The following is a 144179-nucleotide window of genomic DNA, read 5'->3' as shown; positions in this document are numbered from 1 at the left end:
GAGACAGAAGCAGAGATATGGTGGTTCTCCTGTTGTTCCAGCCCACCTATATGATGGGTAAATAAGGGCCTTCTGCTCCAAATGAACTTGTCAAACGGCTTCATATGCATTTAAAGCCACAGTCAGTGCCAGGGGATATGCATGTGAAAACATGAGATGTTGTACCTTTGGTAGAGATATGTGGAGAAATGCCTAGGTCACAATCCTGTTCTATCATCAAGACTTGCTGAAAAGTGTGTTGTGCCCATATTGTTGGAAAAAATAATATAATAGAATTATAGGATACTTAGGGTTGGAAGAGACCTTTAAAGGTCATCTAGTCCAAACCCTCTGCAAGAAGCAGGGACATCCCCAACTAGATCAGGTTGCTCAGAGCCCCTTCCAGCCTGGCCTTGAATTGTTTCCAGGGATGGGGCATCTACCACCTCTCTGAGCAACCTGGTCCAGTGATTCGCTACCCTCATTGTAAATTTTTTTTCCCTATATCTAGTCTAAATCTGCCACCTTCCATTTTAAAACCATTACCCCTTGTCCTATCACAGCAGGCCCTGCTAAAAAGTTTCTCCTTCTCTGTCTTATAAGCTCCCTTTAGGTACTGTAAAGTCTTCCTGGAGCCTTTTCTTCTCCAGGCTAAACAACCGCAACTCTCAGCCTGTCCTCATAGGAGAGGTGCTCCAGCCCTTTTATCATCTTCATGGCCCTCCGCTGGACTTGCTCCAACAGGTTCACGTCCTTCTTATGTTGAAGGCTCCAGAACTGGACCCAGTACCCTAGGTGGGGTCTCATGAGAGCAGAGTAGAGGGGGAGAATCACCTCCCTTGACCTGCTGGCCACAATTCTTTCCATACAGCCCATGATGTGGTTGGTTTTCTGGGCTGCGAGGGTGCATTGACAGCTCATGTTGAACTTCTCATCCACCAGCACACCCAAGTTCTTCTCCTCAGGGCTGCTCTCATCCATTCTCCACCCAGTCTATATTTCTTCTTGGATTACCTTGACCCCTGTGCAAGGACTTTGCACTTGGCCTGATTGAACTTGATGATGTTTGCACGGGTCCAACTCTGAAGGCTGTCCCTTTGGATGGCATCCCTTCCCTGCAGCATGTCAACTGCACCACATAGCTTGGTGTCGTCGGCGAACTTGCTGAGGGTGCGTTCTATCCCACTGTCTATGTCACTGACAAAGATGTTTAACAGGACCAGTCCCAATACCAGCCCCTGAGAAACTGGTCCTCATTCATCACTGGTCTCCGCTTGGACATCGAGCTGTTGACCACTACTCTTTGGGTGCGACCATCCAGACAATTTCTTATCTATTGAGCAGTCTGTCCATCCAATACATGTGTCTTGAATTTAGAGACAAGGATATTGGGCAGGACATTGTCAAAAGCTTTGCAGAAGTCCAGGTAGATGGCATTAGCATCCTCACATTTTTGCAGCCATGATGCTGCTGAAATGAGAGGAGATTTCAGTGAATATATTCTTCAATTATAAATATTTGCTGGTTTGAGTTAACTGTGGGGGTTTTTTTTGTGTTGATGTCAAACAGTTCAGCCTCACTGTTTCCTGTTACCTTCCTTTGTGTAACAGAACAGCTACCTAAAATGGCATTGTTTCTGGTCGGGTAATTTAAAATTCTTAAGTGGAAGATTAGAAGATAGCATTTGCTAAATAATTAATTGAATACACTCTTATTTGCAGGCTGATTTTTTTTTTCTTGTGGGGCTAAATGGATGCTTGCATGAAGAACAATCTTTTTGCAGAAATATGTGCAGACAAAACTTTGTTGCAGCAAATATTAAACATCGTGGGAAATCAACATGGCTGCAATGAATAGCTGTTAAGAATATAAATGAGTGTGCTTAAAAATTCTTGGGTTATCTGAATTCCAAGCTGAATGCAGCAACAATCCTCAAAGAATGAGTTTTTTATAAATAATTCATTTTGTGCAGAAAGCCTGCATTTTATTTCTCTTTAGCTCTGGATTCCTCCAGTTTATTTTTCTGGTATATGGGAGATGTGGAAGCATATTATTGGCCGTATCTTTCCAAGCAGGAATGTAATTCTGGGAGTGATGGGAGAGATTGACTCATGCCATGATTTCTGCCCCAGAGCTTGAACTGTGACACAGCCTATGGTATCCTGTTCTCTACACTCACCCCTGAAAAAGGCAGAAAGCAATAAGAAACAGAGAGACCAAGGACTTTCTTATGCCCCGTGTCCCAGCAATGCTACTGGCAGCCTTGCTGAAGGGAGACAGTGGCAGCTCTGAACAGCTCTGGGGAAGAGCTTAGGCTGCACTCTGCTACACCAAAAAGTGCAGCATAGCTTACGGTAAAACAAACACACAAACCTCAAAAAGGGAAACAATACACCGCCTTTACTCGAAGAGCCTGTCTTGTAAAAGGGACATTAAATGCCTTTGGGAGTTTTTACTACTATTCCAACTTGCAATTCTCTTCACATATTGCTTTCAGTCCCTAAATAGCATCTTAGAGCTCTAAAAATCAGAATCCTCTAGACCTCCTGCTAGCATAATAAGATTTGTTTCCTGCTTATTCAAGTGTGTCTGTGTGTGTTTAGAAAACTGGTGCTGGAAGCAGGGGGCAAAGGGAGACGATGGTAGGCTGAACTACCCGTTTTCTAGCTCAACTGCTGGAAATGTATAATTATAATCATCACCTAAAATCTTTCAGAAATGCTTCCACTCCATAGCAAAAATTATTGCTATACGATCATGAGGAAACAGCATATTCAAGAACACTTGGTGTAGTTCACTTTAAGAGAACATGTATATTCAAAGATTAAAAGAACAATAAATGGAGTTGTTCCTCTCAAGGCACTGAAATTCATTTGAGCTGATGGATTTGAATGCATGTTTGTCAAATACAGGTAATGTTCAGCTACACTGTAAATCACAGACTACCAGAGCTTGTGCATACTGATGCTTCATGAATGGGATGTGCTAATGATAGTTCTGCTTGATTTTATCACCTGTATTCAGCCTTGTATTGGGTGTCTATCTCATAGTGACTGAACCTGTATAATTTAAGATGTCTTTCCTTATTAAATGTGGATTTTGTTTGACTTGAGGCAGAGGTGTGAGAGCAGGTCAGGCAGGAAGCTATCTCAGAATCTGAAGGTTTATGTGAAATTAATTTATTCTTAGGTTTTATCAAATTTAAGCAGTCTATCCTTTTTTTTTTTTGCCTGGACTTACAGACCTCATGTGAGAGACTGACAGAGTTAATGTATGTTAATGTCTCAAACATTGTTCTAGGGCAGGATGTGGTCTGCATAGTGGCAGTAGCAGTCAGGTAACACAGGATGTGGAGGGCGTATCAGGGGATGCGCAGCTCTGCAGGTCCCTGTTCTCAGGTGTCATACATGTGGCCAGGGGTGACCCAGTGGTTGTCTGAGGAAGGGGCTTACGGCCACCCCTCACTAAGCACTTGCTTAGCACCTGCGCAGAAGGCCCAGAACTCTCTGGAACCAGAACCATGTAAGTCCTCAAGAGGCGTAACTGGAGGTGAGGATTAGACTTTAAAAGGCACTGCCTTGAGGAGCCAGATGTGCACCCACCACTGGAGGATTGTGACATCCCTCGTTGTTGCTGGATCCAAGGATGGTGATATATCTCTCTTTTTTTCTCTGCCCCTCTCTCTTTCTCTTTTCCATTTTCTCCTTTTTCCTCCTATAAATGTTCCAATAAGAGCCCCAGCTATCAACCCCTTTATGCTTTCCAAGTTTTCAAAGTTAATTCATTCCTTATTAATGTTAAATAAAGAGTTAAATCAATTGTTTGGTGTCATTTCACCTTAATTTAGTCTGAGGGAATCATGAACCTGCTACGGCCCTGGGTCTTAACAGCTGAGAAGACGATGACCTGAGTTAATATTAGAAGTCAGGGCTTTAACCATCTCATGCAATAGCTGTGGTTTTGCTAATACTTAAAATATTTAATTAAAAGGTTGAGGCTTTATACAGCCCTCAAATCGGGAGGTTGCTTCTAGTCTTTAATCACATTGATAAAGTAGTAATGAGAGAGTTCATGAGTGCGTATTTTCATGGTAATAAATGTTTCTGCTGGGTGGTTGTTCTAGTGGCTAAGAAATTATGTAGGCTCCTATAGGGTCTTGGCGCTGAGTTTGAGTGAGCTTTTATGAGCAATGGGTTTATGACTGGGTTTAATCCTCAGCCCTCCATCAGTGTCTGTCAGCATTGGCTGAAGCCTCCTGCCCTTTCCAGAGGGGCTATTGCTCTGTGAAGAGACAATGTTTGACTGTCTGAATCCCTGCTGTGCTATTTCTGCAGCTCTTTTTTGGCCTGTATTGAAATAACCTGTCTGCAGAAATGTTTTCTCCTATCATAAGCCATTTGCAACTGGGACTGAGACAAGGAAAGCCTTCCTAAATGAGCCCTGAGAGGTGTTTGGGTGAGCCCTGGCTAGAGCTGAAACACTTGGCGAGAAGTTCTGGTGGGCGTTGTGGGGCGTTCACAACAGCTATCATTTTCCAGGAGACAGGCTGAATAAGTGTATCCATCCTCTTGGAAACAGCCTGGGAAGCTGGTGAAGGGAACTGGTCCAGCTAAAATAGGACAAAGTAATCTAGACCTGGAACTTTGGCTACAAAGTGAAATATTCAGTTTTGGGTTTGGTTTTTTTTTTTTTTTTTAAAAATTGTTACTTGATATAGTTTTGTCTGAAATTTTCTGATACTGTTTCTTCTCTCGGAGAAGGGTAAGTGGGAAACCTAGATTCTGTCCAAGGGTATGAGCTTGTCAGAAAGCCACTTAATGTGAGGGCATGTCACTGGGGAACTACTGAATTCCTTCTTTATAGACTACAACCCTTTACTGCAAAGGAGGAAAAGCACTAGATGCAATTAGCTTTTGGAGTTTTCATATGTCTGAACTTGGAATAAAAGGGGGCTGCAGAGAGTTGGATGGGACTCTGAGCAACCTGATCTAATTGGAGATGTCCTTGCTCACTGCAGGGATTTGAACTAGATGACCTTTAAAGGTCCCTTCCATCCTAAACCTTTCTATGATTCTGTGATTCTATGATGATTCCCAACTGTTAGACATAAACAATTTGGGATAAAAATGTAGGGTTTTTTTAATAATTAACTTCTGATTTCATAGTTTTAGAGCATTTTAAACATCAACCTTAATGTTAATTGAGTCACAATTGGGTGGCATGATGAGCAGATGCCACTTATCTGTACCTTGGCACCCCGAGCAGATACTACCTGCCTTCTACCAGGCATTATAAACAGATTCAACCCGTTCCTTGGCAATGTGAGAGAAAAACACCTTCTGTATTCCCTGGCACAATGTGGAGGTGCCACTTACCCTCTGCTTATTATCATAAGGAAAGACCTGCCACACACTTTCTGCTTTGTATCAGCAATAGAAATCAGAGATGCTGTTTATTTTAGACATGCTCTCACCTTCAGATGCATATGATGTCTCATTTTTTTAATGTACAATTAGTAGTAGCAGCAATCATCACAGCAATAACAACAGTGCTGTATTCGTGCCTGGAAGCTCAATCTTAGATCTGTTGACGAGGCTGCTGGATTGCTTGAAGAATCTGTGAGTGTTCTGAGCACGGGTTCTTGGTGCGCTTGGGAGATTTGCTTTCTCTCTCAAATAGTTGATCAACTGATGGCCAAAGCAGGCTCAGGAGTTCAGGCTGGAGTGGACACTAACACTACAAATACTGTCTGGAATGAGCCATTAGTGTCTCTTTTGTAGCAAAGGCTTCTGCAGGAAACCTGTAAGATTTGCTAACACTAGAATTAAAAGCTTCAACTGATACTGCTCTACAGGTCTGCAGAACAAACCTCAGTGTCCTGGAGTTTTTTTATCTGTCCTGTGAAATGCTGTGTGGAGGATGGAATTCATCAGGGATTTTTCCAAGTGAAAGACCCTCCCTTTCATTCACATCCATGCAAAGAATGGGAGATAGACAAGCACTACTTATGACTTGCACATATCAGTCTGAAATGCTGCTGCAGAGAGAATTTTCTTAGCCAATACCTTGGACTACGTGTCTCATTTTGTGCTTCTCCACAGCTCTCCCTTTTCTGTCAAGCAGTAAATGTATTTGTTATTCACCCTCACTTTTATGAGTGACATATCTTACCCTTATGTATTATCTCTCATTAAGATGTTGTTCCTGCTTCTTTGCTGCCCAAGGCAGCAGCCTCCACTACCTTTGCCTTATTAACACTGCAAACACTTCCTAATCTTCTCCCGTGCTGCCTTTCATGCTTGAATAAACTTCCTGTAAAAATTCACAAAATCCTTCATTATCTTCCTTCAAACCCCTTTAAAAAAAAATCTTCTGGGCTATGACACCCACAAGAAACCCCTTGATAACAGACCACTGGGTGCAGAGACAGCTGTTCCTTGCAATGACTGAGTACACCTTGGCTTTTTCTCCTATGAGGTGACATAGTTTTCTATTGCCTTCATTTCCTGAGTGAACAGTGGAATTTTGGTATTGTTGGGGCTGGGCAGAGCTCCTGCAGACCTTGAGGAGATGCTCTGTCTCCTGCAGGAGTATTTGCCTCATGGAGAGGTCAGAGGAAATTCTCCTGGGCAGCATGAGAGCCTAAAATAGAGTACCAGCCCAGAAGGATAGCAAATATTCTCCTTGTTTGAGCCAGGATAAAAGGGTTTAAATTTGTTGGTTTTTTTTTTTTTTTTTTCTATTGCGAAGTTAAAATTAAGTTTCAGTGGTTTCCAGATTTCTGTTTCTACACAACGGTTACAATTAGGATCTGGACCCTCTAAACTACTGATGAAGCGTTCATTGTAAGCATTCGAGATGCTAGTGGAGCAATGTTATGCCATGAGACGAGTGTCCAGCAAACTGTGTGGGCAATACAAACCAGTGGGCGGACTTTCTAAGGATGCAGACATCTATTTGAGCAAACTCTTGGACACATCAAACTGTCACATAAGATTTCCATGATGAGCTGGCATGAAATTCAAATTATGGGCAACTATTGCTTTCCACTCTGCTGACAATTTATTGGGAATCACACTGAATCTCTGCTGCGGGCCACTGCTTTAGCTTAACATGACCTGACAGACAGTACCCAACGTTGTGCATCACAATACAAAACATCATATGGTGCATCTGAAGGCAGAAATGGGCGATCCTGGGAATAGAAATACTTTTAAAAGGTTTTATAGTGAAAGAGAAGTCTTTATTCACCAAAGCTCCAGATGGAAGTATTTGGCTCTGATTCCCCTTCACATCCTCAGGAAATTGGTGATGGGCATCTAATGTAAAAAATACCACCATTACCATCCTCCACTATGGATGATACTTGGCACAGTGGGACATTCAGTGACCAAATCCCTTGCCTTCTTTGTAGCAGCACATTGATGCCCTCTGCCTGGGTGGCAACCTCCGGTGCATTGCACACAGAGCACATTGCAAGAGCAGTGATTCTCAACCAGGGTTCATGTGGCTTTCAAATTGAAACATGCCTCCAGCCCTTTCTTCTGCAATACAAATGTAAATTGCACTTAAACTCTTCTTCCTAATTTATTTTGGAAATAATATAAATCTCAAACCTTCTCCCCAGGTGATCGGAACTGCATGTGCTGTGTTAGGAAAAGACCGTGCCCAGAAAATTAGTTTGGTACAACTGGCTTCTTTGTGTGTGAAATACTTAACCACATTTCAGACCTAATTATAATTTATCTTACTCTTCCCTTCTCTACTTCTTTTCTGCCATCTATTAGGTCTTGCACAGACTATAAACTCACACGTCTTAATGTGAGAATAAAACTTTTCACTACGCTCTTTTATGGCAGATTTCAAATTAGATCAAACAAGAAACTTCACTGACTGCCCAGTGTCTCAGTGAGCTTGGGTCCTCCTAGAAAGTCTTTTCCCACAAATAGCACATTTCTATAAGCCTGGTAGCCAAGTGTTAAGGCACTTGCAATGTGAGTTGTCCTGCCTGACCCTGGCAGGGCCAGCACACCAGCTGCATTTGCCATATCAGAGGCAGTTGCACTGCATAGCGAGTAGATGCTTTGGAGCAGCCCCATTTGAAATGCTTCTGGAAAGACACAGCCCTCTGCCTGACCCTGGTGCAAATAAAGATGTTGGCACATCCCTGGAGAGAACTGGTGTGCCTTTTCTGACATCACCGCTGCAGAAGGCCACGGTGCTTTTCTGTAAGTTAAGAAGCAGTAGCATGCAGAACCGGAGCTGTTGGCTCCTGATTGGTTCAGGTCAAAGCAGAGTTGCAGTAAAGTTATAAGGGAATGCAGAGGCATCATGCAGACAGAGTGGAATTAAGGTTTTATGTGGATTTACATTAATTTGCCCCTTTCTGATTTTCAAGACGCCACTTTTCCTGAATTGGAAAGTACTATCAGCTGACCTTAGCTCTTCACTTTGCAATTCAATCCCTCCTTCTCTCTGCCAGGAATGAAAGCATTATTTGTAAGAGTTAGGATTATACAGGGAGCTATAATTGCCATCCCTATTTTCAGTTCACATCAAGGCATGGATGAGAGATTCACGTCACTTCCAAGTGTTTTCCTCCCTCTTCTATTTATACTCTAGTAGTAGTGAAATGGGTGCCACAGTCCCCCACAGAGCGGTTTCTTCAGTGCAGTGTTGTAAAATCCTGCCTATTTTACTACAAGGAGGTAATGCGAACTCTTTGAGTATTGGATGGAGCTCCCTCTCTCTCCACCTCTTGCAGCCCCTTCCTGCACCCTCTGCCCTGACTTTGAAAGCCAGCTCATCCCTGGCTAGAGAAGTTCAGCTGAGCACTTGCTTTTCCTTCCTAACAGGGATGTGCAATAGCTGGGGTAAATACTGAGTGACTAAGACTCTAATTAGAAACGTGGTTTGTTTGGTCACATGCTGTCCTGGTTCCGGCTAGGATAGAGTTAATATTCACCTGAGCTGGGAGGAGAACTGGAGCTGGTGGCACCTGTGGTTGGAGGACACAGCTGGGATAGGTTACTAATTAGCAAACAGCTGAGGTAAGTTTACCCAAATGAGCCTAAGGGCTGTTCCATCCCACTTGACATTATGCTCAGTGTATAAGTGAGGACGGTGCTGAGGGGAGTGTTCTGCTACTTGGAAGGAAACTGGGCATCAGGATTTGCTCTAAGCTATTGTACTATATTTATTTTCTGTTTTGTTTTCTGATGTTATTTCTCTTAAACTTATTTTTGTTTTATCTCAACCCATGAGTTTTGCTACCTTTTCTTTACCAATTCTCCTCTTTGTCCCACTGGAGGGTGGGGGGAGTGAGTGAGAGACAGTGTAGCTTGGTCCTGAATGAGGCTAAACTACCACATATGCATAGGAAGAAAATAAGTATTCATGGAGGAGTGTGGGTAGGAGCTGTGTGCTGGGCACTTCTGCTTTCAACAGCTCCCATGTTGGATAAGCTCTGTCCCTTGTGATGTGTAGTATTTGGCCTTTATACAGAAGGGGCTTTTCAAAGTTGCATGGTGTGCAGGTTTGATTACATGTGATATAGAGCAAGAAGAGCCCATGTTGCCTGACACCACTCCTACAAACAGCAGGACCCTCTTCATTAATCTCAGAAGGTGTCCTCAGCTCCCTCCTCCCCCTCTAACTGCTTGCTGGGGCTGTGATGGCTACGACATTTGAGTGTCTTTAACATTTGCCTCATTTCAGGCTGCTGGGGTTGGTAGAGGCTTCAGAGTACAACCCAGCTCCTATACATATAGGATAGACTTTTCCAGATCAAAGTCTGTGGGGCTGCAAGGATGGGGCTCAGAGACCTCCCAAGGGTGGGGACACGTCACATCCAGCCCACGTACAGGACGTAGGAAAAGGCAATGTCGCATGGCCATGCTTTTCCAAGTCCAGCTCACAAAAGGGAACAGGAGCCTCCTGGGACTCAAGCACACTGAGGTCCTTGCAAGAAAACCCCATCCTTTAGCTCGTCTGGTAGAGGAAAACAGAGCATGAATGTTGCTCTGCTGCTGTTCTTCCTACCTTGCTTGGCTACCTACCCTCATGTTATTTGCAACCTTATTACCCTTATCTGCAACTCCGTCCTTTGTGTGAGTCCTCTGATCTTTTATACCTCTCACACATCTCATTTCCTTCTTGTCCCTATCCCATATCCCCTTCCTCTTCCTTTTCCCTAATTCCTCCCTGCAAGCATTTGCATGTGTCTGTCACTTTCTCCTTGAATGTGCTTCTAAGTATCCTCTGTTCTTCTCAGATCACATCTCCCCAAGATAAAAATACTATAATAAAACCTCTTCTGACAGAGTCAGATGGCAGCAACATTTGTTTTTCTTTTCCAGGCTCCTGCCAGCTCTCTGATCCGAGCTGACACTGACTGGGTGTAGGTCAGATTTGGTGGCTACTGCATGTCCCCTCAGGCTACCCAGTGATGTGAAATCTGGCAGGCTAGACAGCCTCTCAGCTACTTGGCCCACACATGCACTATGCAATTTTTTTTTGTCTATGAGCATCAGGCTCTATCTCTATCTCTCCCTGGAGCTTAACTCTTCACTGGATGCAGTTGGAAATGTTGCTGTCTCCAGGTGTGCTGTAGATGCCATTATCTGAAGTAATTGTTGTTTGACCCCATTGTATGGGAAGTGTGAGAGTTCAAGGAAGCCTTCCCAAGATGACTGGGCTGTCATGGTAACAGATGGAAAAGATGGTATCTGACTGCCTAATCATGCAGCGCAGGGCGTAAGTAATGAGCGATGCCGTACTGCACAACATTGCATTGTTCTGTGATGAGGACCATCTGCAGCAAGTGATGCTGGGGATACTAAATGAGAAGGAAAATATGTGTAAAAGGATGTAGGATAGGTACTTAAAATCTGTAGGAAAGATTATCGTGAAGAACACTAATATTCACCTGGTAGAGTGGTAGTTTTAACAAATGCAGGAATTATATATTGAGAGGAATTTGGGCATCTTCACCTAGAAACCTTGGGTTAAATAGTGGCCCAAGGGTAGGTGAGTGCTGTTCCCTGGCCCTTCCTTAAGTTGCTTCACTACTACTATAAAGCTATCTTAATCTTAAAGTAACCAGATATGATCTTACAATTTTAAATAATTCTGAAGAAGGCAAAAATGATTTGGCTACTCTCCAAAAGACAGTCAGTCTTTCTCTCATTTGTGGGCTTAAAATCCCCAGCTCATCTTTACTTGGATTTTCTAGCATTTCCTGGGCATCCAAACTCCAATTAGCCTGTCTGGTGCTACACTGACACAGCCTGACTGCTGTGTTACTGTATGCTGGCCTGATATTTATTCTTACTGTATTCTACTTAGGAAAGCTATATGGTATCTAAACCATCTGCATCTATACATATATCTGTGTTCCTGAATGCTTAAGTATTATTCTTAGGCCTACTAAGACAGCTGCAATTAAAGGATGGCTCTATGCCACTGAGCAACTAGACCACTTTGGACATTACTACAACCAGTTTGAGACTCAGGTCAGTATTAGGAAGGCCATGTGGTGATCTGTCAACCTGTTGCTCCTTTCAGCTACACTCTGACATCTCCAGATGGAGCTCAAACCTTTCCTTGTACAGCCCCCAAGTAAATTAAATTAGGACCTGAGCACTCTGAATACTGACTTTTAAACAGAAGAAGTTGTCCCCCTGAAGTTGATTGATGCATCTTGCCTATCTCTTGTAACTGGGGTTTTGCTGTAGTGGTAGCAGTTAGGCTCAGTTGATGTGCTGTGTTAGGACTTGTGAGCTTCTGGAGATCCTTTCACTGTAGTGGCCGTGGTTCAAACAAAGGCGCTGGATTTACCATCCCCATGGAAAGACAACAGTTCATGATAAAGCTAAAATCAGTGGAGTGGAGTGAAGTGAGCAGGTAACACTGACCCATCAAAGGGTATCTGGAGCCAATGGCAATGGTGAGAGAGTTCATTCTTTAAATGGTGTGTTTGGATGTGGGGATCTGTTGTCCAAGGTGGAGCCTTGGGGTAAGCCACTAGCTTTACTGGTCTGGAAATAATATTTAGAGAGTATGCCCAGGCCTTTACCAATGTGTTAAGTTAGCTCAAATTAAGCCAATTAACTCAAATAATAAAATCTGAGGTAGATGCACTCAGAAAATATTCTTGACTGTTGATGGAAATGGGATGAAATAAAAAATATAATTATTTTAGCTGTTAGAAGTTAAGCAAAATAAATTCTACTTTATAGCTTTTTCAGACTGGGTGATAGCAGATAATAAGAGCTATGGGACAGGAGGCCTGATAATGAATGTCATCAATAAAACTCAAAATAGTAGGCCAAACCCTCCTCCTCTGCATGTCAAAAGCAGCAAGTTTTTTTTTTATCAAACCTATTAGTGTGCAAGGGCTATGCATGACTGAGGTGCAAGATAGGGGTGACAAAGAATCATATTCCTGAAACTTAAAACACTCTAAAATGAATTCCTATAAATATGTATCAGTTTATGACCTCAATTTCATTATCTTGATCTGAGTAATTATCAATAGAAGGGTGGATGATTGAACATAACTGAGACCAAAACCTGTGAGTGTGCTATTGCTGACAGTGAGGTACTCTTTCTTCTATAACTGGCTAGAGCATTCAGCTCTGGATTAAGCAATGTCACCATGCTGTCATGTTGGCTAGTTCTGAGGAAGAGAAGCGCCTTCAGCTCCCTCTGAACTCAGTGGGATAAAACTGGTACCTGTGGGTTGTGTTATAGGGCAGAGGCCAACTTTCAGGGCTGTATGTACGTGAGCATGGGAAAAGACTGGATATCTGCTGCTCCCTGTTTTGTGTGCTTGTTACACGTATGAGAAAACACTGAAATTAAAGTCGGCACCCAATGAGTGTGCACTGAGTGGAATTTCTTGGAAGTATCATTTTATCAGGTGGCTTAAGGACAGCAATTTTGTCAGTTAAAATAAAGCTGTTCACAGTTCTTCTTCTTTCACTGCCTTCTCTCTCTACCTGTAGCTCAAGTTTTTATTATTTTGTACTGTTCTTTTGCATCCATACCATTTATCTTTTTATTCCCTTCTCCCCTCGTGCCTGTCTTGTTCTTCGTTATTTTCGTAGCTCTTCTCCTTTTTAATGATTTACAGTTATTCTTTGGATGTCACACATACCATTTCGCTACCTTTGTCCCCTGTAGCTCACTTTCAGGTCACCTACTCCTTTCCACTGCACATCTGTTCCCTTGTGATTCTCTACCTTTTCCTTTTTGTCCACAGGACAGTAATGGACATCAGCCACCATCTCCCTCTGCGTGAGGGTCTCCAGGAAACACGTTACAAGACATAGGGGTGTACAAAGGGGCACAGGATCTCCCTTTGCTTGCTGATCAGTCAACTGGCTATGCTGGTGGGATGGAGGTGGGCAGGCAGAGTGGCTAGGAGGAAGCCAGCTCAGAAGGCTCTCCTCAGGACACCCCTGGAGAATGGGAAGCAGTGCTGTCTGCTTCTCTCTGTTTCTATACTCTCCTGTAAACATCTACTTATGGCCACTGTCAGAGGTAATGAGTTTGATGGCCCTTTGGTTGACCCTAGCAAGGCCAGCCACAGGACTGCCTATGAGCAGGTGACAGAGCTGTGCTGTCAGGAGTGCTCACACAAGGGCACCCTCTCCACTGGAGGGGTCTCAAGCTTTTGGTGACTCATGTGACTTCCTCCTCAGCAGCAGAAAGGCTAAAATTCTGACCTCCTGAGAATTTGCACACAATGTTTTCAGCCACAAATATACAGGCAAAGTTTCCTGTGGATGGCTGAGTCTTGCAGCTCTTTTCAGACTAGAGGGACAATGCCTGCCCACAAAGAAATAATAGAAAAGGAAAAAGCAAAATGAATAGCACAATCCTCTAATCTGATTACAAACATCTAAACTCAATCTCCTTCTGCTTGTGCTTGCTGATCACTTGCAAGACAGACTTTCCTCATGAGCAGCAGCAGCCCTGGGCTTAGGCGTGCTAAGCTGCTCTGCTCAGGGCTGATCAGCCCTAGCAGCAACGGGCAGATGACAACAACGCCGTGTTCGGCTCTGTGATCAGATAGAGAAGAAGACGCACGTGGTGGTGTGCTTTTGGGTTACATAACTCTTGTCAGAGCACTATGAAACACTTGGTTTCTCCTGACCATGGGAATCACAGATGTGTCACTGGTTACAGTGCAGCATGTGTAACTATGTCTTGTTACAGGAGTTGCCCATGGACAGTAAATCTTCAGGTCACAGATGCAAACGTGAGAGGCTGTATAGCATCAGTTGATGAACCAGTGCACAGAACAAGAAAGCAGCAGCAGAAAAATTAGGATATAAAATATCCTGGCAACTATTTTAAAGGAAACCCATGGTATATTAGAAGGAAAATACTAAATTTACCAAATTTGGTTCTAACCTACTAAAGTCTATCTCAGTTGCATTTTAAATGCTGCCCAAAGCAACCTTCAGTGAGTGCTGAACTATCTGCAGAAGGGACAACCTGACAGCCAACAGCAGGCACCTTGGTCCCCAAGAAGGATATCCCTATAGACACATCCCTTTTTGGCAAAAAATCAGGCACAGAGAGTAATGCAGTGAGCAGACTGCGACAGCAACCCTTCCTCTGACCGCTGGCTCCCACCAGCAGATCTACTTTGGCTGGCCACCGCATGCTGCAGCCTGCATGTGCCCCCCTCTGGTCTTTCTGATTTGCAGTGAGGAACAGAGGAAAAAGCAACTTGTGACACCCCAGTTGGCTCATTGATAGCCTTATTGTGGTCAGTTGGTGCCTGTCTTCCTTTCAAGGAATGGCACCACGGGTCTGTGGGCCATCAAATTTCTCTCTCAGCTGCCCAGAGTGCATTTTGAGGTGCCTCCTCTAATGGCGAGGTTTTCTTGCCTGTCCTCTGATTGTGCAGAGCTACTGTCATCTTCACGTGCCCTCCATCACCTTGCTGATTACCAGCACTTGAGTTTGGTCTTGGGAGCTATGAGTAGAAGATGAAGAAACTGGACTTTGTTGCAAAGGGGATTTTTTTTTTTAATGATTTGTTTTAGTCAGTAGATTCTGGCTAAATGTTTAGTCTAGAGACTTAAAGTGCTTTCCTTCCAGAGGTAAGACAAACACCGGATACTGGAAAATAAGCTTACAGGCATTGCAGTGGTAACCTGATTTTAGAACTCAGCGGTCATCATTTTCTCTATGCTGAGAATGATAGACAGGTAAGAAAATAGCTTGACTGTAGCTCTCTATTCCAGCTGGCAGAAAGGATTCACTTACCTTCAACAGGAATGTCCAATAAATCTATATTTAGTATCCTTCATAGTCCATCACTTGATGAAATTACTTTCCTTCGTGAATGTGCAATAAAGTCTGACAGTGATATATGTAAGGACATTAAATTTTCAATGGCCGTGTTATGAACAAAGGTGATCTAACCAAAAATAATATACTTTAAGAAGCAGACAGCAAGGCTCTGTCTCTGATCTCATTGACAAAGCTTAACAGTGGTAGACCTCTCTTTACATTAGTAAAATCATTCATTTATATGGATACATGGGAGAGAAGCTCTTTCTTCCGCAGGTCTGCTTCTCCTCTCCCACACATTCGTTCAAATGGATGATTTTACTAATGTCAAGTATATTATTTTTTTGTTAGATCACCTTTGTTCGTGAGGTCTCCTTCAGTGTAAAGCCAGAGATAGAAATTCATTAATGAAAAAGAGAACCAATTATGTGGTGACATAGGCTGAAAAAACTATTATTATTCCACCCAGAAAAAAATATTCCCCTCAGCAGACTCTGATTTCCCCTATGCCATTTTCCATTTATGTTTGGAAAACTAAAAGTGTGCTGTTTCTCATACAGAGGAAAATCTTCATGCTGGTAGTCAAGTCTCTGTGGGTTCCTGATGGTTATGATCTACTCTTCTGACACGGGTAAAGATCCTGTTCTATTTTTGGACATAAGGAAAAGAATAGTATTTGCTTGAGGATGAGATGATGTTTTAAAGTGATTGATGTGCTCATATGTGTTTTCTTATGACTGGGTACTTTGCATATCCTCTTATTGTCTCCATTTTGCCTGGGAAAACTGGCTGTCCTCGCATGGCCCTTTGCTTTTCTCTCTCCCTTTCAATTGTGTATGTCTATTGGATTTCATTTCTGGAGGACCTCTTACAGAAAGGTTTTTCGTATCCTAGTTAAAAGGTGCTGCCCTTTTATCACTTGACTAAGGCTGAAATCCAATTTGAGCCATCCTGTGTGGCACTCTTTATTTATGGTATCATTACAGTTTGTTTCAGAAGAGCAAACCCTCTGCAAAGCTTTCAGGATACTTATCTAGCAAACACTGTCACTTAGCTACAGCTGGAGTCCAATCTGATGCCTTAAATTCTAGCCTCACATAAAGATAATGCTTTTAATCAGAAAAGTGAGACAAGTTGTAAGAGCTTGTTCACAGTATCTGTCAGCAGGGAACTGGAGTGAAATCAGGACAAAGACTAAGTCTTTTCTTCCAAAGATGTTTGTTTCTTGAGCTGTGAAGGCTTATTAACAGCAGGACTGGATAAACGTAAGGAGAGAAAAGGCAAGCCTACGCTGCTCTAGCTTGTACTTGCTAACTGCTGCACCCGTGCTCCCACCCTATAGAAAATGTGAGGTAGAGGGTCCTCAGTTATAGAGAGGCAACTGGCAAAAGTGTGAACAGGGGTGGGTGCTGCCGAAGCGCTTATGCGGTATGTATCCTCTCTCTAGGATTTTTAGCAGTGGCTTGGACTGCTGTGTTGCAGGTTTGCCACGGAATAGGAGGAAGCTGATGGGCCAATAAAACCGCTACAAAGTTTTGGAGCATCTAGGCTATTCAGTTGTTGAGGGGATTTGAGGCCAAATTGTTTTCCTTCTTCTTGGAGGCCACCACTAAATTTTTGCAGAAAATGTCAGTTGAGGGAATTTAGAAAGAGTTGATTAACCTGGCCTGCTGATGCACTTCCAGTTGCGCCTGACACTTCTAATGTGGCATTCCCGGTTCACTTTCAGCATTTCCTCTTCTGTAAAGAATCAAATAAGAAAAGATAGAATTGCTCATTGCATTAGTGTAGGAGCTAGTTTACATATATCAGTGTAAATTCCTGACTGGTACAGATCAGCCACTTTTGAGCTGTGGTAGTTTCTACAAACTCAGACTGGTATATTGATGATGTATGGAAAAAAAATTATTATCTTAAAAATAAACAGCCTAATACCCAACCCAGATCTCTAAAGTAAATATAAAAGCATAGTAATATTCATAAGCTTGATGAAATTCTACTGGAGTTAAACATTTCCTTAACATCTCTCTATAAATGAGTGTATAGGGATGTGCTGTTCTTAAGGTTTAGAAGAAGCAACGTTCTGGGACAAGATAAGGATAAATTTAGCAGTTATAGTTTCAAACATAAAAGGTCTCATTGATCTTAAACCTTAGTTTTAGCTTTCTATAAAAATATAAATATTAATTGGCTTTGAATAAAAGACAAATCAAAAGACAGGCTAGTCTTCAAACCCAGCTAGGTTTCAGGTATGTATTCTGCAGCATGGATCTAAGATTACAATTCTTACATAAACTACTCATAATGTTTAAAATACATTTCTGAAGCTCACTGCCTTAATCTTCACAGTAGTTTTCAGTGATATGGAGAAATAGCAAAGTGCTTACGACCCATACCTCATTAAGAACACTCAGTTTTTAAGACCTTATACATTCAAAATTTTTACACTTCTCAGGTACAAGAAGCTGGAGTTTTTATGTTAGCTGGAACTCTGCTGTATACTGACACCAAGTAAAAAAATCTTTGCAGAAGGCAATATCAAGTCCAAATGAGACTGGTAAGCAATTCGCTCCTAATAACAAAAACAGTGTTTAATGGAAAATGCCCCCCTCACAGCAGGACTGGTAAAAGATGTAATCAGCAAAGCAGGGCAGAAGTTGCATATATAGCTTTTCAAAAACCCAATTTTTGGTCGAAGTATTCAGACACTGTGTGGTCAGACCTTGTCTTGGGAGTTTGCATGAGGCTGAGCCCGAGAAGCAGTTGTATGGCTTTTGGTGCATGCCTGCATGAGAGGTAGCCACTGAACTGAAGCTGTGAAGACACTAGGAAAATTCATAGCATGCCTGGGTGCTCTCACTCAGGAGTTTTAAGTGGCTTTAGATCTCTGTAGTTTATATCTTGGAGAATTACATTACAGTGAATTAAAGACTCTGCTGCACAAACTCAGGTGATTCATGTTGGGGAGATTTAACCGATTCTCAGTCTTCTCCCTCCTCTAGCTGGAGACTTCTTCCAGCAGAGTCACAACCTGGCCTGCCTTCAGCCTCTCTGCGGTACTGCAGTTATCACTCTGCCTTATTAATTGTTTGCACAATTAATTGCAGTTTGGATTAACTCTCAAGTTGATGAACTGTGGCACTAGAAATTAGACCTTTCCTGTGTCCTGCACTCTTGCTTTGGTGATAGGAATAAGCGGGAAGGACAGGCAGGTGGAAAAGGCAGTGTCCTCTGTCACACCAACTAAATCTTGCAGAGCCTGTGTGTTAGGACTCTGAAGCCATCTTTGCATCTTCTTGCCAACTGAATGTGCTTTGAATTATGTGCATCGCCTCCTGCATGCAGCAAGTTTGCCTTGACCTTCCTGAGTGTGTCAGTGTGTAAACAGGCCCCTAAAAAGGGGCTTCTGCCCTACTGAGGTGTACAGGAGAGGGAGGATGGCTGAGCCTTCCTGCCACCTAGGGCTACCCTAGCAGTAGTCATGTGGGAACTAAAAGACACGTTCGCCTCCTTACGTTTTCTTACTGAAGCCATAAGCTTGAGACTGTTGCTATACGCAGGGATGCTGAGTGACAAAAGGTCTGTACTACACACTTAAAAAAAAAAAATCCGCTGGAGTGAAGTAGGTGTAGAAGGAACTGAACCCCATGGGGATTTAAGTTCAGAAGTAGCTGAACACTGTGGATCGAAGGAAATTAAACAAAAGGGAATGAGGACATGAATAGACTTGTATTTGATGATCTTGAGTGGCTCCCCTGCCAGCAGTGGCTGGATGCCCTGGCTGCTGTCGCTTTCTGTGCCTGCTGAGGTTTCCCATGGAGGGACCTGCACTGGCCATGGCAGGAGGGCTGAGTGGCAGAAGGCAGGACAGCTCTCCGCCTTTTCTGCAGGTCAGGAACAGGAAAGGAACAGGATGAAAAGTTGAAAGCAACCATCAAGGTCACAAGACAGCCCTGAGTTAATGCTGTTTGAATTATTAGTGAAACCAGACCAAACCTTCCCCCTTTAATGCAACACTTTTCTGTGATGGAGAATCCAATTTACCCTTGGTAAATCGGTCCAGTGATTAAGTACAAACATTGTTTAAAAACCTATAGTAGGTGTTGAGTCTCACTTTTTCTAGCTTCAGGTTCTAGCCATTTGGTCTTTGATGCATTTAACTGCTAGGTAACAGACTGAGATCTTCTCAGATTCTTTTTCCCCAGGTAGGAATTTTGAGAACATATCCAAATAACCCCTCAGACCTGATGGGATAAATAGCTTGAGTCCCTGGAATTGGTTATTCTTAAATGTGCTTTCACATCCCTCAGTCATTCTCAGGAAATTTCTTGCAATCTTTTTTAAGTTTTCAGAGGTTTTTTTGAGTGACAGACACAGCATTTCAATCACAGATGAGTGAGTCTCATATGCAGAGAAAGTCTAAGCTCCGTTCTTCTATCAATACTCTTTAGCTATCCACCTAATGACTACATTTGTCCAGGACCACAGTGCTGTATTAAGAACTCACACTGGACTGATTATCTGCAAATCTGTCCTGCTGAAGATAATGTTTGTTGACTGTAGACAGTCAGAGAAGGATTTATCCTGCTGCTGTCTTAAAATGCAAATACTTTTTCGTGGTGGCTGTGCTAAAACATATAAGATGCCATTCTGCTCAGAGAGCCAAGCTCCCTAGCTCAGCTAATGTTCTGCAGTGACTTACTCTTGTTTTACCACATGGAGACGAGGAGGCTGTTTTTTGCAAGTATGACATGTCCCACACTTGGTCTACGGACACAAGAAAGAATTTAAACAGACTCGGAAGTGCCAAGGGAACAGAGGGAGACACAACACAGCAACTGGCACCACTCTCGCTTGATTTCCCACAATGGCTTTGTTATCAGGACTAGATGCACTTGTCAAATTGCCTTTCCCTTACAGAAAAAAATGAGAAAAGTTGACAACAACACATCCCTGAGGGCTGCATGCCCAGAGCTAATCTCTACAGCTCATCCCAAGGCTGTGCGGAACCACCTGAGGAACACAAGTTTGTGAAAGCAGAATAACCAGCATGTGTTTTTTTTTTTTTTCTACCAGCAGTGAGATCTGCAGGAAGTATGCCTGGGGGAGGGTGGAGCTCTCTGTGTGGGTTTGTATGTTAGAGAATGAATATTTAGTCTTTCAGGCCTCTGTTGATACTGCAAGTTTGCATTGTGATAAGGTGGCTTGCCCATAACCTGCAGATATTAGAGGAGTAGTAGGTTGTGTCCTGGAGGCTGTAATGCCTAGGATCCTAGGGAAATGATGGATTAATGCTGCTGAAGGCAACTCATATGTGCTGTGGCAGTGAATTGCACAAACAGTAGTCAGCAAAACCAGCATGGTTCAGTGTAATAGGTAGGTGTCACCATGCTATATGGACATACAGAAGAGCTGTCTATGGTGAATGTACTTGGGAGGAGGAGAGGACCTCTGGGCTTAAGCATCATAGGATGTAGACGGGAGACATGAAAATACAGGAGGAAGTACATTTAAGAAGGATTTTCAGCATGATTCTCCACACCATTACTTTTAAGGGTCTCTTAAATGAGAGAAGGAGTGTTTTATTCATGCGTGTGCTGACACTGCAGGGCTGTGGGTGACAGCACACTGATGGGGATGATGGGGGAGTGCAGACAGTGGGAGGACTGGAAGGCATGTGAGTTGCTTTGGGTCTAAGATGGCTGCCCATCTTCTGGGGAGCTGCCCGACTAGTGCGACTCCAAAGATTTTAAACCAGCATACAAATGAGGGTGAATTAAGGGGCACTAACACTGTACGTTTGCTCAAGTCATATTACTTAAAGTCAAGGTTACAGCCATGTAAAGAACCAAAGCACTGAGGCATTTTAAAAAAAAGCAGTTGTTTAACAGCCTTTCTACCAATGTGAGAGGCTTGGGCAATAAACAGGAGGAATTACACATTCCCATTTGTGAAAATAAATTAGATATAATCAGGAGAAGTGAGAGCTGGTTGGAAGACCAAGATAGCTGGAGTGCCCAAATGCCTGGCCGTAGGCTCTGCAGGAATTTAAACAGGGCAGCAGTTGTGTGTGTGTATTTTAGGTGCTTGTGGTAGGCTGGGAGGAGCTCTCTGTGTCAAAGATGCCATTTGCACCCCCTAGTGATTTATTTCTAAAAGACTAAGGGCTCTTATATGCTGGTGGTCACAGGGCTACATAGAGAAGGGTTGGGAGGTGGTGGTTAAATGGAGGAGAAAAAGTGAAAGTCTTTGTAGGTTACCAAGAGTATCCCCTTATTATCTAAATGAGACAAGCAGATGGACTAAGCAGAGGAGGTCAACGTTTGGAGCACATGTGTATTCTTCCACTCACAACATAACCTTAGAGTTTCTAAAAATGGTAATAGTTTTCTAAGAACAAAAGAAAAACTTTTTACATATCATTAAGAAAACCTTGTATTATATATTATTCTATTGGATAGGGCGACTTGGTTACTGCAGAAGAAAGTAAAAGGCATTGTTGAAATTGCTGAAATCAAACCCAATTGCATTTGCTGATCCTCACTGGAAGGCAGATATATCTAGCAATCTCTCTTCCTCACTTCCTCTCTCATCTGAAAAAGGATAATTCTCAAAAGACAAAATCATAATGAGAAACACTGAAACACCAGGCTACAAATGATAACAGAAAGCTCTTCATGAAAGGTTTATTAAATTTGAAGCCCCTGCAATTCAGCAATCAGGGAAAAACAGGCTACAACCTGCTGCATATTAGAAGCAAGAACAGCGATTATATGTGAAATCAAATACATGTGTACATGTTCATGCACATTCCCATATAGCAAATTGGAACGTGAAGATCTTAAATTTAACAGAAAATTTATAAAGGAGGCTAAAGATAGTGCTGAAGAGCCTAAACCTCTTTTTTTTTTTTTAAAGGGATTCCTTAAATGTATGAGGAACAGATGAAGCCTTAGCATTGGTACATGGAGAATCATAGACAAGGATGATAAAATTATCAGCCTTGATACAAAAAAATAGAATTTTTCTCTTAATAGTACCATTAGAGTCATGATAGCTTAAAGATTTAGATAAAGCAAATTTTATTGGGAGTGATAAAATCTTTTGTTAGACTTGCTATCAGTATGATCACAACTACCCATTAGTCTAACAAAGATATTACCTCTCCCCAAAAGCTTTGCCTCAGGATTGTTCAATAATTGTTTGTTCTGTGGTCAGAAAGAAGCAGAATGATTGTTTCGCGTCTCAGCCATGGTAACAAACACTTTCTCTTTTGTTCTTAATTAGGGAGGATGTTAAACAGCAACTATTGACATTAAACATTTTAAAATCTCAGGACTACTGTGCTTGCATCCGGAAGCATTGAAAGGATTGCCTGAGGATATTTATGAACTGCTTGCACTGATTTCTAGCAACTCTTGGAGCGTGAGGGCTGAAGGATGCCAGAGCTAATAGTATGCCATAATTTAAAAGGGTAAATTGAATGACCCAGCAAATTACAGACCAATTAATCTAGCAACTCTCTGGAGGAGATATAATGTAAAAATAGAAGAGGATCTACAAGTAATGAATCAAAAATAATAGCAGAAATATTGCTGTAGGTTCATGAAACATCAGTTTGCTCAGCTTAATGATGTCAACACAGTTTATTTTGATTTCTGCAAAACAATTGAAATCTGCCATCTTGATGAAAATATTGTCAGTCTACAAACATCATGATGGGCCCTTACTAGGTGGATCATATGCCAATTAATGAGCTAAATGGCAAAATGTAACTGTGAATAGAAAATTGTAATCCAAAGGATTATATGTCTGTCGGCTCTCCACAATAATTCATTCCAGTACTGGTTTAGCGCTTTAGCAACTACCATTCTAGTACTATTCAGCAATTATTATTTATTATTCAGTGGTTTTATGAATGATTTGGAATAATCAAAATCTGTGGAGCTTGCAGGGGTGGTGAAACTGGTGGAGTGGTCAATAATTTTGGAGAGAAGACCAGCAGGCATGCAAGATGATGTGTCTAGGGAGGAAGCATGATGAGTGTTTCATTAACAGCACTATATCTTCCATTGCAATAATGTCATGACCTGGTCAAACCTTGTAGTGGAAGATCCGTTGAACATGTGCCAGGTGGGCTGTTGGGACAGAGGGGGTGGATGTGGTGCTTAGGTGTACAGGAGAGAGGCTCTCAAGAGCAGATGGGGACATGTCAGCAGTTCTCTATGAAGCAGCAGCGATGTGGTTAACACTGCACTGCACCCCATCCTGATATCCTGACTGTGAAGCACTCAGAAATTGGAGAGGGTTCAGAAAAGAGTAACTAGATTATGTGCAAGTCTGAAAACATGCCCTAAAGACAGTAAACCTGCAGTGCAAGTGAGCTTCTAGTCAGAAGGGCCCACTCATTCACTGTGCAGACAGCTTCAACTGCCATTAAACATTTTTTTAAAAGAGAAATTAAAGTGTGGTTTTTTTTTTTTTTTTATGAGGGTGTGTATAGTTTATCCAGGGTAAAGAGGTGAGCTGTTCATGTCTGCCTAGAGAAGAAGAGAAGATGATGCTGGTAAAAGCCATCTCTTTAATCCAGCAGGAAGAAAGAGTAAGAGCAGAGATGGGAGAGAGATTCAGGATGCACATGAAAACAAAATGCATGGGTTTTTTTTTCCTTTGTTTTCTTTTCCTTTCCTTTTTTTTTTTTTTTTTTTTCCTTTTTTACATCACTCATGTAGGCATCTTATGTTGGAGTCACCGTGCCACTTAGACTTCTAACTACGCTCAGTTACCTTTCTGGGGCATGCAGCACAAGTGCAACAAAGCTGTAAGTTTGCTGCAGATCACGCTGGGGGAGGTTGCCTGTGCCATGCGGACACCACTGTCAGAATTGTGCTCCTGGCCAATCTTAGAAATGGGTGTTGTAGTTCAGCCCTGATCGGGACCAGACTACACAGTCTCTCTCTCACTCCCCCCACCCTCTGAAGAGAACAGGGAGATAATATAAGGAAAAAGGCCCAAGGTTTGAGATAAGGACAGGGAGAAATCCTTAAAGTTACTGTTACGGGCAAAACAGACTCGACTTGGGGAAAACTATTCATTTATTACTAAAAACAGCACTAAAAACGAGAACAGTGAGGATTGCCTCACTGATTTAAATGAGCAGGGTCTTCAGTGTGAAGTGAGTAAGCTCAGTTGGCAAAATAGTGGGAATCTGCTTTGGTTTAAGGACAGTTGAGGGTGTCTCTACCGTGAAGAGCTGGGCTCTTCTGACAAAGCAGTTCATTTGTACTGCTCTTTACACTGACAGAATCACATTAATTGTTTTTTTTCCTCCTCCAGAATTTTAATGATCCTGTACAGCTTTAACTTTGCCATTATGGGAAAGTGGTTCTTTCTTATGAACACAAGTGCTCAGCTTGGAAATCTCAAACCACCTTTACAGCATCCATCTCCGCAGTAAAAGTCTCTGGGTGGCGAAAAGTGCAGAACACTCATCTACCTTTTATGAAATCAAACCCTTAGGCAAAACTCATTAAAACAAAAAAAATATTGGAAAAGAATGATTTTGTTTTGAAGTTTGCATTTTGATATGTATTAAAATACAGTTTGCTCTAATCTATTCCTATTTTTGCAAGCAAAATCTGAAAGGAGATAATATCATGCAAAGAGTGCAGTGACCCGACACATATACTATTACCATGTACTTGTAGAAGCCAAATGAAACAAGATTGTTTTCAATTCCGTGTAAATAAATATGTAGTTTAATAACAGTTAATGTCAGTTCATAAAGGGAAGCACACTAGGAAAGTTCTTTAATAGAAGATTACACTTTTGGTGCAAAATCTGTTCCTAGAAAGTTATTGAAAAGAAATACAAACTTACAAAATATCATCTCCAATGCAGGAAAACCTCAGTTCCATTTTGTTCTTCCTCCCTTAGAAAAGTGGAAAGGCATTATTAAGGTATATCAATGAATTTTGGTAGCACCTTTATTGCCTAGTATTATCACTGTGTACATACTGATAATTTCTCCGCATATTGTTTACATAGTACATCTTACTAGTCCCTACTTCCTCTATGTAAAAGATATCACAAAAAAGTGCATGTCTTGAATAATGTATCTGCACAAAGTGCTTGGTGATACTTTGACATTATTCACCACTGGCAGAATCCATGAGAAGTGTAAAGAAGAGAAGGTGTCTTTTGCTGTGGTAGCATAACCTTGTGATGTTAGTCATAGTCAATACCACTCATAGGCTTTGTCTTCAAATTGTTCAAATATCTTTCATGAGAAATGTGTCATACAGTGGTGCACAAAGAGTAAACTATAGGCATAAATAGAAAATTAAAAACCTGCACTTTATCACAAATCTACTGTCATACTCTGGGTTTGGACAGAATTCAGTACTGTTTGGATCTTGGGTTTCTTCTTCACCCACCACAGACATAGACTCAAGGTCAAAACTATGAGTTGCTGTCCCAGCATCTCCTTCAGCTCTTACATCATCTTTGACTCTTACATTTATTGCTTACTTACCTGAAATAGCATGTAGTGAGTCAATGCTGCCATGTCGGAAGGTGGGACTGCAAGGAGCCAGCTGCATCTTCATGACTGGTTCCTCCACATACTTTAGGCACTTTGTTATGAAGAACCACTGAACACCTCTTGCATGTACTGTTCGTTTTATCACCAGCTACAAAACAAACTGAAGAAATGTGGTAAAAGACCAAAATCTTGAAATACAGTGTGCCACAGGACAGCTGAGGGTATTTCCAGTGTCCCATGACTTGCAAAAGTGAGGTTTTAGTTTGAGAAAACTCCCAGGCTGTCATGAAGTAGGCCAAATCATGCAACAGAAAAAGGTGGAAAGCAAATAAACTAAAAGCAGTCAGCTGGGAAAGAGTGATCATCACAAACTAATCTGGAGAAAAACAATTTTGACTCCAAACCAGGTGATGAGTTTAACCCTAAACAAATGAGGGAAACATGCCAGCTGGGCACCTGCAGTGGTGAGCACACACCATACTGTCCCCTGTGGACAAGATCCTGTGCTTCAGAAGAAGATGGAAAAAGCCCAGCCCTTCAGAAGCCATGCTATGTATGTATAAGGAGAAAGAAAAAAGCAAAAGAACTCCCCATATCCCCTGTTCTAGTACTCTCAGAGATTTGAGCATGCATAAGTGCAGAATAATTAAAGTGTGAACAAGCACTATTAACAAGCAAACTCCGATCAACTCTCTGCCCTGCAGATATTGAGAAACTGGAGGTGTCAGGATTGATACAACAGTCCTATGGTTTAATCCTTTTTTTAGACGATCCTTTCCATAAATGTATCATCCTCGTTTTAAAACAATGTGAGGTCCAAACTCCCACTAACGTGTATGTGGACTCCTTCACGGTTTCATTTTTTTGGTGAATCAGAACCAGTTTTCCAATTTCCAGTCTACATTTGTTCTTGATTCTCTCATATTTATTTGATTGTGTATCAGTATTATTCTTAACTTAAGCAATTAGTCTTTCCTTAGTATGTAGTTTCAAATCCATTTATAAATAGTCATGATAATGGTGACATCACCAAGAAAACTGTACATTTTAAAAATGGAATTGGGACAGCCCACATCTTCTGGCAATGAGTAGTAACTGTTGACTGACTGTGACTACTTCTGGAACTTACATTTTTTTGGCTAGTACTGTTGAAACACTCAAACCGTCTCACAATAGACCTCTTTCAAGTTAGAAGTGAGAAGATTATATAAATGGGGCCAAGATTAACATTTCAGAGACCTGGAGTCTCTTGCTACACGCAATGTACTATATGCATTAGCATTTTCGAGCAGAACCAGAGTGTGTTTTAAAATGAATTTCCTGACCATCCCTCCTCACTCTACTTTTGGTTCCCACTGTGGAGTAGTCTTGGACCCCATGGCCTTTTCAGAGCAAAATAGAGACATGCATCTGATGCACTCTGTTTGTGAATGTGGAGTCAGCTCTATGGGACCAGACTAGAAATCAATAAATAGCAAGGACTATCCATGTGAGTGTTTTGAAATGCACACGAATATTGTGGACCTCTGGTCTTCAGATATTCCTCCCTACAGCTCCACTCCTCCTGGGCTGTGCTACCTGATAAGCCTTACGTGTCCTGCATGACCACAGCAAGTGATTTCAAGGATCTGTGTGCCATGTTTGCCATCTGTAAGACAGGGCTCACTTGTGGTTTTTCTTGAGATCAATAGAATTATTAGTGACTTACATTGTGTGCTTACAACAGTGATCACAGCAATTTTTATAACCTCTTCTTTTTTGTGGAATCTGAAATTTTCCATTGCTGTTAATTAGTAACCAACTGAGCAAAGGAAGAAAAAAAAAATAGCTGACAATGAACTTACTGAAAAAACCCATGGTTTTGAAGAACTAAAACCAAATAAATGTTTGGTTTCAATTTATTAATTATTTTTGAAACGAAAGATTTTTTTTCAATATTTTGCATTACTTTTTAAAATTTCCACAAGATGTTATTTTTCATCTAAAATTAATACAATTTTTATTTTAAAATATAAGACCTGATTGTATAACAGAAAACTATGCAAAGCATTTGATTTTTAGGTCAAATACGACATTTTTTTTCACTTCATTCAGAATATATATTTTCTAGATGTTTTCTTTGTCATTTTTCAGGTAAAAGTGTACATATTCTGTTCTGACTTGAAACAAATTCCTTAAATGTTTTAAAATTAATCAAAAAATTGAGAAGGAAAAAAAAAATCTGTTATTTCTCAAACTATCCAAGTTGTATCCAAGTTAGTATCCAAACTAAGCAAAATAAACCGAGAGTGAGATTACTGTTAAAAGAAAAATCTTCACACAACCTCAACATTCAGCGCAAGCCTCCTGTGGTTACACTACATCACTGGAGTGCGGCTTTGAATCCTAGAACAACAGTCTTTGGTGCACTAATACATCATTAATGTGTCTGCCTTTGCCTCTGAGCTGGCAGAGCATCTCTGCTTGAGACTGGGAGATGTGCATGCTCTGGGAAGAAGGGTTGCAGCTTAATGCAGCCCTGGTTTGGGAGACTATCTGTCCTTACAGGGCAGTCACCATAAAAAAATGAGTCTCATATGCAGATGTACTTAATATTTTCACACATTTAAAGCATTCCTCTTTGCACTGACTTAGACTCAGTTAACAACATTAATGAACCCTTTTAGCACAGTTTGACAATAGTTCCAAATTAAGCCTTTTTCTTTCTTTTTTTCTTTCTCCCTGTATTGGGAAGCAAAGACAAATATATCTGACTTTTTTTTTCTTGTTATTATTGCAGCTTGAAATAATTGAATTCAGTATCTCCTTTCTATCCAGCAGTGAGAAGGACTTCTCATCAAACTCAAAAGTCATGTGAAACTCAACTGGTTTCTGATTCCTGACTAGCTCCAGCAGGATTTTCTTTGAGATCTCTTAGAGACAGCAAATCTTCAGCAGAAATTACAAATGGAATAATTTAGTTGACTCCAGAGCAGCACAAATTTCTGGTGTCAGAATCTCATTGATTCGTTTCAAAATCATTAATAAAAGTCACATGGCAAGTATTCTGGGCTTGCATTTGTCTGAGCTCACACATGGGAGCTGGTAGAAATAGTGTCAATGCCAGTCCCTGCTAGGTATTTCTTATGTACTAGATTCTTTATTTCCTTGCAGTTTTTAGATCCCCAGTGGGCTGAATGTAAAAGGCTGCCCAGGTCTGTAAACCACAATTCCCCAACCTGCCTACAGGAATGGACACACTAATTAATAGTAGGGAGACAGATGCCGTAGAGCATCTCTTTCAATAAAGACAGGCCAGTCACTTCAGATTCTAGAGGAAAAGTAATAATTCAATGTGTAGCAATATTTTTTAAAAAAGGTTAAGTTTTTCCCGTGACCCTCCAATCAAGCAGACCATAAAGAAGAAAGAAGTTTCTTTTCAAAATTGTTTGGGCTCGGTTTAGCTGGAGGGAAGAGCACTGAGTGGAGTTGGACAGCTCTCTCTGCAATACTGCTTTGTGCCAGCATTTGTTATTTTTGCCCTCATCCTTGAGGCAACAAAACAGCTGAGGAGCCTTGAGATAGCCCTGAGAAGAATATAGTCTTCTAGCAACCTAGGAAACCTATGTGCATACCTAGTGGATGGCTGGATTGTTTTGTCTTGATTTGCACCGTGATTTAGGCAAAAGGCTGCATAATTTTGTTCCTTTCCTGGGTTAAGATTAACCCCCTGCTTTGTTGCTAGTGTGAGGCTCTGTATGTTCATATGCTAAATTACATATTCATGATATATGTGATTTATCATATGAACATACAGAGCCTCAGTGACGGAGGATGTGAGGTAGGATATCCTTTATTTGTACGTTTTCATTACTTTTACAAGATCAATGTTAGAGGAAGGAAATATCGAGGAATGAGGCTGCATATGCTAAAAGCACATAAACAAAGCACACTTTATGTTGCAGATATTCCTTTTCTCATTATTTAATAAAAGTCAAGCACTCACATTGGAATGAGTCTTTAGTCTACCGTAGGTAAGGAAGCAAACTACAGTAATTCCAATTTGCATCCAGATTTTCCTATCATACAAAAAACTAAAGTTAGTTCCTCAACAAACACGTATGCTCAATAGCAGTGCTTCTAAGAAGAAATAAATATTTCCCAAGGCAGAGCCTCTGCCTACAGTCCTGGAAGCGACAGCTACAGCTTTGGCGGGAGTAGCAAGCCCTTCTTCCGCAGAGGCTGACTTCTCCCTTCTGTGGTCTGGTTTTGCTGCTGCTGGCAACCTGGCTGAATGTTTTTCTTGGAGTCTTGTGGTTCATTGTTGTGGATTGGTATGTTTGGTGGAAAAAAAAAAACCGTTCCCCTGGCACCTTTCCCTTCTGGGTGTCAAAACACACTGAAGGGTTGTGTAATTTGCTTTGCAGTGTATCTCCCTTTTGGAACACATTATTACATTTAATCTAGCAGTGTAGTGGGTGTTTGGGGTTCACGCTGAGCAGAATGCTTGCATACATTCCCTCCCTGAGATTTCACACAAATATGACAACCTTTCCAAGAATAGCTCTGGGAACATGGTGGTGTTTAAAGTTTAATGTTGTCAGGGTTTGGCTGCTGCTGATTTAATTTTCAGACTTTTCTCAAATTTTTCAAAGAAAGCATCTCTGTATATCAATATCATTCATAAATAAAGTGTGAACATTCTAGGCTAACATATGACACTTAAATACTTGGTATTTTACTAAATAACAGTAGTACAGCTAGCAGTTCAGAATTGTTATTCTTTTGTTTATTGCTTTCTCAAAACATAACCTTTTTTTTATTAAAGAAGACTTAATATCAATTTCTCAGCATAATTACCATACAGTATCTGATATAATTAAATCAATCAAGGGTAAATCTTCAGTGAGCATCACCACTACAGCCTTTTTAAAGTGTCTGTACAAAAAATTCCTAACCTTGGCATCCACTTTTGTCCAAGGACATATGGAAAATACTAATTTCCTTGATTCTCTCAAGGAAACTCTGAGGTTCTTCTTCCTCTAAAGGACGAAGTTAAGCTGTGGAGCATTTTGTAGGAGACACTAAGAACCTCAGAGGGCCAGCCTCTATACAGGAGTCATTGCCCCAGTGTAGTCAGACTCTACGCCCCCAATGCACATGATTGTCTTTTTAATGATGTAATCAGTCTCTTGTCACATAAATGGAAAAATCTAGAAATGCATTAAAAAAAAATCTTTAAAACATACTCTAAATTCTTACAAATGCACAGAGAATGTGCATCTGTTACAGGGCTGGAAATAAACTAATCTATTTTTCTGAGTTTCCTTCTAGGTGAAATGCTTATTTGAGAGGGAGGAGAAAGAGCAACAAAATGACATATTTGCAGCATAGATGACAGAAGATATATCAAGATGAATGTCTGCCTTTTTTGCTGTGAGCAAATCTCTTCTGTAAGACTCCTATAAGGGTTCACTCGTGTGCAGCATTGTCTCTGACATCTCACCTGGTATTAAATGCATCCTAACTCCTATCAGCTTCAACAGTTGGACAGTAGAAATTAAACCTGGGGTTCTTTTTTACAAACCACAGGAGAGACTACAGTCCCAGTCACGGTCAGTGATCTGACTCAGCCTGGTTATAGCTTTTTTTTTTTTTTTCCCTATGCACCTTTCAGATGCTCTTGTCATGCAGAGAGCAGCAAATGCTGAGCACTGTGCTTGCAGATGGGATAAATTCACTATCACCTGCCTGTGCTGAGGTCCCTCTGATGGGCTGGCAGGCACATGAACATCCCTTGTGGTCACCTCTCACCCTCCCATGTCAAAACTGAATCTGCACTGTGAGGACCCTCATGGTCCTTTGCTCTCCTCAGACTCCCAGGAGATGCTGGGCATCTTGGCACTTTTCAGGTGGGATCACAAAACCTCCCTTGCACACCCCATCCTCTCTCTAACGAGTTATGTCCCATGGACAAGGAGCAGAGGAACAACATAGACAAGGTCACAGGCACTGAGGTGGAAGGAACACGCCTCTCCTATCCCCACCTGCCAGCACCCTTGCATTTTTATCATGCTTTTTGAGATAAGCTTTCTGCTGTTGTCCTTAAGGAAGGAGCATTTCTCAGTATAGGCATGACGTAATGCTCCTTTTTTCACTTTGGAAAGAAAACAGGCTTTACAGTCTGTACTTACTTCAATAATATCTGTGCAGTTAAGTAACTCACTCTGCAGCTGTGTGTGGGAGCATGCTGCAATGTCAGCCTCAGAGTAACTCATTTCTCAGGTGCAGCAGCGCTGAGGAGGAGACTCCCTGGCACAGGGCTGACCTTGGATGGGGAAGCAGCCAAGAGACAGAGCCATGCCGGAGGCCACTTTGCCTGCTGTTTGCCATCTGGGAGCGATGGCTGATCCATGCAAAACCTCCCCCCCAAAGCATACTGTGAACTGAGGCAGAGCCATGTGTTGTGGTTCTGGCTGCCTGCGATGGCCCTGTCTCACGTGGCTTGTTCTTCTCACCTTTGGTTCCACGGCTCTCCCCTGAGCCAGAAGATGTAGCAGGAGGGAGCTGCTGTACCCCCTGCATTTGTGCCCTCTGTGGGGCATTTTGGACATTTTTGGACATTTCCCAAGGATGAAGGGGGTTGCATCACGGTGGGGTGATGAGTGGGATTCTCCACTACCTCATAAGCCTGAGGTGCACTAGATGTGATCTAGAAATGTCAGCATCTCTCTGGGCAATGGGTATCACAGATAAACTAAAATTTCCCTTGATATTCAGCAGCTTGAAACACTCTCATTGGCATTAGTGACACGTTTTCCTTAGACCAGGACATGGGTGAGTGAGATGCCCAGGCACCCTGATGTTTCCAAGCATGTTGGACATGCCCTTTGGGGTGCTGCTCTCTCACCTCTTTGGGAACTCTGCCATTCATGCATGGATTGCCCCAGGAGTCTAACGCTGCCGCAGGGCTTGCCCATCATTTGTGTGCCAGCTTTCTCAGCCGCAAGCTCTGCTGTATTCCCATAAGCAAAACACCTGATTTCAAGACTGTTCAAAAGTTTAAGTCGCTCAGAAACCTCTGTCAGGTCCTACTGCTCAGCCCTGGTTTTCATGTCCTTCTCCAAGCCCAAGCCTTCAGCAAGAAAGCACATTGTATTGCCACAAAGCAAGACTAGAATTTATTAGTATTTTTCTTATTTCACTAACATAAACTGACTGTTGTGAAAGACCATCAAGATAAATTCCTCTGGGATGTGATGAACTTGATCAAAGAGGTTAGGGAAGTGGAATGGTGACTGAGCATTACCAGCCGGCGCACGCATGCCAGGAGTGCCAGTGTCCCTGAGGACCGATGTGGAGGAGAACAAGAGATGACCAGCAGTGTCCTGACAGCAGTCAGTGTGTGAGCGTTGCTATGGAAAAGAGACTATGTGTTTTCTTTTTCGTGTTTTTTTTTTTTTTTTTTTTTTTTAAATGCTGTACCTAAAAGCTTTGCAAGGTCAGAAGTTCTCTGGCATAATGAGCACATTTTCCTTAGGTATGAGAGCATGTGATTTGCTAATCCATAGTATTTTTTTTCCAGTTGAACTGGTTAATAAACAAAAACCTCCCTGCAGGTCCATGGTACCTTACTTTCCAAGAAGGGAAAATAAATCAGAGGTCAAAAAGGGTTTCTGGCTTGAGCAGCTGCATAACCCACTAGGCTTTACTTCACAACAATTTCTAATGTGTCAGGACCTTAAGCCTCTGCAGAAAAATTTACACCATTTGTCCAAAATGACTCAGAGGTCAAGAGAAGCTTGACTGAACTTATAGAGTGTATGTTGCAATGTGAAGACTATTGCTCTCTCAACTGAAAGCAACAAGTCAGTCTTGTTTTTCTTTCTTTTTTTTTTTTTTAGTACCATGTGCACATTTTAATTATGCTACACTACAGTCTCACATTCTTCTGCTAGATAAACCAGCTATGCATGGTATAATTTTGGTCTAATTCCCCTAAGGGCAGAAGTCTGGAGGAAGAGGGTAACAGTTTCTTTGCCCACAGTCATGGCAAAAGAAAGAGTTAATCAAGCTTTCCAGAAAAACTTGGTGAGGCTGCAGATGTGAGAAAGGAGAAAGCAATACTCACTGCTCCGAGAAGAAAGCCTGAAGTCCATTCTGGGCAGATGCATGAGTTCAGTCTAGAAAGCAGAGCAATCAGGTTATAAACAATACTGAAATATACGACAGGAACAGCTCTCGAGCAGCAGTGGTATCTAATGCCATCCCATTCATATGCTAAGCACTGGTTGCTGTAGGAATCCAGGACAGCTGCTTTCTACTTTAAAAGGAAAAGGAAGCTTCTGAATTATTAATATGGCTGGGTTGAGACTGGATATTCTATGCAACTGTGAGTTAATCCCACTAAAGGGAATAGCTAGGAAACCGTGATGAAGCATCACAAGTACAAAAAGAGGAGGTGGTCACAAAACCCTGGTGCTGGGCGAGCGCAGGTGCATTGCACAGGCTCGCCCCATCTTCTGGCCCCGCCAAGCCCAGCTGCCAAGACTCGACGAGCAGCAGGGACATCCCACCGCCAGGTCCCCATCTGCGGATGCTGTGCCCTTTCTCTCTGCCTGCAGGGCTTAGCAGGCAGAGAGAAAATGTGCAAAGAGTTAGGGAATGTGAAGAGGGGAAAAAAAAAAACCCGCATGTTCACAGCAATTGCCCAGCAATTGGCATTTCTGCTTTCTGGAGTGGCTGCTCTGTGCTAGGAGCTTGGCCAGCTATCTGCAGAGCCTGGGGCACATGCATCCAGTCAGCCTGATTTTGTGGCCGGAGGTTCCTTAGCACTGCTTCACTGCTTTTTTTTTTTTTTTTTTTTTTTTTTTTTTTTTGGCAAGGCTTTTAAACACAGTGGCTTTCTTTACTCTGCTACTGCTCTTAGCTGGTAAATGCCATCCAGTGTACTGTAAATAATGTGATAATCAGTTTTCATAATTGCTAGCATCCCCACCTCTCCATCTCAGTGTATCGAAACCTACCTTTTCTGAAGGGTTTAGTCTTTGGTTGTAGAAGTCAGCCCAAATTAGATCACAAATGCTTTTGGGGATCCTTTGGGCTTGGTCAAGGCTTCTCCTTCCATTTCTTTTAAATCTCTCAAAGAAATTGTCTCAGCCATCAACCTCTTTACCAAGCCCAGGCATCCTGATTGAGACCCTCAAATCTCCCCTCTAAGCTGTTTGTGTGCTTGAGGAGTGCAGGATATTCCCATCAGAAGTGAAACATCTAGTTTGGTTCAAAGAAATGTAACAGAGAGGGAAAGGGCAGAAACAGAAAAGTACTTAAGCAAAAAGAGAGAACAGGAAGATGTATCCCTTAAGCGGTGGTGGAGGAAAACACAGAAGTGAATTACAGAAGAGAAATGTGGTGAAGCTTGGTGAATAATGAAGGAGGTACGACAAGAAGAAGCTGTAATGATGGCAGAGCCGTAGGCACTGCAAGTGCCACCTGATCCTTGTAACTGACTGGACTGGGTGCTTTCTCCAGCTCTGAACAAGCGGGTGCTTTAGCTTTTAAAATGCTATGCATGGAGAATATGTAGGCTTGAGGGGGAAGCAGAGGGTCTGCCTCTCTCATCTCCCCAAAAGCCAAGGCCAGCCCTTCAGTAGATGTCAGTCTCAACTTGCTCTCACAGAGCCCACAGATCATGCTGTTGAGTAGTTAATGGTGTTCAAGCACTGTCTTATTTTTGTGTCCTGCGTCTTCACAAGTGGCAAGAACAATGCAGTAGGAAAACACAGCATGCTTATTTCCCCAGCTCCATTCTTGCTTTCTTACTCATCATACACATTTGCATAAAACAATTTTGCACTAGAATGAAGGACCTGTGTGAAATGGATGGGAGGGCAGGGACTCCCCAGCCTACTGCCTGCTCTCCTTCACGAATCCCCCACCATCTCTTTTGCTTTAATACCTGCATGGTAGGTATGACAATATATGCTCCATTATTTCACATGCTTCTCTCTGCCAGTTACTCTCATGCAGTACATGATCAAAAGAGATTTCTGCAAAAGCACTGAGGGCTTGCTCTTGTTTTGCAGTGCCTAACACGCTGCCTGGGGAAAGCACACCTTGTGTATACATGTGTAAGTTTGTCAGGGGGTGCAGTTCCGATGACCTCCGAGGAGTGAAGAAGAGGCTCGAGTCAGTTTGCAGACACTGTTGTGATTGTTGATTTTGACATTATCACCCAGGGAGCAGTGAGGGACGGGGTCTTGGCATGCCCTATTGCTGCACAGACACAAGATGGGAAGAGAGTTTACTCTGTCACTAGTGGAGACATTGGTACCCCGTGCAGGCACAGTAAGACTGTAAGAGTGTCAAATGGGATGCTCATTGCAGATAAACTTTCTGGGAGTAGGAGGGACATGGTTAGAAACGGATCCATTTCACAAAAACTGAAGGAAAAGATGGAGATAAAGCCTGGAGGTGATGAGGCAGCGAGAAAGTTGCATTCAGCAGTGGTGAAAGTGGTGCTTGGTGATGAAACAATTTTTTTTTGTGTGTGTGTATTTGTGTAAATTCGGCTGTAATTCAGCAGAGGAGATAATTTGGTTTGTTTTTAGGTAAGAATACATATAAATCCCTGCCAGAAGCAACGGTCAGCCCAGCTGCTTGGCTGTTGAGAGAAATGAAGATTTTTTTTGGGCTCTCTCTCCTGGCCTCTTGCCATCTTCAAGCCCTTCAGCCATCCTGTGCAGAGGAGAGGGTGTTTGCTCAGAGAGGCTGGGAGCTGGTACACCCAGGTCCAAGACACCTTCCCTTTGCCCAGGCTGTCTTCTCTCCGTTTTTTTTTTCCAGGCAGCTAGAGTAGACAGGAGCTCAGGTGCTCCTGTAGCCTGTTTACATCCTTCCTGGGACTTTCAACTCAAAAAAGAATGTCCTGATCCCAGGTAATAGACAGGAATTGCCTATGATTCAGAGAAGAATTTTACCATGCTTCTTTTTTTTTTCTTTAAAGAGCATATTGCTCTAGTGCTACTGCATGATGCAGAGCCTTGGAGCCAAAAGGGCACATAAACAAATGTGTGTTAGGAGTGGCTGGGGGCGATGGGGAAGGTGTGGGCAATTTTTCATAGGTGAAAGGCACGCATTCCCTCCTCAACATGCAATTCGCTTCAGCGCAGAGGGCCAGCTCAAACTTACACATCATGTCAGCCCCACTTTAAAGGTCATTTATTGTGGAAATAGTCCTTATGCTGGTTCTCTGAATAGGGATGAATATCAGCTTCGGTGCAAAGCATTGCTCGCAGGAGGCTCAGATTAGAAAAATTAAACATTGGGGTTTTTTTTATGAGCCTCCTCAGTGCAATTCTTTTCACTCCCCTCATAAGAAATATTTGTATAGTCTTATTTTAAGTGAGGGAAATTTCATTCTCCCTGTCTTCCCTCTCTCTCCTTCCTCAACACTATTTCTTGAGAGTTTGGCAACATTAAAAAAGGGATAAAGCCTTATTAGGACTCTCTCCTCAGACAGCCATCTTCTCTTTGCTGGCTGAAGAGCACAGGACATGGAAGATTTTGTCCTAATATGGTCTGGTTTCTGGGTGCAGCCTTAAGAAAATCATTCTACTTCTGACATATGGCAAAAGCTTTATCACATCTTGTTTTCTTGGATGCTATCCATCTGTCCATCCATTCATCCCTCCATTCCTCCCTCCCTCTCTCATTTGTGATTCTCCTCACTCCGCTAGCAGCAAGTGCTTCTCCAGGCTTACCCCTCAAAAGCCTTTGTGGTCTTTTGGGAGCAGAAGAAAACATGAGGGTAATAAGGGGACTAGGCTTTGTGCAAGTAAGTATTAATTAAAATAGGGCAGAGGATCATCTTGTCTCATGCAAAACCATAACCCCTTGCCCTACTCAGTTTTCTGAGAGTAAAGGAATGCTAAAAGCTCAGGTCTTCTAAGGAGGTCTCTCCATGAATGTCCATGAATCCTGCCTACCTAATTCTTTAGGCCCTTCTGAAGATCTCTGCCTACATTCTTCACTATTGTCTGCATGCAACTGTTAACTGGAACTTTGCAAGAGTGAGGAAAGTGTGGAGATTGCAATAACTCCATGAGCAACAGAAGCGTGTATTATGCAAACAGCCTCAGCTTGTTCACAGCCTTAGGCATCACCATCTGTGTCTGCCAGGCAAGAGGACGCCAGACAGAGCACTGATGTTGTCTCTCACCTATTGAAAAAGTGAAATGGGATCTTTAATTGTGAAAGAAGTAACCAGAAACCACTTGAGCTACAACTTGTATGGGACCCTTTGCAGAAAGAAAATAAATGTGTTTGTTAATGAATTATTCCTGAAGAGGAAACAAACTAAAGGATTCCTGGATGGTTATTTTCCAGAAATTAGGACAGACCTAATTTGTTGCATTAGTTGCCTAATTATCTAACTAGTTAACTGTTAGTGACCTCTTTTAACTTGTGGTGACAAATGCATGTATGTATGTTTCATAGGTGAGGTACCACAGTGCTTCACAGACTACAGCTCCAACACAGCAAATTCTGGGACACAGCTTAGCAATGGTGACACCGCCCTGCGGTGCTGTGGAATACATGGAGTTTTACCTGAAGCAATAAGGAGAGAGGCCAAATTGTAATTACATATGCTGGGATTTGGCTGCCCTTCAGGTGCTCTTTGAGGTCTTCGAGCAATGACAAGGCTGTTCTGAATGCAGGTTGCCTGTTTCCTCCCCAGTTTCACATGACTCCACAGATGGCCCTCCTGATGGACAAAAGCAGATCTCTCCTGCTGGCACTGATGAATATCAAAACAGGACTAGCACCTACAATCAGGGCAGCCAAAACGGGAGGCTGCTTTTCAGGAGCTGAGAAGGTTGATGCTTGCCTAGTTAACACAGGTGTACAAGGAGCAGGGAAACCAAGACAAAAGGCACTACAAAGCTACTAACGGCATGCTGTAGGACAGCCACTGAAGTTGAGCACTAGTTACGATGGTGTTAAATGCATGGAAAAATTTTGTAGGCAGAGTGTTACCATGAGGTAAACAACACCTTTATGTGGAAAAACAGAATACTGCCGCCTTGGAAGCTTTTTTTTCAGTGACTAATGAGTGTTTCAGTTGTGACTCCAGTGGAATCATGCAAAAAGATGCCACCGTCCTTGGGAGGAAGGAAAACTAATACTAAAAGTGGTGGTGTGGGCAGTGACAGTTGTTGAAGGAAAGGAGAAAGGTAATGTTGGGTAGCAGGAGAAGCTGAAGTCATTGGAAAAAACTCCAAAGCATGGTTAAGTCAACATGGTGAAAACACAGTGCCATGGATATGCCACTTCTAGAAAAAAGTCTAGTTCCACTCACTTCTTTGCCTAGTTCAGGCAAGTTAGCTCTGCTGAGAAATAGAGTGTATTAGCACAGGTACAACTTTGAGCAAAACCACTGTTTCTGGTGCCCTTGCCAAAGTGGTATTTTGGCACTGCCTCAAAGCTGCCCTAATTTGGTTGTACTTTTCTAACTTTTGATGGCCCCACTTTCTTAAGACTGTGTTTTCTGTCTCCTTCTTCCCCCAGGGCACTCAGGGATGCCTCATGACACCAAGATATCTGTGGGACAAGACAAAGCTCCAGCTGGCAATGTGGAGAAGGAAAACTCTGAATCACCTATGTAAAAATAAGATTTTTTTTTCTTTTTTTTTTTCCCAAAAGTTCAGGAAATGTGCAGAAGGCAGGGAGAAGGATCTGTGCATTTTATCCTGATTTACTGAAGTCGGCTGGCTTGAACAGTGACTGTTTTAAAGCATGTTTTAAGCTTGGGAAAGAGCCAGTTGTCCTCACAACAGTCACTCAAACAAATAACCAAAATGGGAGAGAGAAACTGGAAGGCAGGATAAGAAGACATGTGCACCCCAGTACACAGAGAGCAATGAGCAGACTTCTGGTCTTCCAACTGCTGATTCATGAAGAAGTAGATCTAAGGGACAGGGAATCTGTTCATGCATGACTGCAGGCAAAAGCAGAACATTTCTAAGCACAGGCAGCATGAATTATCACAATGGAAAGGACCAAGATGGGGTAAAGCTGAGGCAATGAAAAGGCAAGAGTACATATGTCCAAGGGGCACATGCCTATCTATACAGCATAGGCAAGGAAAAAAACTGGGAGTATTTCAAGCTAATTAGGCATTTGTAGCTCATACAGAGAATTGCAATGCAAAGGAACTGCGATCTCTTTTTTTTTTTTTCCCCAGAGATAGCATATACACTCTATTTATATCAATCTTTTATATTTTTCTTTAACACAGTACTTTAACAATCAAAGAAAAACCCGTGACTTGAACTTCCTTTTAAGTCTACCTCGCCATAGGATTTTCCCATGCAAATTTCTATTGCTTGTTTCCTGGGAACTATACTTCAGCCAAAATGGCCCCTTTAGTGCAGAATTTTAGCACTGGATATTCGGATGACTCAACAGAAAAACCTCCATCTTGCCTTGCAATCTTCCACCCACTCACAGGTACAGCACATGCCCATCTGTGCACTGCTCTCATTGTGATCTTGCTAGTTTTTCCTGTTCTTTTTTTTTTCGGTGTGGGTACAACTTGCTGCAGGCGTCCAGGTTGGGGTAACTAAGGTCCAGGTAACATATGGCAAAGTCTGCATGAGACAGGAAAAATAAAATACAATATTTTAGTTACAGCAAGGTTAAGTGAAACATTCAGCTGATGTATTTGACATGGAAACATATTTTTACTTCACCCAGAATAATTTCTCTTGGAAAACCAATGCTTTAAAAAAGTTTTCAAAGGGAGGTGCAAAGGGTCCTCTGCAGTTTCTTAATGCTTGAAATCCATTCCTGAGTTCTTTCATCCCTAATTAAAGGTCACCTACTGGTTTGAGAACAACTGTTAATGAAGAGTTTAATTATCCAGATGACAGCTATAAAATCCTGCTCCTGTGCTTGAATATTTTAAAGCAACAAGGCCCAGATTTTAAAATATGTGCTTGCAACCAAGTACTTAGACCAAGAACTCACTGTGAAGAAGAGTGTGTACATGCAATTTTCATTTGCATACACAAGAGGAGATTACACATGCCCATATTAAAGATGCAAATCTATGAGGAGGTTTGTATGTGCTTACTTGACCATTTGAACCAGATCCACCTTTCTTTTCTCTTCTTTCTTTTAGGTGTGGGGAGGCATGGTTAAATTATTCCTTAAGGATAAATCATTTCACATTATTAACTCTTCTTAACAACAAAGCTGCATAAATTAAATGCAAGATTACCTGCTCTGTCCTCAGTGGAGTGATTAGGAGGGAATCTACAGGAAAGAAATGTGGTCAAATGATTTGAAGACTCGCTAAATGAGATGCAAAGACTCATCTTGCATTCTTAACAAGCTCAAATGTAGACCTGCCTTCTAATGAGCAAACCCTGCTTGGCATATCTGTGCAACCCCCCATAGCAATATTGTAAATAAATTGTCTCATGGTTTGTTTTCTCATCTGAGTCAGGTTTTTGCTTATATTGATACTTTTGACCAACTACTCCCATTACATTTACCTGTGGTGGCGATTTTTGTAATGTGGCACTTGGTCTGCCAAGCTGAAGTGGCCCCATTTCTCACTTCCCATCACAACACCAGATACGTGTTTCTCAGGGAGGTCAGGTACAGTTTCCCCACAAGGTACACGCATGAAGGAATGATGCTTCTATCAAGCAGATGAAGAAGTTATCATGTCCTCACTGCCAGCACAGTCTCTTTATGTCATTCTGATGATGGCACCATAAGGGCAAAGACAGTCACAGCTCTTAAACTGGCCATCTTCTGGGCTTGGTGGAGACTGAAATGCAAGGCCCACGGAAAGGAAGGGAGGAAAACCAGAAGGTATTACAATATTGTCGACTGTCAGATGGTCTTTGGAGGGAGGTAGCAATTGGCTCCAAGTCAGAACAACTCCACGGTTTTTCCTGTGAATCAGAGCTGGGCTTGGACTTGGTTTCCTTGTTACCTGTGGCCCGTCTGTCCTACACACGTGCGCACACATGTGTGCACACAGACACACACTTATTTATCTGAACAGAAGACTCAACAAAACAGAGCTCCAAGCCCTGGCTATAAAAAAGAGGGAAAGAAAATTGGAGTGCATCATGTAAGAAGAGCCATTTATATATATCAAAAAGGAGAAAAACATCTGCCAAAATTCTGTCAATAGTTTGTATCTTACTTCATAAGAAATGTGAGTTAATAGAACAAATTGGTTAAAACCAAGACAGGTTAGTACTACTATAAGAGGTTTCAAACATACCTTTCTGTGCTTTGTTAACTCTCCAGGAGGCTACAGGAGGGTTTTCTTTGCAGGTCTCTGCAGGTGTCCCATCAGCTGAGTTTCATCTGTAGGTCACAGTGACCCGACTGTGGAGGCTGTGCCACATAAATGGAGCTCTCCAGATAAGCAGTAACATTTATTGCATACTTTGTCAGCATACCTCTGGCTGTACACTTCTTCTCAAGGCACTTTGTTTTGATATTGCTTTTATTAAAATAGATTTCAGAAAGGCAAATGTAAAATAGTTAAAGATTACACACATAAACATGTTGTTCAGTGCTGAGAAAATCCACACCAAGCACCAGCAAGCCTTTTCACATTACAAGCAAGCATAAAAAGTATCTTGCATTTTTTTTTTATCTTATACTGCTTTCTTGAAAGAAGAAACACTGCTTTAAAAAATTGCTATAAACAGACCAACGTCCCACACAGGGAAAGATACAGGTCCTACAATGACACTCACAGTTTGGAAGATGCTTAAAATTAAAATCCAAAGAACAGTAAAAGCCAGGGAGATCTGAGGCTTACAAGAAGGTTTTTGTCTTGGTCTCCCAGCTTTGGAGCTGCTGCCACAGCCTGAGCTGCCACCGGGCCTTCTGCACAGCACGTGTGGGCAGGATGGCATGTGCCTCAGGCATTTCTGTGCTGTCCTCTTGCTAGGGATGAGGCAAAATGTAGGCTCCACTTGCCCTTCAAGTATCATCCCTTGTCACCTCTGGAGGAAGAGCCGTGGGCTAGATGGCTTCATCCCTTGGGCCCTGATCTGACTCTGGCTACAAGATACAGCCCTACAAGGTCTCTTTTTAGGGGTGCTTATTTGTCAAGCACACTTAACTGGGTCCTGATTCTGCAAATGTCTGGGAAGTGGTTTTGCATGAAGTAGATGTGCTATACCAAGCTCATGTGCCTGATGTAGCTGTGAGAGGATTTACAAGACTGGCTTCTAGACTATGCCTGTACTTTCCTGAACTGCCAGGTCTCATCCTATTGCCTTTGCAAACAGTCAGGTCTTACGCAAAAAAAAGGTGCCACACTACAAGGATTTGCCTTATTTATAAAAAAAAAAATGGGCTAGTGTTTGCCAAAGAACACCCCTCATTTTTGGCCCAAGAATAGATTCAGGAGCCTATTTTAAATCCAACTAGAATATTCGTAATTTTGGAACATTATCATCCAGACACTTCCATTGGGACGGGTTTAACTGGCTGCACACCAGTACACTGTGTATGACATAAAGCATTTGTGAAGAAATTATTCCTTTGAGTAGCCAGAAGACCTTCCCAGAGATGAACTGTCTTTCCTGTTTTGCTCTTTCATTCTTCCTTTTTCTGAATCTTGGAAGGAGTGTTACTTGTGTTGAGTAATTAATTTCCTCCCGCTCCCCAAAACACACTGTCTTTGATCTCCTCTGTTTTATGCACTTGGGAGCTGATGCTTCCTTCCCTGGTTAGGACTGAATGAATAATCATCTCCTGTAGTTATTCACATCAGGTTCAGATGCTGAAATGTGAAGCTGATGACAAGAGAAATTATGGATAGAAGCATCAAGCATTGCTACTGAAATTTTAGGAGTTGTAGGCAGGAAAGATTCAAAGCACATCATATTTTACCATTAAGATTCTAAAGATTTATAAACTCATGGGACAAAATTGTGAATTGTTTGTGAGGTGAGAATGAAGCCCAGACTCTTGTCCTGCTGTTTTATTTATGCCCACATACCTGCACAGACACACAATCAGCATGAGAAAACCCTATCCAATCCTAAATCTTTGGTGTGACTTGGAATGATTAACCTTCAAAAAGGTGATATTCAATAATGTAAAAAGTCTGTATGTTCATTGAGATGTTATTCAAACCCCCTGTAAAATCAGGAACTCTTGATTAAGATTTTCTTTTTTCTTTTTTTTTGTTATTTCAACATATGCAGCATATGATCTCTTTCAGGTCTTTCAATCTGGACCATCATCTGATAATGTGCACATGAAGGATGATTTTTTTTTTTTTTTACATGGGAAGGGGAAAGAGAACATTTAGGATTTCACAAAAAATCCTTTTATTTGGGCTTTCAAAAGCCAGCCCATAGCTGGATCCGTCGTCCCTTACATGGCCCAGACAGTGCAATGCACTAGTACTGCTGTATAGCAAACCTGCCTCAGGTATCACATTAGAGCAGCTCATGGCCTATCTTGCCACACCCAAGAGGCTCAGCCACACAAAAGTGATTTCAATCCAACTTTTTGAGACCAACTTGAGAAAACATTCCCTTTATCATGAAGGGTTTCTCCTGCTTTTGTTCTTGCTCTTTCTCACCTTGAAAACAAACCCCAAACCAAATTCCTTGATTCAAACTCAGATGAAATCTGGTTCTCTGAGCCTGCCAATCTAGATGAACACAAATCCTGCCCAAAGTGACACTTGTGCAGAGTAAGGCAGGTCCATGTAGTGTGAAACAGCAAATATCAGCATAGCTGGAGATGCCTCCTGCCCCTCTGCTGTGGTCAACAGAAATGGAAACAACACAAGATATTCTTATTCCTAGTAAGTCTGTGCTGAAGGAAGGCTTTAAGTTGGCCTTCTGTCTCCCGTAACCTCAGGACATATGATTAGTGAAAGCGCAAATGGTCTGTCATTGTTATAGCATGCTTCACAGACAAAAATATAATTCTACATATATTTTTTTCTTTCATCCATATATGACCACTACTTAATTCTCAATAAGCAGCTAACATCTTTCTAGAATGAAGGGAATCTCTGCCTATATGGTGGGAGATATGAGTTTAAAATCTTATTTATTTCTTGAGACAATTCTACAAGGATGCTTTGGCACGAACTGAAATTCTGTTCCTTGTCCTTCAAAAACTGATGAAGATGATGCGTCACCTCTGATGGCTGTTCATTGAGCAAAAATAGGAAGTAGAATTAATTTTTATTTTTCCCATAAGTTTACATGCTACGCTGAAGTCATTATTCAAATTCATAGTTGAAAGCGATTATCACACTGCCTCAGACACAAATTCATGGAAGCATTTCAGTTCATGTGATTCAGAGGAACCAATGAATAAATAGTCCCATCACTGTTTTTTGAAGCAGGAGAGCAATGGCCATTTCTCGTGTGGAAATTATAGGCAGATGAGGAGGTCTCTGTTCTGTAAATCTGGGCTTGCATTTCACAGCAACCAAACTTGCTCAACAGAATGAAGAAATCCCTGCGGAAAGTCTTTGTGAAAATGGCATAGAGGAAAGGGTTAGCACAGGAATTGATGGGGTAAAACAAAACCAGAAGGATCTTGGATTTGGATACTGTGATGAGAGGAACCTTGAGTGAGGCTGATATTGCAAAAAAAGATATTGGTGCCATGCAGAGGAAGTCTGTGAAGATCAGTATGGCCATGCGCTTGGCAATCTTGGTGTCACTGTTTGAAGAGATGACATTAGGGTTTCTCACAGTAAAGTAGATGCAGATGTAGCAGGTACATATGATCACAAATGCGAGTACATTCAAGACTAAAAGAAATATAACATAAGCCTGAGAAAATGGTGTTTCTATATCCATAGGCAAACAGATGCTGACCTTCATGTAGCTGCTGACTCCAAATATGGGAAGAAGTGCCACTGTGAAAGCAAACATCCAGCCAAAAATCATTATAATCACAGCATGACGAAGTCGAACTTTGCGGTCCAGTTGCATGGCGTAGGTGATGGTGTGCCACCTTTCCAGTGTTATCACAGTTAGCGTGTAGACTGAGAGTTCACTTGCAAACACTGTAAAAAATCCTGCAGCATTGCATCCTGCCCCCGTTTGCCAGTCTATGGCATAATTGTAATACTGGCTTTTGGTCTGGATATCTACAGATGCAATAAACAACAGATAGATACCTATACAGAGGTCAGCAAATGCAAGATTGCACATTAGGAAACGAGGTACAGTAAGTTTGTATTGACTGCTTATTAAAATAATGAGGACAACAATGTTCCCAGTGATAGCTAAGATGTTTATAAACCATATTAGGACTCTCAGAATGTTGTATCCCATGATATCTTCACATGGATTGAAAGCATCGGGTTTAGGTGAGCAAGCTACATTAACTATTTCATTGCATAAACCATAGTCAAAATCATTTTCTGCAGGGTCAAATCCTATGCCGTAGTGGGAAATATAATCTTCATCTGCAGATTGTCTGTGTATCTTATAATCAGATTGCTCCTCAAGTTCTTGCTTGGCCTGAGATATGCTACATATCGGGTGTAATTCAGTGCTGAAATTGTAAAAAGAGTAGAGTTGGAAACGAAGCGACGGCACAAGGCATACAACAAACACAAAATCATCCAATTTCCATTAACAGCTCAGTTTTTCTGGCTAGCTGATTATATAGACTGCTCTGGAGCTTGAAATTAATAGTCTGGATGTCCCTATTTATAAAATATTACAAGAAAGTGTAAATGATTTGGAAACATCATAAAATGTAAGAGACAGGAAAGCCTAATGTTTGCTGTACTAGCAATCACAGCAGTTATCCACCTGGACAGGCGCATTCTGTAAGAAGCTGTCCTTATTTCAACCAAATTTTTCATATAACCTGCCATTGATAAACTGATTCTTGCGTCGGGGAAACATGTGATGATGCATTCCTACATATAATTGAACTTTGAAGAATGAGTCAATTCAGCTCTTCCTGTAAGGAGTCTGTATAATCACAATAATGCAACTATCCCTTAGTATTACTCTTGAATTCTCTTCTTCCTAAAGTTTTTGGCAGTCAGTGTGCCATATTCACTCTTGTAACTCCTTCAGGGCACAGAGTAACTATAGTTTGTGCCATTTATTTTGAGTATTTCATATCATATTGGTAACTGGCCATTAACACAAATAAATAGCATAAATAAGTTCACGCAGTCTTCCAGATAATCTCTAGAAGCCAGATGCCAACATAGATGAAAACACAAGACATGGTAGAATATTTTGCTTAAAAACTGTTTTTCAAAGAAACTGAATTTGAAAACAAGCAATGTGAAGCAAAGCCAAGCCAACACAAACCACACCACCCCAACCCAAGTTTTCTGTAGAAACAGTAGTTGCTTTTGTTTCTGTTAGAAAGTTTTTTTAAAACATTTTAAGTATTTTAGAAAAGGTAATAAAGGAAATAAAGAAAAAGAGTTTCAAGAAAAAAAACCCTTTGAAGGCATTTTAAAAATTGTTTATATTTTTTGACAGTTTTGTGTTTGGCTTTATTTCCTAGAGGATTAACTCTATGCCCTTCTTCTTCATGCCTAGACCAAAGGAGGAAACAAGTGTTTTCGGCTGAGATGATAGAAAGACGCCCAGCTGCATTGAATTATCAAGACGTGTTAACAAGAAGTCAGACTTTATCAACTGCTTCTCCTAGGCTGGCTTTGAAGTTTGGGGTCTCAGAAACTTGCATCCGTAGCTTTACATAAAATGGATCCAGACCTAATCTGAGTTAGGGAATAAACCAGCTGACAATGTGTTCCAAAATCAACACTGTTCAGCTCTGCCTACTTTCATCTACAGCCTAGACAGCAATTCAGGTGTGTAATTCCTAGGACAGGTTACCCCAGCTTATCTTCCACCCTGACTTGCAGTACAGTTGAGAGAAGAGCTTTCTAGGCAAGTTAGGCTGAAATTGTTAAAAAAATTTGTAGAAGCTTAAAAGGGAGAATTCTTTTTTTGTAACCTAGCTTTACCCTTTGACTTTGTGCACTCACGGCATCTTCCAAAAATCGAGTTTAAAAGGTCTGCAAGAAAGTAAAACTAATGAAGGCCCCTCATCAGAAGGTGAGGGACATTTCCTATGAGGTTCTGAGCATCCTCTACTATTATCAATATTTTTTATCTTGCCTGTCAACTGAGGCAGAAAACTGATTTTCTGTGAGGTCAGATATGCGCTATGGAGGTCACAATAGCAATAACAAGGCATTACATTTTGCTCCCCTGTGTTCCGCTCTCATAAGGATGAGTAAGGGGTCCGGTGTATTGATCAATATATCAACAGCTCTCTAACTGAAAGGGAATAGATGCTTCCAAGGAGCAATAATGGGAGAGAAAGTCCCTCAGGTTTGAGTGCAACAGGGACTCAAGGGCACTGAAATCTACTATGATTGGTGATTCTTCATAAATGAATGGAGGCAAAGGTTTTTATCCAGTCATTTCTCAGCTATAAGTTAAAAATAACCCTTTTCCCAAATTATGGAGGCACTACTTGGAGATAAATCTGTCCCGTGATAAGACTGCTATGTAAAGCCAATTAAATATTTCTGATTATTACAATTAGTCATTCTTGAATTATTTTACAGCTACTGGTTCCAAATAAAATTAAGTTCACACAGAGTTAGCTGCTCTGTTTGCTCCGAGGATGGGTGGCGAGGAGTCTCCCGGCTGGTTACCTGTACTGTGAGCAGATAAGATGGGCATCTGCAAACTCCTAAGGGAAAGAAGAGCCATCCTCTGGTACTGACTGCTTACCAGTTCTTTGCCCTGGGATATTTGCCCTTTGTGCTGTACAGTGCACTCAGAGCAACAACCGAAAACATTTTTTTTTTTTGCAAGGAATGCTTGCTTCCTTTTGAGACAGCAGGTATTGGAACACAGTTCATTTATTCAGTCTATTTCTAACCCTCTGTTACTATTTAATATTGATTTTCTCAAGTAGACCCTCTGAAAAACAAAATAGAGGGAGGACAACTTAAAGAATAACATTAAAATTGGCAGAGTGCTCCAACAAAAATAAACAAAAATAACTACCTTTGTACAAGTGGTTATTTTATTCGCTCCATCTGGATCTGGTGACAGCAGGATCTTGTGTGCTGAGGAACACGCTCAGCAGAATAAATAGTCTCGACCCAGGTTCTGTATTAAGCCCCATCTCAAACCAATCATCCTCACTGAAAAGTGACATCAAGTGAGTTGTGAGCAACTGATATTATGTTCTCATGAGACAAGGCCCAAACACAACTCCTGATGCTGCCACGTTTTTTTAAAAAGTAGGATTTCAAGTGACAGCTCCTCTAAAGAATAATGATCAAGTGTAAGGACAGAGTCGTATCAATGTCATTCTTTTATGCAGAAGGTGATCTTTATGTCAAAGAAAGCCAAAAGCTTGCCGAAGTTCATAATGCTCTATGTCAAGTTGAGGATTTTAACATCCAGCCTCTGCCCTATCCACACTTCAAGGATATTATTTTCCAGTCACAGGAAAACGTGAGGGGAGCTCAACATACTGCATGGGACTTGGCCTAAAAAGCAGTTTACCTTCTGTTAAGTCAGCATCACAATATTCCAGTGTGATAAATCTACAGATCAATATTTATCACATAATCCTTCTTGGAATGGGGGAAAAAAAGCCCCCAAAATTGCCTACGTTTTAATTTGTGTCTCAGTGTGGTAGAGCTGTGCTTGATGTGATATCCTCCAAAATTTAGAAAGCACTGCCATTGTTTAAGCTTGCTGTTACCATAACAGTTGTTCGCTGGTGCAGATGGATTTGGGAGAGGTGACTGAGTATGATCCACTATGGCAACATGTTTTATCTAAGGTTCTTGAGTGCTGCAAAAGTGTCTTAAAGAGGGTAAATCTTACATAAATGGGGCAGTTGGAAAGGGGCCTTCTCAGATTTCCCACGTGAACACCAACTGGTGCCATGATCCTTAGAAATGCTCTTCTGGGGGTGACAAGGCAACCTTTTTATCCTCCCTGGACTACTTGGAGATACGTTGAGACCCAAAAGATCACAAGAGAATGACTGTCTTTGTGAAGGTGCACGGCAAGTCAGGTCCCATCACGGTTCTCACCACCACAATTAATGCCTGTTGCACTGAACCAAGCACAGCTCTCACCAAGGAAATAATACACGTTATGTGATCAAGCACTGCGAACTATTAATAACTGTTAAACAATCTGAGCAGCTTTCAATGCACACGCAGCTTGTGCCAGCTGTCAAGAAAACTGCTTTGAAATGAAAGCGGGTGTAGCTACTGTATGTGTGACTAATCTTAGCTGAAATGTATGGCAATACCTTTGGTACTCAAACTGAACTAAAATGCATCCATTTTCTCTCATTAAGCTGGAGAGAGGATATCAGTCTCCCACCAATTTCAGTACAAGACACATGACTGCATGAAAGAAATAACTATTTTTAATTATATTTTAAAGCAGTTAACAGGAAGGGTTGATCAAAATAATTGGTTCTAATAGTTTTGCATCTTAATGTTTTGTAAAAGGTACATCTGGTAACTATTAAAGTTCACATGTACATTCATTCAAGCAGTCATATATCACACATCATAAAGAAGAGCATCTCCAAGTTGCATACTATTTCTTACTGTTCCATCACACCTGATACTATTGATGACTGCGAAATTTTGTCCAGACTTGCTCCAGAAGCAGTTCCACTGCCACATGGTGCTCCAGCCCATCTTGCTGGCCATTCATACTTGGGTTACGTGAGCTCTGCAGAGTTCATATTGGCATTTCTTTGCAAAATTACACTTGCCCAGGCTGTGGAAAGGGCTGTCTATGTCCTCCTTGGCTTCCTACCTGCCAGGGCAGAGGCTTCAAAAAAATGGGGCTATATTAAGGGTGAAGTGAGTGCTGTGGGCTTCAATTCCCGGGAGCAAGCGTGATGTGGAAGTTATTTAAAGCCCAACTACATACTGAGGGCTTACCACAAGGTCAAGACCATTTCCTCCTGTAGCTTTCTTTCATAGTAACTCTTACTTTGTTTTTGAAAAGTTAAATTGTCCCTAATTTAAGGGGCGGATTCTGGGATTTGGGTCCTGATTTGGCCCAAGTAGCCCAGAAGCCATGTACCTTCAAAAATATGACTCATAGTGATATCAAGGTCCCTTTGCAGATTCAGGACTAAACATGCTTCCATTGGACTCACTGGCAAATACCACTTTGCCACCAGTTCTGGAAGGACTGGAGCCATTTCTACTTAGCAAGCTACCAAGCTCTGTGCCTGCATATGCCTGCAGAAGTATGTGAAAATGTCTCCTGAGGATAAAGTGTCCTAGCAAAAAATTTAGTATTTTGAATCAAAAATAGGTAATGGGCGGTGGATTCTGTCAGATATTTCCCTTATTACTGCAGTCTCCATCATGAGATTTGCACTCTTCAGACAGTTTTGCAAACAGGTGTAGGTGATATTTATTAGCTATCAGCACAAGCAAGATCAGTTAACTTTCATTTCCTAGTGACAAGACAAGGCTAAAAATAAAATTGATGGCTATTAAAAGTATTAAAACAGGAGCTACTAATAGTTTATGCTTTCTCTGCATGGTTTTACTTTTCTTTGGAGTTTTAGGTACCTTCTGAAGTCAATGTATTGAATTGTAACAATGATCCACATCTTTTGTTCTGCCATGGCATATTCCAAGCCTTTGAGGACATCCAATAAAGGAAGACCTTTGAACAATAACAGAGGTTTCCATAGGTACCAGTTCCTCATGTTGTCCAGTGGCACAAATTCAGGAGGTTCATTAGCTATTTAACATATACATTTAAAGTTTATCTGAGTTGCCAAAAATATTCACTGATACTTTAAGTCTCACTGCAACTTGCTATTGGAAAATTAAAACCAGGACTGAAAATTACTTTGGGAGTCTAAAAAGACACCCCACCTTCCCATGTCCCTCTGTTGATTTGGGTATAAGGGGCCTGCTCTAGGTGAGCCATTTCAGAAATCATGTCCAAAAATGTTGTTTATGTAGACTCGACAGATAACGTATCTGTGGCACTTGGTTGGACAGTGTTCCAACATCAGTGTGGCTTTCTAAGAGAAGAGTTTAAGATCACTCAGTGGTCCTGTTATCCTCCTGAATCAATGGCCAATTATTGACCAGCTTCTCTGCAAACACAGCTTTCCTGCCACCTACCTCCTGAAAAGTTATCAAACTTTTCCTGTTGAATGTCTTCAGTGTGACTCCAGGCTGATCCAGGATGGCAGGTCCTGGCGAAAGATGGACCTATGACAGCTGGGGGCTACAGCTGCAGCTGGGGAAAGGGCTGATGCTAACACAGCTACCAAAATTGATTACTCACCTGTAATGGAGAGGCAGTGCGCTGTGTAGCATGCATAAACCAGTATGTATTGTTTATTTTTTTTATCCATTTACTTATCTGCACTGAAGAAAGACACCTTTTCTATCCCAATTTTGAGGAAGTTTATTTAATTCACTATTGAGTGCTGAGAAGTGCCAGAAAGAAAAACAAATGAAATCACTTACTTTTGTCTTTTCCAGTTTGTAAATGCACAGCAATGGCTAGGATAGGTGAAGTTTGCCTCAATCAAAGATCTAAATTTGCTTAAATCGGGAAGCTTTTTTAAATTGTATGTAGATCTTGCTCTTAGCTTCTTAATGAGTTCTAATCCATGACTTGGCAGAAAACTGATTCTCGTCCTTGAAATATCCCTTTAAGAAAACATATGAAAATCTTGGTAAAAACCAAATTTACTTCTGCTCCATGGTGGATATGTGTTTTAGACTCTCCTACTCATTCTCAGAGTAGTAATTGGAAAGACATCAGCTGTAAATCCATGCTGAAAACAGGATCCAGGGATAAATTAGGTGTTCCTCCAGGAAACTCGAACAAATATTTCAAACAACAATCAAGTTATGTTAATTTGGTTTGAGGAAAAAAAAATCCCAAAACTCTCTGAGTAAGAATGAGCAGGGACATAAACCATTAGTGCCATATGATTCTGAGTTTAGTAAACACCCCATAAATGCACCAATGACCCCAGAGTACTGTTACAGGATAAAAAAGGCTGATGAAATCACAGCAGAGTTTTGTTATATGAACATTACATCATGGGAAGGCTGCTGTGGAAAAGGCAATAAACACAAAGAGAGAAGCTCACAGGGTGGTACGGATGTGAGGAGAGGTTGGGGATATCAGGTTTTGTACTTATTAGGAAGAAAAGAGATTAAAGAGAGACAGGGGTGACATGGTTCAAACTGTGAGGAATAAAAATAACAAAACATTTCCAGAGGTTTAAAAAAAACGGAAAGCACAGACTGAAGTGAAGAAAGGGGCAAGACTACAGGAGGTTAGGAGAGATGTATTTATGTGGAAGGCAATTACTGTGTGGAACGGGCTATCAAAGGCAGCAATGGAAGCAGCAGCTACAAATGTAATAAAGAGAGCATTAGCGAGGCTTTTAGAAGGAAAAATATTGTGCACACACTAAATCTTGACTTGTGCCATGCTGGTGGGGAAAGGGAAGAAGGATCCAGAGTGCTCCATCTCCAGGCTAAGAGATACTCAGGAACCCATCCCCATGGATCCAGGGTGTAACAGCTGGGGCAAAACGCCCCACATTTCTCTCACTAGGCCATAAACTGTATCCTTCAGCTCATGAGAGCAGCAGAGCAGACTCCCTTTTCTTAGAGCAACAGTAAAACGGACTATGAAAAATCACTATGAAAAAGAGCCCCTGTGCTCTTCTGGCCTGAGACTGACCCAGGATGCACTGCTTGCTGAGGCTGCTCTGCTCTTTATTCTCTGAGAAAAGAAAGGAATTTTCCCTAATCAAGGAATTGGATGGACAATATTTGTAATTTTCTCCATGCTTCCTCCAAGGTACAGTTTCCAATTCATCCGTAACAGTACGATGTAAGGAAAACATGTTATTTGATCTCTATTACCCAACATGCACAAATTGTTTTTATAATTGTACTAATGCAGTAAAGTGGTGCCATTTGAGGGGGAGACCAAGTTTTAGCAGCATGTAATAAAGTTTAGACAGTTGCTATGTTCTATATGCACATTTGCACCTCTGTTCTCTGTTCTAAGAAACAAAATTAATACTAGGAATGGCTCTGTTTGAACTCATAGTCTTTAGCTTGAGGTGGTCAAGTCTAACAAACTCATAGGCAGCTAAGAAAGCAGTTACTGGTGGTGGGTATCTTTGTGTCCATGCTGTGCGCACAGCTGGAGGCTTTGCATCCAGGCTCTGAAGGAATGTACCACCTTCAACAACTGGACCATGAACTGTGGTAGCAGAGGAACGAGCAGAGACCCCTCTCTGCTACCCTAACCTGGGGCCATAACTTCTACTGAAAGGGTGAGACCAACCCGTGGAGTCAGAAATACTTTGAACTTCTGCAGGTCAGGCTGAGAGAAGCCATCCTGTGGTCCTGAGGTTGTTCTGGGCCTAATCTGTTTCTCATAGGAGGTAAAAGCAACAGCTGAAGAGGAATTTTAGACTATTGATTTCTGACTTAGACACTTGAAGAGGCAATTAGGTTGCAACGAGCAACCTTGATTGTTTTGTGCACTGACTATTGCCCTTAGTATGCTGCCTAATGAAAACTGTCACCTAGAGTATATGCTCATGACTCAACAACTAAAAAGCCGTTTTCTGCCTAAATCCACAGACAGCATCACTCATGGCATCATTAAGAGCCTATGAAACTTCACAAGGACTCATAATTCTGAATAAGAGCATGGAAAATGTTTTTTTTTTTTTGTCTTGTTAGGTAAAAATCTTCACCGAGTACAAACTGTTGTTACATTGGGTGGAAACAACAAGTAAATACGAATAGAAATATCACCTAGACTTTAAAAATAGCTAAAATGTTACTGGATCCTCTAAATAATTTCATAAATAGTAAATATTTTTGCATTAAAATATTTTCTTCTTCTTTTAAAAACCCTTCTTTTTATGCCCAGTATTGCACATAAACAGAAGCAAGTTAGGGAGAGTGTTTTGCATACTACTGCAGAGTTTGTTGGTATGTCTGTTAGGGACAGTTATCCATATACCACTGACAGGCCCCTGAACAGCAAGCTGTGCAGGTGGTTTCGTAACTTACTCCACTGAGTTATCATGAGCAGACCTCATAAGCAGACCTCAGTGCAAAGGTTCTTTGGGACATTCTTCTCTTGTTAGAGGTTTGATACATTAAACAAGCACGATGAACAAGATGATAAAGTGGCAGCAGGAAGTCAAACCAGAAAGTATTGGTGACTGGAGTACATGTTCTTGTATTATTATTGCTTGGCTGCTAGTCATCAGCCTTGACAGCAGCCAATGCAGGAACAGCAAAATGAATCTGACTTCTCTTCCAGTCACTTCCCTTTCCCACTGGGAGTCTCTGCTGGATTAGCAAAAATACTGACCAACAGATGTGGTTTGAAAGGCACATACAGAAATAGCAAGAAATGGCTGGAGGAGCAGAGATCTCACTGACGGGTGAGAACAATTTTCTCCATGCTTGTATCAAAATTGATCTCTGGCTGTGCTTCAGGGACTCAGCTGTCGAGCTCAGGATCTACTGGAGCTCTCCCGTGGCCCCTATATGTGGGTTTCCCATTGAAGACAAATTGCAAGGATAGGATGGACCACAGTCATACCTTGCCCTGTATCTGAGTCAGGACACAGCCAGAGAACTCCTAAGGACTTCAGTAAAAGTTGGTGTAAACCACTACAGTTCTGGGAGCATGAGACATAATTAAATGAAACAATATGGCTGAAAATGGAAGCTATGAAACTCAAAGTTGGAAATACAGTGTATTTCTGTATAGAAGGAATGTGTATAGGTCTGGGAGTAATTAGTAATTTGATTTACTTGCCTACTGTCAGCGCTGAAATCCTTTAACTGAAAACTTGATGTCTTTCCAAAACAGATATTGTAATTCAGCCAAGAGCTGTAAGTCTGTGAAAGGAATTGATTTGTGAAACTGTTTAGCCTGTACAAGGGCTAAGATTGGTGCTTTCTGGCATTACTATTTGTGTTTGTGTTTCTTTCATATTATTTTAATATGTTGAATTATAAAATAGAAGTTAGTATTAATTGACTGTAAAACACTGGTTCAGGAAGATCAAGAGTTAAAACATTCTGACATTCATTCTAACAAAACATTGCAGTCTGCAACACAGATTTTATTGCAGCAACGCTATTTCTCCCAGCAAAGATATGATTATGGGTCAATCATTTCCACAAGTGAAAGCGCATTCCTGGTGTACACTACAGTGACAGATGAGTCAGAAGGCTCTTCTTTCATGATCTCAGTCAGGATAAAAAGGTGATTTCCTATCCATAGAATAGTAGATGTATTGGTAATGGAACAGAAAACTTCTTACACAAATAACTCAGTGTTAGAAATTGAACTATCACATAAATCTGAACTACAGCCAAATCAATTTGATAAACCTTCAGAATACGAGTGTATCAGCTGCAGCTTGCAAAGAAAATACATTTACTTTTCACTACAGGAAACAATACTTTTCCAAAGAAACATCAATTATATTACTGCTGAAAAGATGCTCCACTCTCAGTGGAGTCAGAAGGAAGACACTCTGAGGGGGTGATGGAAGTGGAGCAGAATGCAATAACCCATACCATAGCTCTTCATTTCATAGCTGCACTGACCATCGCAACATGGAAAAAAGGCCTTCAGAAGAGCTCTGATCTGAACGAAAGGTTAACCAGTCATATTTCTCCCTCTTTTTTATACTTCTGACCACTCTAACCTCTGTGTAAAATCTTCCAACAGCTCCAATGATCCCTTTTCATCCTTTGTGGGTGAATCCTAGCCCTCTCTATCCTCTCCCAGGGTAGATTGGAAGAGAGAAAGGCTCTAATGAATTGGCATTGCAGCTCTTACATGTTGTAGCTTGAGCTCAGAAATCCAAGCAGTTGTGCACACTCACAAACATTTTCAGACCCCATGGCAAACCATGGCTTGAGGTAATGGTGAATGACATCCATGAGCGTCCTACTGCTGAATTGTCTATTGCTGAGATCTCGCTTTCTAGCTTATTTCTCACCAAAGATATCCTGCTGCGACTGCATGATATATCTCATATTCATCCCTACAGGGGATGGGACATCCCAATTCCTATCCCTGTAGGGTAGGGATTTTGTCTTTAAAATTAAGCTCCAGAGATGCAGGGGCAGATCTTCAGTGGTAAACAATTCAGATTTAAGCACCAAGGACCCACACACCTATTCTTGATTTTGCTCAAACAAAAAATTAACAGCATTTTTCTCTGGAAGATATAAAGCAGAATGAATCTCTTCAGAGCCTAATCTACTGTGGAGAGGAATCTGGATCTAAATCCCTGGATCTAAATCCTCCCAAAAACTTGAGGACAAAGAGAAAACATGGATCTAGACTGAAATTTCAGACAACAGCTTCCAGTTTTATTATATTCAGAACTACACCTCCAGTTTTGAACTCCAAGATTTGTGAAGTGTTGAAATCCAAACTGGCATTCACATGTTCTTCTCTGTTATTCTCTAGGGAGTTAATAAAGACAAAAATAATATCTGAATATTACTTACAAAACAATGGGCCCATTGGCTCCTTGGAAGACCTCATTTGGTAATCTTTCTAGGTTGTGATTATCACTTAGATTTCTGAAAAATACAACAATATTGATGCTAAAACAATCTGAGATTAAAAAATTAGCTTGCAGCAGTTACTACCTTCTAATAATTGCTTTTCAGAATAGTAAACAACAGAAATAGTTACAGCTCATCCAGGTAGGTTCCATTAAATGCGTGATTTTCAATTTCTCGAATACCATTTTTATTTAACCATCTGCAATGGAGAAAAAAAAAAAGAGTTGTGTTCTTATTCATGCTTCATAATCCAAATGTATACAATTCAAAGCAGTGAATCAAACAGATAAAATTATTCAAAGCAGATCTCAAAATTATTAAATATTCAAATGGTGAAATTTCTATGAGTACCAGCTGCTAAGATCGCAATAGTTGGAGGAAGACTTTGGAAAGTACAAATGTGAATAGGGCAGATGATAGTAACCATCAGAGATGATAGCTGGATGGCTCATGGCTCCCCTGGGAAGGCTACAGTAGAGTCAATGAGTCCATTCCAGCTTAATCCCAGGAAGAGTGACACCAGGATTTTTCCTGCTGGTGCTGTCAGTAACACTTAGTTTTGCTTTTTTTGAAGGTGCTTTTGAAACACTAGGCCATGGCTCAACTTTGTCAGTTATTAGAAAAAAAGTCCACCATCAGTGGCGATGTCACATCCTCAGTGAGGCAGGTGGAAGAGGGAGGCTGAACATCACGAGCTGGGCAGGAGGACAGGAGTAGGGTAGGAGCGGTGCCAAACTGCCCAGGAAGTGGCTGATTCCTCCTACATCTGCTGCCTCGACAAATTATGCGCACTTCTGCTCCACTGCCCCAGTCTCACCTCCCCAGGCTCCATCCCCTGAGAAGGAGACACAGGTAGCAAACCTGGGAATCAAAGCTCCTGGGGCTTTCCGCCAAGTTTTTAGCATAGTGCATTAACTAATTAACGATGAACGTCCTTCCCTCTCTTCCCTTCACGGTCCTAAAAATTTACATTTGGGTCAGTTAGATTTATCATCTTTACAGTGCAATCTTTCATCTCGCTTTAAACGTCACTTTGCAACTCACACCCTCTCCAACAGGCAATGACAGGTCTGATTCATAATAAAAATGGCCTGATTTAATTAAACTGTTGGCAAACCTGGACATTTTGTTCTTAATCCACACTGAAAGCTGAGCATGCAAGTGACCCACTTATCTAAGGTCTGAGGTGGTGAGCTAAGGTCAGCATGAAAATCAGTTGTGGGTCTGGCTGAAAGGATTACCCTTTCGAGTATGACAGGCAGATGTACATAGCTCTGTGTCTATAATGTCTGTCAGGTCAGATCAGGGGAACTGTCACCGTCCCCTTCACTTGCAAGCACTATTAGACATGAGTGAGCAGGCACAGAGGAGAGACATGTCCCTGATTACAGCACTTAAAACATTTATTATATTACATTGATCTTATCCATCATAGCTGCCAGGCTGATATATATGCTTTTAATCACAGTATTAGCACTTATTGCATTCTCTCACTGAACATGATAGTCATGCAATGAGATACTAAGGTCATAAAATCAGAGGCACTGTTGCCATACAGTGTGGACTATACACTCCTGTTACCTGGCTAATTGCATTCAAGTAGTAAAAAGAGGAAAAAAAAAAACCAAACAAACAACTTAAATCCCAAGACCATTATACTATGTATAGACAAATTTCTGTTGAGACAAATTCTCTCCTCACTTCAACCAGCATCCTTACTGACTCCACTAACTCTTACGTTAGAAACAAGTGACAATGGAGGCAGAGGTCCAGAGCTTGGACATACAGGCTTCAACTCACTGTTTAATGACTATAGCAGCATTTTCAAACACACTTTAAAATTCATCCCATGCAGGAGGCTACTGCCTCTGAGGTATTACTTACACCCTATTCCAGGGCAGGAAAGCTCTATCTTAGGCTCTAAATGGCACGCAGACCTGGAAGCAAGGTAAATTTCTTCATTGAATTTCCAGCACTTTTTTACCAAATGCATCCACAGCTCCAGTCTGTGCTGATCCCATGCATAGTGTATGATCAGATGCAAGGCAACTTACTGGCTTAAACATGCTTGGAGCCTGCCACAGCTAAATCTGCTAAAATTGTGTCTCCCAAGAATATGGAGGTTCAATGGGTCCTGGGTGTTTTTAATGCTATCTTGACATGCCTGGTTTCCCAAAATGGGGTCGCTACAACAGTAATTTTCTATTGCATTGCATAGTAACTTCAGTTTTGTACAGAAACCCAGGAAATTTGGGCCTAAAATGAGGAAAGTTCATCACAGCAAAAGGAAAACCTAATCAAGGACTCTCAAAGAGCACATGCAGGTCCTCTGTCCCATAGAACAACTACAGCAGTCAGGACATCATCTGTCCAGGCAGGTGGTGGCCAGGTCTGCTTGCACAGCACTTGCTGCTCCTGTACACACTGGTGGGTGCGAGGAGCTGGTGGCAATGGGACTGCTGCCAGAGGCACGGCAAAGCAGCTGGAAGAGGACATGATCCCCCCCTAGCCCCAGGCCAATTTTGCTAGCAAACCAGCAGCCTCAAGTCCTCAGAGAGGACTATCCTTCAATACCCAGGCAGTAATCATATGAGCAATGAGACATCCTGGGGAGAGAGGTCCTGCACCTGGGTCATGGCAATCCCAGGCACAAATACAGGCTGGGCAGAGAATGGATTGAGAGCAGCCCTGAGGAGAAGGACTTGGGAGTGCTGGTGGATGAGAAGCTTAACATGAGCAGGCAAAGCGCCCTTGCAGCCCAGAAGGCCAACCGCATCCTGGGCTGCATCAAGAGAAGCGTGGCCAGCAGGTTGAGGGAGGTGATTCTCCCCCTCTACTCTGCCCTGGTGAGACCCCACCTGGAGTACTGTGTCCAGTTCTGGAGCCCCCAGCACAAGAAGGACATGAACCAGTTGGAGAAGGTCCAGAGGAGGGCCACAAAGATGATAAAAGGGCTGGAGCACCTCTCTTATGAGGACAGGCTGAGAGAGTTGGGGCTGTTCAGCCTGCAGAAGAGGAGGCTCCGGGGAGACCTGATAGCGGTCTTCCAGTACCTCAAGGGGGCCTACAAGAAAGATGGGGAGAGGCTGTTTAGTAGGGCCTGTTGCGATAGGACGAGAGGTAATGGTTTTAAAATAGAGGGGGGTAGATTTAGATTAGAAATTAGGAAAAAATTTTTTATGATGCGGGTTATAGAACACTGGAACAGGTTGCCCAGAAAGGTGGTGGAGGCCCCATCTCTGGAAACGTTCAAGGCCAGGCTGGATGAGGCTCTGAGCAACCTGATCTAGTTGGGGATGTCCCTGCTTCTTGCAGGGGGGTTGGACTAGATGACCTTTGAAGGTCCCTTCCAACCCTAACCATTCTACGATTCTATGATTCTAACCATTTTCATGGTGCTCAAGTGGCACAGCGAGGTCAAATCATAGTAAAAATCTGGGATATTTATTTCACCATTTAGTGGTATTGCGGAAACAAATACAGTACTTGTTGTGCAGTGCTCTGAAAACATACCTGAAGTGTCACCTGCACAGCAAATATTACCATTACAGGAGAAAAGAATGTATTTGGAGTATCACTACTTGAATATATATTTGAGAAAACTGTGTGTGTGTGTGTGTTTAAAACTTCAGGGAACTTGACATAGACAGAGGTTGTGAGTAACTGATGAGAAATAAGGAGAGATAACAGCTAAGTGACTTGCTACTGTCCTCTCTTCAAATATTGATGGTCTGACCTTGCTCCCATCAAAATCAACATGATTGCAATCAGTCAATCAGATCTTGCTTGTCTGCTTCGGTATGTGAGGTAAACTGTACACGCACAGTGGGAAATTTTTCCAGTCTGGCCACTGGCTAGGTGAGATGAAGGCAGCTTATTAGCAAGCAAACAGTACATTTGGATATACTAAGAGGAAGGATTAAAGAAGCCAGATCATTAAAATACATGACTGTTCAAGTCAAATGTAGAGTCATCTGACCACGCAGCTTGAAACTGCATTGTGAACTGGCCTGTATCAATGCATTAACATTGTATACAAATATACCGCATTTCCACAACCTCTACATATATTTTGCCTGAGTAATAAACGTCTTTGAATGATGTGTCTGAATGTAAATATTTATAAGTCATGCCATCCTTTTGAACACAATTTGTATCACATAGAACTGTTGTTGTAGGTGGAATATGTTTAACCTTGGCATCAGTAATTACTAAATTTGCTCTATGCTGTGCTTCTAAAAAAAAGAGCAGGACTAGAATACAACAAGAAACCACAAAAGCACTCATTTTTCATGGAAATAGAATGCAGAGATTTCAGGGGTAGGGGAGAAGTCTAAAACCTCAAATTGAATTTGGAAACATATGAAATAGTGCCCATCTCCTGGTTTCCTTGACCCTATTCTGTAAAATAAATGAGCTAACAAGGAGAATAACGAATTTGCTATGTCTTACTCACAGAATCACACTTTCAGAACTCAGGCCCATGAATGAATTTCTTTCAATTGTACGTATATTGATATTATCTTGAATGTCTCTGAAAAACAAAATACAATAGAAACTACACCTTTTTGTACCTCTGTGAGCCTTTCAATACGATACGCTATTTCAAACACAGTATTTTTCCTGATATTTAATCTGAGAAGGTATTATAGGCAGAGGGTAGCGACTTACATTTTCAAGACATTTTGTCTGCAGAGCACAAACCTTCCTGGTAAAAAATGCTGCAGCAAAACATTTCCAACACCCCCATACTTTCCTCCCAAATAGGCCGAAGTCATTAAAATGCATAAAAGCTCGGATCTCATAACCCTGAGGTGGATGAAACAGTTCCTCCAGCAAACACACTACCCAGAAAATGTAAGTTGAGGGGCTGCAAGGCCAGCCCTTCACTCAGCATCCCAGTCAGAAGAAGGAAAAGCCATTAGCCTTTTTGGTTTGATTCAGCAGGGTACCTACCAGCCCACAAATTGTTCCCCTGCTGATGTCAACAGGGTTGCTTATAAGCTTTTTATGTGCTTAAGATCTTAAGACGTGGGACCTCTGTCAACGTAGTTTGTTGAACTGACAGGTAGGCATTTCAGTCTTTCAGCAGTTTTGACTGATACAAGAAAAGGAAGGACAGATATACATTCTGTCATTTGCTCAAAATAGACCTCAAAGAAGTTAAATAGTATTACTCATAATTTAGACTGGGGATATGGTTGTTTTCATGCTGTTTCTGTTGGAAAGCATGGAGCTAAATTAATTATCTCCAAAGCTTGAAATTAAGCGTGGTTCCAAAATTATCACATGCTGACAGTAGAATATGACCACAACTCTGCATTAAGTGACACTTAGGCATAGGCCTCATTCTGCAAACTGAGGTCAGCAGAGGTAGAATAGGGAGGGAGCGTGGCACCATACAAGTGAAGTGTATCCCTCTGCTAAGGATCTGCATGAGCCCTTTATAAACATCAATGACCCATCAAGACCTGTCTTTGGGACTTAAATATTGGCACAACTGAAGCCAATGGGGATTTTCTTATTGACCTCAGTGGGGCCAGGGCTTGAACCAAGGTCTAGTTTGGAACTCAAGCAGTATCAAGGTCCACTTATTCTTACAGGAAAGTGAGGAGTTTCATCTGAAAAAAAAATTAACTCTTGCTCAGCAGGACACAGTAATTCAAGTCTAGTTAAGACTGGTGATAAACATAAAGGTATAGAGGAGGAAGGCTCTGTAGCTCCTTGCCTGTTACATTTGCTTGATGGCTTCGGGGAGCCCTGAAGTGCAGTTCTCAGAATTACGTACATCAAGTCTATTACAGAAATGTACTTCTTATCTTACATGTGTATACACTATATTCAGGCAGCCCCTCCCTCTGTTTTCTATGCATTTTTATTTATATTAATGACGATTATTAAAACAATTGCAGGATTAATGTTTCTGCAGCTTGAAATCTTCTTATCAAACATTTGAACATGCAGAACTTTTTTTCTGTGCATTAACAATATATCTTATTCAAAGGAAGAGAAGAAATTGTTGCTTATTTCCTGGGTTTCCTGCTTTCAGTTATACTAAGAACTGATTGAAAAATTTATGTCAAGATCTTTTTCAGTGAGAAATAATCAAGCTTTTTCTGATATGCATTTTTTTTTTTTTTACAGAAAAAAATGTGCTTTTATGGAAAAAAAAAAAAGTGCCTGCTTTCACACAAATTTTTACACAATGTTTTTTTCCCCATTGGCAATGGAATTTTCCATAAAAAAAAAAATTTAATTCTCTGGACAGTTTTACTGCCAGTGAAAAAAAAATAGCACAACAGGGATATTTCCCCGTTTTTTTTCCTCGCTTCCCCCCCCCACCCCCTGTGATGCAGCCACCTCTCCACAGAAAACAGATCCAAGATCAGCAACTTTTTCCATGCAGGCCAGAGAACTGTCACCAGGTGGCAACAAATTTCCACTACCACCAGCCTGGTTTGGATTTCAACTGGTGAAAGAGGAGTAAAAGGTTGTTATGCTGCTCCTCTGGGCCCTCCAGGCACACACCCACTGCATAGTTAAAGGAAGAGTGGTCCTTAAAGTGTAAGTTATAACGCTTTGTAGAAGGGAGACCTAGAGAGAACTGAGACCTTTCAGGCAACGTTATCATCAATGCCTACAAAATTACAACTCAAAACGCTACGGTGAAGATAATAAGCAAACACAAGGGGAATCACATCTTGAAAGGTTTTGTTGGAGCAGAAGAACATTCAAAGGGAGCTTTTAAAAAGTGAAAAGCAGATACCAAAACTCACAGTAAAACTTTCTGGAAAGAGTGCACCTTATGGACAGCAGGCAAAAACCGAAGGCCAGTGTTTGATATTAACCTAAGGGAGACAGAACAGATAAAGATTATTCGCTCAGCCCCAGGAACAAAGCAATAATTAACAAAGAAGAAAGAACACTGGACTTAAAATGGTAGCTCCAAAAGGCAGAGTTTAGCCACAAATGGGGGATTTGCTCATAGGAAACTTGACATTGTAACATAAAAAGGTTTTTCTTCAAAGCACGAGCTGAATTCTGCACCACTGAATTCAAGGGAGAAACTCTGCCTTGGATAACTACATGGTCCCTCCTGATGATCTCAGGAAACTCTTGGTATTAATTTCCCAATCATATTATAAGAAACCAACTGCACTGACACAGGATAATTATTTTCACATTAGCTCTTTTATGACAAAAGTATCATCTCACTTACCACAATTTTAACCTTCTATTCAATAGAGGATACATTAATTCCACTGGAAATAATACTATTTCATGAAAGTTAGAGAGAATTAGGACGCTTTATTCCCCCACGTGTCCAATAGTGAGGAACTGAATGCATGAGAACGTTTCAGCAGTTTGTGTGACTGGGATTGGGCCAGAGCCTCTGTATTTAATTGGCTCCACCCTCCCACCATGTTGAGCATCACTGGCCTCTGCGTTGTGGTTCCTGTCCATGAAACACCGTTCCACAAATGCTGACTCTGAAGGACAATCCTGTGCCCGCAGCCAGCAAGGAAACATGGCCACAGGTGTCCACAGGGCTGTACCACATCTAATTTAAGCAAATTTTGTTATCCAGCAGGAGATGGCTGGTGGCTGCTGATGGCCGGAAGGAGAGCTGAACGCAGGAGAGAGAAGGAACTGGGCCAAGCTGGGCTCTGACCAGCTGGGAGTTCTCCCCAGTCATCAAAATGTCTCATTTTTACTCTATCAAAGAAAGAGAAAATTTTGGTTCTTAAAAGTTTTGTTATATTTTTGTGTTTTTAATATGTGAGATGGTAGAGAAGGCAACCTTTCATTGAGAATATTTGTTCCTTAAGGAAGGTATTAGTCATATACGGAAGGTATTTTTTATCCTGGCACTTGAACAGAACAATATTCTTTCATGACTGGATGTGATTTTTTTTTTTTTTTGGCAGATTCGTTCCTGAATAGTTGAATGGTGATGAAAAGCACTGTTGAGACCAGAAAAAAGTAACAACATTCATTTACTGTTTATTATGAAGCTAGATTATTTCAGGAGAGCTACAACCTTTCAGGTTTCATAATCTGAACTGAAACTGAACATCTCCATGTGACAACTAAATCCTGCATTTGGGCACTCAGGGTGACACACAGGTCCATAAAATAGACATTTACTTGCATAAGTACTGCTCTGAGCTCCCTGAGCGGTATCTTGATATCCTCAGATGTTCACGTTGAAAAGCCAACTTCTTATCTCTCTCTTCTTATAACAGAAAACAATGCATTATGTGCAGGAAAAAAATAAAGAAGAATACTGAATATTCAAGAACCTAGTTTGGGAAAGTTACTGAAATGTCATGACTGTTTCGTCTCAGAAGTCAAAGTGGTCTGACATTGCATTAGCTTAAAAATAATAGCTGTCACATGTGACCAAGAAAGCTCTACAAAAATACCTTTGAAAAACTATTATATATAGTTAAATAGAAAGCATGATTAATGAATCAGGTGGATTTCACAAGGCCCTGATTATTTAAAGTACTTCTGCACTTAGACATTGTGAAAGGAATAAGTTGAAAAAATTAGAAGCAATAGAAGAAGAACCTGCAACTCCTCCCTTACAGTATTTTAAAGTACACTCTCAAAATTACTGGAGATGTACAGGGTTTTAGTTAAAAGCTGCCTTTAATTTTAAATGAGTCATATGCTAAAAATTCATGCAATTTTTTTTTTTCCCAAGCCACTTGTTAAATACAAATTATGGCATGCATTTACTTTAACTGGTAAATGAAGAAGCCACACACCAAGTAGCATGTGGCTATTGCAGAACACAGAAGAAATGAGAAGCTTTCCTTTCTACAGTACTTTCCCAAGAAAATCTCCGTCCTTGTGTTGCAGTAATGAAAGACAACAGTACTCTAACATATGATGTTCAAACAGGGCTCCCCATGGCAACATACTCCCAGCATATTGAAATGTCACCCTGGTTAGCAGGGCTTTCACCATACATGTGTGAAAAAACACATTCAAGGCCTTTGGTGATGCTGTAGTCCTCATCTTTCCAGTTATCCCAAAGTGTTCAGGGCTCAATTTGTACTGGTGTCAACTGAGCAGCATGAGATGAAAAGGAAAGCATCTTTGACAAATCATTACATATTGAAGTAAATCTACAGGTGGCACAGAGGTTGCACAGAGGCACAGAACAGTGACTAGGAGCAGAAGATGTTCTTTTAATTAATTGCAGAAAAAGAACTAAAAAAATATTTAGCTAGACTGCAGCCTAGATCTTCCCTCTCTTTTTATTCAACCAGCAAATCTCCAGAGGCCTTTAGGTGGATAATCTTGTTAGAATGTAGATAATCCAATTTACTGAATATCTTTCCTGCAGGACAGTTTTGTCAATATATTTACCATATAACGTATACATCCTTAGTAGCCTCACTTTAAACAAGTGTCCTCTTTAATCTGTGTTATAACTGAGTCCCCTTTTGCCATGCATAAACAGCTTGGTAAGAACATGTTTTTCAGATGGCTGATGGCTGCTTTCCAAAGCATTAATTGTCTTTCTGAAAAGGCTTACTGGAGTTAGCACTTAACAAAACATAGCACCACGATCAGCAGAGAAAAAAAAAATCTTGCAGAAACTAATTCCTGGAAGATTCTGGCTGCTTATCTCCAGATATAGCAACATGTCTGCTCTTTTTTACGCCAAATTGTTAGGAGCTGCTCTGACAAAACTGGGAACACAGTTTACCTCAACAACTTGTTGTGGGAGTTTGCAAACCCAAGGTGGGCAGAGATAACTACACCATCACTCAGGAAGTATTATTTTTGTGTCCCTTAATCATACTGGTTACTTTGTACTGCAAGTGAGCCCAGCTCCAGCAAGATGTTCCTCTGACTCACACGTCCCAGCCTTGCAGGCTAAGCCGACCCTGAAACCCACAGCACCCACTTCTGGGGCAAGGTCTTTAATCCTGAGGCTGCCACGCAGAAGGAAGGTCACTTTTTTTTTTTATTTTTTTTGGAAGAGCCAGCTCCAGGAAAAGGGTTAGCGATTCTGTGGACTTTGCTGTGTCTGCAGCAAATACAGGTTTGGGTTTAGGAAGCATGCCAGGTAGACATGTGTCAGATCCTCCATGAAATAAGACCAGACAGGTACAAGCAGCTGCAAGACTTTGGAGCTGGGCTTTGCTCTCCACAGTGTGAACTATTTTTGCAGATAAAATGCATACTTTTGCAACCTGAATTTCCCCTGTCCTCCAACAATCCAGCTGTATGTCCTCAAAATTTATCTGAAAGGAGTGTTACATTTAAATCATTCTATTTTAAGCTGAGATTGCTTAATAAATGACGTCGACACATCCACTAAAAAAAGAACCAAAGCACACAGATAACACATGAGAACTAATTTTGGAAAAGAAAATAGGTTTGAAAAGCCATCCCTACATTATTAAACAGACAATTCCACAGCTCTCTCTAATGAGAGCCAGATAAATAGTCTTGTACCCATGAGAAGGTCAATAAGTTACCACTTGGAAGCAGTCTGTCTCTTTGGCGTAGATCCAAGACGACCAATTAACAATTCTTTTCACCACTTCTAAAAGACTCGTGAGAAAGTCAAGGTTGCATTTTTCTAGAAGGTTTACAGCATTTCAGCATTGCATTTTTTAAAGCGTTTTTCTCTCCTTTGTGTTTTTGCCATACTGGTAATGATGATGCAGGAGACAAAGGGAGTGGGGTGAGTATTTGTACCGAAGTTGACAGAGATTAAATCATATTAATGTTCAACAGCTAGTGGCTGTAACGAGGCCCTGAAGCTGATGAGAGGACTGACAAGGCTAGCCAGGGCTTCTTGCCTGCCCAAAAATAAGATCTAGTGGCTATACAATTGTTTTTGAAGCAGCACAGAGAAAGCCTTGCAAGCAATGTGTTGCAAAGGTCATTAAACCCATGGTCTATGGTGCCTGGGCTCAGTCTCAGGCATTAACACTGATTAATTTTTCTCTTCCTTTTTTATGAAAACTGCCAGTAAATACATATTTTTCTGTGAGAGTTTCTGAACTGTGTTTTAACAGTTTTGTCACAGCCATAGCACTGTCATGAGGAATCAGACCATGCGTCTCGTACCCTGCCAGAGTGCCACTGTGGCTGGAATCTTCAGAACAATCACAACCAGCAGAAACTTCAGAAGAACTACAACGAGCAAGTACCCGAGTCTGCCTGCTTTGGCAAAATCATTGCAGCTGGGTCTTGCTATACCTCTTTACACCGAGATACAGGGGTGCCTGTGCGAGCTGGCCTGACTGGTGGGTGAAACCAGGAAAGGCTACAGAGGCCTACAGCAGAGTCTGTAGCAGAAGGCTGGGCCAAGGACCTCTCTGAGCAGACGTCTCCTTCTCCAGCTCTGCTGCCTCTGTGTGGACTATTTGGGAAGTTGGCATGGACCCCAGCTGGAGAGAAGATACGCCACAGGAGTAACAGAAGTATGTCCCAGTGGGACCAGCATCAGGTTTGCTTTTTAACTTACCTGTAGCCTTGTGTATGGCTGGACAGAATCTCATAATCTGTTTTGTGACAAGATATTTGTGAAATCACTTGCTATTCCTTCCTAGGTTGCAGCAGTTAATGGGAGAATTTGGGTGTGATATACAAAGGTTTGTCAGTTTCCCTTTATGGCCTTAACATTTTTATCATTTCTCAAATGAAATAAAATTTATCATTTCTACCTGGACTTGTGCAAAGCATTTGACACTTTGCTGCACAATATCCCTGTCTCTAAACTGTAGAGACATGGATTTGATGGATGGACCACTTGGTGGATAAGGAATTGGCTGGATGGCTGCACTCAAAGAGTTGCGGTCAATGGCTTGATGTCCAAGTGGAGACCGGTGATGAGTAGCATTCCTCAGGGTTTGATATTGGGACCGGCGCTGTTTAACATCTCTATTGGTGACACTGGGAGTTTGCTGATGACACCAAGCTGTGTGGTGCGGTTGACAATGCAGAGGGACCTTGACAGGCTTAAGAGGTTGGGCAATGCAAACCTCATGAAGTTCAAGAAGGCCACGGGCAAGGTCCTGCACATGGGTCAGCACAGTCCCAAGCACAAACACAGGCTGGGCAGAGAATAGATCAAAAGTAGCCCTGAGGAGAAGGACTTGGGGATACGGTGGATGAGAAGCTCAACATGAGCTGGCAATGCATGCCTACATCCTAGAAAGCTAACCATATCCTGGGCTGCATTCAAAATAAGCGTGGCCAGTAGGTTGAAGGAGGTGATTCTGCCCCTCTACTCTGCTCTCATGAGACCCCACCTGGAGTACTGCACCCAGCTCTGGAGCCTCCAACATGGACCTGTTGGAGTGAGTCCAGAGGAGGGACGTGAAGATGATCAGAGGGCTAGAGCACTTCTCCTATGAGGACAGGCTGTTCAGTCTGGAGAAGAGGAGGCTCTGGGGGGACCTTATAGTGGTCTTCTAGTACCTAAAGGGGGCTTATAGGAAAGACAGGGAGAAACTCTTTAGCAGTGCCCATTGTGATAAGACAAGAGGTAATGGTTTTAAACTAAAAGAGGGTAGATTTAAACTAGATACAAGGAAAAAGTTTTTTTACAATGAGGGTGGTGAAACATTGCAACAGGCTTCCCAGAGAGGTGGCGGTTGCCCCATCCCTGGAAACATTCAAGGCCAAGCTGGACGGGGCTCTAAGCAACCTGATCTAGCTGAAGATGTCCCTGCTCCTTGCAGGGTGGTTAACTAGATCTTTAAAGGTCCCTTCCAAGCCAAATTATCCTATGATTCTATGAAATAGCTGTTGATAGCATTGCTAGCCGCATAGATGCTTAACTCTCTTCTGAATTATTTTTAACTTGTCCCACGTTTACAATCTTTTACTTCTGAATCGTGTAAAAAAACCCCACCACAACAAAAAAGACAAAAACTAAGCACAAAACCCATCAATCCATTAACTTCGCTCAGCATCTTGCCTTATACTTTCACTAATTGACCCTTCCGCTTATGTCACAAGAAGGTGAATACCAGGACTGGGTTACCTTTACCAGCTGCCATTTTGCAGCCTTCCATCAAAGTTTCTGTTTTCTCATTAAATTAACAGTCCTATTCTTTCACACAGTAAAACTCTATGTCTTCTCACAGGGGAGTTTCTAAGGGGCAAGCACCAGTGAGTGAAACAAGGGGATGGAGAAAATGGCAGTCTTTCCTGCAGAAATGTGCCAAGAGAGAGGACGAAGCTATGACTGTATGTAGAGAGAGTGACCTGAGTATGATATAATAGCATCACACCCAGCTCACTGCTACAGGGAAGCTCCTACAGGGACTTCAGGTCCTGCTCCTGAGCCCTGTGGTGTGAATTGATGTAGCTTCACTGAAGCCAAAGGTGCTGCGCTGATTTATGCTCACAGCAGAGCTACCTCAAACCTTGTCATTAGCACAAAAGACACATTCCTCTGTTCAGGCGCTCAGAGCCATGAAGCCTGCACCTTTTGTACTATTTATAGTCATACAAGAGAGGGGTTTTTTGCCTCCTAAAATGAAGGCACAGAGGGGATGCAGCATAAATCCTATAGTGGAGTAAACACCAAAGATGGATTTTATCAAATTAAATTAGCTAAAAGCTTTAGCACAAGAATGAATGTGAACTAAGTGGCCATGAATAATATTAGAGGAAATTTTCTAGTCACCAAATCATTGAGTTTCTGGAAAAACCTCCCCTGGAAAAAAAGAGAGAAAGCAAGGAACAGGAGAGAGCATCAAGAATGTCAATAAAGTACTTAATTAATGGGATACATGGAGTGGAGAGAGTAAGAAATGGGATATAGTAGCTTGGACAGTCTCTTCCAGTCCTGTATGCCCACAAGAGAGAGAACCTTAAAAAATATATTTTCTCATTCTTTCTACCCATCCATACACCTGACAACTGTACTACCCATAGCAACTTGTTCTGGAGATTTTACATGGGATAAAGAAATGCTGTGTTTTCGTTCATAGGTAGCCAGAATTACTTAAAGACAGCAGTCGTTGCTGAATGATTCAGGCTTGAAATGAAAGGAAAAAAAGCAAATTATTTCTCCTCATGACAATGCAAACTTAACGCTTTATTTCCCTACTGTCAAGAGAAAATCTGTGTTTTGGTTATGCACATACAAAAGTTAAAGTTTATCCAGGTGCTTGGAGAATTTAATAAAGCAGATATTGTTCAAAATACTGGGGAAAGCAACAATCCTATTGCAACTCTAACCACATATTCCAGTTCAATGAGGGTTTAAACTATAATGGTTCGTGTAGTGCTAAATACACCTTATCTCTTAAGGTCCAAATCTTAAATCTCAAATCATAAAGTTCAAATTCAAAGCAATGCCTCTTGGCATTTTTGAGCCCAGAACCCATGAGATACTAGTGATTTTCAGAGACTTTAAACACTCGTTAGCTTACTAGGAGCTATGCTCATTAGACCACTGACCCAATTTCATGCTGTCTTTAAGAAATATCTAACCAGACAATTAAGCACTTGCTCTTATGTACTCAAATGCAGGAATCGTGATCAGGCTTCTTCAATGAGTAAGGAAAATGAAGCTTCTTGTATGAGTAAGGTTTCTTGTATAAGTCAGGAAAGCAAGACTGGATATATGTGCTTAGGTGGATGGACACTCAAAAGTTAAGTTAATATCCTGCTGGGTGCATATACCATTGTTCAGCAAAGAGCACAGTGGGGGCTTATTTAAACTATGGCCGTTAAAAACAATTACTGTTAAATGGAGTTAATTGGACTTCATTGGGGTTTTAATGCAGAGGAGAGATTATTAGTCATGATAAGATCATGCGCTAAAAGCTGTGAAAATCTTTTTGGGTAACTGTATATTTTAAGCATGGATTCAATTATCACTGAATTTTGATGGCAATCCCATGGGAGCAGATGTGGCAGCCGCAGTTGTGCAAATGGCATTCTTGATGAGGCTGGCTAATTAAATAAAGTTATACCATACATCAATAGGTTTGTATTTTAAGGTTTTAATCATCTCACATCAAATGTTAATGAAAACCATTGCTATAGCATAGCTATTGCTAAAGAAAAGAGAATTTGAATGCTTAAGAACATGTGTATGAAGTATAACAGAAGGCAGAGCCACAGCAAACACAGATGAGAGAGATTTTGTCTCAAAGATCTCAAGAGGAATTTCAACCTAAACCTGTTTTTATAGACATGAAAAAGGCCCAGCTCCTTTTCTCATCACTCAGTTTCAACCTGTTGCTTAGAAAGGCTCAAGGATCTTGTGTGTGGGATTACTCCATGGAAGGTATTCAACTTTTCTGAGAACTAGGGGTGAAAATGTGGATTGACAATGTGGAACTAATAGCAAGGAGAGGGCATTATCCTATCTTATCATCAAAAGTGCTCAGCATGAGTTGGACAGAAACACATCTGTATCATTCAAAATGACGACAGCACTTGCAAAGAGCAAAAGATCTTACAAATATCTGAGGCTCGGAAGGTGCTGGAAGGCATCTTTATCAATGTACACGAGGTTGTTGGCCTTCTCAATTCTTCTGCAAAAAGAAAATGAGACATCAGAGGAAATATATCAAATGTTAAAATATTTGTGCTAGACCTGTGATATAGTCGTACTATACGCTGAGATTTTCTTTTTGATATTAGAGGATCTGCATAGTTTCAAAGAGCAACCAACTACAGAATGGCAGACTCCACCACATCTTGATATCGACAGTGGTTTGAGATACATTTCAGGCTGACCAGGAGAGAAAGGGAGAGTTAAATGAGAAGATCGAAAAGACAAAGGGAGATTTCAAATGTTCCTGTATCTCTATGAAGTCTTCAGAGCTTACCTGAACCAAGCTGCAAAAACTTTGATACTTGCCTATAATGAATCTTTATAATTGTCTCCTTTGAATTTAGATTGCTCATAACTTACATTTCGTGTAGTTTGGGAAGGTTGGAAAACACATTTGCTTCTATGACCTCCAAGGCATCATTCTGTGAGATCTCTCTGAAAAATAATGTAAAAGTAAAGATATTTCAAGTCATGGTGAAGCAGAGAATGGACAAGTGAAAAAATCACAAGGAACTTCTTCCTAGATTACTGATGAGTTTTAAAAATGAGGTGGATATTAGATCACAAAACAGACTCCAGAAACACTGATGATCTACCAAGGCAAACACCAAGAGTCAGGAACAGACATCTTCTGAGGCTGAAGGTTTGTATCTGTAATGGCAGTCTTGCACCTCCTGCTGTCACCATTCCCTGGGCATTAGAAGTCAGGACCTGTCCTTCATGGGCTACTGGATCTCTGACATCACTAATTACTGATAGAAATTTAATTAAATATTTTAACATGGTGAAGAAAAGAATGAAAGGGGTGAAAGATCACTGAAATAAAGACAGCTAAAAAGTTCTCAAGAAATATGACACAACCTCAGCAGCAGGACATGCTATTGTCTTGACCCAATGTAAACTACAGAGTTTAATATTAAGTCATTAGCAGACACATCCTTATTAACAGGAGCTAGAGCGCACAGACATGAAGAAGTCTTCCAAATGTTGGAGAAATCATATTTGATCTTGTCTGTACACAGTTAATGCCCACTTACAGCCACAAAACTGCAGAACAGAAATTGATGGTTTTCTGTTATCAACACACCAGAATGCATCTCCTGCTGGTCTAGAGTATGTATTTCTTTGCTTCCTTAATCTGTGGGATGGAAAAGAGATGGCTCAGGCTCTAGTGTAATTTAGAGTTTAGGAGCTCTCCTGGTGAATCAAGTGGGAATTACTGCAGTGCAGCCTGTTCCAATTACATCCCTGATGCTGGCAGTGACCAGGAAAGTCAAGGTAAAGGCAGCTATGCCAAAAGATTCCCCACTGCCATTTTTGGAAATGTTGCAAAAATGCTGTTTCCTAGGCTGAGGTCAGCTGTAGAAAGTAAAATGTGTAAAACAGATATAATTGGGTGATAGTGTGACGGTCCATAGGATTTTAATAGCAAGGAAACTGTGCACATCTTTGGAATGAAACCTTGGATAAATAGTCCGATGGTAAACTGTCTGGCACTTGTTCCTGAATATCTTGTTCTTTTGAAATTACGATGGCTGCAAATAGATTTGAACAGGCCTGAGGTTAAACAATAGATCGTAACGATAGGTGCACAGTCAGAAAAAATAATCACTAAAATTATTACAAGTAATATAAAAAGTATTCCCCTTTCTTCTGACTAACAACTGAACCGTACCGGACAAATTACCTGCCCATATAAGACAAACAAAAGCCTTGCAAAAGAAGATAAGTTGTTCATCTGACCTTTTCTGCTTTAAAAAACGCCTCAGTGATTTGATATTTTTTAGTTTAATAAGAAGGTCTCTCTCCTGTTTCCTCAATTTTTTTTTTACAGAAGAAATGTGGCTGTCCTTTGCTCTGGGAGGTCTAAACTGTCTGGAGAACAAGAAAATAAAAGTACATGAGGACTGACAATAGGTGTTCGGTAGGGTGCAATGAGAACTGCATTTTGTTTAGCAGTGCTGAACCACCAGCTCAGATGTGAACATGTTCCTCTTTATTATTTAGGTTTCTGCAGCAAGAAAATCCTTTGACTGAGGCTGGGATTCCTTCAAGTCATGCAAGGTACATGGCCATTGTAAAGGATGCTGAATTGGAAGGCTGTGTTTCAAAGAGCTTTTATTATCTTCCTGTTTTCTTTAAAAATAATGCATTCTAAGATATACGGTAGAAGCAATCACCCCCTATGCTGTATTTATACGGCAGTACAATGTACTTGCTTAAATACAGTCTAGAAGATTTAACAACATGGGAGGTGTCTCAGACTTTTAAGATTCTATTTGGTTTTGCTTCTGCTCTTTTTGGGCGGTCAGCAGTATATTTACCATTCCCTACAATCTAAAAATCACAGAAAAAGCAGAACATTTAATACCAACAAATCCATTTAGCCAGAAGAGATTTCATGCCACTAAACAGCTCAGGGAAAAGTGTTGCAGATTTGTTGGCCTTATACAGGTGAAAAAAGTTTATTAAGAAACCACAATACAGTAGTGACCTCACCCGACAGAGCTGTTGAGGGTAATAATTTATCTTCCAATCTGCTATCTAGCTTTGGAACATCTTGGGCGATACACCTCTTTTAATGAAATGCTTAAAATGGAATGTTTCTCCATTAGGAGAGTGTTTTGACTTCCTAAGAGTCAGATGGGTTATGGGCTTTTTTTCAGTTTGAAAATGGAAGATACAGATCTGATTAAAGTAGGGTGTGAGTGGGCCACGACACTTTGGAAGGCTTGGAGGATGCATGGTTAAGGAAGGAGTGAAAGAGAGGTAAAAAGATAGGAATCTCTAAACTGTTTTTAAAAGATTAATTTTTTAAAAGAATTAAATAACACTTGTATGACAGGTGAGTTTCAGATATTTGAGGAATGACTTGGCTTTCATTCTAATATTCCCATTCATGTGTACAAAGGTGGTAGTATTTTTTTTTAACAAGTAATAAAGTTATTTTTGCTGTCTTTCAGCTCAGGCAAACAACTGCTGCAGTGGTTGTGGTTATGGGCCTCTCAAGACAAGTAAAGGGAACAAAAGGGAAACTTGTCAATGGCAGAAGGCAGTAACCCTTCTGCTGTTGGGCTTCATCCTCTGTGTTGAGGGGATTGCAGGTGGTGAAGGAAAAGGACAAGACCCTCTGTGTCCTGCAATGAACTGTGCATTCCCTGCTACACTCTCTCCAGGAAATCCTGTTGGTGATGACCTTACTTATCATCTTTCTTTGCAGATGAATCCCAGTTTACAGCACTGAAGTGCTGCTTTCTGACAGAAGAACATTGCTATTCTTATCCTTTGGGGTGTCCACATACCTGTTAAGGCCGTCATTCAGATAAGAAGGATAAATTTTTTAAAAAAAACAACAACCATTCAGTTTTAGGAGATCAGTCACACACTGTGAACAACAGGCAGCACTAGTCTGGGTTTTGGTTGCATAATTTGCCTGAACAATTTATTTGTATCTGGCAAAAAATGCACACTCTGCTCACGGAAAACCCAAAGAACACTATCTTGGATACAGGTACCTCTGTCATTAAAAGTACAAACAACCAACTCAGCAGACTCGGATCCTCTGTAGAGGAGAGGAAATAATACCTGCAACAGCAGCTACAAACAGAAAAAGGGGATTGCTGGCTAGTATTTGTGCAAGTGATTTGCCTTACAGTATAAATACACACAAACAGATGATTGCTCATAATGCATATCTTATTATATGTCATCATGAGAGAAGATGGGATTGTTATTACATTGTTTGTTTGTAATGAATGATACTGTTAGCTCTACCGCTAGCTATCCCAGCAAATCCAGATGACAATTGGATCATCATTTCTGATGCATGCAAGCCTTTGAATAGATGGTATGCAAAACAATCAGGGGTAATTTCTTAAAAAAAGCCAAACCTCCAAAACCTCAAACTACCCAGTGGTTGCAAAGTGCTTAGGTGTCTGCCAAAGCTTTGTTCCCACTGCATGCACAGCTCTATTGAAATAATCAGTGATTCTCAAAAGCGGAAATTGTTTATGTAACCATAGCTTAAAAGAGGAAAAACTATTCAGTAAAAATGTTTTACAAAGGCACAAAGAATAACTGTTTTTATTTTTCTTCAAAGAGAATGTAAGACTTTCAGGTGTGACAACATCACAGGACTAAGGAATTTCCTCTAATTTGCCACTGATTTAGCAAACTGTGATTGCTGCTGTCTATTAACAAGCAACTGACTGGTGTGTAGCATTTCCATGTGGAACAGCCAGTGCCATTGACAGTAGGGAGTGGGATGGAAAACAAAGAGGAGAAGGAAGGTGCTGCCTAGTGGCAACACAGTCTTGGTTTGGTTTAACCTGCCTGCAAAGCTGCCGTTAGGCAAGGCTGAGGGTACATCTTCATGACATCTGTGACAGAGCCCAGCACAAAGCATAGAAAGCATTCCTCTTCAAACCAGCTGTACTCAAAACACAACCGCTAAAAATCAAGATACATTGAAATGGCCTTTTAAACAATTCTGTTAGCAAGGAATTTATAGTTCATGGCAGTTTCTTTGTAGTCCTTTAAAGAAAAAGTCTCTTAGACTAATCAAAATCTTATAGCAAAAGCAAGAATGTATTAAACTCACAAACTAATGGTCTTGCAGCCAAGTGGTCTCACATTTCAAAATAATGAAAGAATAAAAGACTGGACATTTATATGTCTTTTATGATAAGAATTCCTTTCAGGATCAGAGCTGAGCATACACACAGGGATAAGGTCATTTTTCCACTACAAGAAAATGTGCCTATTAAAAAAAAAAAAGTACGTATGTATGCGTGTATATCTACAGATACAGAAGTTTAACATTAGATGACCAAGCAGAAACTTGTGTCGAAAGAAGAGCAAAGCACATGCATGGCAGAAGACCAGCTTAGAGGCAGATCACAGCATCAGTCCCTTACACAGTGCCCAGTGACACAGGCTCTTGAGCACAAAGACCTCATAGGATTGGAAGCAAAAGAGTGAATGACCGTGGGTAACTGGTGCCCAACCGGTGAGTTCAGCTGTGCAATGACCGTGGTGGCTGTAGGATTTATGGATTTCTGTGTTTCATCTCCCACGCAGAGTGGCGTACCCTATGTGTCGAGTTTCTTCCTTTGGTGCATGCACCTCGCCCACGGACATGGTACATGGTGTCAAGGGGGGATTTCCCCCCTTGCCAGCCACACTGCCCTCCTCTGTAGTGCTGGGTGTGACCCACTCCCTCCAAACTCCTGCAGCTTCCTTAAATCCCCTTCCAGAGCAGGTACATATCCTTGATCTGTTAATATTCATTTTCTGTGATACATCATAGTTGGGCCTTTTATCCTCAGCCTTTGAGGTAGTTGTTTTTTTTTTTTTTTTTGTGGCATAAATATCCTGTGGATTCCTCTGAACAACTTTTTTTTTTTCACTCTATAGACACCTACAATCAGCAGCAATACTGGAGGTATCAGGTACTAATTCCCAGAGCAGATGGCCTCACTGGGCTCTCTGTACTGCAACAAATCAATAGCTTTACATTGACTTAAGGGAAAAGGGAAGGAAAACAAAGGCCCAAAATTTTTATCTTTCCCCTCCTTTCTTTAAATATAAATACTCTTTAGAGTAATTTGCCATGTCAGTTTTACTTGGAGGTTTGAAGGGTGCTAAAATTTATGTCAGGCTTAAGAAGGAATTCGCAGTAGTGTGGTGTCACATGGGCAATTCTACCTAGGATTCACTGGATGAGCACCCCCGTGAACAGCCTGCAATGTGTCTGAACTGAAAAATTAAACACCTGGCTACCTCTGTCTCCATGTGCTAGATGGAGGAGCTCTTATTTCTTTCAGTCTGATCAGAAAAAGCTAGTTTGAAATCTTTTGAAAACTTCCCTCTAAAGTGACAGCAGAATGCTACTACATTGATTTAAACGGGTTACAAAAGAAAAGCTATTTTTCTTAAAAGTATTAGAGACTTTTGACCTTTCAAAAATAGATAGTTGACACTTTCTTCTGCCACTTTCCTTGTGAGCATGAAAAACTTGTCTCCCTACGATGATTTATTGAACATCAGGGAGTTACAGGCTAATATATCTTAGCAGTTATTGACATTTAAAAGATGAATTCAAACACTGACTCTTCCCATCATCTCTTTACTTAGCTGAAGATATACACACATATTGTACTGATCTGACTAAGTAAGTGGGATACTCGTTTAACCAACTGAGTATTAATAGTGATTTCACACTTAAAACAAAATAGTTCACACATAAGTCTTTGAAGGAGATTATTAGGAGGCACCAATACTGTGTCTTCCTGCCTTCTCCAAAGGACATGACACCATATTCTCAAATAAATCAATGCAGGCATGGGAAAAATAAAATGCAAATTTCCGCACAGCAGACAGAAGCAAAGGGAATTTTATTTCTATCGGTGCTTTAGCACCATGCCAGCAATCCAGATGAAAGTCTGTTGAGAGTTTGGTTGCATCAAATTAATTGTCCATGTAACAGTTTTAAATTGGTCTCTGTAATCTGAAAAAGCACACGATTAGTCTGCAGAATTGGAACTGATAACGACCGGATCCAACAGCAGAAGCCATATCATTATAAGAATTGATTTTATAATCAGTACAGTTTGAGAGGATAGATATCTCCTCATACTCTAGCACTAGGGGGATATATTATACTAGTTTTAGTTTATTGCCAGCAAAGCTGAAAATGCGTGAAGATTTGTAAAGTCAAACAAGCAAGGACTGGGTCTTCGGAGGAAAAAACAGTTTTCCACAGAAACATTGGCTCCATGCAGGCAGCCCAATGAGATTGGGTTTATGACTCGGTGCCCTGCAGCCGCTGGGGCAGACATATCTGCTGCCCCCTGCATTCGAGCATCACTAAATTTTACCTTTTACTATGAAAGCTTTTAATTCTCAAATTAAAACACTTACTCTAGCAATCACACTCCTTTCTCAGACGTGATGGGCTCCAGAGGATCTTGAGACCGTGCATGCAGGCAAAGATGGTTGTTCAGCTGAGGAAGGGACCTCCTCGCTCAGAGATGGTGACAAAAGCTTCATGCCCACTTCATAACTCCTTCCACTGAAATGGGCTAGCAGCATTTATAGCCACTTATCTTTTATTACTTCTCTCGTGGCTTTGATAGCCAGCTAATGATGAATAGTTTTATTAAGATGACTTGGGCAGATAAGAAGATTCTATTTGGGATAATCACTCAGGAGAGCGGCTGAACAAGGAAATGGGAACCTTCGCTCCAGACAAGACCGAATCCTGCCTGACCCAAATACCCTTCCTGGGACAAAGCACAATTCAAATTAATTTTTGGGGAAAATCAATAGGCAGGCTGTCTTGGATTGGGAGTACATGTGCCTTTCAGGACCAAAAGTCTGGTGACAGCCTTTCCAAAAAGATCACCCTGAAAGCAGACGTTCCCAGACACTTTGACAGAGAGTTTTGAAATGCTATAAGGAAGCACACGTGCACAAGGGAAGCCTCTGGAGGACAGTTCATTACTAACTCCAATGCATTACAGAAATGGGAAGATCCAGAATAGCAAGTGCCTCAGATATGCACAATTAAACTTTTCAGCTAAGAGGGAAAATTTGAAAAAAAACTTCTTTTACTCCTTAGGTCTGGCTTATGAGAAGACTCTGAGTATTCACCAGAGCAAATCATGCAGTATGTTACATCCACTTCACTGAAAATAAATCTCCACAACTTGACCCATCATGAGAAAAATATTAGCATTGCCTAGTGTTAAACACAATTACAAATACAGACATTATATTCCAGCTACTAATACCATCCTCTACATCTTTCAAATGTCCTCCTGAAGGGATTTAGGTTTGTCTCATTCAATGTCGTATTGTCTCATTCACTGTACAGACTGCTTGTGAAATACCTTTTACCAGCAGAGATATTTCCTTCTGCCTTCTTTTCTACTTGCATTCATTTTCCCTTCCAATACAATCACTTACTGTTCTTGTGGGGTGTGTGTGTAACTGAGGCCTTGACCCTTCAAACTCTTATCCCTGAGCTTTGGCTCCAGGCTCAGCCAAGACCCTACTGCACAAATATTTGCATGATTGGGGTGCTTAGATATAATCTAGCTGGGAAAGGGATCTTCTTTTACGCTTCCAAAGTTAAAACTGTACCTCTGCCTTGTGGCAGACTGCTAGAGAAAACACAAGCACCAGCAAGAATCTACCAAGTCAAAAGCTTTAAGAAACACGTGTGCAAAGAGGGTTATTTATCTGATTGCAATAGTGTGCTATCATAAGCAGAAAAAAACCCCAAAACATTAAGCTCAAATCTGCAGGTTCTGTGTTGGAGGATGCAAAGATGACATACCATACAAACAAAGGAAATACATACAATCCCTAACCCTTTTGCCAAGATGCTGATAGCAGCAGAGAGGAGGCTGATTCAATACATCTAGAATCTTATTTGACAAATAACTGAACAGCTCTCCACTACAAAACCCTGGAAAATCACGCTGCCACCTGAGTTTCCCTGACACAAATAACCTTCTTCATCAGCAAACACTGTAAGACTGCACATAGATAAGAAAGTCTTAATAGGGGGAAGGGAACATACCATAAAGCTTGGGGCAAAATTCAATATATTAATATGTTTCTACATTTGTGTGTGTATACACACACTTTTCTAATAACATGAAAATAATAGACCCATGACCGCACAATATGGTGACTAGAGCTGAATCACAACAGGCACTTACTCACTAATATCAGCGAGCAGCAGCCTTTCTGCACATCTAACCCCATTTACAAGGAGATTGCTCATGTATTCTACAAAGGGCTTCTGCCAGAACTGTGCTGTGCAACTCAGGCTTGTAGAAACCCCAGACAAACAAAGACTTCCCACTACCATCTGCTGTGGCAGTGCTTTAACAAAAGAGTCCTCGGACTGGACTCAGCCCTTTGATGCAGAGGCCTCAGTACTGATTCCCTCAGAGAAGCCTCTGCAAGAATGGGCCAAAACACTTGAGAACCCAAGGCAGTTCCTGGCCACTTGGGAACAACTTACTTCTCCTATCTAAGGGCACTTTGATGTCCCTGGGAGCCCTTCTCCCCCAACACTATCCGGGGTCACATCTAACTGGGGACAGAGGAAGAAGCTGAAGCTAGAGATGATGCAAAAAACCCCTTATCTGAGGTAGTTCTTCCTTCTTCATCAAGGGCAAAGTAAGAAGGATATTCCTCACCAGTCACAGTGCTTAAAGGAGGAGGCTGAACAAGAAAAATTATTTGAATAAAAAAAGTGATGTTTTCCTTAGAAGTTGCTGTGTCTATTCCTTAGCTGTATTGCATTGCATATACTTAGGATATTTTTCTGTCTGGCTTCCTGTATTGATGTAAATAAACTGGAACTTACAGTGTTTTCACAGAGCACAAGCCTGGCAAAACCTTTTTTGTTTCCAGTAAAACACTTTGAAAAAATGCTGCTGAAAGAGAAAAAGAAAACATCCTGAAGAGATTCCAAACCACAAAAATTACCATTTGGAAAAGTCATGTTAATTAAATACACTTAAATAATAATAATAATAATAATAATAAAAAATTAAATCAATAATTTCTGATTACTATCATTGCTTTAGTTGAAACTGAAGGAGATTGCAGACTCTACAGCAGAAGGAATGGAAATCCATTGTTTTTAATATATTTTATCTGTATTTACATGAACATTCTACATTTTAGAGGAGTGCATATTTTCCTGTAAATTTAAATAAGTATTGTCTCTAGAAAACACACAGCTCAATACACAAAAGGACACAGAAGTACACAAAGTTGAAGGCAATCCTGTGAGAGCAATTTAGTTTTCAGATTTAAAGGAATGTTTCGTGTATGTTAAAGACCAAATTAAAAACTAAAAGGCAACTGCTATATTGTTTCTTCTCTCAGACTGGAAACAAAACATGTATTTTTGGATTATTTTATCAGGAAAATGAAAAAACAAATATAACACATATTAAAGAACATGCTCAGAGTTCCCTCTGAAAGATGTTCTATCTTGAAGTTACCCAAATCCCTAAGGATTTGGGCTGGATCCCTGGACGCAAGTGCATTTTTTTAATGTGCAGAAAGGTACAGCAAACAGAAAGCAACCAGCAGTAGCATCACACACCTCATTCTTCTACACAAAGGTAATAGGGTTTCATTACGTTCTTTTCATTAGTTTTAAGATGGTCTGCAGGATGGCTTTCATTAAGAAATGCCCCAGGTGAATCCCTTGTGCCCCATGTCCAGCTGGAAGCCTTCGGTGAGGGCAGACTAGGCGGCAGCTACAAGTACAAGGGCTTTTAATTTGTGTTTGCCTTGGGGGCAAAATTACAGGTAACACAAAGTGGATACTTCAAAATGGCAGGCTCAGGATTTGTCTCTACCATGGCACGTATTTAACTTGAGGACCAGGCAAAGCCCCAAATCAGATGTTTCAGTTTCATTGTTGGAGTAATTTTACTCTGATTGACTCTTAATCAATTTAAACATACATTTAATCTTTTGGTGTTTTTTTTTTCTTTTAAGTGGCACACACTTCTTAGTAATCAATTTTATATCTTATTTTCAGCTAAATGAATGCAACTCTGTGAGCGTTCAGTCCCAAAAAGCCATAGAGATAATACTCCATTTATTTATGAGACCTGTTAAAAGAGATTCATGCTACACAGTGGCTGTGTTTCTGCTCACTTTTTTCTTTATGTTCTGCTAAAGTCAATTTAAGGACATTCATCCAGTGAGGACTGAGAGGAGCAGAGAAACTCATATTCACTTGGATATGACATGAACTCAGTACACTCCTATCTCCCACCCAGTCCTGTGGCTCTGCTGGATATATTTTGCCTCATCATTCAAACTGTCCAGAAGGGTAGCAACAGGATGCATGCTCTTAAATCCTCCTCCTCCTTAAAGACGTGCAGATGGAGACTGGTTAGGAGAGCTAAGATTTGTGCATGACATGAGTAGTTAGTACGGTGCCAAAGGAGGGGAAAGAAGACCCCATGAAACAGGGAAGAATGCCCTTGGTTTTCCTTTGGGTCACATTAGCTAAAAATAAGGTGAAAAGACTCTGTTAGACGTGACTGGCAAAATCTACAGATAAGGCTCAGCACAGCCAAAGCAATCCACCCTTCCCGCAGTGCCCCACAGTGGAGCCTGGTCACCCACTGAGACACCAGCTCTGCCGCAGAGCCATTTCAAAGTCTGGCCAAAAGAGGCTGCTGCTGAAAGCCAGCTGCAGCAGTCCTAGCTTGCGATGAATCACCGTCTTCTGAGGGCACAGGCTGAGATCATAATCTCATAGTATGCAAGCCATTAGCCTAGCCATGTGAAAATAAACCATTCATCCCACACATGCGGACTGCATATGAACAAGTGACCTAGAAGTTTGGGGGGTCCCAAGTCCTGTTACCTTCTGACTGAGTCATTCTCCTGTCACATGAAGCTTGTTGTGGCATATTTTGTGTGCGCTGCGGGTGGAGGGGTGGAGAACAAGCCAAAGTCTACTTTGTCTTGTATTCCTAAAATTATGCGTAACTCATTCAAAAGACAAAGAAAAGAACAAAATGACTACGAAAGAGGAAAATATGGCAGCAAGGGAAAAAACTTCCTTGTTGCACATTGTGTCTTCATTTGAATTCCAGAATAAATCTGAATGAATTATATTTTTTAATTTGTTTAACTATGCTAATAGCTACCATGCACTAGTGATTTTAGCAGTATTTTCTCTTTATATGTATGACTCAAAAATTACCATAGCAACTTGCTTCCTAATTAGCCCTCAGTTACTAACAATCAATACTATTAGACGAGGTCAGTGCTGGAGTAAGCTGTATAGATTTTTTGAAAAGTCTACTGAGATTCAGTAACAGCAAGAAGAGGAGAAGCCGGCTCCTGGATGATCTTCCCCAAAGGATGGTCGCTGTTCTGCTATTACTCACTCTCCCATGAACAAAAGGAGTCATGGCAAATGAGAGCTTTGCCACTCTTCTGACTGCAGAAAGCTTTTAACCTGCCAACAAATCCACAAAATATGGAAAACAGAAGCATCCTTAGATCTGCAGATAAAAGACACCTTGCTGTCACATTGCTGGGACTGCTGTTGACTGCATACCACCAAAATCAAGAATAAATATGTCATTGATTTTTATGAATGTAGCTACATCTGAAATCCATTTCCCTGTGTGGGAAGGATCTCTGAAACCTGGAATAAGGTGGGACTGGCCAGTTCACAGGAAGATGCTCCCTGGGATTTAAGCCTGTGCAGTGCTTACCTGAGACCCCATTAGGAAGTCTTCCCTCTAGTGACCTGACTGGTTGCCCATCACTGACACAATTTCCCCCTCATTTTTAGAGCCTGCTTCAGTTGTTAACATGTTAACTCTTACCCTGAAAGCACAGTGCCTGGCAGCACAGTAGGATGAAAACATAATGTGCTATCCAGAGGTACTCTGGGTCCTGGGAATACAAAACAGGCTCCTTAGTACTGACAGATGAAGGCTTGTGAAAAGCCACTTTACTTGTTAGCATGTTTAAGTCTGCTACCAAGAAACACAGGCGAAAACAAGGTTATTTTAAAATAAACTGTGTGTGTAGTCAATTATGCCTAGGCACACAGCTGTCACAGATGAACTGCAATCTATTTACTTGCCTCTGTGAAACTGTGCTGGCGCTTGGCTCTCTCCTTTCTTCCTTGACGGTGTCACTCCTCTGCTGCGGCTGCGCCTTCAGCCTCAACTCATCCCAGCTCACAGCGCCAGGTCCCCAAACAGAGGGTCAGGCTTGGGGAACAGAGGACCCAAGACATGGCACGTGGTGAAAGCATAATGACAAGACAGTCTGGATAGTGTCGTATGATGGCACTTCAAGTCATGAGATTTGAGGCAATATGTCTTGACCTTCCTCTGCACAAAATGTCCCAAAGAAGAATGAAAGTTTTAAGCTTAAAAAAGGCCATTTTTATTAGAATATGAACTAGGATAATTAACTTTAAAGCAGAAAAATCTTGAAGGATATTGGAAGAGAACTAAAAAGAGTTTATATCCTCCTCTACCCTGACATCCAGTGCTTTTGGAGAAGGTTTTTAGTTCCTCAACAGCTTATTCCGAGCGGCAGTAAGCTCTGCCCAGGCCTCCTGTGAAACCCTCTTCATCATCCCTGGGGCTGCTCCCTGCTCCCCAGTGCAATCTTTGGGTGGCACATATCCATCTCTGGCCTGTAAACCTCCTGCCACTTATAGGACCTCAAAGCTGTTCCCCTCTGAACACACCCTTTAGCCTGCAAATGGAATATCCAACCTACCTTCCTCTAGGGAGCTCTGCCACTGCCAGTTTTCCTAAAGAGCATTGTCTAATTGGGAACAGAAGTAAAAAGTAAGCAAATCCTTTTCACCATATCGTGCTCACCCTTTCTCACAGCACAGATGGGAAAAGCTAAAATCTTAAAAATCCAGCACTAGAAGTCTTAAAAATATGCCAAAAATAAAGCTGAAAAACATATAATCATAAGATCTCATTCAAAATAAAAGATAAGATTGACAAAAAGATTAGATATGTCTAATGAGCACCTTCACTAATTACACTAGAAAGGATAAACATTTCCAGATAAAGATGTAAATCTTGAGCAGACAAGCAAGACAGAAGTAAATTATGCTTCCAAATAACAAAGGCTAGTTTAATTCAGTCCCAATATGAAATTCTGCATTATTCCTATTTTAGTGTAGGAACTTCACAGCACAAAGACAACATAGAGATACCATGCCAGGAGTTTGCACTGAGGAGACCATTATTTATTAGGTGCATTTTTCCTCCTCAGAGGAGAAAGTATCCTATGAGATGGACAAAGTATATTCTCCATCTGGATAAGCTACTCCATAATTTTTCCAGAAACATTCTCTTGAATGTCCTCCTTCAGCAATTGGCATCACCAGCTCTCATAGATGAGGTTCTGAACTGGGAAAGTCACCAGCCTGTCCCTGTCCCAGTTCTGCTGACTGCGTTAGAAAATGCACAGACACCAATAGTTTTTCAGCATTCTGCATTTCCCTCACAATCATTTGCAATTTCCATCTGTGGTGTTGGCTCTCCAAGCATTCAAAATATTTTCTGGCTTAGTATCTGTCTACCATTCTAAAATCTAGCAATCTTTTCCAGACTACGCTATGTATATACAGAAACACCTATGAATGTATGCAAGTGTATATTTGTATACGTATTCTACCATGTGGTAAGTAGTTTACTCACAAAAATTACACCACTCTACTTATTTTTAAAGAATCAAGCACATATATGGAAGTGTTCATCAAAAACAAGTTCCTGCTTGAGAAATCGAAACAAATATTCACAGTATTTTGTGAGCAAATTGTTCTTGGCTTGGTTGCAAAACAAACAATGGGCACAATTAATCTCTGGTTTTACACCTGGGATGAATTGAGGCCAGCAGTGTCTTTGATAGAAAAATCAAAATGTGGCTTCCTAATAATGATAAAATGCTCAGCTGCTTCTCCACTGAGCAAAGCAGCCATCAAACTAATGATTAAATCCACATCAATCATTTGGTATAATAGAAATAAAGGCCATGCAATATAATGTTGTCAGAGAATCAACATCTCCTGCTTAGAAAATAAATGTCTTGACTTCATCTCAACATTTGTTTTCCATAAACGCTGAGGTTTGTATCATTATTTGTATTGCAACAGGAAAAAATCCTTCATTGCAACATGCCAATTCCACTAACATTATTTCTAAAATAAACAGAAAAGCTAGATAAAATTAATATGGGAAGGTGTTTCTGAAATCGTCCTGAAATTGAATTACCATTTCCTATCTAGTGCCAGCCTTCCTCTTTCCAACAAACAATATTTAGCAGTGGCAAAAATAAATATTGAAGAAAATTCCATTTAGAGCAAATCAGGCACAATTTCAAGTAGGTCACACCTTTTGCACTCACTCATTGGTACAGTTACATACATACACAAGATTAACAGGAAAAAATCCTATAAATCCCTTCTTTCTTGTGAAAAAAAAAAAGAACTTTCCTTTCTAATTCATGCATTTTTTTAATAGTATCACTTTTTAAAGCAAATCCAGAAGCTGGATATATCTGGAAAGAGATAGCACTATGATGCCTCTTGGGATATGCTGCCACCCAAATTCCCACAATCTCCCACCAGCACATCACTGTCGTGCATCAGGAGTCACAGACCCTCACCAGCCTGTCTGTCAGGTGGAGAAGACGGAGGTGCTACGTGTTTAAGCTGAACAACCAAGTGAGCTGCAACTGCTCTAATTCCAAATGCTTGTGTTTTCTCTCAGAATTGCTTTGTTATTTGATTTCACACAACAATGTAGATTTTTTTTTTTTGGTAGAAAGAAGCCCTTTGATAATAATCCCCTTACATGTCTTTAAAAACATTTATTGACTTCATTGCTGCTTACTTGTGTCAATTTTGGTTTAATCTTAATTTTGTATTTACACATCTCCCTGTTTTCAAGTCAAAACATTTACTTTGAATTCTATTCAGAAATTTTGGAGCTAATATGTAATTAATACCCAAAAGATTTTTTTTTCAAATTATTAAGGAATATTAGAACTGAATATACCCATTCTGTCAAGAAAAAGGTAATTATTTAAATCAGAGCAATATTCTGAAACATCACATGAGAAGAGCCACCTTTTGCTGTGCATGAGTTATGAATTATATTTGAAAATGTAAAACATAATTAGAACCAGCATTATGATTTTTCATTTAATCTTCTGATATACACTCATTAAGTTTAATAAATGTATCAGCCAGTTTCTTAGCAAATATGCATTTTTATATTTGCAAAATCACTTAGATGGTTACTGATTCTACTTTGAAAGTAGAAGAATCTCATAATAAAATACTTCAAAACAGACTGAAGCTCTGGGAAAGAAAAGATAGAAACTGAAGAAGTGACATGTTTTGGGGGAAAAACTTTTGACTCTGCTGGCAGCCATCTGACATTTTACAACACTGGTTCTGGCCCCTCTTGAAACAAAAAACCCACCCAAAAGCACCCAAGATGAATCTGCGAAGGCTGGCCAGTAAGCGGACACATCAGCCTCTTCAGTGTGCATAAAGCGTATCCCTCAGGACAAAAGAAGAAAGTTTATAGCATTAATTTTGTACCACACAGTGACTATAAATTCTGAGGCTGCTTGCTGTGTTCATCAGTTGCAATAATCAGCTTCGTGCCTCTGATGCAAGGACCTAGAGGGAGGCTGCCTTGCAAAACTGAATGATTTGGAGAAAGCAAATCTCTCTGTTTGAACAACCACAGCATGCCAAACCTGCTGTGCATCCAGCCCCGTATCTTGCTCTAGAAGTGGAAGGGGAGGCCCCGAAAACAGTGTAAGAGAAGGGCAAGCCTATTGAGAAATAATCTTAATAACTGAAAGAAAATCTTAATGATTCCTAACATTTTCATCTGGAGAGGGTTTTTTTTTGGCCACTGGACTGAGACCTTTTTTTAAGAACTGTGCATTTCACCCTCAAATTTCATTTTGGATGAATGAGGCTACTTCAGAGCCCACAGTTAGAGGTGCAAAAGTGTTATCTTAATTTAGCCTGCACTTAATTTTATCCGATTTGTTTGCACAGAGGAAGGCAGGAGAATATTGGATCAAAGTTTCCTCCTAAAGAAGAGTAGTAACTGACACAAGCATGTGCCTACATTTTGTCTTTTATGAGTTCAGGTAATCTAATCAGTATGTCACTGGAGAGAGGCAGTAAAGCAATTGGCATACATTTAGGCAAGTGGATTTCCCCTTTTTTTTTTTTTTTTTGCTTTAGGTGTCTCTGTGTCTAGCTAGCTGTAAAGTAGGGACCAGAAATGATATGCAAGATGATTCTTCCATTAAATATTTCAGTCTCTAATGCTGCCTTCATACCAATGCAGTTAACAAATAAAGATTCTGCTAACAGTTCATTTCCACAAAACTCATTCTTGCTCAACAAAAGGAAGTAATGACAAAATAGATTTTCTTTTTTCCTTTCTAAATCTATTTTATCAAAGCAAGCAAGCATCATGATACCAAACCACACAGAAAGAATTATGGAATACTTCCTTTCTTGTACTGTAGCATGTTTCAATTAAAATATGCAAATATTAGCATGGCTTTCTGGGACTTTTTAAATAGAAAAGTTAGCAAATGTTGATATGGACACTATGAATTGATTTTACATTTCCTGGCTTCTTCTTTTAGGGTTTTCACTGTGTTTGTAATTTTGTTCCACCCAAGTATTAGCAAAGGATTGAGATCAGATTATGCATTTACTGAAATATAAAAAAGCTGTAATTAAAATCTCTGCTCTTTGACATCAGCAGTGAGTTACTGACATGGATAACAAATTTCTACTTAACTTTTTTTTGTAATTGTGCAAGGGATGACAACAATAACTGCAAGTGTAAGATCTCTTCTGCAGATAAGCTTTGGCAGGGAAAAGCAGAATGCCAGGTGTTGATGCAGCAAAACATTTATAGATTATAATAAAACCACCTAGTCTTCATTCACTACTTGTTACGTTTAGAACACAAGGCATAGCTCCTACTTTCAGGAAATAAATTGAGTTAAGAAGACACCGGGCTTTCTATGTATTCATGCCAAACAATTTTGCTGTCCAAGGGATGATATTTGCAAAGGCTGCAGGAGGGTCAACTGAAGTAATGGCATTCCTTCGGGAAGAAAATGGACCCACGCTGCTCATGGTCATACTGAGAGCCAGCGGCACAAGGCACTACTTTGCCTGGCTCCTCCACTGATGATGTGTCACAGGACCCCTGGGAGAAGCTCGCATAGCTTTTTGCCTTTCAAATCCCATTTGTGGGAACCCATTTAAAAAGGCAGAGCGTAGTGATGGGCAAATGAAAACTGACACCCTGGATACTGTTTGGCTAAGGAATGTGTATGACATGTATAGCAGAGGATAAGCTTTCTTATATGACCTCCCCTCCGGTATAGAAAAGAGCCAGTTCGAAACCACTGATCACCATCAAACGTGGACAGTCAGCTGGGACAGGGGCATCTGGGACTTGTGAGTCCACCTGCAGGAACCAGGAAGCCTCCTGTGATTGCTCACTGCCCAACCACCAGCCTGGGGTGGCTGGGCAGCCCTCGGCGCCTGGTGATTCACACAGGATTAGACCAGGGGAAAGCCTCGTATCATAACAGTGGCCCCATTAAAATATTTATTCTTTGCGATGTCAGCCGGAACTTTGAATTTCTTGGCTCATGTTGGTTACTGTAGCCCTCTGTTCCCTGAGAGAAAATGCATATTTAGACTAATTTAAATGCATTAAGTAGCATACTTATTTTCATGCGCTGCCCGTGAGATGCAGAATGTTACATATAATTTCCTATAATGTAAATTAGAATTTAATATCCATGGAGTTGCACCTTGAGGAGATACCTCGGAGTATTTACTACCAAAGTATGATTGTTAACTGATTCAGTACATATTTTGGTACACAGAATGCACTATGTTCCCCTTTTACATTAGGGATGTAAAGAAATATTTTTGTAAATATGCACTATTTAACTTATATACCACAGGAGATCTTGCAAATCCATATTTTGCTTCTTGCAAAAAAAAAAAAAAAAGAATAAATAGCAGATTTATCTAAATGATGCATCAAAAGATAGAAAGAAACTCCTGCCTAGAACCAGTTTCCAAATGTCTTGGTTACACTGAACTCTAACCATTTTCTCAAAATAGCTTTAGTGATCTTATTTAATCACAGGCTTTTGCATACCAAATGAGGCAGCGCATGATACACTGTGCAAGAAAAATTGGAGAAGCTGCAAAATACTGACCAGCTTTCTTAGTAGCAAAAGACACACACTGCTCATCCTTAGGTGATCATACGATTTCTGCCTCCTTCCCATTCCTTCCCATCTTTTTGGGCTGTATGCTACCAAGTGTTACAGAGTTACATGCTGGGGCTAAATGAAACTGATTTCAGGAGCATATGGACTGAGGGACATTCCCTTAGCTATTTGCTAGCCCAGGCAACTTTGATGGCTACTGCTGAAAAAAGTCTGGGTGGTGAATCCATCAATCTGCCAGGTTGTTAAAACTTGCTAAATAAAGTGAAGACTTCCTACTATGCCAAATTCTCCTAACGAGACTTCTACAATTAAAGCAAGAACTTTGCTCCTTCCTCACTCACAGGAAGAGACACACCTTGATTCAGCAATGTACTTTAGCACATGCCTCAAAATACTCTATTGAGTGGTCTGTGCTGTCTTCAAGTACATCATCTCAGTTTAGATAAAACATAAAAGTCTGATATAATTAAGTCAAAGGAAAGTGTGACCTGCCTTTTAGCTTACAGGAGCAAAGAGGAGCGATTTTAGCATCATATATCAGGTTGGTTGTTGTATATTAAATAAGCTGTTGCTCATGTATTTAGGTCACAGACCAGCATCATTTCTTCATCACTAGATCTACAGTTTCATCAAAAAGCCATAAAAGCTTGAATGCACTGAGTGATTAAGTAAATACATGATTCGGAGCTATTTTCTCTACAAATTCATGAGGAAGATGTAGATAGCTGGTGCATATATTCCTGCTGTCTTCCATAGACAGAAGACTTCCATTTCCAGGAGTGTCAACTCTGGCAGATTCCCTCAACTCTTAAAGTTTTAGCTTTCCAGGGTTTTCAGAGCTCATCAAGCTCTGTTAACATGGTTCATGTTCTTAAAATGTGTCTCTTTGTGAATAAATAACTGATGATGAATTTTCAAGGAGATTGTGCCTCAGGATACAAACGTGAAGTCTATTTGGCTTGCATAAGGAAAGGCGATCAGACTACACTTCCTATAAATACGATGCCCAAATCAGGCCTTGTTAGACCATCATTCACAAATCTACTTTGCTACCTTCTAGTAACAGAAGGAAACTTAGCAAGAGGAAAAGGGAGACTTAATATTGCTGCAGACCGTCTCTCCTGCAAATTAAGCACTTTCAATGCAGGTTGAAGATGACATAGCAGCTGCAGAGCATGTTGAATTGATTTTCCCAGGTATGTGCCTGCAAGGGGCTGTTTTTTGATTTAGTAATTGGAGGGTTAATTAGTTCTGGGAGTGTAAACAGGTTGGTTAAGCAGGAGTCCAGACGAGCCGCCACGTTCCAGTTGGCTAAGACTTAGGAACAGATTAAACATGTTTCAAGAATAAGTAATCTGCTTCCCTGAAAATCTATTTGCTAAATTAACATGAAGTCAGAGCTGTGCAGAAGTTGAAGAGCTGCTAGCAATGAGCTGGTTAGGCTGTTCCTCAGATCTGTGGGTTTCTGAAGTAGTTTTTTATAAGAAAATCCAAGGTGCACATTTAGTACGAGAAATCTCAGATAATTAGAGCCTGTCTTTATTTCATAACTTTGAACATTTTATCTAAGAAGAAAAGATGGTCTTTCTCCTAGAACATACTTGGGGAAGTTGTTTCTCTATATATCAGTCTGCAGAATGGACATTCCACGGTTTCTCAGTAACTGAAAGAATTTAGATGAGTGAGAAGAAAATGACAAGCTAGAGATGGTTCAAATGGGCTCTCATTCTTTCAAAAACCTTCAAAATGGCTGAAGTATTCCAGTAACAATTTTATCTGTATTTTGTCAAAAACAATGAAAACAAAAGGTTTTGACTTGGTGAGTAAACCCGAGCTTCACAAGCAAGGGCAGATCAGGTGCTCCATGCTGATATTTCCAGGTCACACTACTTTTTTTCCATTATGAGCCACAGTCACTAATGTCCATTCTGGAAAGTCCCTGGACAGTCCAAATGGAAAACAAGGCAGATCTTTCCTGGGCACCATGACTGGAGTCTGACTAGAAATATCAGACTGGAAGTATTTGACATTTTGTGGCAAAGTACATTTGTTCTAAGCTTTCAGCTGTTTGGGTGTTTAGGAAGAAACTAAAATCCATGTAGAAAGCAGGAATACTGAAAAATGTTACTGAATGATTCTTCTGTAAAACCCAGAAATTTTTGGTCACTGTATTCAAAAGCACTTTGAATGTAGATACAAAAGAGTTAAGATTCTTATGGAGGACTCATTTCTGATTTAACTTGTATTCAGCGAGCTCATCCCAAATGGATGATGCCAAAGACCACCAATCCATGCAACTTTTGTGGTTTAAAACCTACCCCATTCTCAGAAACATAGTTAGAAATGATCTAGTAATGACAAAAATCATGTGTACAGATATGTTGGACTGTGTAAGATATTGGTTTTCTTCAGCAATACACTCAGGAAATATTGCCACTCTTAAATTTTAGTCTATTTCACTCTAGGTAAGCACATATGTATACTACATTGAAGTATCTCATTTGTATACATCAGGCTATCCACATTTTACCATATGGAGGTATCACATTATTAATAGCTGTTTTCCTTAAATAGACCACAGTTTGCTTTAATCTTCTTTTCTGTGCATGATCTTGCAAGAGTAAAAAGGCTTTCATACAAAGGCTGTGTTTTTATATGCAAATCTATCATTTGATTACACACTTCTTTGTCCCTACATTATCATGAATATTTCTGATGAATGTTTTATAGGTTAGGTTTAGGATTTGTAAGCTATTTCAGATTTTATCTGTTTGCCGAATCATCTCCAAATACCGCATCTTTGTTGATGTTGATTGGTCTCATTTACATATTTATCACACTTTTATTTTCAAGGATATTTTTCTATATACTGTCCCCATTTCTCCTCCATGTACTACCAGATAAATTTTCAAATCACACTCATTTCCATATACAATTTTTTTTTTGTTAACAATAAATCACCACTTAGAAACATCCTATTCAATGCAATTGCCACCTTCATACACATCTAACATATGGTTTCTAAGTAATTAAAGACGACGGGAGCAGTTTACAATGCACTTTGCAACCCACTTCATAGTTCAGGGAGCTCAATGATTTTCCAAAAGGACTAGGCTAAAAGGAACCCTGCAGAACTGAGGAGAAAAAAGTGCCAACAAAACTGGTGATGCAGATCAGATCTTATCCCTAACTGATAACACTTAGCTACAAAAAAAAAAAAAAAAAAAAGACCTTTTCACAGTGGTGCTTCATGTGGTTATGAGGGCTTGGATCCATGAGCGGCATGCAGCAACTAAAGGCTTTTTAGTGTGTACCACCTGCGAACAGAAGACTCCTGAACCTACAGGGATGCCCTGAAATGGATCTTATGCTTCAGAAAAGGCCAGGTGCCATGTGAGCTTTACCACTTGCTGCTGACCAGTAGCTCTTCAATCCTTCTTGCAAGTTCACTGCTTCTCTTCATCCATTCATACTTTTCAAGGTTCAAAATCCTTTCCCTTTCTTTGCCATACCTTCTGGTATGTTCACCTTCTTGCTAAATCCCTTACTTATGCAAAAGCACAAGGGAAAAGGGTAGAAATGATGCAGAGAAATGTTGACAATCAATTCCTTTTTAGTTTTGCCATTACACCTACAGCACTGAAAAAGGCACTTGTGTTGAAGTGCATTCCCCCACTCAGAATCCTCTTGACCAGCCTGTTCGTGACCCTCTCCCTCAGGGTGCAAGCACTGGGTGTGCTTCTAAACAAAATGTTGTGATTTGCTCATGTATAAAATAATTCAGAAAAATCATACATGCCTCTGAATTGTTCAGGTTGAACAGGGACAGTTACCATTTTTAGTGCTAGCAACATTTAACCCATACATTTCCTGTTGCTAAAGAATAGTAGGAAACCCTTTACTAACGATTTTTCCTTCTAGTGATGGAAAGCTGCAATACATCCACAATAGTGTACTAATGAATGTATGATACATCTGTTCATCAAAGGTGCTCATAATTATATCACCAGGCTTATCACTAAAATTCACAGATAGTAGATGCTTGCACCCTTTATGTGCTAAGATTTTCAGATTTATCGCCCGTAAGAAACTTCTCTCATGCATCCTGATAGCTGACTCTGAGCATGCACAAAACAATCCTATTTATTCATTGGTGAAAAGAGAATCGGCTGATCTGTTATGAACAGGAGCGCTTTCCTCCCTAATCTATTACAAAGTTCTCAAGATAATAAGTTTTCCATGATCTTCTGTTATGGCACATTATTTATTAATTGCAATGACACTCAATGCTGAACCAACCCTTTGACTGAGGACTGCCCACTTGCTGATATAAAGATGTATTTATGACAACAACATTTTGGAACATGATCTTAAAAAAAAAAGTTCCTAATTTTTATAAACAGAAAGATAAAACTAGTTGAAACTCAGAGAGAGGAGCTTGCTCATAGGGAGTAAAAGGAGCTGCAACTAGAAACTGCTGTTTTGAGTAAAATAGTTGTTTCCTAGTAAATATTGACACAATACATACATTTTCTCTAGGTCTCCAAGTCCTGCGAAAGCTCCTTTTGGAATGACTCTCATCTTGGTAAGGACAAATCTCCTGAAAATAGAGAAAATGGAGTGATTATTCACTGTTCTCAACAAGCGACTGCGTAGCAGCCTTGTCAGCACAGGAGAGGCCTTTATTGCTGGTACAAGGATAGCCTCCAGCTTTGGCATCTAAATACAGCTGTTCTGCTCAAAGGCTTCGTGCAACTTCAGCTGCCTGCCCAGACCAAAATTACAGCACAGCGTTTGGCTGCTCAGCATCCGGAGCTGCTTGGGGGAAACAGCATCCGTCAGTAGTTGTAATTTCCCTGTTTGCTTCAGTAAGAAATCCAGAGGCACTCACCACAGCTTTGCTGTGTGCTGGGAAGAGACAGCATTGTTCTCATCTCAACCTCTCTTTTGAGAGGTACTCAAGAACAGGATGAAGCAGCCCCGTGGAGCCAGACTGAGGTGAGTTGCTTACACAAGGTTGTAAGGTGGTACATGCGTGCTCATGCAAGATAAGCCTTAACCTGCTGCACAGATAATTTAAGGAGTCAGCTACTATCTCCCATCAGTGTAACTTTAATATCCTTTATTGCTTCTCAGTCTCTCTTCAAATTAGTTTATAATGTGCCACAAAATTAGGACTTTGGAATACACAACTTGATCACACATGCACCAAGACAACATTTTAATGATTTTTTAAAGGTCATAGAATATGCTTTATGAAAAAAGAAAAAAAAATCATATAAACCTTTTTGTAACCTGGACTCATCTCCTTTTATCACAATAAATAAAGAGGATAACAGAACTACTGATGGCATTCAGCAAATGAAAGGTAGGGTATCTACTACCCCTTGGAGAAATAAGGGGTTATCTGGGTAATTGTTTTGTTTCACACGTTTAATCATTCATAGGTAGTGAGCACAAACAATTGGATATATTAACATGACCTGCTCATCAAGATACATGCTTCACAAGATACACTTATGACTAGATGCCAAGTCAAGAAAGAAGTGTATCTGAGACATGAGAAAGCCCACAGATTTTGCAGGGAGAAATATAATATTTTTGTATTTGCTGCTGGAAATAAAAGTCATATTCAAACTCCCAGGTATTAAATACGAAGCTGTTAAAATAAGCAAGGCATCAGATAATACTGCTTGTATCAAATGATAGCTGTTAAAAAATGGTAAAAAATGGTATGTAACACCATTTGTTACATACATGAATATCAACCTGTGACCCAGTTTCTTAGACTATTTTCCCATGGAAATGAACAGTTTTCTGAATTACTATGGAAGTCTGTTTTTCAGTGAATATCCCTTCTAGAGCATCCCTCATTTTTATCCTCAGAACTGGTGCTGCATGGCTGCTTGGGATCGCCTTTCAGCTCATCTCTCTGCTTCCTTGTCGTTATGTCTGCAGGAGGACAGAAATGGGAAGTCAGCCTGGTACTACCTGCTGTGTAGTCCTGCAAATTTTAACACAATACCTCAAAATGAGACTTACTTTCTTACCATTCACATAAAGTATTCATACAGTCCTCATCTTTTTGTTATTACAGCTGATTAGTTTAGAATTTTCATGGGAGATTATAATATTTTAATCAAAGACATAGACAAAAAAGTATTATTCTGATGGAACACCACTGTGAAAGGTTCCTTTTTTTTTTAATTGTAGGTCTTTAGTAGAATCTATTCCCTCATGTAGTTATGAGTTAATATTCACCTAAGTGGGACAAAGTCAGTGCATGCCTCACCTAGCTCTAGAGATGTTATGCTGATTACACCAGGAGTCAACCTGGCCCCGTGCTTTTTTAAACATTGAAATTTATGGTCTTCTCAGTCCTGAAAGATTATAAAGTCCATTTGGCATTCCAGTATTTTTGTACTATCATTAATGTGAGTCAGAATGAGTTTCAACACACTGTCACAGAACTACAGTGTTGAGATCGTTATGCAAATGTTAGAAGGATTAAAGAGCTTCCAGAAAAGGCCTAACCTGGATTAGGCGACTTGTAAAGCTCTGCCGACAACATGGCTGCCACAATGCGTGCAAAGCTATGGCTGTGCTTTCAGAGCCCAACCAGGTACAATGGATCCTCGCCGGACACCCAGACGGCCTAGTGCCACAAAGCCGAACTGTCAGGAAACCCTTTAACTTTGATCTGCTTTGAAACCTTCCCTAAACTCTCCTCTGTAGAAACACACGCCTAATTTTGGAGGCCTAGAAAGGGAGGTCTGTCTGAAAAGCCACCTATAATCTTTTTATGTCAGTGTTCTAAAATGAATCCTCCCTCTGCAGGTGCAGATGATCAGGACGTGTGCAATTTTTTAATTAAACACTGGCCTACACCATGCTTAGACACAACAAGAATTTACAGCCTGATCCCAAAACTAATTAAAAGACGGCAACCTCATTCATAGCTAAGGTTACCTCTATGAGGAAAGCCACAAGTGCACAGAAGTAAAAATCAAACCTCGAGCTTCTTTGTCGAATACTGTGCTAGCCCGCGTTAATAAGGTGCCACTTGTCCAATGCCCTGAGGCAGCTGAAGTAGAATTGAAGTTTAATAGCTGAAGTCTCACATTCTGCTTAAAAAAATTAAGGTTAATTGTTTTTAAACATCCCTGAGTAGGCTAATAAAGTCCGCCTTAATGGTATAACGAACACTGAAAATTAGAATCAGCTACTTGTTGAATTACCAACTGTATAATGAATAGGAGTCTATTGTAACTAGCCAAACGCTGTATTGTCAATAAATCTCACCAATCAGGCTCCAAGAACCAATCTGTACTTAACTTGAGATACTGGCTATTCAGTACCAATTCTTTATGAGGTACACGGAGAAAATAATTGAAAAGCATTTCCTTGGTTTTGTTGCTGGCATTATTTTATGGCCAAAGAAATGAATACAGCTCACCTTCATTCAAGTATGTTTCATTTCAAGACAAACAAGTAAACAAAAGCATCCTTTAAAAAACATATACTTAATGGAGAGATGCAGTATTTGGTTCTAAAAAGAATATGTTAGCACTTACGCACCAGTAAGGAAAGCACTGAAAAGTATAAATACTCAGTGCATGGCGTGGAGCTGAAAACCCAGAGTCAGGTGCCCAACATAAGGTGCGAGAAAGGTTAGACTGAAGGTTAGGTGATCCAAAATCTGTATGCAGAGCTAGCCCCCAGGAAACACTAAATCTCATCTGCCAGAGCTTTCAGCCCTGCATCAGAGCTGCAAGTGTAGCACCAGCCGCAGCACAAACCAGGCTTGCAGCAGACTTTGCTGGGAGGGAGGAAGGCGTCGTGGTCTCTCAACACAGCTCTGACAGCTGGAGCAAAGATGCAGAGAATGGGAGTCCTGGCTTCAAGTCCCCGCTCACCTCGAGTGGTGCAAACTCCCATATTTCATGCCTCAGGAGGATGCTCAGCAGCCAAGGGACCTCTCCCTGTCTAGGCCCAAGCATCATGCAGCCAGGGTTAGGCTCCTTGTACCACCAAAGAGGACAACGGGGAACTTAACCCTATCGTGCTCTCTAGAGGCATTACAGTCAGAGTTGATTCCCTGGGACAAAATAAAAAAATAAAATAAAATAAAAAATTGCACTTTTTGAAGTACAAATTTCAGTGATGCTACTGTTATTTGGGCTACAGTATGTCCCAGAATTCCTAGCAAAGACTTCAGTGTTGGAGCCATCAAAAGCTCAAAAGCTTAAGAAATGAGAACAGAAACAAGCACAGGAAAGGAAACAAGTCCCAAATGATGACATGCTTATCCTGCATCATGAGAAGGCAATATACATCGCTGGAAATAGAAGAATGGCAATATTAACTATTGTTATTCCCTACATACAAACATATAAGCTAGACTTAAGTCTAGCCCATTGCTCCTGTACATGCCCTGATACTCAGGAGAGGTTTCTAAATCCTCATTTAAATATATCTGTTGAAAGTGATTCTTGGGGAGTTTATAGATAGGAACTGAAGCTGTCTGCTGCAGGTGTATAATCACACTTATACATTATGTGTTATGAGTTATAAATACTTAAACATATAATATTCCTTAATATTTAAGTGATTTTTTTCTTACTTTTGATTTTCTGACCAATAAGAGTAATTGTTTTCTGTTGTGCAGTAATATTCTTTTACATCTGGAAGGGCAGGTAAGCTTACAATCAAACTATATTTCTCTGGACTGAAGATGCACAATTCCCAAAGGTTTTTCCATTTTTAAGTGTTTTACGTGCTTCTTTATGATATCATTTTAGTTTGTCTCAAAAATGAGCATGAGCAAATTCTTCTGTTATGAAACTACTAAAAACCTGTTGCTAATTAAGGATAGACCTGTCAGGATTAGGACAGAACTATCTCCTACTGATTTGTTTATTTATATAGAGACATGCAAACCTGGTTATTTAAAACCCTGGAGTCTCAGTTAATATGAAGCCACTGACACAGGAGACTTATATCACTTCATATCACCATGAAGATCAAACAACCCAAATACATCTTATTTCTGTATGGCTATGTCTAGTATAAGAGAAATATCACAGTGCCAACTTAATCTCAGAGCCTATAGAAGACTTGATGCAAACAACAGAAATTAGCAGGTACTGGTAAAATGTACCTGAATAACTCTCTAACATTTTCAGTTATGAAGAGATTTATTGAACTTTTCCTCAAATAGAGTCTTCTGCAGCTGAAGAAGTTCAGATAAACAGAATGTAAGACATGAAGGGAAAAAAGTCCTCCAGAAAAAATAATATTCTCCCATCCAGCCCCACATGAATCCAGTGACGGAAATTAGACTGACCTCAGCACAAAGGGATGGAGGACTAGATGTCATTATTCAGGTGTCTGGTGCCCAGGTATGGATGATTAAAAAAACTTTGTAAATTACAAGATTAAAACAGTGGACCCATAAGGCTCATTACTGCTAAATGTCTCTAAAAAAAAGTGCATAGGAAACGTGAACTGTGCACGTTAGACAAATCAATGTAAATATACTATGTTTGTGAGGTTAGCCATTTATGTTCAAAATGACATATTCTGCGTATTCATCAAATGAGTTCTTAAACTCTGGTTTCACAAGCTTTTTCTTGGACAATTATCAAGATGCTCTTTGGCATAAAATCTCCACCAGAACTTACTCCCACACTGCTCTGCTGCCCCCTCCTCCCAGCTCCCTTCCTTGGCCACGTCATCCACCACCGGCAATAACCTTGCACAACAAAGGACTGCACTGATTATCAGAAATTAGGCTATTAAAAAAAATTCTGCTTCATAAAACATGGCTGAATTTAGGTCTTTCAAAACACTCTTTAAAACTCATTCCTCAGATCTACTTAAGTCACACACAGTTAATCAGAAAGTGTGTGCATTGTAGAATTATCTTCCCCGGCTCATGTAAATTGCAAATTCATGATGTTAAAATGAACTATATCAAGCAGATACTATAAACTTTATAACTTAAGGACCAAAGGAAAACAAAATAAAAAGCCAAAAAGATTTGGTGACCGTAATGCTAAATCACCAAATTCTGTTCCAAAGAAATAAATGTGATTGATAGGATTTTGAAGAACATTTTACTTTAATCTCTGAGCTAATAGACTGATGTTATCACATTCTAATCCTCTGCAGCAATGTGTATTTTCTCAAACAAAGATTTATAGTGAAATTTAATTTACTCTTTGTTTCTTTGTTTTTGCTTCTTGCTTTGGAGATGTGCTAGAGGTTCCAGAACAAGCAACAGATTAATCTTTGCTTTACATCACGAGAAGACAAAATAATGCCATGACCTATTTATTGTCCTCTTGATTAAATGCAAAAATCAACAAAATCCTGCCTCATGATTTTTTTTTTCTGTTTTCGCATGATTAGTCAATGCAACAGTGAAGAACTCTTGGTTTTCATGCTGTAATAGGAGCCAAATAGATGCTGCAGACTGTGTCCCAGATGGTGTAAATCCATTGAGTTGTGTCATTTTGGCCCTAAACTTTTGTCCTAATTCTCACTGGAATGAATAATGAGATTCCTTTGAGCTAAATGCAATTTAATTTAATTTTATGAAGAACATTTGTAAGTCCCCAGCTCATTGAAATAGGTTCACATTGCCATATGACTTCACTCTGACTAGGGTCTGGTTTTAGTAAACATCTCACTAAGAAGGGGCATATGCTAATATACATGAACATGAAAATATTTCTCCTAATCAGCTGTCTAGGTGGAAGATCTCTGTAATCTATTAAGCAGCTTGTAAATACTTTCAGACAGAGCTATGGCTTCCCCTTCCTAACAGCAGGTGGAGAGGAGTCTATAACTCATAAATCGGATGCTAAAACATCAGGCTTCAAAAAACATCAAGCTAAATGCAAAAAGATTGGTCTTATTTGCTTTCTGGTTTTAAAGTATTTAGAGTGCATTCATATCATGCTGTAAAGCTGTTTTCAATGCTCATGAGGCTTTAATTTAAAAACAGAGGAAGATTTATAGTAGTTTCCTCAATTCCAGGAGATGCTGAGGTTGAGACTTAATAAGGCTGATGGGATCACAAGGACTGACACCAGCAGTGACAAAACACCACTCCCGCCATCCTCATGTTTTCAGAGAGATATGCCATCGTCTTAAGGGAAAACCAAAACTAAGTAGAATATTTTTCCAGTAATGACTAATCATGTAACTACAGATTCATTTCAAAAAGGAGACCCTAATGGCATAGGCACGCTTGAATGATGGGTGAAGAGCTTTGCAATTCATTTTTTCAACTGAAACACGATTCACACATTTGAGTCTGAGAGCCCCTACTTTACTGTTCTGGTTTTGTTTAGTGAGGGGGGGCCTAAGGTAGTGGCTTCTGTAGGAAACTGCTAGAACTCGCTCCCCTTTGTTTAGTGGACTCGGCCGGGCCTAGGGTGGACCCACTGCTGGCCAAGGCTGAGCCAATTGGTAGCAGAATGTCCCGTGATAATGCCTCTGCGATAACGTATTTAAGAAGGGGAAAACAGGAAAACATAAAAAAAAAAAAAGGAGAAGAAGTGAAGCAGCTGAGTGGGGGCAGAGAGGGGGAGGCATGAGCCTTGTGGACCTTGCAGGCCTCACCCTCTGGCCTCCCGCTGGGCAGCCGACTGGGCCCAACTCAGCCCGGCCTGGCTGCAAGAAGTGGAGAGCCACTGTGGCACCTGTTCTGGAGGGGCTGCACCCCGTGGAAGAGATGACCCACACCAGAGCAGTTTCACGAAGGACTGTGGCCCTTGGGACGAACCCCATGATGGAGCAGGGGAGGAATGCGAGGAGTTCTTCCCCCGACGATGAAGCAGCGGCATGAAACAACATGTGATGAACTGACCGTGACGCCCATTCCCTCTTCCCCCCTGTGCCACTCGGGGGGTGAGGGGGAAAGGTAGTAGAGATAATGTTAAGCTTGGGAAGAGGGAAGGGTGGGGGGAGCGAGAGAGAGACTGCATAGTATGGTCCCGATCAGGGCTGAACTACGACATTTACACACATGTAAATTGACTTATGAGAAAAAGACCATAATCCCTTGATAATTTGCACAATCTGGCTTGAAGCATCTAATCACTGCATTCACCTAACGTGCTTAAATCAGCTGCTCATCCCCTTCAAGTACTTGTGAAAGGAAAAGTTATCTAGATGTGCAGCTGTTTTATTCCTTTTGTGGGATAATAAAAACAGGTAAAAGTGAATATTCCAAGGAAAAAAATACACAATATACATTTGATGGAGAAGACAGAAACCAAAGATCCCCTCCTGAGTTTCAGGCTGTCCTGGGCCTGGCTAGGAGGGAGTTAATTTTCTTCATGGAAACCCATATGGTGCTGTGGTTTAGATTTTTGACCAATATGAGATATTCCATACCATATAATGTCATGCTCGGCAATAAAAGGGAGTTAATCAGGCTAAGTGCAAGGTCCTGCATGTGGGTCGTCGCAATCCCAGGCACAAATATAGGCTGGGCGGAGAATGGATCAAGACCAGCCCTGAGGAGAGGGACTTGGGAGTGATGGTGAATGAGAAGTTTATCATGAGCCAGCAATGCGCCCTTGCGACCCAGAAGGCCAACCGCATCCGCATCCGGGGCTGCATCAAGAGAAGCGTGGCCAGGAGCTCGAGGGAGGTGATTCTGCCCCTCTACTCTGCCCTGGTGAGACCCCACCTGGAATACTGTGTCCAGTTCTGGAGCCCCCAACACAAGAAGGACATGGACCAGTTGGAGAAGGTCCAGAGGAGGGCCACGAAGATGATCAGATGGCTGGAGCACCTTTCCTATGAAGACAGGCTGAGAGAGTTGGGGCTGTTCAACCTGGAGAAGAGGAGGCTCTGGGGAGACTTTATAGTAGCCTTCCAGTACCTCAAGGGGGCCTATAAGAAAGATGGGGAGAGACTGTCCGGTAGGGCCTGTTGTCGACAGGACTAGGGGTAATGGTCTCAAAATAGAAGGAGATAGATTTAGATCAGATATTAGGAAAAAATTTTTTACACTGAGGGTGGTGGAACACTGGAAGAGGTTGCCCAGAGAGGTGGTGGATACACCAGTCCTGGGAAACATTCAAGGCCAGGTTAAATGAGGCTCTGAGCAACCTGATCTGGTTGGAGATGTCCCTGCTCCTTGCAGAGGGGTTGGACTAGATGACCTTTGAAGGTCCCTTCCTACCCTAACCATTCTATGATTCTATGATAACTCTGGGAGGGCACACGTCCTCCTTTCATACATGCTACTCGGGATTCTCTTCAGGTCTGGGAGCGATGTAAGGGGCATCTCTGAGAAAGAAAATATTTTGGTTTGTGTGCTGTTAAACAAAGCAATGTACTGACAAAGTAAATACAATTAGAACTATGATGATAAAGTTATTAGCGATGCCCGTCTTCTTTGCAGGTCTGAATCTAAAAGGCAATATGTGCAGTAGCTCATGAAAAATCACTCCTTAATCTTTACCAGTGGCCTCCCTTAAAAATCAATTTCCTTTTCTTTTTTGAATCAGATTAAAAGGATAATGAATAGTACTGATGGTATTCCTATTCTAAATTTAGTGAATACTTGCTCAGCATAATAATGCCAGCCAGCCATAAAAAGCTGAAGGGAAGCATTTTAAGACCACACAGCTGATGTCCTGCTGGCATTTCACATGTAGAGTGCCCACAATAACATAACATGGATAGAAAAATGCCCGTTTCCCCAGCAGAGTTGCAATGCCGCTCACAGAGGCACACAGCAAAGACGCTGTGAGATTTGTTTTTCCCCCAGGACCTTGCTTAGGTCAGCTAATAAGTTGCACACAGTGGCCCTCAGCAGCTAACAGCTGATAAGGAAAGATAAGGAAGGAGAGAAAATTGTTGTGAGAAAAAAAAAAAAAACACGTAAAAGACTGCAAGAGTGCTCAAGCAATACCCTTGTAAAGCTTACTCTCCCTCCTTCCTGCCTTAGTTTTCCAAAACCATGGCATGTTTAGTCTCAACATTGATATCCTTTTCACTTCTGGACAAAGCATACACTGTCCTCTGTAACACTGTATGTCCCCCCCACGATGCCGCAGATAGCTTTTTTTTTTCCGAGGTCACACATTCAGGCAGTTAAAAATAAAGCTCCAAGATGCTTTGAAATACCTCTGCTTGAATAGGGTGGAATGAATCTGGGGATAGAGGATTAAAAAAAAAAAAAACCAAGATGGAGCGAAAAAAAAAAGAACTATTGCAAAATTCGCAATCAGAAAAACAGATGCTACACCAGGACTTTTACTCCATCTGAGATGTTTAATGGTCTATGCTTAGTGCAATTATTTCACTGTACTTAGGTTGGGTTGCTTTACATCGAGATAAAGCTGGAGACGAACAGAGTTGTGACTATTCAGAGCAGTTGCCTGCTTGCGTTAACTCATTTTGCAAAGTGTTTGACAAACAATTTTGTTGAAGGTTTAGGTGCAAGTAGCAGTAACGCACCAGACATGCAACAAACACAAACGGCATACATGCCCTGAGCAGACTTACTACAGAGCACCTTCTGGCACACGGACATTGGTTCCTTCAGTGGATCCCGGTGGATGCAAATCAAAGGGCAAAGTTTGTGTCCTGCACCCTTGCAGTAGATAAAGCAGACCACCATGAATCGCCACCTTTCTTTAAGCTTGCCCAGAGCTCAAGCAAAGCAAAGCAAAGCTGGAGCTCTGGATTCCTCTACAGTAGTACGTTCACACAGAGGAAAAAAAGGTTTGACACTAAGCACCAATTGCAACAACAAACAAGTCGTCTTTATGCCTATAAGCAGAATCACAGTTTGCATCTGGGAAGAGTTTAACTGCTAGGAATGAGTTACCCACAAAAAAGGCCAGCAGTAAGCCTGAAAGAGCAGTTAAAATTGCTTCTATTAATGTGAAAGGCATGCTGTGAAAAGTGTTTTGCGTAAGATAAATAACACAAGGGAATTAAGTTATACTGTCTTGGTTACAGAGAGACAGAAAACAGTGATTTCTTTATTTTTACAAATAGCTATACTCTATTAGTATCGATTATCCTGGAAGACAACACACTACTTTTAGGAGAGCGCATCCTCGTTCCTCACAGCTTACTCACATGGGCCTTTGAGAAATGTACAGCATGTGATAAATGTGCAACTTCCTTAAAATTTGACCTTGATATCTGCAACCATCTTTATGGTGAAGAGCCATTAAAAAACTCATTCACTCTCAGCAACGTCTGGCGTTGTCGCTATTGTATATTAGCATCTCTGCATACTTTCTTAACAAAAGGAGCATTTTACAAGTACTGGGTATTTTGTTCCTGCACAAAGAGCATTTTACTTTGTGTTCCTTCTCATGGCAACTTGTCAAGGCAAATAGAGTTATGGAAAATGTCCACAGTCCAAACAGACGGGGGGCTTTTTAGGTACTGCCTTCAAAACTTTTTTCCCGTCTTTTGATTCAGAGCAAGAACAGCCATCCTGCTCACACGCAGTTGGTCATTTCAACTCTTTTCCTGTCCGAAGAATGTGTCAAAAAAGATTTTATTATGCAGCAGGGAGAGAACAGTGGTTTGTCCCTCGGCTGAGGCAGTAGCAGAAAGGTGACAAGTGTTCTTTATGTGCAGTGTTTCTACCTCTAAGACCTCAAGACTTTCTATGTTGGCAGGCTCTCCGTACAGGATGCAATTTTTATCAACCGAGGCAGATTGTCCAGGGACAAAATTCCTTAAATTCTGGGTTGGATGCCTTAGTGAAGGTAAAACCTCCTTGAAAGAGAAAGCTTTTCTGCAAAATGTGTTGCTGAACCACCCTTGTTTAGCAAAACATCAAATAACTTACCTCTGTCACTTTATCTTGCTTGACAAATTCATTAGAAAGAGCTAGAGTGCTTTTTACCTCCTTTCTCATCCATATCTTCATAGGCACTATACCTGTGTTACTTAATGGGACACAGCTGAAATATCACAGAATACTGATAAAATAAAAAGAAAGATACTCACTGTTACATTTCCTAATTTGCACACAAAGTCTAATAAGTAAAAGGGTGCCCACCAAATATTTGGCTTAATTTGGATACATCCAAAGGCTTGTTTGAATTAGTAATGAGATATCTGATATTCCTTGGTGCCAAAGCAGTCAGCAACCATTTAAGACCATTAAGCACTTTGAGACAATTGTACTCTTTTTTTTTTTCCTCTGGATCTGAGTATGAGCTTTGCAAAAGCAAATATTCTCTCTGCTATCTAATATGTGCTGTATTTTCCAAAGAGCATTGTGAGTGCCAAACACAGCTAACTTATCTGGCAGTCTTGGGAAAGCAACATCTCCTGAAGGAGAGGTCCTGGAGGTGAACAGCCCGTTCTCCGCTGTTCTCAGGGCACCAGCTAGATTTGTGCTGACATAACAGTACTGAAATTCAGAAATGTGCTGGGCTTATGCCATATGTTCCCATTTCTCTCCCACTGTGGTGAGTGGAGCATTTCCTTATTTTTACATCCTGAAGTGCACATTTAAATTTTAGGTACTTAAGTTTTGAAACAACACTAAAAGTGACAAAAGTGAAAAATTTCCACCTTTTGTCACTCTAGCACCCTGTAAAGAAGCAAAACCTCCTGTTCATGCCCTCTGGTCACACCTTCCTCTAATCTAACTGTTTAGTCAGTCTCAGCTGACTATTGCCAGGGGGATGAAAGCTGGCTCCTGGAAGCACTGCTGCCTGTGCGAAAGGATGAACGACCCAGCACACTGAGAATGGGAGCACCCATGAGATTAACAAGAGCAACAGGCTCCTGTGTGCATAAGAGAGCTCGGAGTCCCTGCACTGCAATGACAACTGCCAAGATGAGGTTTTCCAATGGAACCTACAACACTTTGCACTTTTTAAGTCCTGTAAACATCCCCATTTACTGACATTGCTCACCATGCATTCCCACATCACTACTGCTCTTCCTAGCTGTACAGTTTCCACGTCAAGAACTTCTCCAGCTCATCTATTAGTGATTGCACAGGATTCACAGGGATATGAATTGCAGGTGGATGGACTGTTCAATTTCATCCTGCTCTCTCCTGAGAACATATCTTCTCCCTCACAGTCTTTCTCTGTTATTGAGATCTCTTCCCCATAGACTTCATCAATTTGATATAAATAGAATGACAAGGCCAGGAATCCTTATTACTTCTCCTTGTACTAAAAAAATCCCCCAAAACATTGTGTTTTCCGTTATTTTAGCAAGGATTTTTTTTTTTTGGCCACTGCAAATGCTAAGTTCTTCTAGATACCTTCCACTACTCATGGATTTACTTTCAGTTATTAAAATGATGATCCTGAATAAATATAGCACATCAGCTAGTATAACAGTATCCTTAAAAATACCAACTGTACTATTTCCTTCAGGATTGTCAGATCTCTCCCCAGTAACACATAGCACAAAGATTGCACTGGTGTCAAGCATGGATCTTTAATACATTTGAAAGTGAGCATTATTGCTTCAGAAAGATGCCAGCTTGACCACACTGGCAACTGAAAACTGGCTTACATTCAGATTAAAGATGTGCTTAGTGCTTTCACCTTCAGAGTGCTTCTTGAACATGACTTAAAAATAATAAACATACATGGTCCTACTTAAAAAGAGTGACAGCACAGTGAGACAGGAGAAATTTGACCTGCTTATGGCGCAGCTTCAGGTTATGAAAAACCTCTAAGAAAGAGCTTAGTAGTTGAGCCTAGGAAAATATATTCTTTCCAACATCTGAACTCAGTGGATGGACCTAGACTTCTGCCCCATTCCTACACAACTTTCCATTAGCTCTTTAAATGGCTATGATAGGCAACTCCTTGTGCAACGTTGAATAATACTTGCCTGGAAGAAACAAGGATAGATGTAACAGTCATCTGAGTGAAGGAAGGTCATGAATGGCATCCCATAGAGACTGGCATAGGACCTGCATACCATAGTCAGGAGTGAGGAGCAAGGTGACAAACATGTATGATAACAAGGGTAGTAAAACAAGAGAAGATTTGCAAAGCAAAAGGAGTTCAGTCTTCACACAGCGTGTAGTTAAGCTATGCAACTCCTTGCTACAGGACACTGTGGATAGGATACAGTCAAGAAGAAATTAATAAATGCATGAAAGCAAGATGTCACTCTGCTCAAGAGCCAAGAGAGTTGTAGAGATACACGTCTCTGCTGAGATAGAATCATAGAATCATAGAATGGTTAGGGTTGGAAGGGACCTTCAAAGGTCATCTAGTCCAACCCCCCTGCAAGGAGCAGGGACATCCCTGACTAGGTCAGGTTGCTCAGAGCCTCATCCAGCCTGGCCTTGAACGTTTCCAGAGATGGGGCCTCCCCCACCTTTCTGGGCAACCTGTTCCAGTGTTCTATAACTTGCATCATAAAAATTTTTTTCCTAATTTCTAATCTAAATCTACCCCCCTCTATTTTAAAACCATTACCTCTCATCCTATCGCAACAGGCCCTACTAAACAGCCTCTCCCCATCTTTCTTGTAGGCCCCCTTGAGGTCCTGGAAGACCGCTATCAGGTCTCCCCGGAGCCTCCTCTTCTGCAGGCTGAACAGCCCCAACTCTCTCAGCCTGTCCTCATAAGAGAGGTGCTCCAGCCCTTTTATCATCTTTGTGGCCCTCCTCTGGACCTTCTCCAACTGGTCCATGTCCTTCTTATGTTGGGGGCTCCAGAACTGGACACAGTACTCCAGGTGGGGTCTCACCAGGGCAGAGTAGAGGGGGAGAATCACCTCCCTCGAGCTCCTGACCACGCTTCTCTTGATGCAGCCCAGGATGCGGTTGGCCTTCTGGGCTGCAAGGGCGCATTGCCTGCTCATGTTAAGCTTCTCATCCACCAGCACTCCCAAGTCCTTCTCCTCAGGGTTGCTTTCAATCCATTCCCCGCCCAGCCTGTATTTGTGCCTGGGATTGCCGTGACCCAGGTGCAGGACCTTGCACTTGGCCTGGTTGAACTTCATGAGGTTGGCACGGGCCCACCTCTCCAGCCTGTCAAGGTCCCTCTGGATGGCATCCCTCCCTTCCAGCGTGTCGACGGCACCACACAAACTTGATACACATCAGAGCGGCAAAGAACCTACACTGCAGCCAGCATGGGACAGCTCTACCAAAATGAGGATCGCCACTTGACATACCCAGATCAGCACAAGCAAACACCACTTATTCTGACACTCTCAGAAACAGGCACTCTCTGTCTAGATTGAAGTGTTGGGGTATTTTTCAATATTTACATCTAGTGCAAGTTTTTGTACATCACAGAAGAAGTAGGGGTTGCTCCTTAGATTAAAACAATTACAAGATTAAACCCCTCCCTTTGCCTGAAGATCAAAAGGTAAAACTGAATTGGGGTAGTGTTTTCAGTGCTGCATTCAGACTCCTATTTCATTGCACAGAATTGGCCCTACAAGACATTCCAAAATAAATACGACAAGAACACTTCAGTATTCTTTAATAAGAAAAATATTAAAAGAATGCTTCATCTCTTGACAAATTATTTTCCTCGGTCATTTCAATAATCTTTGTAAAAACAAGGGAAATGCACTGCCCCTGTGAAATCTCAAGCTGTTCCTTACTGTCCTCACCACCCCCACTCTGGGAGATGGACTATAAAGCAGACTTGGTCTCATAACACTCTAAATGCTTAGAGGTTTTGTGTGACCTGCTTGTTGCCCTCTTTTTCTAAAACCTTCCTCCCCCTTTTCTACTGTAAAAAAAACGTGGTTCATATAGCCTTTGAATAGCTGGTGCAGTTCTGATCCCTTTCATCTCAAAAAGGGTATACTAGTATTGGGGAAGGTAAAGAGAAGGGCAATAAGGCTGATCAAAGACATAAACTGGCTTCCATAAGAGGAATAACTAATTTATCTGGGACTTTTCAGCCTGGAAAGCTTAAAGGGATGCTAGAAGTCTACAAAGTGCCTTGGAAAGAGTGAGCAAGGACTGATGCTTTATCAGCTCTTCCATTACAAAAGCTTAGAGGTGAGGCCAGAGGCGGCTAGATTAAAGGCAAACCAAAGGATGTAGCCCTTCACGCAGTGTACATGGGCTGCCAGAACTCCTTCATGCAGCTTGCCTGGATGTGAGAAACTGACGGGGGCTCACAGGTAGAATGTACAAGTAATGTGAGGAGAGAGAATTTAGAGTTACTGAACAAACAACAGGAACTCCACGCAATCCCCTGGGCTGGAATTAGCTGGAGGCTGGAGGAGTATTGTGGTAACACATTTTAAACACTTGCCCGTAGCAGCTTTTAAGAATCCTTGTTGTACACAGGATACTTGATCTGCCTTACCGTAGATGTGGCTTATATTGTAGGGAGAGAGCAGGCAAAGGAAGGGCTCCCTTCCTACAGAGGAAAAACTGATCAGTCATCTGCCTCTGCTGAGCTACAGTCCTGCTTGGAGGCCAAGGGGCAAGCCAGGGGATTGTGGAAAGAGGACCTAGCATGCCCTTGCTTGGTGCCGGATGGGCCAAACTTGAGCTGCTGACCACTGGCAGAAGATCCTTGCTGGGCCAGTCCAGATATCTGTGAAGCTTTGGGGCAAGATCACATAATAAATAAGCTGAGGGGCTTTGCTTTCTTATCGTATCTGAACAGCTGTGGTTTTGCTTAAATGTTGGTTGCAGCAAGAATTCAATCAATACTACCTGTGGCTCTCAAGTCAAAACAAAGATATATTCCTTCAGGACTGCATGAGGCATTTCTAACCTACAAAGAAGTATTCAGTAATACTGACTCCATCTTTCAGTGTCCATATTAGGAAGTAAAGCATAACATTTTTAAAAGCAGACCAAGGCTTCAGAGGCTATTACCCTATGCCTGTTTTCTTTATGATGATATCTAAGCTTATCTTTTGTCTGATTGATTCCAGCGGATAGTTATGACACATTGCATAAGAAACCACAGGCTGTAGACCAAGAGGACGACCAAGCAGACCTCAGGATAAATTAGGAACAGACTATGGGTGTTTTTGCTGTGGAAAGAATACGCTACAGCAGCAAACACTGAGAGGTGCAGCAGACACAATATGCAGTCTCTGCTTAAGCAGGGCACCCAGAGAGCTTTTAACTACCTGAAGAATTTCAAGGTTGAAGATTTAAACAATTGTGTTAAACTAAGGGAAAGAAGAGTACAACAGCACCAGCAGCAAAATGCACTGACAGTAAATAAATATCACTAAATGCTGATCCTTGGCCAGAGGCTCAAACTCAGCTTGGAGCTAAAAGGTGCCCAGATCCTTAAGGCTGTATTTTTTTATCTGTTTTTAATAGTAAGGGCTTTTTTTTTTTTATTTATCTAAGTCTGAATAAAGGTATTTATTTTTAGAGAACTATCCTCCAGCCCTTAGACAAACCTGTGCTTTCCAGGAAGAAACAGGGAAAGGATTTCCTCTGCTGGGCCTTCATTCAGGAACACAGTAAATCCTGTGAACTCCAGTATGGCAAGTTGAGTGCATTTAAGCAAATATATAGATTTCTTTTCTAGCATAAAGATAGTGCTTTGATTTAAGACAATAGGGAACAATAGACAGTGGGCCACCATCTGAGCAAAACCTGCATGAATATGAGCCAGGTAAGCTTTCCTGAGCTCACTTCATATATCAGAAAAAGGAATCTAGACCTCCCTCTGCTCTAACTGGAGGGGTGAAATTAAATGTCTTTTTTTTTTTTTCTCAGAGAGAAACAGAAAACAAACAAAAAAAAAGAAACATAGAACAGAACTCTGCTTGAAAACAGAATGAAAATAAATCAGCAGTGAATGGATTAGCTTCAGATCAGACTGCCCGGAGCAGCCAGATTTGGAACAGCAGAGCACTCAGGGCTTGTGTTTTTTAAATGAGTTTTAATAAATAGAATCAATAGTTCAAATTATGAAGAAGGACAAAAGCACAGATCAAATCGATCAAGGCCGTAGCTTATCGTTATAAGTCAAGGAGTGTCTTCCCTTGTCTGAATGGGATAAGGTGGCAAGAGAATCCACTTGTAGCTTTTCAATATCTCTCCCAGAACAGCTGTATGCAGAGTTTGGATACAGAGCCTGAAAATGCTACTGGTTATCCAAACACAAACACAACCTCCCTTTTTTTTTCCTTTCCCCAGCAGGAAAATAAATAAATACATAAATAAATAAATAAACAAGGAAATGAATCCTTTGTCCTGAAGATAAATGCAAGAATTTACAGGGAGGACAGAACTAAATAGACAAACAAGCACAAAGTATCCTTCATTACATACAGGATTTAATGCTCCAGTGAAAAGATTATTGTTCAAATAACTGGAAAAGTGTCTCTCCACATACTAAGTTAGGAAAGGGCCTTGGAGAGCGCTCAGGAGTTCTCTCTCCCTCAAATAGTCAGCCAAGGATTATTCACTGGAGAGGAGCGAGGGGGATATCATTAACTACAATCAGGCTTTTTGCAACGGGAGGGGGCATTTTCACACAGAAAACCTTGTTTTCCTCTTTGTGTTTGTTTGTTTTGTTTTTTCCCAAAGGAACTTCACTGTGGGGAAGCTGCAGTGTCTCACTCCAGGGCCAGCTCTGCTAATGCAGGTCTGGGTCACCCAGCCGCAAGGTCCCTGCTCTGCACTGGGCGCCTTCACCCAGGCACATGGCTGCACAGGTGCTCACAGCAAGGGCTGATCTCCAGATCTGTCATGGCAGTGTAAGGGTACAGCACACACAAGTGCTGCTACTCTACACACCACCTACAAGGGTAGGGAAAAATGGAGAATCCCAGCTGCCTCCTTATTTGGAGTAATAGGGGGACGACCCTACTTCAGATAAGCTTGTTTTGATTAATAGCGGCCTCCTCCCACAATAATGAAACCCAGGAAAAGCATGTTGCAGCTCCAAATAGCTTTTCAAGTCTCAGTTGGACCTTCAGGTCACCAGCCCTGGGTCTGCACATAGAGAGCTTGTACTGTTCATCACTGGGACATCACCACGAACTCCCCTTTCATCACAGGGGTTTTACTCCAAACACTCCGAGCACAAGTGCTGCATAGGAAACCAAAAGCACTTAAAAAACCCCTTTTTCCTCTCCTCCAATATAACTTTATTATTAAAATTAAGTCAAGTACAAACTATCAGCCTTGAATTTATTTCATCAAATAACTGAAGTATAACTGAAGAGGTTTTCCGCATACAACATGACACCTTAGAGATCTGAGAACAATGCATGGTGCTGATAACCTCTGCTAAATCCCATTCATCCTCAGGGTGAAAAGCCGGCAGCCGTTATGCGGGCTTTGTGTCCACATATAGCACATAAGAGTCTTTTTCATTGTTGTGGTTGAATTACAGATAAACAGCCAAAGAGAATAATAATCTTACAATAATAGAATATATGAAAGATGTACTACTGAAAGTCATTCACATGCTCCAGTGATGGGCATGGTTCAAAGTCTATCTGGAATAGCCTTCCATCTTGCTAATAAATATTCAGAGACTTTTTAATCTTCAAGGGCATAATATCGAACATCTGACAAAATTCAGTGTAGATCCATAAGCGGTTTTTATTCCATTTCAATCAGAAGTAGATTTCAAAATGTTTTATAGCAACCAACACCTTTGTCAGAAGACACAGAACTTTCCTGGTCAAAGTAGTCAGCAGTTAACTGCAGGTCCAACACAATAAATAAAATACCAATTATGATTCAAGCATAATGTAAGTTATTTGCTATTCTGTAAGGAAGAATTGATTTTCCCAGCAGTGTCACTTACACTGTAATGATTACTGCACGTAAGACAACTTAAGAAAATGATGGAAAACAAATTAGATGGGCTGCAGATCATTGGCTTATCTCGACTGCTTACCTTGAAGAGAGAGTTAGGGAAATGTAATATACAGTACTGAATGTCAGAGTGCTTGAAACCTCTGCTCTCCTTCCACCTCCTTGATATTTCACATTAAAATTCCAAATCAGAAAGAAACATTTCCAGCAGGGGTAAAGCATGAAGCAACACATCTTGCCAGTCTAAGAACATTTACTTAATTAAAACCAATGATAATTTGCTGTGACAGAAGATAATTAAAGGGGTATAAATTGTATAAGAACCTGGCTTTGTCTGATGCTGTCATTTTATATACACATCTATTCATGAGAAATATGAATATATTTGAGAAATATGAGAAAAATGTTGCCATGGCTCCTTGGCTTTTGTTAGTTGACACTTCAGTACTGATGACCAAGTGCTAAAGCAATGCAGTGAAAGACTGGGCCCAATATTATGGCACAATCTAATGGAAATCAATAGGAATTCTTCCACAGATTTTTTAACATGTATTGGATAGACCTTTTATGCACGTGTAAGCCTGAATAATGGGAACAGAGGTTAACCAATCAGCGATGCAATGATAATCTCTTTATGCGGAGATGGAATTGTCCCAGTCAGAGTTTTTAACAAAAAAATGACTTGGTCTCACATTCTTCTCTGGCGACAACCACAATCAGCAAATGTACTGTACATTAAGTGCTGCACATCTTATCTAGCTGATAGAATTTGTTGCAAGAGGCTGGGTTAACCATGTATGGTTTTGCTTTAGAATCAGCAAAAATGACAGTCAGCATCACCACCAAATCGGGAATGTCATTGCGAAGTTTCATACATACCCTTTCAGAATCGTTAAGTTTTCCCTCAGATCTATTTCAAAAGTCTGCATTGTTATTTTACTTTTTTACTCTAATTGCAGCTTCCTTGCATAATCTCCTATTTTTTCTTGCTCTATTTTAGATGGTAAAAGGTATTTTAAGTTTTAAAGATGAGTTGGCCTCTTGGGTTAGATGTAATGCTTGTTATTTCAGCTCTTTTGATGATTTAATCTCACTAGCCAACCACTTTTTTTTTTTTAATGTAACCTCCATATCTATTCTTGCAAATAGATTGTTCAAAGAGTAGGCATGATAGTGGTCATTGTCTCTCACTTTCTCAGAGTAAGGCACGTTTTTGGCAAGGAGAAAATGAACGTTTGCTCTGAGTTTGACAGTTGTAAAGGATGTGTATTTCCTTGGGCTTTGTTTATAAGACCGCAGTGCTTAAAAGATTATTTTATGCTGCTTTTGGCAAAAGTTGCAGTTTGTATAAGTGCTACTGTTTTTATGGTTCAACAAAACAATATTTAGAGCCTGTATATTCAGTTACAGAAAAGCAAATAACATGCAATGAAAGTATAGAAAGCCACAACCAACATATTGTCTGCTTTTGTGTATACTTTTTAATTTTCCTACCTCCTTCACTCGAGGGTAATCCTCTGAAACACACAGATGTTTCAGCTGATTATCCCTTTTTCCGGCAGAAGTAGCCTCTGACATAGTGAGTATTGCTATTTCAGCACTGAGATAGCAGGGAATCGTTAGTGATCTCTTTGACACAATTTTTTTCCAGAAAGTATTTTCCATCATCACCTCTTCATTAAGATCAACAAGAGGGAAGAACATGCAGATAACCATGCAAGCCAAGCATGACTCGGAAGCATGCTGTTACGTGGGCTAGCAGAAGAAGCATGGTCATTGGGTTCTGTTACAGCAGCTGCTGAGATACAGATACTGATGTTGGAAAACAACTTTCTAACTGGGAGAACTCAATGCCATGGAAACCCCTACACTGATGCTATACTTGATAGTGAAGGTTAAGTTTAGACCATATCATCTAGGTGCACCTTTTTCCTTCTTTGGAGCGTTTTAAGAAAAGCAGTTGACATCGTATTTTAGATTAAGCCTTCTGGGACTTGTGGGCGTCTAGGATTGAGAGCCAGCCTGCATCAGTTGAGTTCAGACTAACAATCCCCTGACTGTTTCTACACAACATAGGCTGAAACACAAAGTTGTTGTTCATAAAAGTAGGATACTAGCATAAGTTGCTTTACAGAAATGTATAAACTCCTTTATGTGATGAACACTGTAAAGATGCACTCTAGCTGACAAGTCACCACTAATAAAAATAGCAGCCTGCTGTCTCTCCAAAGCAGAGGTTAACAAGCTTTCTGTGGAATGCAGAAAATCTTCAAGGAGACACGAGCAGGAACTTCTGAACTGCCTCATTCCCTATTTTAGCTGATAACCACAATGTGCGTTCATCCTGGAGGACACTAAACAGATGAATCTACACCTAGAACAAAGGCTGTCTCTTGGCAGCCTGGCACGGAGGGGGAAAAAAAAAAAAAAAAAAAAAAAAAAAAGCCTTTCACAGCCTTGAACAAAGTGTCAGTCTCCCTGTTTTCTAGTGCCACTGGAGTATTTCTTCCAGCCAGCATTTGCGCCTCTGACAGACAAACAAAATGGCAAAGCCCTAGCTGCTGCTGGTCCACATCCCTCAAACTGTTCCTACCAGATCAGGACATCAGTACACCCAAGGGCAAGCACTCCTCAATGGGCACTTCATGGAGACTCGTGCCTTGGTGTCCAGGCCGAGCAGCACTTCTGTAAAGCCCTGGATGGATGTGGTCTAACTTCTAGGGTAAAGTGCTCAAAAAACAACCCAATTTCTGGGGTGCAGGTGCATGCAATACCCTCTGCTACACCAATATAACATGGCAATAACATGTAAGGAAACAAAGGAACCCAAAGTAATACTGTTTGATACATGATTACTCTATATATATATATATATATAAATCCTTTAGGTACATCATTCATGTATTTACAAAGACTTCTAGCTAAGGAGACATATACAGATAATAGCTAAACTCATAAAGGGGTGAAAACCTTCCAATTAGCGCTCCATATGCAGCCCTACTGACCATAACAGAGCCAACAGTTATCAGTAATTGAAATGCCCACAAAAATCTCCACCTCAGCTGTCTTTAAATTACTGACTGCAACACTACCGTGAAATGCTGCTTTTCTAATACAGTGACATAAACTGATACAAGAAAAGTACAGAAATGAAGAAAGCGGAAAAGGTGATGATGCAGAGATATCATGTCAGTAAAACTATATTTGAGGAAAAAACCCCTGAAGCTGTATATGCACCATTTGAACATGAAAAAAATAGTAGAGCTATGACTTTGTACTGCCTTATTTAGGAGATTCAAAGCAACAGGCCTGCATTTCATGCTGCTGAGCATAACTATTTCTCATAACAGGAAAGCTTTATTAAAAAGGAATATGAATGTGCATTAGGTAATTTTTTTTTTTTTTGAATGAGGAAATATATTGCCACAGGAGTATGGTCTGGTGAATAAGGTCTTGAAGGGACTACAGCCCCAGCTAAACCACTGATTTGTAACCCTGTACTTTTGGGAAATCGCTTGCCCTTTACATCCTATAGTTGTACTGTTTTTGTAATGGGTAAAATTACATTTACATACTTACGAGGAATGTTCTGAAATCTGTTAACATTTATAGAAAACTTTGTGAGTCTTAAGAAAATCTTATCATTTGCATATGGTTCATTAAAACAATTAAAATCTTCCCTAATAATTCCAAATACATTTAAATAGTTGGCTACCTATTTCATTTGTGCTTTCCACATCCGTTTTATTTCTCCCTAGAGTGGTTTCCTGTCTACTGTAATAGCACAAAGTCCTGAATCTGCAAATACGTAGAGATGGGTAGTTTCACACCTGCAATTCGTCCCACTGGGAGGCAGCGGCGCTGCTTGGGCAAGCAATTAGGATGTGTATGGATGCCTGCGGAATCAAATCCTGAGTTTTCTTGTAGGGTATTTCCTCACAGGGGCTACTACCGCTGATTTCCAAGGACTGAAGAATGAGGTCTGGGCTTCATGTGCCGTAGCAACAATACACTGCAGGAAGGAAATTACAGCTCCTGGGATTCGGATACAGTGAGTATTTCCCCAAACCAGTAATTCCATGTAGAGAGAGTTGTTGTTCTGCCAGGACATTTCTTGTTTTGCTGTCATTTTCTGACATAGCCTGTACTTCTTTTATGACTTTCCATTTGCCAAAAAAAGAATAGCAAAAATTTCCATAGCAGCTCTGTTGGCCTAAGAAAACTTTGGAGACAAGGCAGGTTTTTTAGCATCAACCTGCTGACTTCTGATGGCAGGGGGGTTTATAGCCCCTCTTCTTGTATCTTGCTTGTTCAGAAATTTCTGTGTGTCTGTAAATATTTCTACTGGGAGACTGGGGTCTGAGGAAAGACTCTTCAGAATTGATTGCTTCCCAGTAGTTAACAAGAATGAAAAAATTGATTTGACTGATCTGTGCTCCTTTTTTTTTTTTTTTTTGCAGCTGTGGAGAGACTGGAGACACCAGAGAAAGCAGCATGGGCAGTGCTTCCACTGCTGGAGGTAGACTTTCTTTCTTACCTCAGTGGGTGTCTGTGGCTCTCACAGATATGAGTGCCTCTCACTGAATAGGACACCCTTTTACAAAGGCTCTTTCCTCAAAAATGCTTACTGGGCTAATAAAGGTAATAGCCCAATATATTTAGATCATATGATGGTGCAAGTGAAAAAAGAAATCAAAGCCCCCATGGAAATTAGCAGTGAAATCCAAACCTCTCAAAGCCAAGGGTAGGGAAGAGTGTTACACTACTATCATTTCTAAGTGTGAGGCATAGCACAGAATATAAAAGCATTAAAAGGCTTTCAGATTGTGTGTAAAGAAAACTGTTATAATCCTTAGCCTGCTCATGTGACAATCCTTTTCATTGAAGAAAATCAACCCCAAATAACCACGTCACTTCTTCCCATCCCTGGTTTTGGGAAAAAGGGACAGGCACACAGTCCCTCCTTCCATTGCTACTCCTCCCACCTGTGTCTTGGCCATTTTATCAGTTACAGCTACATATACGTACTACTGTTTTCCATTATCTTCTTTGCCCGAAGTCAAACTGGTGGAGGAAGAGGTTAAACACACAGACACCCTGTGCACACACTCTATTCCCTTCACTTCTTTAGTAGGATCTGGTTTTGGAGTAAGGGTGAGGGGAGGCTCCTTTATGAGTATCTCACTGCATCTCACAGTTTTATGTTCAGAACATAAATACAGGACACCAGAAACTCTCCTGAGAAAACAAACTTCACTTTCTTTTCCAGTCTTCACACAGTCAGTCCAGTTCTTCATTGCACAATACTATTTCAAATAAAAATTGATTGAGCATCATTTGCAAGTATATTCCCTCCTTGCTCCACTCTCAAACAAAAGATGAATCAGTCATTGAAAACTTGGAAGTTTTACCCACTGCATGTTTATGCACATAATGTTTCTGGAAAACCACTGAAGATTCATAGATTACTTACAAATAAATACTTACAAATTAATTCAAATTAACTGATTGTGTTTGGACAAGGATTCGTATCAGAAAATACATCCTCGTGTGCTATGGGGAAACTTTATGTCCCATTACCAGAGTAGCATTCACAAAACAGAATTTCCAGGTAAATATACTAAAATGCTGACTAGTAACTGCATTCCTGAGTAGATATGAGAGCAGACAGAGGTTAAAGCTTCAGCCTGCAGCTCAGCCAGCAAGTATATGTTTAAAATTGAGGCTGCCCTGTCTATGACAAGTTCTGAATATGTTACAGTCAAGGATATAGCATTATTTAGCAAGTCCAGGCAAAGTCAGAGGCTCAGAAAGCTCAATATGGTTTTGAAAAACAAAGACTGGTTCATCTGAGTTGGGTAGAAGGTTGTTATAATTTCACTGAGAAATATATCACTCTCTGTATAAAATAGCAATCTGTAAATTCTCCTCTGGCTAACCAGGAGCAAATGCATCTTGAGTAGCTTGATAAGGTAATGGGAGATAAAAAGCGTCCATTCCTTCCAGGCTGAGCTCCTGAAACACCTAAGGATATTAGGAGGAAAACATTAAGCAAAAGCAAACCAATCACAAACTTTCCTGACCAAAATCACTCCCAAAATCAAGGAAGTTGTACCTAAGTAAATGCAGAAATTGGGCTCCATATTACAGTGTATGCAAGACAATTAGAAGAAATAATTTTCTATACTCTTAGATGAAATCCAGTCTTGACTCTGACCTATAATTTGATATAAGCTTCATTTTAATGACTTAAATTTCACAGCTAATAAGAGCAGTCCAATCAAACGATGGGCAAAGAGTGTGAAATAATTTACAGGTTTGGTCTGAAAAGGTCAAGGTCTTAAACAAAGAAAAGTGACTTTTGCTACCAAGGGCTTGCCCCTGACTGTGTAAAACTAATAGACTGCTATGAAAAATAATACCTGTCTTTTGTGCCCAGAGTATCTTATTCACCAAACACACACACACATTAATTAGCAATCAGCTCTGCCGAAGTGAACAAGTGGTTGACAGAGGTCCCCATTGCCAAACAGTGAAAATGAACTTGGTTCTTTCCACTGAAGTTAATGAAGCTATGACAAATCAAATTAGCTGTGAACTTACCCCAATTATCTTTTAGCTTGCCTGCACAAGGACACTCAGGAACGTTAAGCAGAACTAACTAAAATGCCATCAAGTTAGAAGAGAGCGACGCATGTTGAACTTTGCATGGATTTATTTTGTTCCTCAGTTAGGTGTCTAACAGGTTTGTTTACTTATATTTGCTAGATAATTTCATTTGGCTTTGCAGGACCCTCTCCTGTGTACAGACCGTTAGCAGTTAGAGCAGCTATCCCCTTCAGGATGTATATTCACTTGGCATCTCTCTTCTGTGCAACTGCTCTCTGTTTTTGTGGCATTCCTTATCCACTTTCTTCTCTCACCCTTGCTAAGCTCTCTGCATACCCAGTATTTTCAGCGACATGCCAGCTCGATGAGACCCCTTTGGCATCCGCAGAGGAAACCCTTGAGCTGCACAGCAGACTTTCTCCTGCTGGTTTATCAGGCAACACATTTTGTGTGTGGTACTCTTGCAGAGAATTTAATTTGGAGCTTTTAAAGACACCTTCCATTGGAGATGTCTTCATTACACCTCAGAAATGCTGCTGGGAAGATCAAGTATTCAAGAAGCTTTAAAAATATTTTTTAAATTATTAGTTAAGAGGTATGGCATGGGTTTTAAGGGAGATAATAAGCTTTATTCTTCAGGACTGCAATGCTGACTTTGCTAAGGGCCAGATCCAGAAAATTATTAACTCAAATTCCCAAGCTGTCATTTATAAACCTGACTGAGGAGCTGAAAGCATATTGCATGGACAAATGCTGATATGGGGATAACAGACGGGTTGTCCTGGCTTGGTGGCTCTTAACAGTACAGCAGCTTGTACCTTGCTGGGTCAGAGCATGAGGGGCACACACACTCCCCTTTCTGCTTCCCCCTCTGTATAAATACCCTGAGCTCCCTATGTAAGGGATGGGAGGGCAACTCAGCGAAGATGAGACAGAAATATATAAGCACTTCAATGTCTTTCAAACTCATAAAAGTACCCTTGAAAACTTTTCTCTAGAACTAGCTAGCTCTCCCAGCTAGCAGTAGTCACCTTTGAGTATCAGTAGGATTCCCTGTGCCAAAGTGTATGGGCCTCCCCAAGTCGGATGAGAGATGAAGTTAATATATTTTAATATCAGAAAAGAGAAGGCAACAAAGTCTGAAATACAGCATTTTAATTCTGTGCAGTGAAAACTGCTGAGTTGTGAGAAGCCGTAGGAAGGGGAGTAAATGAAGCTAGGAAATCATCCATGCTGTTGAAGAGTTTAGTGCGGCATACCATTCAGAGCAAAGGAAATTAACTGCTGTGTGACATGGGTGAATTCATGATTCCACAAATCTGTCTTGTGATTCATGTTCTTGTGGGAGAAGTAAAAGATAGACCTCTATTCTACTTTGTAATTTCCCTTAGGCTTACCAACTTCTCAATTTTAACTACATTTTAGTTTAAAACTGCTTGTTTCTGATCTTACCAGGGCTCTTCTCTCTTGCTCTGCCTCTATGCTAAACCTTGGTATTTACCAGCTCACATCTCATGAATAACATTACTGTCAAACTCTGCTAGGTTATAATTATATGAAACAGGATTTGAATGGGGAAACACCCAGGATGAAGACACTATATTTGAGACAAGAAAATGTAACACCTACAAATGACTAGTTTAATCTTCCAAACACTTCAGAAAAACATTCATGATAATTTCATTCAACAGGCAAGTTTCGATTCTCTGTAGGAAGTGAAGCAGAATATACCTAAAATGTCTAACAGAGAGGCTTTATTTCTGGACATGGAACTGACTAGCCCCAGGAACCCATTTTGCCTGGTATCAGACATATGGGGATATGACATGGGCCCTCTGTTTTTAGTGTGTGTTCACAAGACAGAGGTTGCCAGAAAAGCTTGTACTTGTACACTGGGAGAATCTCTCTGTAGCTGACCCCTGTGAAGGGCATCAGCTGGCATAAACCTTGGTACCCTCTCAATGCTGCATGCAAACAAAATCAAGTCTTGGCTTTCACTATGTTTCCCAGCAAAAAACTTAGTGATTTAACAAGTCCTATACTTGCCATTAATGTTTAAGTGTACTTTCAGTTCAAAGATACATTAGATATATACACAAACATCTCTACATCTTCAGACTCGATCATATGTCTTTCATAGAGGCATCACGCTGCAGTCATTATCAGTCAAGTGAAAGTCATGTGTATGTATTTATTGCCAAAGTATCACAAGTAAGCCAGCAGAGTACTGCACTGCACAGCAACTCCTATTGTGTGCAGCATACCTCCTTGTGTTGAAAAGCTCCCAAAGCTTTGGAAACTGGATGTTTCTATAGAGATACATACTTGATAATTTATACTAGCTGAGGATCTGCCCTGCAGAGTTTATTATCCTTTAGTGTCACTTTCTTCCTTTTCTTTTTTCTCTCTTATGCTCTGCCTATTTCTTTTTATTCTCCCAATGAAAATGTCAAATACAGAATCCAGCATAAGCATTGGACCACTCCATGGATATACAGCCAGGGATTGTAAAGCAACATCTATAGCTTTCTGCTTCAAAGTGTGAACTGATCATAAATTCAGGAAGAAAAGAATGTAGCACTAACTGCAGACTTTTTGCTACCCTAACAGAAGCAAAGCTGGTTTAAATTAAAACGAAAGAAATGAGGGAGAGGAGAGGGAGAGGAGAGGAAGCTTTAGGTAGCACGTAATATATTCTAAATATGCTCTGCTGTGCAAATATTCTCATCCCCTTCTGATAATATGTGGGTTTATAGATTTAACCACCATATGATTAACCATAACACAGGGACTTGAAAGCTTCATGGGTCTTCACTTTGTTAGCTTACTTTATCCTCTCCATACCCTGTCTTTCTTAGATTAAGGTCAGTCCACCAGTATAAACACCTGAGCAAGAACTGTAATTATTTGCAGGTTTCAATGTAATGTCAACCTTAAGTGTGAAAGCATAAAAAAAATCCTAATTGCAGCTGTCAACAGTGTTTCAGCTACTGTTCACATCACTTGCAGCTTCTGTGGCAGGGAAGCACATCTGAGTGTGCTTAGTACATAACACTGAACTTGCTATTTCAAGCACTGTTTTAGTGGTCAGACATCTACTCAGCCTTGACTTGATAGTCTAAAATAAATATCCTTGAGCAGTTGTACAAAAACACCTAGGCAGAGAGCAAGTAAAAAACCCCACTGCTTCTAGTTTGCAGATGCTTGGAAGAAAACACTCTATATAACGTACCTCTAAACCACTCTGACAATGGCTAAACTGGTTAGTGAAACCAGAGAACAGATTTTAAAATACGAAACACCATGTGATCAAGCCTAGGCCTTATGTATTTCACCTGCAGTTTCCCTCTCTCTTAGCTGGCACTTTGACAGATGGGTGCCAAATGAAGGACCATCTCTATTGTCAATTATTTCAGTCATCTCTGTTGCTCCTTTCTAAAGCTGGCACCAATCTCCTGCTGAAGACTCTGGCATGCTAACACGTTAAACAATTCCTTTTAATTAGCTGAGTCACACATCCAAGTTTGCAAGCTAGGAGCCTTCATTCTGAATAGATGTTTTTTATAACGTCTCCACTGTGCAGAAACAGTCAGACAGAAGGTACCAACTGGTCAACATCCATGCGCTGCTAAGGGCTGCTTCACTTGTATGCCAACTAAGGATGGCTAATCATTGGGGGAGGAAAGTTTAGGAGTAGGAGAAGATTACAAAAGTAATTGAGTTGGAGACAATTTCTCTTTATAACAAATACAACATGTCCAGACTTGATTTCCTGATAGCTTTTTTTCCTGATACCTTTTTATCACAGCATGAGTTACAGGATGCAGGTAAAATCCTGATATTAGTATTTCTTTCACAACTCCGCAGGACTGCAAGCAGAATTGGACCAAGCAGCCTTTTTCGCCTCCCTTCTTAAGCTGCTTTGCACTGTTGCTTTATTTTGTCAAATCAGAGGTATAGTCTACTGCCCGAACTGTTGCACGTAGCTGCGGGGGTAGAGCTCTCTATTTCCCTGGGATACTGTAAGAGTGATTTCAAGCACTGCTGAGATGAGAAACCCAAAAGCAAGGAAGGGTGCTGTAAGAGAATGAGTAAACTTTTCCTGACCTTTCTAATTGTATTCCCAGTTGACATTCATATGTTTCTGCTTAAAGCAGTTTGCTAAATTTTAAGAATCCCTCTTTCTATTCTCAGAACATGTTATTTTTTTTTTGCAGTACTGTCTCGAAACAAGATCCCTAACAACTAAATGAAATCTTAATGAATAGTAAGGATGGATTACAAAGCTTGACACTGCATTTTAAAACTGTTCTAAAGCTACAAGGAGTAAACTGCCTTAGGTGACTACTGAGTTGCTCCCCCGTCTTACTGTGAGGCAAATAGTTAATACTTTGACACAAATTAATTTAAGTAAGTTTTCCATCTGAACTTTCGGCCTCTGACCTCCCATGGATTACCTCCAGAGTTGTAAGGCACAGTCATCTACATTTCTGACAGGCATTTCAGCATCTATTAAAAAAATGCCAAGAATACTTCTATCCAACTCCTCTTCCAGGCAAAGATTATAAAGCAAAACAGCTAATGACCGCAGCCTCCCCTGCAAACACTCAGTGCATGCCAGCTACAGAGTGCTTGCAAATCTGCAAGGAGCAATGTACAAACCAAGCTGTAACTGACCTCTCATGGGATTTCAGCCTGTAAGTGAAAAAGTAGATGTGGCAGCAAAAGGAGTAATGAAAACGCATGGTTTCTAACCTCTGCTCTGTTTCCACATGGTAAGTACAAATTGAAATCCCTCACCATAAGAGGCTGCCAGCCCTCCCCTTTCCAACACCCTTGCTAAAGCAAATGCTAATCCAACCAGGAGCAAAACCCCATGCCATAGAGCTCACATTTGCTGTGAAGGGTAAGCTCTCACTGTTGGGAAAACCACCACAAAGAAACCCATCATGGCAGCATGTGTCAGTGGCCTATCCTCAAAGAAAAAAAAACCAACAAACAAACCCAAAACCAAACACTTAAAAAGATCAGCCATGGCAAAGAGCAGAGATAATGGTTGTTGAGGGCACTATTTTTACCTTTATCCTGACTTTTCTTACCAAGTAACAGAACTGGCTGCCACATGCCAGGGTCCCAACTGAAGAAACAGCCATAGTGGAACAGAAACACACAGCAACAGAAGTGCTTGAGTCTTACCAGGCTTCTGTTCTCTCTCCGAAGTTTTCACTGCCATGCTATTCAACATCTAAAAGGCACTAGGATAGCTTAGGAAAGCTATCAAGATCACATAGAAAAGGTTAAGAGCTCGAAGTGTACTGAAGAAAACCCCCTCCTTTATGTCAAACAAAATTAGATCACATCCAGCACTCCCACAACGAGCTCTTAAGTGAAAAAAAGTACCTTGCAGGAGCTGTACTTAGCAAAAAGTCTGTGCTTGTGTCCTATACAGGCTCGTTAGATACCATGGCCATCTATGCTCAAGCTGCTACACTGATTTTAAAACCTTTTTGACTCATTGAGGCTTTTTGAAAAACCATAAAGAAAGCTTTTTCTGTTACCAGTGGAGCATTTTTAACAGCACCTGGAGCAGTAAAGAATCACCCCGCTGGGCACTCAGTGGAGAGATGCATAGGAAGACACCTTTCTAGAGTCCCCTTGGACCTTGAGGGAAAATCTAAGGTTTATCTGTCACTTAATAGCTCTTCAACTAATTTATCTGCCTTTAGTAACATTGACATTTGCTAAATTCAAAGCAACTCTATAGAGCTTTCATGGACAAATTCTCAAGCTGTGCTGAAATCAATCCTGGGTCTATCCTGATTTAACGGGACCAGAATTACCTTCCAAGGAACCAAAAGTTGGTTTAAGTGAGAAGAGAGTCAAGTTGAGAGAATCTAATTCCAATATTTGTATGATGCTGCTGGAAGAAAATATTCACTCACTGTTTTCGGTCTCACTAACATTGTAAGTCAGCCTATTTCAGAAAATACACACTAATGCTGAGGAACCCGCAAATTAGCATCCTCAACAAACCCTCAAAAAGCTAACAATGATCTGCTGCAAACAAATCCCATTTTACTAACAGGTGTTTTTTGGCCATATAAAACTCTATTTCTTTGCACAAATAATAACAAAGTGCTTTTACTTAATCTCTAGAAGGCAGACCTTAACTGGGTAATCTAAACAATCAAAGCAAAATTAAACAAAATTAGCAGAGTATGCCTGGAACACGGTTCACTCAGGATTTAAATGACCTAAATCATAGATAGATTATTTTTCCCTCTAGTTGTGAGGACGATTTAAACTTTTACTGGCCTGCTGTGGTTAATTCTGACATTTTTCTCAAGTTTTCACCGCGGTCTACTTATTCAGTGAGCATAATAACTCCTCCTTCTGAATGAAAGATAACTCCTGCCCTAGAAAAATTGTGGGGTAGTAACCATGGATATATTGTGGAGTGTAAAATTGGGATGAAGTATATTTTTCCAACTAGTGCCATATCATTCTTCCTTGTATCCTCCCTCCAAACTCACCACTCCACTTATTAATCAAAGAGTTTATCCAGGACTACTCCTTTAATTTTTGCTTTAGGTCCTAACGATGTCAGACAGCTGTGGGTGTAGGCAAGGGGTGATAAATCTTGCTTTAAAAAAAAAAAACAAACAACAAAAAACAACAAAAAAACCCCCCAAAAACCCCACAATCACTTCCACAGTTACATACTTGCCATTGCGTAAGCTCTTTTGCTCACTTATGCTACCGACATAGAAAACAGCTGTCATACAGGATTGCTCATGTTACTTCATGGAAAACAAAGAGAAGATTTTAGGTAGATAAAATCCTTCCTTGAGTAACGCAGCACAGTATCTTTACATTGTTCACTCTCTCCAACTGCAGTTGTGCTGCTCCTCAGATAGAGCAGGATCACTCTCTGAATGTTTTTGAGAGTCCTTTCTGTAATGTCTTTGTGATTTCAAAAAGAAAACATTAAGTTGCTTCTTGGCAAACAAGCACAAACCTTTGGAAAGCTCCCACAGTACAAACACAAAAGCTCATCATCAAGTTGTTTGGGGCAGACAAGTTGCACTACACATTTCGACAACGCTAAAGCAAGCTGTAAAGAAAGCTTAGGCTTTATGCTTCGAATTACTGTCACAGCACCACGGAAGCTTGTTTAAAATTTAGTCTGCACTTTGCATTATAACGTACCATATCTTTTCTTAACAGAGATCTTAAAATAAACACGATCAGAGTAACGGAGAGGAGTTTCAAGATGTAATTAAGCGAGCGTTGGAGGAAAGGCTGCGCTTTCCAAACAGCTGGCATAAGTGTCCCGAGTGACTCCCTACAAACCTGACCCTTGGCTTGCCAAGCAGCAGTTTGTTTTGAGAGCCAGCAACAAGGCTGCTGCTCGCAACCATTCCCTCTCCCTACTTACAGTTCAGTGGTGTTGGTGGGGATGTCCCGGGGAACCTGGACCACTTTGCTCTCCTGACAAATGAAGACCCTGCCCATGCAGTGGCAGGTGTTGTGCATGCATCCCGAGCAGCCCGCCAGGAAAACCAGCAAACAGGCAAGGACCAGAGACATCTCTGCCTTCACATCTGTGCCTGTCTCCTTCATCTCAAAGGGAGGAATGCAGAGACCTCCCAGCCCAACTCCCTGAATGCAAGATCCGCCCCAAAAGCTAGGATGCGCCACGTGGCTCTTGGGGGATGACTTCTCAGCAAGTTTCAGTTCATGGACCCAGATCCCTTTATGACTTTAGAGCAGGAATGGAGATGAGCAATGCTGATTTTCCATGACAAAATTATTTTATATTTAAAGTGGTGTTGAAATCATGTGCCCCAGCCAAACTAACCGGGGTGCTCTTGATGCACTGGGTAGATGCATTGGGAAAAGGTCCTTCCTTCTCAGCTATGCTATTTTGCATGTCTTGTTTGGTAAGACTAAGGGACATCAAAGCATTTTTACTTTCTACAGCTCAGGCACTTTTGTCCCTGAAGGAGAGGCACTATTTATGCTCCCCTTCATGGATCCAAGAGCCCCTGCTTTTGTGTTGCTCCTAGGCAAAATAAATGTGGGTTTTTTTTTTTAATAGGGTATGTAATTTATTTGATAGGTTAAAAGCCATACAATCCTAAAGCCAGAGCTAAATAACATGCCTTTATTTTTAACTGTGATTACTCTTCATACACTTGGTGATTCATCACCTCTTTTTCATGACATCTTTATAGGAACCCAAACAGGAGAAAATAGCAAAGTCCCAGTAGTCACTGTGGACTAGTAAACTAATTTCATAATCTGGAAAAGAACCTCAGAAATATACAAAGTGATGCAACAGGACGAATAAGCTTCAAGAATATCATTATAAGGTCTGGACACTGAATCCTGTCATTGAATCCTTATTTTTCTTTACTTTTCGACTGAGCTAAAGTATCTTTCCTGTTACAAATATTAATCCCTGAGGAAGGGACCTTGCTAACTCTTTCCTGTTACTCAGTCATGCTGTACCAGGCTGTCATCTGGATCCAGGGTTTGTCTACAAGACACCTGAAATGAGAATTTTGAGATATAAAGATGGGGTTTTTGGTTGTTTTTTCTGTTGTTGGTTTTTTTTTTTGTTTGCTTTTTTTTTTTTTTTTCTTTTTTAAAACCTGTAGATAGCTGTTTCAGGCACACAGAGCTTTTAAGTCACGTGCATTTTAAGTCTACTGCAGGAGCTGGATTGCCATGAGTAATTCCGCTGAACTTGACTCAGGTTTAATCCTTCACATTGCTCAGGATTTTAATCTTGTTAAAAGCAGCTGTTAGGTTGTTTTGGGGTTTTTTTTTAACTGTTTTTTTTTTTTTTCTTCTCCCATAATCTAAAAGCATAAGCAAACATAATGAGCCACAAGGCAGCATCTTTTCTCTGAAATGTGCTGGCTGAAAGACTCTACCATTCTCACCTTTAAAATAAGCATCTAAATAAGCATCAAAATGTAGATATTTCTGAAAGGAGCTCATTATGATTTTCAAAACTAGTTCAACTGATTCTTTAATTTAACCTAAGAGTTACCCTAATTTTACCAAATCTCACCAAATACTTGTAATTTTTTCCCACTCACTAAAAACCTACTGAAGATAACAGTGATATTCACATAAAAAAAGGTTAAAAAAATAATTACAATCTCTTTCTAATGCTAGTAGCCTTGTAATGAATTGTAAGACTAGTCATTTAGCTGTAGGTGTAAACCAGTCTGTTTTGGTAAGGCGTTGGATAAGTTTCATGAGAATGACAGTGTCCGCCAGAAAAAAAAGATTTTCTAAAATATTAGTGACATTTTCCTCCTATATATATATATATATATATACATATATATATATACACACACACATTTTTTCATTTGAAAGATCTTAGACCTACAAGATCTTCTGAAACTAGTACCACCTTTACTTTCCTTCATACTCAATGGGATGAAAACTGCAGAAGTCCTACAGTAAAAGAAATCCCCATGTAGTAAAAAATTGCAATAGTGCACTACAAGTTGGACTAACTAGACACTTCAGGATTTAAACAAATGCTAGGAAGACAACTCACTGGAGGCCTTTCTGTTTTAGTCTTTTCCGTAGCAAGTCTCTAGTTTCTACAGAGTGAAACTAGAGAAACAAAAAGTAAAGCCTGAGGAATATATAGGGCACAAGAACATTTGGTTACAGATGAATGTAAGTCATATCTCTTCATCCTGAAATATATCAATATAAATGGTCATGTTAGACTGATGAAATGGATAGTAATATTTATGACATAGTTTTAAAAGTGGTAACATTCTCTGAATGTCAAAATAATTTGCACCCGTATGAAGACATTCCAATTTGATTAACTTTAGGTTTCATATTTCAAACTATAAAATCTGTTTCAGATGATAGTAACAATTCTTCTATATGTAAAAGTCAGGAGATTAAAAAATATCGCTAGGGCTACAAGAGATCTTTGCAATTATTAGTGATTTTCAAAATTGTACAAAGTGTGCTTTATTTTAACACAACTAGTAAAATATATCTGTTTTAAAACCTCAGGTCAGGCCCAGCAGGAAATCATGAGCATCATGAAAATAAATTGGAGGGAGGTTGGCTCCTTACCATTTTTATTTGATGAGGCCATTTTATGAGTGCAATACACATTTCTCCTCTTTTATTTACAACAATTAAAAGTGTGATGATGATTATGAAATAATTTAAAAAAAACTCAAATACCACGATTCTCTTGAAATACTATGGAGATAAGACTTCTAGGGAAATATTCGGTTATCATTAAATTCAGTAAAATCAGACCGGTATGCAAAACAGAACTGACATCTCATTCGTATTAGAGCAAGCACTAATTCAGGACCACACTAAAACTATCTGAGGATAAACAGAGACACAAGGATTTCCAAGTTGTTTTATATATATGATCTAAGGTCTTGAAGAATAGACTCTAGTGTCTATTAACTTTATGAACTGGGAATTTCTCTCCTGATTCCTCTTCATGACTGCCAAACGACACAGCCACATCACTACAGTCCCCTGGATGGATTAATCAGCTGATGATCCTCTCTTAACAGCTGTGTTGCCAGTTCAGGAACACAACTGTCTCCTCTCAAGAAGAAAATTGTGTAGAAGAGGAGAAAAAAATGCCAAGACACCTCCTGGTCTCTTTCAGGGAGGTTGCACTCACAAGCCCTTCTTGAGCACCAGGTTGGAGCTACCACCATACCTGAAAACCCAGAGAACCTGTTGCAGGGGATCTGTGACATCTACTTAAAACTAATCATAAATATGCCTCACATCTTTGTGACATCACAGGGTTTCACACTTTTTCCTCTATAGCTTGTTCAAAACAATGCAGGGAGCAAACTCGTGCCTCTATAGACCTGCCTCAGCTATGCACTCTGCCATGTTCAGAGCCTCATGTGCTAGGAGCAAGGACCTGTCTCATGGAGATGGCAACTGTGATGCACTGTCGTTGAGATACATACTGTTGAAAGTATAAATGCAGAGATGATGGTGCTTTCAGATATTTATAAAAGCCTTATCTTTGCATCCATTTGCAGAAGAACTGTGCTCCAGATGGCAAATTGGTCTTGAGAGTGTAAACTGTTTTCCTGAGTAAGGAAACAGAAATTTCCCCAAATTGAAACACTGTGGCAACATACATGCAATTAAGTGAATTATGACAGAAACTCAACGATGATATTATAGATTATGAAATTAGATGGCTTCTGGGATAGACAGTTAATTCAAGCTTATATGGTCACCAAGGGATCTTTTTAAGACAGTAGTAAAGGAGTCTGGTTGATAGGTCTGCCCTTAAACATCAGTGTTGGCCTCTAAAATTATCATTGGTCTAATTCTGCAGGCACTGAGCCAAAGGAACCGAGGGGTTTTGCAGATGCCATCCTCTGACCAAGCAGCAGTGCCTGTCCCAGGCCATGCTGTCACCTGGATTGATGTGGATACAGTGGGAAGTAAAATGAACCACCTCAGCTGTCTTCCTCTTGCTCTCACTAAACTTGGTCCAAATACATTGAAACGACTAAGTCCTTCCACCACAGTGCAGACGTGATCAGCTCAGCATCTAAGTCAGCTATTGGAGGTGTAGGAACGGCTGTTTTGCACAAGGCAGGAAGCTCACCAGGTGTTGGAGTGTATCAGCCTACAGGCAAGCAAGTTCGCAGCAGTTTCTGCTTGTGTTTCTCTATTTTGAAACACAAAATGTCAGCTGATTAAGTAAATACTCTTTCTGCTGACATTTCCCAGCATCAGAATAGTGTTTGGTTACTGAATGCTACTGTAACACTGGCTTTGCTTAATCATACCTGTTCTGTAAAAATGTGTAGGCAAATAAATTGCCTGTATGAACAGATGATATACAAACCACATCCAAAAGAAGCTTGTCCTTCAAAGAGTGGAGACTTCTCACTCTCCTAATGATTTCCAGCAGATAGGTTCTTGCTATGGGTTTACACCCAGCAGTAGCATCTATTTTCCTGACTACTATGTTATGATCAGAAAAAGGTGTTTTCTATCCGGAAAAGCTTGCCATGTGCGATGTAACAGGTAGACACCTAAGAGGAAATTAAGAGGGAGTTTGATACATCGGTGATTTACTTTTTGTGAATGACTGACTTGGGTTTTAAACCAGCAGGTCACTCAGGCCAACAGACCATTTACCTGATAAAAATATAATGTTTTAGGCTTCTTTCCAGAAACAGTCTTTCTGAATAGATTTTTTTTTTCTTTTTTTAGCTTCATCTTTTTTTCCATGAATGGGGGTTATTTTTAAATACATTTGGATGGCCAGACTTTATCTGTGCCCTCAGTGTTGAGAACATAAAACATCAAACTAGCCTTATAAAAGCAGTATAAGAGCAGAAACTGCTTTTTCAGTTCTTCTAGCCAGTGCTTGCCTGCAACCTTAACTCTAAAAATAGAGTGAAATGGAGATAGTAAATGAGCCACCAGAGGGAGTACATTCACTCGAGAACAGAAAACACACTGATACAAGGAAAGGATGAGAAATTGTATGGAATTATGCTCAGGCAGATTTCCTGTGACTGTCTGGCTTTTGACTTAAAAACTGGGTGGTGGTTAGTTCCCTTATTAAACAGCACCTCTGCAGACCGCAGAGCAGCACGCTGCACGGCACTGGGTTTAATGCAGCAATAACTGACTGCACTGTCTCCTGCTTCCCTCCTATTATCTCCCCTCCTCTGCTTAAAACCTAATTAGTATCTGATGCAAATGGCCCTGGTCTGTTTGACTAGGGAAGGACACTGCCCAGTGCGGAAGGGCTTTGGACACTGCTGATGTTTCTACTGACACTTCTCAGCAGTGAGCATGTGCTTGTGTTACGATGTGGGGGAGCAGGGGAATTATGACTTACTTTATTTCACTCTGCCTCAATACTTTTATGGCTTTGATGGCTGACAAGCTCCCACCCAGCCTTTTATCTATATGATTTTTCAGAGGCAATCTGAGGATATAAGCACCTAACGTATTTTCAGACTATGGGAGACATATGCAAGAGACAACACTGAAGTCAGAGAACAGTCTTTGCCACCCCATCTAGTACTGCTCCCCAGGTTTGGGTCTGTTCATCCCCAGTCGATAATAAAAGACGCAGTCCATCTGCTAGGTTTCTGTCACATGTCTGTAAAAGCACAGTTATAGAATTACTTTTTCTTTGCACTGTCAGTGAGCTGGTTTGACTAGATCAGAATAATGCACAAGAGACACTAAAGCCTGCCTAGAATATAATTTTGCATCATGTATTCTTCCCTGACACCTTTCCCAGCCAGCAAAGCTTATCTGAAGGCCAGAGATGTGAGGCAAAAGAAACCTTGCATAAGTGTAGTGTCAAGCAGACCTGCTTCTGGATGACAATAACCATCTACTGTTCACGTTAGCACCAGCAGAGCAATAGTTAAAAACGGAAGACATCAGAACACTTGGGTATCTAAATCTCATTAAAAATTCACAGAAATTAAGAATTTAATTTCCAGTTTCCAAGGAGCCTAGACACGCTGAAGGAATGGCCTGACAAGAACCTCATGAAATCTAACAGGGAGAAATGTAAAGTCCCAAACCTGGGGAGGAAGAACTCCCTGCAGCGATACAGGACGGGCACTGCCTGGCTGGGGAGCAGCTCTGCCAGTAGATTGACAGAAGTGATTATTCCCCTTTTACTCAGCACTTGTTAGACCACATCGACAGTACTGCATCCAGTCTGGGACCCCACTAGAAGACAGAAATCATTTAACTGGAGGGAGTTCAGGGAAGGACACCAAGATAGTCAGGGCAGGAGCTCTTGCCCCGTGAGCAGGAGCTGTGAGATCAGGGCTTGTTCAGCCTGGGGAGGGAATGGCTTGTGGGGACCTAGCAACAGCCCCCAGCACCTACGAGAAAGTGATCAAGAGGTGGACCCAGACTCATTGTAGAGGTGCATGGTAGGAGAACAAGAGGTAAAAGGCATGAGTTGAAATAAGAGAGGTTCAGACTGGCCACAGAGAGATAATTTTCACCTTGAGGATAGTCAACCAGTGGCACAGGTTGCTAGAGAAGTTGTGCCATCTCCTTCCACAGAGGTTTAAAAGATCAGATTGAATAAGGCCCTGAGTCTGACCTCACAGCTGACCTTGCTTTGAGCAGGAGGTGGGACCAGAGACCTCCTGAGGTCCCTTTTCCACTTGAATTCTTTTGTGATTCTACTTATGGCTCAGAAAAAAAAAAATCTCCCTAGGATGTTTAAAATAGAGACTAACTATTCACACTTTTTCTCAAACCTACACGATCAGCTGTTTTTGAGCACAGTTACAATATACTACTCAGCTATTAGTCTTTAATCCATAAATAAATAAGAAATGTACATCAGCCTGAAAAAATGGGCTGGCAATGCTTCCTGTCCACCATGTCCAAGTTCATGAGCCTGCCATCAGGAAACTATGCAGTTTAGCAGCAAATCTAAACTCCTTACTCATTGAAATTCAAGACACTGTTAATACTTTGAAGTACAATTTATTATGAAATAAAAGGAATTAAAGAAACTTTACCTTAATGATGCCTCCACAACATGTCATGTAATTAGCATCTCCTATTAAAGAAATAGAGCAGCCTGGCAGAGCATACATGAGGAATTTTGAGGACTGAAGTAGCGAGATATGTGTTAAGAGAAAAACGTACTTAACTCCTCTAGTACTTACAACCTGCCCATAGACAGTACTAACGACCTGTTGTTTAACCATAGCAACTAATTTTGCTGAAATTCATTCGGATTGAATTAGCATTTCAGGCATTGAAATACATTAAAGAGGTCTGAAATGGAAATATCTTTATGGCATACCATAGGTCACTTAACTTTCTACTTCTTATGTCTTTATTTGCAAGGTACTCTGCAATGCATAAAACTGTATCTTCTCTTTTCTTGACCTCATACAGCTTAGGAGAAACCATCTCTGCATGAGAAAAGGAAGAGCTCAGCCCTGATTGATACATGAAAGACACTAAAGATCCTTCCGGGAAATTAATTTCATTCTGACAGTTAATACAAAAAAAAAAAAAAAAAGAAAAAAAAGGAGAGGTAAGAATGACAAATTAACATTTGTTAAGGCCTCTAAAGAAGATGCAAATGACTAACTAATCCCTGTAGCAGATTGAAGAAAAAGGAGAAAAAAAAAAAGGAAAGCATTGCGCAATTAGTGCAGGTTATTAATATTGATAGAAGAAGGCAAAAAAAGTGGTCCAATTACTTTGCAAGAGTTACAGTGTATTGTATACTTCTTACCTTCATGACAGGTAGGCTAAATAAGATGCCTGAGGTGATAATTAGGAGCCAAAGAGTAATCAAGTCCTTTTTTAACACTCTACATTGAGAATGAATATTGCACCTTTCTTTTAAAGCTTCTCTAGAAGGTCATCCAAGGTTTTTCCTACTCTTGCTGAAGCTTTTACACCAAATTAAAAAAAAAATGTTTTACTGCTTTCAGTGACTGATGTGGAGCTACATTAAAAGTTAAATATTGATCCGATCTCCAGCAGCCATTTTCCTCTTCCACTCTTCCCACTGGGACTCCTCAGCTGCTGCCGAGCAGTACTGTTCTCCACAAGCAGATCCGCTGAAGTTAATAAGATTATTTATGGAACAAGGTTCTGCCAAACATGACTAAAAAATTCAGAATCTGCCCCTTAGCAAATAAAATAATGAAAAATGACACATGCACTTAAGTGTAAGCAAATGAGGACTGAAAGGAAAGCTGGGCACGTCTAAGTCTTTATGCAACTGGAGTCCTGGCAAAATAAAAAAAGCAGCAGCTCCCAGTTGCTTCAGCAAGCTTGAATTGGTGCTATAGGACTGTCCAGTGACATATTCCTCCTTGGAATAGTTTTGCTTTGACACTTTTTCTGCCGGGAAGCAGGTTATTGCACGGAAGATGACAAACAAGAGCCTCTGATTCTTCATCTGCCCGCAAGTGCTCTTAGCGCACAGGGAGCAGGTCAGTCACAGCTCTCTGCAAAAGGAGGAGAATAAGGTCCTGCCACTGCTTTTAAGGCAAAGAGAGAAATGGCAGGTAGACTAATGAGATTCTGCAGATAAGGAAAAAGAAGCTTCTCCATCTCTCTCAGGTACTTTATAGTCCTCATTACCATGTCATCAAAGTGCCTCACAATTCTGATGCCCTACTTCTACAGCACAGAAAGACCTCTACCATCATTTTACAGATGATGCTGGTTAAGTGTCAGGGAAACTAATGGCACATCCACAGCCTGGTGGTGAGCAGATTCATTGGAGTGCAGAGGAGAGATCTCCAGAGGCAGATCTCAGGGAGGCACAGGTCTCTGCACGACGAGTAAATCCCCACAGTGACTTGCCCAAGCCAGGAAGCTGCGCTTCAGGGCCCCACACTGCAAACATGTAGGACTCCTGACATCCCCCTAGCCTACCCACAGCCACTTTTGGCATCTGCACTGTGCTTCTCTGCACATTCAGCTGTCACCTGGCAATGGAGAAGCAATGCTGCTGCCTGTGCCCTGGGGAGCTCACTGGCATCCATCGGGGAAGCCTGGGGAAGGACAGAGATGCACTGAGGCTCCCCCTCACATCCCAGTCAACATCTCAGCTTCCCCTTGTCCCTAAACCTCCATCACACCTGACATTTACACAGGACTTACTTCCTATTCAAAAGATTCAAACAAACTTTACAAGCCATAGTTGAAGTCTCGACAGATGTATAGCTACAGAAATTGAAACCTGGCCAGCGTACCAGACCTTGACCTGTGTAGGGAAAAAAAAAAAAAAAAAAAAAAAAAAAGGCTAACAGATTCACATTAGCCTACCCACCAGCACGCCCTGACAGATCATGTGTCTTCCACTCAGAAAGGCTTGTCTGGCTGCTGCCACCCTTGTGACAATGCTGGGATATGGTTCACTGATGGGTTAGATGAGAAAAGTGTTACATATCCAAAAAAGATTTAAATCTATTGAACCCTGTAAACTCAAAGCAGAAAGAAAAGCAATACTCCACTAACATATTTCATTTTTCTTATCTCTACTACAATTTTCCTTATCCTTTTGACTCACATGACATGGTTTAGCATGATATAATTTATCCAATGTTGTGGTTTTGTTTAGTGAGGGGGGGGCCTAAGGTGGTCATCCAAAAATGACACATCCTGTTGTGTTACATTTATCTGAGATGAGAAAAACAAGTACCATTTGGACTAAGCTGACAACAGTTTAAGCACAACAACCCAAACTGCCTGTGGAAGACTGCAAGACTATTTTACCTTTCGTGATCACTTTTCTTTGCTGTTTTTAAGATGGACTGCAAAGGCAAAGTACAATTAGTTAAACACTACCAAACCAAGTGATGAAGACCACACCTTGGCTAATTATTGCTAGCCCAGGTGAAGTTCAAAATGCCTGGAGAGCAAAGAGGTCACAGGTGAGGTTTTGTACTGCATCTCTTAAAAAGTATCTGCATGGTGTTTTACAAGCCTGTTCTACACATGCTCCAAGCTAAGCAGAAATCTCACTAGGACTCATTGGTTCACGCTCAGTGCCAACCAATCTTACTCATGTAATTCCTGATTGGCCTGACATGTGGGTAAAGTGACCTTGCCTCTACTTGCAAAATAATGTGATGTGCCCTTGGAGAGAGAGCGCCGTGTTGCCTGCCTCAGGGAGATTACTCTTGCTTGTCTAAATACAAAGCAAAAGAAAATTGCTTTGCACCCTCCCAAACCACAGCAGCTTTGGGAATTGGAAAGAAGGCTCCTGGTCACATATGGATGCTCCCTTACAGAATGCAGGAGGGCTGAAAACTTCCTTATAGATTCCCTACCCAAGTGTAATCTGTTAACTTGGGCTTGCAATGCTGTCCTCAGGAGCCCGTTATGCTTGTTTGCTACTCTGCGTGAGAAAAGCACTTTCTGTCTACTCAGGATATGGGGCTACTGTTGGGACCAGTTTAAGCTGTTCATCCCTTCCATGCATGGCAATAACCATAAGGGTCAGTGAAGATTTATTCCCAAATTGTATCAGCATCCGCCAAACTCTCAAAGTTTTCTATTTTTGTGCTATATCCCACAGGCCCTACAAACATGTCATCACCTATGCAAAAACTATGAAGCAAACCTGATTCCGACAGTGGATCTCTTGAGTTAATATTGGCATGCTATTTATCCCAGCTGAAGATAAATGTGACAATAAAAGAAATGGAAAAGTACCAGTAGGATACAACTAACATTATGGAACATGAAAGAATATAAGTGAGAAGGAGCCGGGCCATATTCCCTTGATTTCAGTGCAGCTATGCCAGAGCACCACTGCTGAAGACTTGGCCTGCAGCAGTCTGGATAAACAGCTTGCCTCTGGATCAGCGTGGCAACAGTGAGACATCAAAAAGGCAACAAATCTTGGAGAATGGTGGTACTAATGCACTGCTTGGCTCTAATCAGCTTTTATGGAGAGCTTTCCATCGCTTGCTCTTAAGGCCTAATTGCAAGGCATTATCTGGCCAAACAGTGTATGGAAGTAGTGTGTAATAGTGATTGCCTGCAGGAAGCTCAGCTAGGGCAGCAAACAAGAGGAGGAGCTATTCTTACCTTGCTTATTACCCAGGAGCTGATTCAAGGAGCAATTACAGTTGAGCCATTAAGCCACTGGTCACCCTAATGTATCTCAATTCAAATTCATTATAGGAGTGATTTTACCAAATGCTAGCAGTGACACTGAGCTGTGGGAAGAGGACTGAATTTTGAATGAGGAAGAAAATGACTAAAAAAGACTCTCTGGAGAAAAAGAACACTTTAAGAAATTAAAATCTTTAGCCTCTGCATGGTTATCATGCAACCCTGCCATACTGGTATAACAGGAGGCACAGCTATGCCTAAAGAAAAAAGATGAAGAACAACCAAAGTACATGAGCCACTATAAAGATGTATGAAGTTTTGGGGGAAACAGAAACCCAGCCCAAATACACCTTTTAGGTAGGATACTTGGCCAAATCTAAAGCTAGCATCAGCTGACAGAGCACCAGGAAGTCATCCAGTTTCTGGGCAGAAAGCATGCCAGCTCCATCAGGAAAAAGTTCCCAAGGCTGATCATGGCCAATGTTCACACTTTCACATCCTACTACAGACTCTGGCTTTCGTCACTGACAGACCACAGCTGCTGTAGGGAGCATTCTCCAACGTGTGTAGGAGAAGGTGACATTTCTGCCGTGTATGAAGGTGACAGCACGAAAGTTAAGACTTGCATCTGTAAATAGCTTCTGTTTCATTCCTTTTCTTCTTCTTTGTCTCCAGCCTATCTGTCAGAGGGCAACATGGCACATTTCTGGCAGCAGAACAAAGCAGAGGAGTAAACACTGTTTGCTCCTGCTTAGTCTTTAGATCCCATGATGAGATAAGAGTGCCAGATTAATTAAAAAAATCAAACATTTCTCAGATACGAAACTCTGAATCCAGTCCATTTTCCAAAAAACTTGAAACAATAGATCCCAAAGTCTCAACTGTATTTGGCTTCTCAGGTCAACCTAATTCTGAAGCCAGATGCTACCTTCAAAGGGAACCAACTGTGGCACAGCGTGGGGCAGGGTCAGGGCAGATGCAGAGAAAGGTCCAGCATTCAGCTTTTCTTCCATTTATTTTTAAATGCTTCTTCCCAGGAAGAGGATGAGGGAAGGCTTGTAGAGGATGGTTAGCTCCAGAAACAAAATTAGAAAAGGCAGAAGGGGAAATGTTCACACTGGGCCACCTCCATATACCCTCCAGCAATAAGGATATCCCTTGGGAAACATCTCTGTTACTGACTGCCCTAGGAGGCTGGTGACAGTGACTGCTCTGTGCTGAGGGGAATTAGAAAGGCAGTGAGGGCAGAAAATACAGTTGCACTGGTTACCCTCAGCTCCAGATGAGCGATAACCTCCTGCAAAAACCAAATGACAGTGACCCAGGAGGTTGAAGAGAACTCAGGAATCAAGTAGTTGAGTTACTAATGGCAACATATAAGCATATTAACCACTTAAAACATCCTCCAATCTAAAGAAGAGGTGTCATGTCAGTCCTTAAGAAAAGGTCCCAGGGTAACCTGGGGAATCACAGGCCTGTAATCATGATGGTGACACTGGGCAAATTAACAGAAACTGTAATAAAGGATGCAGCTACAGAGCATGGGATAATGCCAGACTTGTGAGGAACTGCAAAGGGAAATCCTGCTTTACAGATCCTTGCAGAAGGGAAGGATCTAGCTGATAAAATCTATTTGTATTTCCAAAAGGCTTTTGCTAAAGTCCTTCATCAAAGGCTTTTAAGGAAGCCTAATAGCTGAGGGAGAAATAGGACCCCTCTGACCTGGACAAAAAACTAGCTAGGACACAGGAAGCAAAGTGAAGAGGCTGGGGGAAAAAAAAATAAAGAAAAAAAGCTGATTTGGAGGAGTGACATGAAAGTGATGGATGGTAATCAACTATTTTACTTTCTCTATCATTGCAACAGCTAAGGGGCGTCAAATGAGGCCAGAAGGAGCTAAACCAGAAGAGCTGGGTTTTAACACAACAGATACCAGACCCGTGTAATTCCTTCTTAAAGGATACTGCACATATAAGAGTGGACATTGATTCCAGGAAAGACTGGACAACTACTTGGAGGAAAGTTGATTTAGAGTTGCTAAATGGACAAGTAGCAAGAGACTTAGGAAATCCCCAGAGCTTTATGATGTTGGAGGCTAAGAGGATATTAAGGGAAAGTATCACATAAACTTGCCTGCTTTTCCTTTCTTTAGGTGCCCATTTATTATCACTCCTGGAGATAGAGTAGTGGATCCTTGGTGTGAACATTGTCACCAATTTTAGGCATGTGAGACCCTACAAAGACCAATCCTGACTTAAAGGGAATTAACTTTCTACAATAGCCAAGGACCTTCTACTATGTTAATTGGAATACTTTATTTATGTTAATCTCCTAGGTTTTCTTCCTAACATACTGTCTTGTATAGAAGTTGTAGCACTGAAATATGCCGATCCTGGTAATTCTAGAAATGAGATAAACTTTCTAGTTGTTAGCTCTTGAGTCATATATCCCTACTGCCTCCAGATTCATGCAAGGACAGTGGTTCATTACTAAGAGTTGCAGGCTTTGCTTGCCAAGTACATGTCAAATTTTATGCATTTGAATTGTTTCATGCATATCAAAATGGCAACTCATGCTTAAACTTGGATACTTGCTTGAGAACATTCCTCTGTTAAGGGCTTCCACTGGCAAAGGATGTCTTCCCTTGTTTTGAAGAAATACATCAAAGTATTTTCTTTTTCCTTCTCCTTTGTTAAGCTAATCTACTTCTGAGCACCTATAACCACTTCTGGTCTCTTGGTGCATATGTAGTAATCAAGGGAAGACAGATTTCTGTGGTTGTACACTTCAAGTTTCCTTGCAGAAGAAGGAAGCAAGACCACCTGAACTAAGATGTGCAACAACCACAGCCCTGCCTGAAGCAATATTACTAGCAAATTTTCAGAAGCATAGAAATAATCAGAGAAAACTTTAGCTATAAAACACATCCTTATCTTTATATGTGTTCCCTGCCCTAGGTTCTCTTACAGAAACACAGTGCCACAAGACATGGCATTCTCTTTTGATGGTTTCTGTTTTCAGAGTGCTAAAGAAATTAATTTGCAAATTGTCTTTGCTTTGGAGGCTTTAACAAAATTTCTCTGTTCAGTGAAATATTGAGATAAAATGCAGAAAAGACACTCCTTTTTTTTTTTTTTGCAGAACTAGTTTGTCCTAAAAGCTATACGCAGTCATGAAAAGGAGAGAGATGTTTTTAGGAACTGCAGAGTTCCCTGAAATAAAAAGG

General features: G+C 40.9%; 1 protein-coding gene across 2 annotated transcripts; it reads right to left on the bottom strand.

Annotated features, from left to right (window-relative positions):
- Nucleotides 1-44255: 44255 nt before the first annotated feature.
- Nucleotides 44256-129922, bottom strand: FSHR (follicle stimulating hormone receptor). 2 transcript variants are annotated; one of them, XM_086743970.1, is made up of 10 exons: nucleotides 129738-129922; nucleotides 96455-96526; nucleotides 73429-73503; nucleotides 72971-73045; nucleotides 64286-64357; nucleotides 61966-62043; nucleotides 57640-57708; nucleotides 57450-57524; nucleotides 52383-52568; nucleotides 44256-46396 (listed from the first exon to the last, which is right to left on the bottom strand). In XM_086743970.1, the coding sequence occupies exons 1-10, from the start codon at nucleotides 129920-129922 to the stop codon at nucleotides 45169-45171; spliced, it is 2115 nt and encodes a 704-aa protein (XP_086600096.1). In that variant the 3' UTR covers nucleotides 44256-45168. The 2 variants fall into 2 exon arrangements, with proteins under 2 accessions (XP_086600096.1, XP_086600097.1); XM_086743971.1 differs by having other exon boundaries at nucleotides 72971-73042; nucleotides 129738-129889.
- Nucleotides 129923-144179: the final 14257 nt, after the last annotated feature.

The sequence above is a fragment of the Chlamydotis macqueenii genome, chromosome 3, assembly GCF_036417535.1.
Source record: "Chlamydotis macqueenii isolate bChlMac1 chromosome 3, bChlMac1.mat, whole genome shotgun sequence".
Lineage (NCBI taxonomy): Eukaryota > Metazoa > Chordata > Aves > Otidiformes > Otididae > Chlamydotis > Chlamydotis macqueenii.
This window is presented reverse-complemented; position numbering and strand designations above follow the sequence as displayed.

Coding starts and splice junctions, on each gene's coding strand:
- FSHR (XM_086743970.1), bottom strand. CDS start 129,922: ATGAAGGAGACAGGCACAGATGTGAAGGCAGAGATGTCTCTGGTCCTT. Junction 62,044..64,285: donor TCTTTCCAGAAAGTTTTACT/GTGAGTTTTGGT, acceptor TTTGTTTTTCAG/AGACATTCAAGATAATATCA. Junction 46,397..52,382: donor ACAAACTGGAAAAGACAAAA/GTAAGTGATTTC, acceptor TTACAATTTCAG/CACTGAATTACACCCGATAT.